Raw genomic sequence first — 121773 nt, 5'->3', positions numbered from 1 at the left:
CATGGAAAATCTGCAGGATTTTCTATGCAGTATATTTCATGTACTCATAAGGGCGTAGATTTATTTTACAAAGTTAAAAAAAACTTGAGGACTGTTAAGAATCTTTTGAGTCAATATCTCAACTGGCAGAGCTAGTTTAATTCTTTAATGAAGCCAAGCTTTTTTCTGGTCTTAATAACATAACAATGTGCTTCCTACTAAAAATAATTTGCCAGTCTGTTCTTAGGTGGTTTTTTAAGTTCCTTGTCTAATCTAAAATCCTGAGATTTCCTTGTAATCTCCTGAGTTCTAATTATGTTGTTAGATTTTTGAGAAGGAAGCCACAGCTTTATTAAGGCAGTTCAAATTTTTTCAGATACAAAACTTCAACTAACAAGCTGTTAGCATTAGAAAGGATCATGGGGAAAGGAGGAGGCAAAATGTGGCTCATGTTTGAACTACATTCCTACCAGTTTACATGTTTTGATATAGTAATTTAAAAAAAACTCATCATCCTCATTACACACCCCCTTTTCTGAATTTCCAACCATCCTGTCTGGAGAGTTTGGGTGAATTCACAAGCTTACAATTACACTAAGATTTTTTTTGCCTATTTTCTCTATACTGATTGACTTTTTTCTCCCTCTATAGTGAGTAGGTCCTTTTTTCCATCCTGAGTAATTAAATTTAAAGCACAGTCCCCCTTCATGGATTACTGCCTTGTCGTGGCGAAGGGGCTTGCATAATTCAATGAAGCTATGAGCTATGCCATGCAGACTGAACATCAACATTTTAGGTATCAGCGAACTAAAATGGACAGGAATGGGTGAATTTAATTCAGATGACCATCAGGTATACTACTGCGGGCAAGAATCCCTCAGAAGAAATGGAGTAGCCTTCATAGTCAAAAAAAGAGTAGGAAAAGCAATACTGGGATACAATCCTCAAAATGACAGAATGATCTCAGTTTGAATCCAAGGCAAACCATTCAATATGACAGTAGTCCAAGTCTATGTCCCAACCACCAGTGCTGAAGAGGATGAAATTGACCAGTTCTATGAAGCCCTACAGCACCTTGTAGAACTAACACCAAAAAATGATGTCCTTATCATCATGGGGGATTGGAATGCTAAAGTAGGAAGCCAAAAGATAAGCGGAATAACAGGCAAGTTTGGCCTTGGAGTACAAAATGAAGCAGGGCACAGGCTGATAGAATTTTGTCAAGAGAATACGATGGTCATAGCAAACACTCTTTTCCAACAACCCAAGAGACGGCGCTACACATGGACATCACCAGACGGTCAACACAGAAATCAGATTGACTATATGCTCTGCAGCCAAAGATGGAGGAGCTCTATACAGTCAGTAAAAACAAGACCAGGAGCTGACTGTGGCTCAGACCATGAGCTTCTCCTTGCAAAGTTTAGGCTTAAACTGAAGAAAGTAGGAAAAAGCACTAGGCCAGTCAGGTATGAATTAAATCATATCCCTGTTGAATATACAGTAGAGGTGACAAATAGATTTAAGGAATTAAATCTGACAGACAGAGTGCCTGAAGAACTATGGACAGAGGTTCGCAACACTGTAGAACAGGTAGCAACCAAAACCATCCCAAAGAAAAAGAAATGCAAGAAAGCAAAATGGCTGTCTGAGGAAGCTTTGCAAATAGCTGAGGAAAGAAGGGAAGTGAAAGGCAAGGGAGAAAAAGAAAGATACACCCAACTGAATGCAGAATTCCAGGGAATAGCTAGAAGAGATAAAAATGCCTTCTTAAATGAAGAGTGCAAACAAGTAGAAGAAAACAATAGAATAGGGAGGACCAGAGATCTTTTCAAGAAATTGGAGAGATGAAGGGAACGTTTAATGCAAAAATGGGCATGATAAAGGACTAAAATGGCAGGGACCTAACAGAGGCAGAAGAGGTTAAGAAAAGGTGGCAAAATTACACAGAAGAACTATACAAGAATGAGCTTAATGTCCCTGATAATCACAATGAGGTGGTCACTGAACTCGAGCCAGACATCCTAGAATGTGAAGTGAAGTGGGCCTTAGAAAAGCTGAGCAACAACAAAGCTAGTGGAGGTGACAGTATTGCAGCTGAGCTATTCAAAATCTTAAAAGACGATGCAGTAAAAGTGCTACACTCAATTTGCCAGCAAATTTGGAAAACTGAACAGTGGCCACAGGATTGGAAAAGATCAGTTTACATTCCAATTCCAAAGAAAGGCAGTGCCAAAGAATGTTCAAACTATCGCACCATTGCACTCATTTCTCATACTAGTAAAGTTATGCTTAAAATCCTACAAGCTAGACTTCAGCAGTATGTGGATCGAGAACTACCAGAAGAACAGGCAGGATTTCAAAGAGGCAGAGGAACTAGAGATCAAATTGACAACATATGCTGGATCATGGAGAAAGCTAGGGAGTTCCAGAAAAACATCTACTTCTGCTTCATTGACTATGCTAAAACCTTTGATTGTGTGGATGATAACAAACTGTGGCAAGTTCTTAAAGAGATGGGCGTACCAGACCATCTTATTTGTCTCTTGAGAAACCTATATGTGGGCCAAGAAGCAACAGTGAGAACTGGACATGAAACCACTGATTGGTTCAAAATTGGGAAAGGAGTCCAGCAAGGCTGTATACTGTCACCTTGCCTATTTAATTTATATGCAGAGCACATCATGAGAAAGGCAGGGTTAGAGGAATCAAAAGTTGGAATTAAAGATTGCCGGAAGAAATATCAACAACCTAAGATATGCAGATGATACCACTCTAATGGCAGAAAGTGAAGAAGAACTAAAGAGCCTCTTGTTGCGGGTGAAGGAGAGTGCAAAACTTGGGTTGAAACTTAATATTAAGAAAACCAAGATCATGGCATCCGGCCCTCTCAATTCCTGGCAAATAGATGGGGAAGAAATGGAGGTAGTGACAGATTTTATTTTCCTGGGCTCCAAGATCACTGCAGACGGGGACTGTAGCCAAGAAATTAAAAGACGCTTGTTCCTGGGGAAGAAAGCCATGGCAAATCTAGATAGCACACTAAAAAGCAGAGACATCACCCATCAACAAAAGTGCGTATAGTCAAGGCTATGGTCTTCCCAGTTGCAATGTATGGCAGTGAAAGTTGGACCATAAGAAAGGCTGAGCACCAAAGAATTGAGGTCTTTGAACTATGGTGCTGGAGAAGACTCCTGCGAGTCCCTTGGACTGCAAGGCGATCAAACCGGTCAGTCCTAGAGGAGATCAACCCTGACTGCTCTTTAGAAGGCCAGATCCTGAAGCTAAAACTCAAATACTTTGGCCACCTAATGAGAAGGAAGGACTCACTGGAGAAGAGCCTAATGCTGGGAAAGATTGAGGGCAAGAGAAGAAGGGGACGACAGAGAATGAGGGGCTGGATGGAGTGACTGAAGCAGTAGGCGTGAGCTTAAATGGACTCCGGAAGATAGTAGAGGACAGGAAGGCCTGGAGGAACGTTGTCCATGGGGTCACGATGGGCCAGACACGACTTCGCAGCTAACAACAACAATAGTGAGTAGGTCCTTTTTTCCATCCTAAGTAATTAATGACATTTAAAGCAGAGTCGTTGATTCAACGCCATTTCATCAATATGATCTATTCAATAATTTATTTATTTATTTAATTTTATTTATATACCACCCTTCTCCCGAAGGACTCAGGGCGGTGAACAGGGCGGATATATAAAAAATACAAAAATACAAAAGTTAAAAGAAAATTAAACATAATCTCGGCAAGCTAAGTGTCATTCTAATTTAGTCTATTTATCTCTATTAGTCCTTGCCCCTTAATTGGTTAATTTGTTCATACGCCCCGCTGCGGACGTGTATTCACTGGTTCCCCGGATGTAAAATTCAGTAGCCAATGAACACAAAGGGCTAATATAGCCCAGTAGGGAAGAAGGCAGACCAAAGAAAAACAATTCTTCTTTCCAATAGCAGTAGGGGATACTGATAGGTTCTCGCACATGAGCAAAGTCCTCCAATCGGTGTCTTCGGTGCTAGTAACGAATGCTTCCGGCCCCTGTTGGTCGGAGAGGAGCAAGAGGAAGCGATGTTCTTCCTACTGCCATGGCTCGGCGGGTTCTTGAGGCGGCAGCTACCTCCGGTGGGAAGACGAATCGGCCACAACGGCGTCACCGAAGCCTAAGAGACCCGCGCCGGCCCTCTTGAGACTCCCGTCTTAGAGGTGAACGTCGGAAACGCTGAAGCTGGCGAGCCGGAGCCCCGAGTTAGGAGCCCCTCCTGCGTTGCGGAGCTCTGCTCCCCAGAGCCTTGCCCCGGCTCAGCAGAAGAGGATGAAAAAACGCAAGGAGCTGAACGCGCTCATAGGCCTTGGCGGTGGAAACGGCGACCGGGGAAGCGGAAGCGGCGGAGGCGGCCGGCGCAAAAAGAAGCATCCCAGGAAAGGCTCCGCCTCGGGTCATCGATTGCTCCGCACTGAGTCGGCCGAGAGTAGCACCAGCAGCTCCTCTGACCCGGATTACGGGGACAGATTCGGGCTGCCGGATGCCCGCGCCCGCTTTTCTAAGTGAGATCCGGATAATCCAGGAGAAGGGAGGAAGCAGGGTTGGTTGGATGCAGGGTGTGGGAACCGAGGGTGGTCTGTGTGGTCGGGAGGTTTAGGAATAGAAAGGGAGGTGGCGCTTTATGGGGAGGGAAGAGACACCGAACGGCTTTCAGGGTATAACGGACTCGGGAATTTGGAAGAAGCCGAGTTAACACACTGTTGAGAAAGAAGGTTGGACTCGGAATGAGTGTAAGTCGGAAAATATAGTGGTTGGAATAGCGGTAGCCTTCAGTGTGCTGCTCTGATAGCTGCTTGGGATTGGTAGTATTTAATAATGGTAACACATTTGGAGAACATCAATTTGCTGAGCACAGCTGGAACTGAAAACGATTGCTGCTTTGCGGGGGTGTGACTACAGTTCCAGCAACACACTTTGTAGAATTAGCTTTCCCTGACATAGTAACTTTGGGTGTGTTACTTGTATAACTTGTCTTGGTGTTCTTGCCCTAGGCTTAATGATGCAGGTATGAGGAAGAATGATACTGTCATTCTTTCTGCTTGAGTATTATCAGTTTGCAGAGATTGTACTCTTGGCTTGATTCCTTAATATGATTTTATTGCAGTAAGACATAAACATATCGAAGCATAATCTGGTTTTATTAGCGTTCGTTGTACATTGGTTATCTATAAATGTGCCTGTGGGATAAGGTGCTTTTTTTTCTTGTACTTTTGCTTAATGTGTTTAACTTTGTAATTCTATCTTAGGCTTGATGTAGAATAACACTACTTGTTCTGCTCTGAGTTCTATGCAAATTTTATATGCTTCAGTCTTATCACCCTTTTTTTAAGCTAAAGTGACCCAAATATTGTAGCCTTTTCTTATGTAGATATTTAATCTCCTTGATTATTTTGGTTGCCCTATTATGCTTTTGCTTTTTTTTCCAGCTCTGTTACATTTTTCAAGTACAGTTACTAAGATTAGTGTTTGGAAATACTAAATATTTCAGATGCAGACGTGCCGTATATTTATACAAGGACAATACAATATTGGCAGTTTCATTTTTATTCCTAATTTTTCATAGCACAGAATTTGCCTTTTTTCATATTTGGTATTGTACAAGTATATAGAGTTAAAAAGCCCCATTGCTTGCAACATTGAATTTAGCAAGGTATCAATTTAGTGTAATATTTAGCTCTGTTAGCAAATAATGATTTGAAACATTTTTAATGTAGGGGTGACTACCTGCGATGCTGCAAACTCTGCTACCCGTTATGTGCTTTTGTCATCTTGGCTGCTTGTGTGGTGGCATGTGTTGGATTGGTATGGATGCAAGTTGCTCTTAAAGAAGATCTGGATGGATTAAAGGAAAGATTTAGAACCAGTAAGTTCGAATCTCAAATATTTCCCATTTCTATAATGTACATGGAAGAAATTAGCATATAGCTTGCCTTTGGCTAGCATGCATTATGGGGCAAAATCATATATTCCCATTTTCTTAAGAATATTTTACTAAAAGCAAAAACAAATACCCTCATATTTTTTAAAAAAATTGATGGAAGATAGTATGTTTAAACAAACTTTCCTCTTTATTGAACAGAATGTTGTATAAAGCAAATAAAGAATGAATGGATGTTTATTTCAGAGAGCAGGAATATTTTATATTTTCAAAATTGTGAACAGCTCTGTTTATTTCAGAAATAGCTGCATCTGCCATGGTTATAACCTTAGACAACCTCTGCACCAGGGAGAGCTGAATTGCTGTCCTTTCCTACATTCTAATTTTGATACGGACTGTGCAGATTTTATATTTCAGTACAGGTAGTCCTCGACTTATGATCATAATTGAGCCCAAAATTTCTGCTGTTAAGTGAGACATTTGTTAAGTGAATTTTGCCCCACTTTACGATCTTTCTTACCTCAGTTGTTAAGTGAATCACTGCAGTTGATAAGTTAATAACCCGGCTGTTAAGTAAATCTGGCTTCTCCATTGACTTTGCTTGTCAGAAGGTCGTGAAAGGTGATCATGGGACACAGCAACGGTCATAAGTATGAACCAGTTGCCATGCCTCTGAATTTTGATCACATGATCGTGGAGATGCTGGAAAGGTACTAACTGTGAAAAATGGTCATAAGTCATTTTTTCAGTGCCGTTGAAACTTTGGGCCACTAGATGAATTCTTGAAAGTTGAGGGCTACCTGCATTTTTTTCCCTTCTTCACCCTCCACCTCTTTGTTTAAGTAAGGAAATATCTTTGAAACGATGACCTAAGAGGCATGGGTTTCTTGTGGTTTACTATTTTATAAAGAATCGGTACAATAAATGCACTGGGAAGTGTACTTGAGACCTGGAAGAAAATGTATGTTGTTTATGTGAATTATACTCTGTTTTTCTACTCTAAGACAAAACAGAATCCCTCCAGAATCTTAAATCTTAAGTATCAAATTAATGTCATAATTAACTAGAAATAATTCTTTACATGTTTCTAAGTACAAGACAGTGGAGGCCAAATGCAATTCCCATAATTTGGGAGCATTGTAGGAGGACATGCTCTTCTCTTTACTATGGTAATGGTAATGGGCTTCTGGGACTGGGAATATCTCCAGAAGACCTTATGCATATTCATAATGAGAGTCATAGCCTCTTAGATATTCAGAACTAGAGCATAAAAGAAATTGCTTACATATTGTCAGATTCATTAAGTATTTAATTTTCTATTTTAGTGGAGTCTAATCAAAAAACTTCATTTCAAGAAATTCCCAGAATGACTGAAGACCTCCTTAACAAAGAAAAGGAATTGGAAAAAATTAAGAATGGAGATTTGGGGATAAACAAAATATGGATAAACATCACTGAAATAAGCAAACAGGTACAAGTGAGAAAGCATTTGTTTCAAATAAAGTTGTACCAAAAATAGGGTTAAATAGCACACTCTTAATCACTCAATTTAGTCAGTTAATGTTACATAAAGCTCCAGCTTTATGGAACCAGCTGCCGGTCGAGCTCCGGACGGCACCGGACCTTCGCTCCTTCCGACGCGGTCTGAAGACCCACTTATTCGAACAAGCTGGCCTGGCCTGATGGGGGGATTTTAGGGTTTTTAATGGGTTTTTATACTGTATTGTTTTACTGGGTGATTATTTAATTCTCTTTTTAATTTTTGTATTTGCTATTTATATGTGCCCTGTTCACCGCCCTGAGTCCCTCGGGAGAAGGGCGGTATATAAATTTAATAAATAATAATAATAATACTAATATTGAACATTTTCTATATTGCGCAATAGAATGTCCAACCTTTCCTTTGTTTACCAATAAAGAGCCTTGGTGGAGCAGTGGGCTAATGCCTCAAGTAACACCAGCTGCCTGCAATTATTGCAGGTTCGTGTCCCACCAGGCTCAAGGTTGACTCAGCCTTCCATCCTTCCGAGGTAGGTAAAATGAGGACCCAGATTGTTGGGGGCAATAAGCTGACTTTGTAATAATGCCGCTTGGGGGTGGGGGGCGAAAGCCCTAATAAGCAGGCATATACATAGAATGAAGGCTATTGCTAAGCACATTTGATTTGTGCTTAGATTGTAAGCCGCCCTGAGTCTGGGATTATATATAAAATAAAGGGGAATATTTGTAGTTCAGGTTTGTTCCTTTGAGTTAGTCTTCAGTCCTAGTAACTCAACATTAACATATTCATAACATTGTCTTAGCACGAACCTTTACAACACAAAGGAGAAAAATCCATCCTGTAAAGTTATTCTTTCATTTGTGATTACAGATATCTTTATTGATGTTGGCAGTAAATCATCTCAAAACAAATATTAAATCTGCTTCTGATTTGATTAATCTTCCTGTCACAGTCGAAGAGCTCCAGAAAGTATGTATTATATTTAATACTTTAATATTAATCAACATTTAGCATATTTGTTCTATAGATAACTTGACAAGTATAGAGCTTTTCATTATATCTTTCCTTCCTAATAGGAACTATATTTTAATTGTGTTTTTATCCCTCTTTATTTGAAAATGTATGAAGAAAATGTAAAAACACATTTGTAAAACTATTGAAATCCTGCTTTCCAGTTAATGTGACTAGACCATGAAAAATGGTATATTTCACCAATGATACAAATGACTTGTAAGAATATAGGTGGCAATTAGTAGTGGTGATTTCAGCGTCTCTGCAGTATTGAGGCCTACTAGTAAAACTGGGCATAACTAATGTATTCAGAATTGTTCTTCTTATATTCTTACAGCCAATATTATGTTGGCTTACCTGGAAGTAAGTTCCTTTTTTATATATAAGCTAAGTGCAGTACTACTGACAAGTTGTATTTCCAGCACTTTTTATATTTTTCCTATAAGCCAGAAAGTAATGTTCATCATACTTTGTGATCTTTTTATGAGTAAAATTGCTACAAAGGTTTATATCCTACAGTATGCTTTCCTGGGGAGAGTGTACTTCTAATTAGTTTTGAAGGTAATGGTACAAATTCTAAATTAATCTGCCGAGTGTTTGCATATTTTTCCAGTAGAATTGATAATACTAGAGGTTTGTGTTTCTAAATACTTTTACAAATATTTGTTTGCATGTTTTTGTCCAAATATGAAAACAGTTTATCATAGGATGTATCTTTTCTTGCATATCCAAGCCTGATGATGCAGCTGGAATCTTTGTGTGTATGTGGCAATATAAATGATGTTGTTACACTACCACATATACTTTATGTATGCTTTGATGTGGAAGTGACTTATTTTATCCACAGACCTGGTTCCATATTCTTCAAATGTGATATAAGTTACCAGTTAAATATAGCCAAGAAAATAAATTGTTATTCATACTGCAATAAATGAGATTTGTTAATGTACATTCTTTATGTTTAGTGTAACCAATTAAAATTATTCTTCATTGGAGTAAGCACATTTGAATTTCAGTTAATCGATCAATGAATATCTGTTGCCAAAAGATTTACTCTTGGTTTTTATCCTAGAGTGTTGCTACTATAGGTAGCACAGTAACTAGTGTTCATCATGATGTTGAGGCCATGCAAGCAGCAGTTGAAGAGCAAAAGAAGACTCTAGAAACTCTCCAAAAAGAAATAGTAAGGATGCATAGACATTTCACAAGAGTACATTCAGTAGCACATCCTATAAGAATTTCAGATTTGGTATGCAATTTAAAAATAAAAGTGGCTGAAGCTTTTTTTTTACTATTATTTAAACCTCCCTATGATTTTATTAATAAAATTGATATTTATAGTTTACTATTTTAAGTGGAATACATTTCATGTTCTTTTACGTTTGTTAAACTGTATCAGGTCTTAAAACCAATTAAAATTTGTAAATTCTATATAATCAGATTTGTAGACATTGATTGTTTATGCAGATGGAAACATGTTAATCTTAGCATCACATTTTAGGCAATTAGTTTAGGCAGACACTTCATTTTTCTAGCTATATCTCTTGCTTCCTATTCTTCCTGCACAAAAACATTACATACAAATTTAATGTAAAGCAAATCTCAGTATTTTATAGCTGCTCTCAAAAGGCTTACCACTGCAGAATGTAAAGAACTTGATGTGTAGAAGTGTTATGTTTGATGGGTTATGAATATTCAAATAATAACTGGTTTAAACACATATCTTAATATATTTCAGAATGAACACACAGAAGATGTTAGACAAAAGCATTTACCTTCCTTTTCCTCCTCTTCTGTCCCCCAGATAAATGAAAAGAATGTGAGGAACAGTTGTAAACAGGTGCTTCTTTTTTGCTTTTCAAAGCTTTGGAAATCACTGTTTCAAAATTGTTATGTAAAAATAAAACCAGGATAGCTTTGCATTGTTATATTCCTTAATATTGCTTTTGCGGCACAAATGCTGATATTTATAGTGCCTCTAGAGCAAAAGTAGTCAGGAAGCTATTGCTCCTGCTTCAAATGCATCTAGTATAATCGTTGAGAGTAGTTGCAATATGATAATGATTTAGTTTCCATAAAACTATTATTCAGTGTTGAAAGACTCCAAGTATCTGACAGTTACTGAATTAGTCCTCCTAACTTCCTATTAGCCACCTAGCATAAGTTGAGTTATAATTGAAATACCAAGAAAAAAAATGTACATAAAACTACAACGGCATTCTAATAGTTTCATGATTGTGCAGAATCCACAATAGCCACTGAAACTGGCCTGCGTTAGAGAAGAAGTGCATGAGGTAACCTCTAATTCTGCTTCTTTCTTTAACTTAATGATTGAGCACATTTCCATTGCTAAGTGTGACCGTCAAGTGAGTTTTGCCCCATTTTACAACTTTCCTTGCCACAGCTGTTAAGTGAATCGCTGTGGTTGTTGTGTTAGTAACACGGTTAGTAAGTGAATCTGGCTTCCCCGTTGACTTTGTTTCTCAGGTTGCAAAAGGTGGTCACATGACCCCAGGACACTGCAACTGTCATATATATATGCCAGTTGTTAAGGGGTTGCTGCAAGGTCATAAGTGTGAAGAACAGGCACAAGTCACTTTTTCCAGTGCCTTTGTAACTTTGAACCATTATTAAACAGGTGATTGTAACTCAAGGGCTAATTGTATATTGCTCTGATACACAGTTTTATTCTGTTGAACTTGAAAAGGCTACATAGAATAGTTAACAGTGTACTAGAGTCATGAAGATTATGTTCTGCTTATTTTCAATAATTTTGTGGCACTGCTTTTGTAGTCGAAGTAATAAAATTGTTTTTCTGTTAAACAGGATAACCAATATCTACATATCTCTATAGAAGAGATAAATTCTACCCTAATGTTACATCAGAAATTGAATGATTTAAAATTTTTCAATCTGGATTCAACAGTCAGCAACCTAAGTTACAAAGTTACTTCCTTAGAAAATCACATGTTCGTTGTGAATAAACTGGAAAATAGAAAGAACCTTACCTTTGGTATGGTAAGTGTCTTAACAGTTTTAAGAATTAAAACACTTGCAATATGTTACTCATACAGGATAGTAAGCCACAAGTAAACACATGCATTTTCTGTCTCTTGTAGGTGAGTAACCTAACTACCTCGGTAAATATGGAAAGTGAATCAAGAAATGAAACTACTGCTGAAAAAGTAGAAAATATAGAGGTAAGTTTTGGAGAACCATAGTGAAGGTGATTTTTTTTAAGAGCCCCCTTGAATTGTCTTCCTGACTTGGAGGGTAAAAGCAGCAAGGTAACCAACTCAAGTGAAGTGACAGAACAGTTGAGCTTCCTATCCCATATATATAATTTTTCTCCATCCACATTTTGTAAAAACAAAAATCCTGTGTGAGTTGAAATGTTGAAAAGATTATATTGATTCAGTCTCAGAAAAATAATAAAAAATATAACAAAATTAAGGATAAACTGTATTGCAATAAATTTACAGTGCTGTGTGCATACAGAATTTACACACACACTTTTTGTTTCTTTATAAATCTACCAACAGAGAAGAAATTCCATTACTGCATTAAAAATCACATTGGAAGCAACTGAAATGATATCTTAGCTTTTACAGTGGTTGATATTAAATCTGTAACTGGTCCAAAGCTGACAAAACACAGTATGTAGCTTTGTTTATTTACCCATGTTGAGTTCTGTTTAATTGAAAAGTGTAAAGGACTATTGAGAACACGTTCCTGTGTCTTCTCTGTTGGGGAAAACAAAGCATTTTTTCCAAACATTTCAAAACTTTAATTACATGGTCTGCAATTTACTGATGTGAGTTTGGCTGTTGTTATTTAATGCTGGAAGTCTATAACATACTTTTTTTTTTAAATACACTTTAAAATATAATAAAATATTAATATATGGAACATTAAAACATTTCAATTTTCATCTTAGTTCAAAACCTTAGATGTAATATCTTGATTTTTTTTTAAAAAAAACCCCATGCTTTTAAAGGACATACATTCACAAGGCAAAATATTCTCAAATTTTCCCCCTCAAAAAATCAATTTTCTGTTCCTAAGGATAATTCTCATGCTATAAAACTACTCAGGTTATTTTATGTTGCAACTAATGACTAATTAAGGTAATTAATGAAACCAAGTTTTAGTCACAATTGTTTTAAAGAATATGAGAAATTATACAGTAACATTACAGCAAAAGTTTAAACCAGAACTTTAGTTTTAAGATTTGAGGACAGAATGCTAATTTTGTCAATAAAACAGTCTTTACTGTGTATTTATGTCAACCATAGATTGATAAATTCAGTGTACTATCATGTAAGACAAGTACAATAGGGAATCATTTTAATTTAGGTCATTCAACTTCTAGATATTGTAATATTGTCATCTTACTTGATATGACAATACCTGATATTAGTTACTCTTCATAGGAATTAAGAGAAAATTCCTGCTGGGTTTTGACTGAGTTCCCTAGATAGTTCTGAAACCATCAAAATCATAGTGTTTGCAGTTACAGTATTCTCATAGGAAAAACAGTACATAAATGTACTTGTTAGAAACATATAAACTACACAGTGTATTTTGTATTAAGTGCAATCAAAGTAAAACAAACGGCTTCTTTAGTTTTTTTTTAATTGGTAATCTACAGAAAACAGAAAATGGAGAATCTCAGGTATCCAAACTAAGGGAAAAGCTGCAGTTGATTAATGCTCTGTCAAGCAAATCAGATAGTGAACAATCTGAAGCACTTAAAGGTAAACATCTCATATACATGTCATTTTGCATATTGTATTAGAATATCAAACTAATTTCATTTAATCATACTTTAATTACTAATTTACTTTAATTGTTATCTGTTTCCAAATGCATACCTGAAGGCATGGAGATCTATTTACTGGCTAGCGTTTGAATTCAAGCTTCTGAATTAAATCTTTTAGTTGTTGTATTTCATAGAATTAAAACATCATTTTCAGAATTTATATGTTAGTCAGTTTCCACTTGGACTCACCATGAAAGACCATCTGGAAACTTTAGCTGGAGTAGAATGCAACTGACCAGTGCTGCTTGGTATAATCTCATAACACAATTCCGCATGATCTGTATGGATGGCCACTTGGTTTACAGGTGTTTGTTTTCACTTTTACAATCCTACATGGTTTGGGGTTGGATTTCTTAGAGAGTATCTACTCCAGAGGGAGTCGAGGTCACCTAAGGTAGACCTGCTGAGGATCGCCATTTATCATGAGATACAATAGGATTGAACTTACAGTGGATATAGAAAGTCTACATACCCGTTAGAATGCCAGGCTTTTGAGATGTAAAAAAATCACACCAAGATTAATCACTTCAGGTTTTTTTCTACCCTTAATCTAACATTTAAACTGTGCAATTCAATTGAAAAACAAACTGAAATTGATGATCTGATTAAAAAAAATAAGTAATAGTTCTGGTCTTCAAATCTCAGGAAGGCAGTCAGTCTGTATGTTTATTATTTATTTTAGTATGAGTAGAAATAGAATATATTTGAAATCTGTTAAGATTGCTTGTGACTGCTTTATACCATCTAAAGTCCCCCTCCCCCACCTTTGTGCATAATATTTACTGTTATCAAATAAGAAAAAAAATATAACTACTGTAAAATTACTTGACAGTAGAAAATTCACAGATCATCACATCAGAGCCCACAAAACTTCCAAGAATTTCTTCAAGATCACTTGGCAATAATTTTGAGGGAAGTCGACACCCAAGAAGCTTGTCCTTACCTGGAATATCCAACATAGAAGGTAAAGTTGAGTTTTTTGACATGAAAACATCCCATGTTTTGTGTGCAAAGGATTCTGGAAATTAATAAATTTGGATCTTCATAAATTAAAGTTGGCAGTGGGGTACCACAAGGTTCCATCTTAGGCCCAGTATTCTTCAATATCTTCATAAATGTCTTAAGACGGGGAAATTCAAGGGGAACTCATCAAATTCGCAGATGACACCAAACTGTCAGGAGTAGCCAACACCCCACAGAAGACAAACTCAAGATCCAAAAAGATCTTGACAAACTTGAACAATAGGCCCTATCCAACAAAATGAGTTTCAGTGTGGAGAAAAGCAGAGTCTTACACACTTAGGCAGGAAAAACCAAAGGAACAAATATAGATTGGGCGAGACCTGACTTGGAGGCAGTAACTCTGAGAGGGACCCTGGAGTCCTGGTGGACGATCACTTAACTATGAGCCAGCAGTGTGCAGCAGCAACTAAAAAAGCTAATACAATCCTAGGTTGTATAAACAGAGGCATAGAATCAAGATCACGTGAAGTACTAGTACCACTTTATAAAGCCCTGGTAAGATCATCCCTTGAATACTGCAGCCAAGTTTGGTCACCATATCACAAAAAAGATGTTGAGAGTCTGGAAAAAATTCAGAGAAGTGCAACTAAGATGATCAAAGGTCTGGAGACCAAAACATACGAAGAACGGCTGTGGAACTTGGGTTTGGCCAGTCTAAAGGAAAGAAGAAATAGGGGAGACATGATAGCAGTATTCCAGTATCTGAGGGGCTGCCACAAAGAAGAGGGGGTCATGTTATTCACCAGAGCACTAGAGGGAAGGACAAGAAACAATGGTTGGAAACTGATCAAAGAGAGAAACAACCTGGAATTAAAGAGAAACTTCCTGACAGTGAGGACAATCAACCAGTGGAACAAATCATGGGCGCTCCATTACTGGAAGTTTTTAAAAAGAGACTGGACAGTCATCTGTCTGAAATGGTATAGGTTCTGCTTGAGCAGGGGGTTGGACTAGAAGACCTCCAAGGTCCCTTCCAGCTCTATTCCTATTCTATTCCTATTCCTATTCCTATTCTATTCTATTCTATTCTATTCTATTCTATTCTATTCTATTCTATTCTATTCTATTCTATTCTATTCTATTCTATTCTATTCTATTCTATTCTTTCAGATGGGACAAATGGCTGCTAGTTTCAGGTAGGATAAGGAGGGTTGGGATTATGGAGAAGTAATTAATCTCATCATCAGTGCAGCTCTTTGAAGTTACTGTTAGTCATAATAGATTTGAAAAATGATGTTCATTTAGATCATGTTAGCAAAAGTAAGTCTCTGCTTTTTCAGGATCCCCATGTCCTAATTATCTCTTCATTTTCTTAAATATTTTGATTTGGGTTATTGCCATAGGTTATCCAATTGAAAATATTAAAGTAACAAAAGAAATATTCTGAACATGGCTAAAGTGTATAAAAATAATATAAAATGGGTTATTATACTACAGTCTACTCTGAATACTTGAAGCAGATAATCAGCTATATTAAGTCAGTTGACATACATTAATATTTAGCAATTATCTCTTTCCAAATGTTTAGTGCTGTTCTTACTAGTTTAATGCATATGTATGGCATATCATTATTGTTTCGGGTCAGCTCAGATATAATGATTTTCCATACTTTAGTAAACTAAAAATGAGGTTACATTCTGATTTCATAGCATTTTTTTCCATAACAAAACAATGTTGACTTTTTTGTGGCTTTTAATCAACCATGATAGTTGTAGTTTTACACATATAGTGAAAGTAACCTTTGTTTACTAAGTGTACATTAAACTGCATTTTCTGAATTGCAGATGAATGAGAAACTCTAGTTAAATAATCCGTGATAGAAATATCAGTGCTGACAATAAGGAGATTTGAGTTTTAGGGATATGATGATGCTATTATTGGCATAATAAACTTATTTCTTAAGATAATCAGATTGCAACTGACTTATGAAGGTGTTTGGGGTGATTGAATTCATGAGAGAGTATGAATTATATTTTATATTTTTTTTTTGTCCTTGCAGATCTTCAAAATTTATTTAGGACTTCTAGCCAAGGCACTAATGACAAGCTAACATATGAGGACCTGGAAAATCTGGTTGGATCAACAGTGCATGACCGACAGAGTTTTCAGGAGTTTGATGAAGACGGAGATGGAAGATATTCCATATCAGAACTGAAAGTAGCATTGGGTCTATAGTATCTTTTCTTATAAACACAGTATTGAAGGACTACAGTAGCTATGTTTTTTTAAAAAACCCAACTGAATAAGCAAAAGCTGCTTCTAGCACTTTTCCCAGTGATCTGCTAGTCTTTGAAGTTAATTTAGTGTATCAATTGACACCTTTTAAATTTTCTGTTCTTTGGAAAATAGTGAAAAGCATTTATATTTTTATCTGTTGTAACATAAGATATGTTGATCCCTGAAAGCTTTTCCAACTTTTGAGGCTCTGATCTAGGGGTAAATAGCTATGCCTAAGTGTGTTTATGCAAATGGCCTATTAATAGCAAATACATCATTGCGTTGGTTTTGATTCCCACAGAACTAGGAACATTTTATTGTCCTGGATCATAGCCCCAGGATTGCATTACATTGAATTGAATGGTTGTAATGAAAATAATAATTGCACCTTATGACTACACAAAGAATTTTATCTCAGACTTTATTTCCCGTGTTAGGGAAGCTCATCTTCAAGTTAAAATGTATGTATATATTGACAAACATGATTTTATATTTCAAATTTGCCTTAAATTAGCTGCACTTTAGAATAAAATATAAAACTCTGATTTGCAGGATGGGATTCTTCCGTTTGTAAATATTTAAACTAGAATAACTTATACATATTTGGGTCTAATTTGCATTGAAAATAATCAATTTTCCAGGTTGTATTAAGTAAAAATCGGCAACAGAAAACATTTCTTCTTCCTAGGAATTATACTTGTATGACACTCCTTTCGTATATTTGTTTATGAATCACTGGAAAGTTTTGTGCTACTTAAGGACTCTAAAGAAGACTTCAGTTCTTGAAATTGAGATAAAAAGACATTCTAAGAAACAGGTTGTAATAATAATAATTTATTCTGATTTTAAATTGATCACAGATTCATTGTTATTTTCAGTTATAATAATTTTATGAAGAAGGATTCCTGATGGAAACATTGCACTATTTACTTCAGCTTTCCCTATTGTAATGGTGGTACTTTATTCAATTAATTTTCCCCAGTTTAACAGAGGATTAAAAGTGGTGTTAATAGCATAGTTAATATTATCAGTAATTCTGATGCTTTCAGAGAAGAATGAGATGATAAAGACCAAATTATATATTACATTAAGTACATTTTTACCTTTTCACTCTGTAGTTTGCTGATTTATTTTAAAATTAATTCCAACGTGAGGTTCAAATGGATTAAGATTGTGGCCATGGACCAGCTATTTTCTCCACACTATAATTAAATCCGCTTTCTTAAATTGCAGTTTGAGAGAGTTCCACTAGAGTACAGCATCTCTGGCCTATCAAGATTAGTAAGTTTTTGCCTTATTAAAAACAGATGTGTTTGTGAATGTGGTCACTTTTGGTGATGTGGCTTGAGCTATAAGCTTGGAAATTCTAAGCGTTTTAGGCTGCTTTTTTTGGTTATTAAAAACATCAGGTGTTGTCAGGCAAACATGGTAGGGTTTTATTTAGTAAATAATCTCAGATAATCATTATTCTCTGTACAAACCAAACACAGCAAGGTTTTCTAACGTGCCATTTTTATTGTAAATATTTTAAAATGATACGTTGAATAGAGTGCTGTCATAGTTGTTGGCTTTCTTTACAGCTTTTAGTTTAGCAAATTTAAGTTCTCAGGAATCTTCATTGCCCATCACAAAATTCAGGCTTCTTGGGAAAATAATGGCAGTGGTTTCGTATGGAGCACTGATATACTAGAACAGACATGTCAAACTTGCTACATCAAGTGACGTCGCGCAACGTATCAGGACAGTTTTGCCATTGCTGGCAATGGGGTGGGCGCGGCTTCCGGATGACGCGTCCGGCCCGTGGGCTGGCAGTTTTACACCCCTGTACTACAGGGAGTGCAGAATTATTAGGCAAGTTGTATTTTTGAGGATTAATTTTATTATTGAACAACAACCATGTTCTCAATGAACCCAAAAAACTCATTAATATCAAAGCTGAATATTTTTGGAAGTAGTTTTTAGTTTGTTTTTAGTTATAGCTATTTTAGGGGGATATCTGTGTGTGCAGGTGACTATTACTGTGCATAATTATTAGGCAACTTAACAAAAAACAAATATATACCCATTTCAATTATTTATTTTTACCAGTGAAACCAATATAACATCTCAACATTCACAAATATACATTTCTGACATTCAAAAACATAACAAAAACAAATCAGTGACCAATATAGCCACCTTTCTTTGCAAGGACACTCAAAAGCCTGCCATCCATGGATTCTGTCAGTGTTTTGATCTGTTCACCATCAACATTGCGTGCAGCAGCAACCACAGCCTCCCAGACACTGTTCAGAGAGGTGTACTGTTTTCCCTCCTTGTAAATCTCACATTTGATGATGGACCACAGGTCCTCAATGGGGTTCAGATCAGGTGAACAAGGAGGCCATGTCATTAGATTTCCTTCTTTTATACCCTTTCTTGCCAGCCACGCTGTGGAGTACTTGGACGCGTGTGATGGAGCATTGTCCTGCATGAAAATCATGTTTTTCTTGAAGGATGCAGACTTCTTCCTGTACCACTGCTTGAAGAAGGTGTCTTCCAGAAACTGGCAGTAGGACTGGGAGTTGAGCTTGACTCCATCCTCAACCCGAAAAGGCCCTACAAGCTCATCTTTGATGATACCAGCCCAAACCAGTACTCCACCTCCACCTTGCTGGCGTCTGAGTCGGACTGGAGCTCTCTGCCCTTTACCAATCCAGCCACGGGCCCATCCATCTGGCCCATCAAGACTCACTCTCATTTCATCAGTCCATAAAACCTTAGAAAAATCAGTCTTGAGATATTTCTTGGCCCAGTCTTGACGTTTCAGCTTGTGTGTCTTGTTCAGTGGTGGTCGTCTTTCAGCCTTTCTTACCTTGGCCATGTCTCTGAGTATTGCACACCTTGTGCTTTTGGGCACTCCAGTGATGTTGCAGCTCTGAAATATGGCCAAACTGGTGGCAAGTGGCATCTTGGCAGCTGCACGCTTGACTTTTCTCAGTTCATGGGCAGTTATTTTGCGCCTTGGTTTCTCCACACGCTTCTTGCGACCCTGTTGACTATTTTGAATGAAACGCTTGATTGTTCGATGATCACGCTTCAGAAGCTTTGCAATTTTAAGAGTGCTGCATCCCTCTGCAAGATATCTCACTATTTTTGACTTTTCTGAGCCTGTCAAGTCCTTCTTTTGACCCATTTTGCCAAAGGAAAGGAAGTTGCCTAATAATTATGCACACCTGATACAGGGTGTTGATGTCATTAGACCACACCCCTTCTCATTACAGAGATGCACATCACCTAATATGCTTAATTGGTAGTAGGCTTTCGAGCCTATACAGCTTGGAGTAAGACAACATGCATAAAGAGGATGATGTGGTCAAAATACTCATTTGCCTAATAATTCTGCACTCCCTGTAGAATATGATGTACACAGACTCCTTCCAAAAATTTAATGAACAGTTTTTGGAAAACCAGATTCCCTTATCTAGATTATCTAGAATGCAAATTGTTTCCTTAAGTTTGTGATCTATACCCATTAAAGTTCAAAGTTCATATCACAAGGTAACTAAAAACCAGTATTCTTTCGGATAAAATTAGTTTTATATGCTTTGTGTATAAAAACCATTGACCAAATAAAGCAATAACGATTAAATATAGCAGTATTTGTATGTGTGTATGTAATATGATTGTATAGCAAAATATTGAAGGTATTTTTAAAAGTGGCTTGTTATGATCCATATAAAAAGAATGACTTTTAATCTCAGTATTAAGCTAATTATGAGCACTTTTAGGGATTGTTTTCAGATACATTTTTGTTGTAACAGAAATCTCACTCCAAAATTTCTGATCTAATTTAGAAGCTAAAGTCATAGTCTTCAATATCTCAATACTGTATTGTAAGAAACATTTAGTATTTGAAAACTATCCTAAATTAAAGGAATGCTTTCATTAGACAAAAATTACCTAAGATTAATTCATACTGTGTGTTATACAGCAGGAACGAAGGTATAAGGAATGACTTGAGCTGATTGATTAGGATCCTTAGCACACCAGCATTTCCCTATTCCTCACATGTGTATGTCACCACTGAGAAAGAAGGCATTTATATTAGGCAAATTTAGGGACATGAAGTGACGAAATGTCTAAACTCTGAAGTGATATATTTTCCCCATTTGCAAGCTTTTCAGAAAGCTAACTCTTCATGTAAAGTCTTGAAGTAATTCTATCTTGTTTTTGAATATAATTAGAGCCTTCAAAATACATTGCTTGTCTTATGAAGTGTTTCTTCTAATTTGCAATATTGTGCGTTTAGAAGTAAATGTATGTATTTTATCAGGAAAGCAAAATAAATATGGCAGAGTATAATAAATTGGCTCAAATAGTGCATTCTTTGAAATTATTTCAGGGTTAATTAAGAATGTGCACAATAGCTATACAGCAGAATTGATTTGAAGTTAAATGTGAGCATTCTTCCCAGAGCTGAGCCTGCCTCTTTTGGAAGGTTATTTAAGCAAGAGTAATGGGAATTAGCTAAACCACTGGTCAAAATCCTAACATTTTCCCCATTTTAGCTTCATCCTCTTTAAGGTATAATACTCTTCTGAACTGATGCCACAAGTCATATATCATGTCTGACTATCAGCCATGCTGAGTAGGATAGATAGAAGCTGTAACATATTTTAGAAAAACACAAGATTCGAAAACGTTCATGTGGATATTAAGCGACAGGTTTTTCCCCCGTGTTCATAGGTACCCATGAAATGGACTTATCTCTTTACTATGGTAGTAACAGAAGGCTTCAAATGAATGTTGGATTTATAGCAATGCTTCCAATGGATATATTATATAAAAATAGGTTATTCAGGTATTTCACAATAATAAAATTCCCTGATAAAATTAGGGGCATTCAGAATAGATAGAATAGGGACAGGGTAACGTAATAGTGGAATGTATTGTCTCTTTTGTGATTGCACAAGAAAATATAGTGGCACTTAAAAAGTAAAAATTACTTGATTGCAGAATTCTTTGTTCAAATAATCACATGAATTAATAAAATTAAAATTTACAGAAAAGGGTAGTTTATTTGTATGGAGAAAATTCTTAAGGGTTTTGAAAGATCTAAAGCCTGTTTCCCTTGTATGGGAGCGTTGGCTGTACTTAAAAGTGGTACCGTTCTTTATGCAATTAAAAATGACTCCAAAATGAACATTTATGTCCTTTTGAATATGAATTAACTAATCAGATCTTACAAAATGTTAAAACAGTTTTCTGCTATGAATCATAGTGTTCATCTATGGAACTTGTTCTTTAGGATTTGTACTGGAATCCACTGCACTGAAGGTACACTGGTTTTACATTGTATAAAAGTACTTGATTTGCATTTTCCTACTTAAACTAAGTGAAATGTTTTATAAAATTGGGCCTCACAAATGTGCAAAAAGCTCTTATGGAGTGAATTAAAGCTGGATTTAGGTGTGGCATTTTGCACCTATTATGCATTGTGAATGTCAAATCTAAATAAAATAAGTTTGCTTTGGGTGTGATGGTTATTTTATTTCAAGATGCATTTCATCTAGAAAAATATATTACAGGAAAAACTGAAGCATTCAGCTTTTTCTTACTGTTGTTGAAAATGCAGTTCACTTGAAAAAATCCTACTGAGTCCATGGGAATAGCATAATACACGATAAAGTGATTTGCAAAAACAGTTGATGTTCCCAGATTACCTCTTAACATTAGAAAACGTAAGTTGCTCCAAAATATTCACTGAGATTGGCCATAATTTGTACTATATTTTACTTTCAGTTTTAAAACTGCACTATGAGCACTATTTGTTAGCCATAGCTAATTTCACTAATGAAACGGGACTAAATGTCTGCTGGTTTTAATTATAAAGACTTCCATACCATTTGTTTTTTTGATATATATGGATATTGCTCATATATATTAAAATGTAATCTATTACTAAGGTTAAAAATAGAAATATGGCTAATATTTAGCTCTTTGGGCAACTGGGATTTAGAAATCTTGGAAGAAACACATAGTTCGGTTTCATGATGCATGAAAGGATTGTGAACACAATGTAATTTCTAAAGTGATTTCTTTCTACACTAGTTGTCAAAGGCAGATTGTCTTCCCAGTATTAAAATAGTGCTTGAATGAAAACAAATAGTTTGAAACCGATCTTTAATTGAGTTCAAACTGAAACCAGTTAAGCATATTCCCATCCGTGACATTGGCTGCTAAGCAGAAATCCTGCTACCCATACTGTATGGATCATTTTTCAAGATGGTTGGTTTTAGAGGTGAGCTGAATGGTGAACTTTCTGTTGGAATGGTAGAGCAAGGGTAAGAAGCTGAGTGCGCAAGCAGCGGTGGCAAGTGCGAGAGTGCACAAGCACATGCAACTTCTTGAAATACCGGTTTGTATGGAACTGAATCTGGAAGTGGAGGGGTAGAACTGTCATCGGTCTCCACAATATTCTCACTGGGTAAGAAAGTGTTTTGTGGCTCTGGGATGTTATCAGGATTGCAGATGGCTGCATTTGTTCTAGGCTGGGCTTCTTCATCAGCCCTGTGAGCCAAGGCCTGTTGAAAATAAGACTCTGCTTTCAACTGTTTCATCCAGACTCTTGCACGGCGCTTCTGAAGGATTTGTTTTCGCCATTGAAGGAGCAGCATACAGGTGAACACCAAGATGTAGCAAAAAGCTAGGCTTCCAAAATACACTGGCAGCAAACCTGTAATTAGGTCATAAAGTGAACTTCAGAAGAGAATTTTGGTTATATGTCACTTGAGTGCTACTATTATTGCATGAGTAGGAAGTTGTGAAACTTTCAAACTGTCAAAAAAAATCCCCAAAACACAAATAGAATTCTGCTTCGGTTAAAGGATTCACTCACATTTTAAGTTGGAAAGTGTTAGCATGTTAAAACAAGTTCCCTCTCTGTCTCTTCTATAAACATTTTCATCAAGGGAAGAATTTGATAGGGAGGTTGGATTGCTTGGAATTAAAGGATTCAAACTTTGTGATTTGGAAGAATAGCTTAAAGCTATTCTTATACAGTACTTAAAGATTTTTTTTAAAGCAGGTAATTCTACATCCCAAATCTTCCAGTTCAGATGGTAAGAACTTTATAATATTTAATAAGCTGCCTTCTGATCTAAAGAATCTAAAAACAATTTATAATACATTATTTTAAAAATAAATTATTCTACCGATTTGAGAACTGAAGATTTAAAATAGTAGAATTCTACCAAAATAATTAAAAGTCTATAGCCAGCAAAGGTTTAATACCCCAAGAAAAAAGAAAAAAAAGAAATTTGGAGCTGGATTGTTCTATATTTCCTTTTCAAATTATCAGCAAGGCCATCTACAAAAGTATTTGTATAGATACACTGTCCCTTAAGTGTTGAGGATTTTACAAAAAAAAATCCCCTGAATGGCCCAGAAATAAAGCAAGGTCAGAGGACTCGTACAAGAAAGTGCTCACGGTGCACCCTCGGAAACAATTTGGTTGCCCTATTTTATACTAACTGTATATCCAAACAACACATCAGGGCAGCATCATGTAATGTGCATTGTGCTTATCTGAACAAAAGGTAATCATGGGTTATTGCTGTGTTGTCTTTATATTGGAAAGTGATAGGCAAAATCACTACTGCAACGCTCTCTACATGGGGCTGCCCTTGAAGACCACTCGGAGGCTCCAACTGGTACAGAATGCAGCCGTGAGAGTTGTGTTGGGAGTCTCCCGATACTCCCATGTTACACCTCTGCTCCGTGAGCTGCATTGGCTACCAGTTGTCTTCCGGGTGAGATTCAAGGTATTGGTAATGGTGTTCAAGGCCCTACATGGCATGGGTCCGGAGTACCTTAGGGAGCACCTGCTGCTGGCATCAACTTCCCTCCGCCCTGTGCGCTCCCACAGAGAGGGCCTCCTCAGGGTGCCACCAATCAGAGAATGTCGTTTGGTGGCCCCCAGGAGGAGGTCCTTCTCTGTGGGCGCCCCAGATTTATGGAATCAGTTGCCGGTTGAGCTCTAGATGGCGGCCAACCTTCGCTCCTTCCGACGCGATCTGAAGACGCATTTATTTGAACAAGCCGGCTTGGCCTGATGGGGGATGGGTTTGGGTTTTTATTGTTATTTTAATATATGTATTTAATGATTTTAGCTTGGGCATATGTTTAATTCTTTTTTAACTTTTATATTTTTGTATTTTTACATGTTTGCCCTGTTCACCGCCCTGAGTCCTTTGGGAAAGGGCGGTATACAAGTAAAATTATTAAATTAAATTATTAAAAATAGCCACCTGGTTCTCCAAAGGGAGCAGCTTCTAAAGTTATCTAAAAACTGTCCTTTCCCCACAGCCAGTCCAAAATCAACTTATCTTTTGACCAATGGCTCTGATTTCATGTATTTTTAGTAAAAATATATGTGGTTTATTTGATTTCGGCTGAGTATGTTCTGCAGACCCAATCATTGTAATTATAGTTGTAGTTTGTAAGCTGTATTTTAATCTATTTGAACTACTGAGCTTTAGTTAAGAGACCAGAGTTAAAACAAATCAGGCATAGCATTGTATGTGCACTTTGTTTCAACGGCTTGCTACTGGGGTCATTCACCTATTTTTCCAGTAATAAAAAATAAACTTGCCAATAGTTCAGAAAAGATACTGGCCTACTTACCACTAGGAATAATCATCATTTACTGTAAGTTTGGATTTTATCATGCCTTTATTCTAAAAAGATGAAGCTGCTCTCTTTTCAGGAGGAGAAAACAAATGAGTAGTTGAAATTAATTCTAATGGAAAGGAATAGAAGAAAAAGTCACATTCCAAAGCGTATGACGAGACAATGGTCACCAGGAGACCATACTGAGGGCCCAAGAACATATATTCTACTCACACCCAGTTGAAATCTCTACTCTCCTAGAACATAGGTGAAAGGACTTTTAAGTCAACAAAACAATACTATATAGGAAAGGAGAGACTTTCTAGAAACCTTTGCCTTCCTTTTCAAGATAAGGAAATGCTTGATTGCCCACACTTCTCTTATGCAATCAAAAAGGCTACAGGCTGACTTTTCTCTGTATGTGTTATTTTTTCTGTGAGAAAGAACTGTTTGTGATGCCTTTCTCCAGATTGTGGTCTATAGAAACATTAACCCCTTTAAATGGAAATTCTGGTAGTTGACTATAAGACCTCCCAAACAGGCCAGATAATTATTTTAGGTCAGGGATCCATAACCTTTTGTTGCTGAGAGCACATCTGGAATTTAGAGAACAGGTTTAAGGTACCTCTGCAAAAAAAAACCTGCTCAAGAGGATGTATCGTTCAGGAGAAGCTACCTATTGGGACATAAATGTCTATGGCAAGGGTCTTCAAACTTGGCCCTTTTATGACTTGTGGACTTCAACTCCCAGAATTGCTCAGCCAGCATGCCTGGCTGAGGAATTCTGGGAGTTGAAGTTCACAAGTCATAAAAGGGCCATGTTTGAAGACCCCTGGTCTATGGAGATTCTCAGTCATCCAGGTCATAGCTGTCTCAAAGATGCTTTTTCCCCTCAAAAGGCAACCGGACTGTTTGTTTTTTTAATGAAGAAGATGTTTGCTTCTCATCCAAGAACTTCATCAGTTGTGACTGGATAAATGTATCTATCCTTCTATCCCCCCAACCAGCCAGTCACAACTGATGAAGCTACTTGAACGAGAAGCGAAACATCATCTTCTTCCTCAAAAAACAGTCGTTGCCTTTTGAAAAAAAAAAAGTACCGTTGAGACATTGGGACATAACTATTTACAAAATGCCTGCTACCTGAATCCCCCTCATAGGATACCTATCTTTATTCTTTTTGTGAGTAAATGGGCATATTTCTGAACAAAGCACTTTTATATCTCTAAAAAATGTTATGAGAGTAAATGGGTATATTTTTGAACAAAGCATTTCATATCTATAAAAAAGGTTATGAGACCCACGTGGTCCTCGGGCACATTTTGAAAAGAAGATGCTGGAAACCAGGAGTTTATTTTGCAGCACATGAGCTTCACCTGTTAAAAGAATTGTTGAATGTATTTTTTTTCATGGAAGAGCAGAGAGTTTCTAGATGATGCGTTAAGGACCCTATATTTAGATAGTAAATTAGAAAAACAATGTGTAAGTTAATATTACAGTACAATCCTTCTCCTCTATCCGCCTGATAGAAATTCATAACCTTCTAGGAGTTCACTTCAGTTGAGAAGAAGACAGACGGGACATAAGAAATAGCAGTAGTCTGCAAAAATCAGACAATCTGTTATAATTATTTCTCCTTGATAATGTGTTATTCCCCAATAGGTGGAAGTGAAGCAATTATATGTGGCCTGAAAGATGTCCTCTGGAGGTGCTCTTACACTTCTTGCATTTGTCAAGTGCTTGTTATATGGGCAGGCATGAACATATCCACATAGGTGTACACACATATACACATAGTAACAGAATATAATTGCTGTGCTATTTATTATATTTATACAAGTACTTGAGTTAGAGCAATCAGTAGTCAAAAATCTCTGCATGTTGTCCATCAAAGCAACTGCTATGGAAGATATGCATTCAGCAACACAGCAAATATGTTGGTGAGAGCAACTCCTCAAGGAAGCCGATTAAGAAGGGTAGCAACTGATGGTACATTTATCTTGTTGTAACACAGAACTAGAGATTTCAATTAACCGACTGTTTTAATTAGATTGCTGTATGTCTACAGTACTGTGCATATAACAAAGAGAGATGCTCTTGCTACTAATGAAGTTGCAATCTTTTGTCTTGAAAGATTGGAAAAGCAACATGAATTTATATTTTTGTTCCTGTTTCCAACAGGAAAGTTGGAAGTTGACAGCTATAAACATTCCCTAGTTTAAATTCAGTGAGTGAAAGTAAAAGGCAAAACTTCAGTCATACTGTGCAGAAAAACAGGGAAGGCCCTTGACAAATACAAGAAGTGAACCTTTGTACTAAATACTGGTAAAGCAAAAACGGGATATTTTTTTCCAGATGGATAAGCAATCCCCAAAAACCTTTTAACTTGAATGAGGTGTGGCACCCACAGTGTCCAATCTGTAGTGCAACCAGTTTCTAACTGACAACTCCAGAGAACTCTTTTATTATCCAAAATTACAAATGTTTCAATATTTATGTTGTCAGTCATGTGATTTAAATAATTTTGTGTTTTTTTGTTGTTGTCAGAAATATGAGCACTTTCTCAACATAAAATTTACCACAAGGATATTCAAGGGCTTTCTCGGATTCCAGTAGCAGACAGGATGCTGAAGCTTTTTCCAGCCATCAAATTTTGCAACTCACAAGAACTGGCCCCAACAGCAATTGCATTCTTTGATGAAATCTAGCCATGTTTCTGTAGATTTCTCTCTGTATGACTACACCATAAAACTTGTAGAAAACCAAAACAGCATGAAAGGCATTTTATGAAACTGAGATGTGAAGGAAACAACCAAATCAGTTTCAGAAATATATTCACTTTTTCTATGATAATAGCATTGCTTACTAGGAAGAAGCAGCAAATTGTAAACTCAGTGAAACATAATTATTTTATGAACTGATATGTGCAATGATATATTCTGTGTAGCACAGAATAGCAGACTGCAAAAAAAGGGGGCAGGGGGAAGTCCTCAGCAGCTGAATGATGCATAGAAATTTTAAAATAGGGCTATTACTTTCAAGACATGTTTCTTCTAATACAATTTGCCAGGAGTCCACAGAGCAAATGCAGCTGTTTTTTCATGATCCCTGGACAGGTGAAAGAAAGCCATCTGGGGGACCTTGGCCAGTCACTCAGCCCTAAGAAGGAGGCAATGGCAAACCACTTCCGAAAAACCTTTCCAAGTAGAGGGACTTAGCCAGGCAGCCGCCGGGAATCAAAAAGTGACTCGAAGGCACAATAAACTTAACAGAGATCAATCATGTTCAACCCGATTTAGTCCTAAATCCCAAATATCGCCTGCACTGGCGTAGACCTACTATAGCCTCATTGGGGACGCTCTCTTTGATGAGCCCAGTCTGCGGTTCGTATTATCTAACCCAGGGATCTTCAAACTCGGCCCTTTTATGACTCCTGGACTTCAACTCCCAGAATTCCTCAGCCAGGTACACTGGCTGAGGAATTCTGGGAGTTGAAGTCCACGAGTCATAAAAGGGCCGAGTTTGAAGATCCCTGAATTCTAACCTTTCAAATCTTGTTTTCCCTCGCTCTCCCCTTTCTTTCCCTGGGCGGAACCTTTGCGCTGGGTGACGTGAACGGGCGGAGGGCCTTCCGCGTTGCTCGCGGCCACCGCAGCGGGGCAGGGGCGGCATGGCAGCGGGGCATCTGCAGCAATTCTGGGGGGCGGCGGCGGGGCTGTCCCTGTCCCGCGGCGTGCTGATGAGTCGCTTCGCCGCTCTTCGGCCTCTTGGCCTTTTGGTGCCGCCGCGGCCTCGGCCGCTAGTAATCGGGATCCGCGGGCTTGCAGACGAGAGTGGTCTGGGGGAGAACCCTTTCTTCGAGAAATACCGAACTAAGATCCAAGAGCTTCGCAGGTATAAAGCGGGTTCGCCTCCGCTTTTGCTTAACTCTTTTTTTTTGGGGGGAAAGAAGTGAGGGAAATCTGACAGTAACCTTGAAGAGGCAGCCCTAGGAACGTCCTTCGCTAGGCTTTCTCCGCCCGCCTTTCAGTACACGCCTCCAAAGGCTTTCGAGGCATTTACGCGCATTTGAGTAAACAGGCCCAGGGTCGAGCTATCCCCACGCTCGGGTTTGCCGTAGTTTACAGTAAGGGTTCAGTTCGAGCTTTACTTGTGTGCATGCAAGCTCTGCTGGTTTGGGTACTGCTATAAAATACACAGTAGATTTGCTTCCACAAGTCTTCTGTTGGAGCTGGTGGCTCACGGATATTTTTAAGAGTAAATATGTCCATATTGCTGCCATCCTGCTTGAATTAAAATGATCAAGATAAAGTATGGTGAGGAAACGATACACTTTGGGTATAAGGCGGGGCTAAAAAGTATGATGTGTGTGCCGTATGGTAGTTATAAACTGTTCTAACTTTGATTCAGATCCAATCCAGATCTTTTTGAATCTCGCCTGGAGCAAAAGAATGATTTGAAAAAGCAGCCTGTGGGATTCTCAAAACAGGCAGAGTTTGTCAGATGCATGGAGGAACAGGCAAGGCTAATATCAAATATTTAATGTTTGGTATCTAATCCGTATTTTATTAACTATCAGAAATCACGATTAGAAAACTTTTTTGCTATATGAAAAAAATCCTGACTTGTTTCCGCCCTTGTGTGTCTGGGTATTTGTGGTTATGCGTGTATTTCAACTTTACAAAGATTAATCTTTTTTCTGTTTGCACCAAATATTCCTTTATAGTCACAGCTAGATCCTTTATCCCATTTTTTTGATAATAGGCTTCAAAAAGGAGGCTTTCTTTTGCAAAGAAGACCAGTAATTAAACTGAAATTTGTTTAGACAATAAAAAATAACAAAAAATATTCAGATTTGTCTTATCCTTTAGCTACACACACACACACACACACACACACACACACACACACACGGTGTGTACATATAAACATGCATACACATAATTTATTCTGATTAGTTACTTGTTTAATTGAGTACCAGTTTATGTTAAACTTAACTCCTGCATAATCCATAAAAGTTCTGACAAAATATATACCTTTTATGTTTTCAGATTTACTGCAGTGTACAGGAATGATGCGTTGAGTTTGAGAAAATACTTTAATATCAGCATCATAACCTCTCCCATGCTTTCTGATTGATTGGAATATGTTATTTCAAGATTTGGGACAGCCTTATATTAAAGTTTAGAAGTATCTTCCAAAAATAACCAAGTCAACTAATAGGCTTCATCTCAAAATTAACTCATGTCTTCTACTGATATGAAGCTTCTATTGAAAAACAGTTGTATTTTACCCAGTCCCTTGGTTCTGCACTTTAACCAGTAATGTGTGTCTCCTTGGATTGTTCTCAGGTCTAAGACAAATTGCTTAAAACCAGGAAAATAGTAATAACTTTCATTGTGCTGATTCTAAAGTAGTCTTAATATTTAATTTTAGACTGCAAAAGCAAGAGAAACAAAACCAGGATTCAAGAAAAATAAGGTAAAATTTTCATTAAACCTATTTTCTACTCTTTATTTACAGTATCCTATGTTGCTAATGGTGTATTGGATCAGGGAGCTAGATCTGTCTGATGGATTTTTTATAAGATGTGTTATGGAAAATTATGTTATTGACATAGTTTAGCTCCTTTTGATAAGATATCGTAGATATGCTTTCTTTCATCCTGAGAACAGGCCATGGGATTTGATGGTATGTTATATAGTTATTTGCTATTGAACCAGGATAGTAAAGTGTCTTAAGGCTTTGGATTTTTCATATTGGGTAATTATAAATGTGCTAATATTCCGGATGTTACCAAAAAGGAGAATATTTGTAGTTCAGAGTTTAAATGAGGGATCTTTAGTATTCTCTGAGCTTGCTTGTTTCTTACAGATGTTTCATTTCCCAAACTACGTAGAGAACCAACACTGATGATGTTACCTAGTTTGGATAATAAAACATCTGCAAGAAAACAAGCTCAGAGAGCACCAAGGACCCCTCATTTCGGATGTTAAGAAATGATTATTGGAAGTGGATCTATCAGTTTTGCAAAAGGCAATATTTTCTACCTAATCAAAGGATGCAAGAATATATATTTTGTAATGTTTTACAATTACTTTCAGTATAGATATAGGAATATATTTATTAGTAACCTCAGAGCTATTGGTAGCTATAAGGTACAGAGATTTTTTTTCTTTTTTTAAAGTCTTTCGGAGCTGTCGTATTCCTATTTTTCTTTTTGTTTTTTTATTAATTTTTAAAGTTAAGTTTAAAGATTGTTTTACTAATTACCGTATTTTAAGAATGTAAAATTAAAAATAAGTTGGATCTAGGTTGGTATGACCTAGTGTCAGGTGCCTTCTCATCCAGTGGTTGATTTTGAGCTGGATGATTTATTTCAATCCATCTTTCCTCCAGATCAGACATGTCAAACACAAGGCCCGGGGGCCGGATCCGGCCCGCAAAGTGGTTTCATGCGGCCCGCGAAGCCATCCTGGAAACAGTGAGGGAACGGCCCCCACTGCCTTGGCCCTGGCCCAGAGACCCTCCTTCTGCCAGAGACCCTCAGATCTGTCCCACTCCTGCCCAGGCCCCCATAGGCACCCTTGATGTGAACGATGTAGAGCTGGCCACGCCCACCCAGTAGGCCATATGCACTCTAGCCACACCCACCCAGGAGGCCATGCCCACCCAGGCCACACCCACCTGGCCCCTTGAGGGCAACCGCAATGCTGATGCGGCCCTCAATGAAATTGAGTTTGACACCCCTGCTCCAGATTGTTGTTGTTGTGGAATAAATTTATGTGACACCCAAATGCATACCTCATTAAATTACCAGATGAAAGTTATCTGATGCCATTTGTCTGAAATGGTATAGGGTTTCCTGCCTATTCTATTCTGTTATTCTATTCTGTTCTGTTCTCTTCTAAAGATGGTAGGTAGGTAGGAAGGTAGGTAGGTGGGAGGGAGGGAAGGAAGGGATGGATAGGATAGGATAGGATAGGATAGGATAGGATAGGATAGGATAGGATAGGATAGGATATAAATGCTGTAACTATTAGAAGTAGATAAACTTCTTCCCAGTTACGTTGTATATGTGTTAGCTTACAAGGACTCAACATTTTGTTTAATTTCTTCTTACATTGATGACTTAGCATGCAAACTTTATTGTTTATAATTTGTTTCAGACACTTGATTCTATACTTAATGTTGACATGATGAAACAGAAAAAGCCTGAAGAAATAAAGCAGGTGACAAAAATGGGAATTCTTAAAAGTAGATTTTGTGTAACCTTTAACATTTTTAAGTTAATGGAACTTGTTGTTCTCTGTTAACTTTTGACAAAAACTTACAACATTAAAGTCCTATATTCAGGGTTGTTGCTCATAGTTACTGTTTTCTATATGGAGATACTTGCTTTGACAATTTAACAATGCTATATAATTTCTCTTGTGTGAATTATCCTTTTTTATTAGAAGTCTGTAGATTAGTCTATAGTCTTGTATAATCTTAAAATGACACACACACACACACACACACACACACACACCCCTTGTATGACATAGTGAAGTCCTTCAATTGTGACAGAATAAAAACATGAACAATAAATAAATTAAATAAATAGATATTGGTGTTTTTTAAGCCCAGAGCTTACTTCCATGCAGGATAATGGGCAGAAATCAATACCCATATACCCCCCCCAAATTCTGTTTAAAGAATGTTTGGATTCCTGTGCATGATGAAATAAGATGATAATGAACTTTTTAAAAGTGTGCCCACACTACAGAGATTTTTCTCCAAGCAAGTTCCTCAGAGTTCATACTTACGTCTTTCTAGGAATGAGTAAAACTCTTTTTGAAGAATAAAAATCCCAGTGAAATCAACTTGCAGTTATCTTACAGAGTTCTTTAGTTTGTTAGGTGTTTCATTTAGTAAGTTTTCATTATTTTTATTACTAGTTTTGACTCTCTTGAGTCTTAAATAAAAACATGGGTAAAAAAAAACTGGAAGCTTTCCAGTTTGGCTGTTAGACTGAAAAGGGCACCAGTAAAACCCAGCTTATTTCAATTGATTGAAATATTGTACTGAATTGAGATTATTTTGATTCCATTCATTGTCTTTGAAATAATTGGCACAATCTCTTTGATCTAGATATGGAAGCAATACTTTTCTGGAGAAGACACAGTTTATGCTGTTATTCCTGTAAGTACAACAGTAATTTCCCCCATCCCCCCCATCTCTCCTGTTTTAACTTAATGGGGCCTTCAGAAATTAAATATTTATTGCTGACAGTGCCAAAACAGTTTTGTAGTTAATATTCAGGAGTTTGATCACTTGCTGTTGTTAGAAACCACCTCAAATGGTGGGATGTAAGAAAATAAATCACGTTTCTTTTTCAATTGTAAGAACTACATAAGCATGTTTCCCATTTCTTTCCAAAGGGAAAAACTTTTGATGTCATGTGGAAACGAATTCAAAATTGTCCATCCGTAAGTATAATGTGTGTGTTTGAGAAGGTTCGTTGTGTGCAGAGTCTGTTCTTTCACTGTTCTCAGTATAAAATCTTGTTACTGACAGTTTGATGTTCCAATTGTGATGGAATGTAGATAAAACTGCTCTTAATAGATTATAATTCTCTAAGGCACAGGTGCCAAACTCGATTGCGTCAGGTGACTTTTTTGCCTTTGCGGAGCAGGGATAGGCGTGGCCTGCACGGGATGCATCCGGCTCGTAGGCCACCAGTTTGACAACACCCTTCTCTAATGAGAAATTTCCTGACAGTGGGACAATTAATCAGTGGAATGGGTTGCCTCCTTAAGTTGAGGATGCTCCATCACTGTTAGTTTTTAAGAGGAGATTGGAAAGCCATTTGTCTGAAATGGTATAGGACAGTGATGGCGAACCTTTTAGAGACCGAGTGCCGCCAAGCCAGCCCCGCCCCCACCTTGTGCCCCATTGCCCCCCCGCTCTGCCCTCCCGCGGGGCCACCCATCACCTCCACAGCTCGCCGATCGCCCAGGTAGCCCAGCAGCGCCATGGCAGTTACATCCTCTGCCCGCTGCCCACAGCATCAACTGCACATGAAGGGCTGTGACGGTGCAGTCTTGTCCCCGCTGCCTGGCTGCCATGTCCTTGGCTGTGCTGCTCCTTGCGGGCCGCGCTCGGGGGTGACTCCTCCGGGGGGGCTGCTGATAAAGGGGCTGCAGAGGGGAGGCGGGGCTGAGGCAATGGCGCACATGCCCATAGAGAGGGCTCTGAGTGCCGCCTCTGGCACGCGTGCCATAGGTTCGCCACCACTGGTATAGGATATCCCGCTTGAGCAGAGGGTTGTATTAGAAGGCCTCCAATGTCCTTTCCAACTGCTGTTCTGTTTATAAAAGTACTTTAGTCCAAAAAATGCAGAACATAATGAATTGTTGCAAAGAACATTCTGGGGGAGCATAGAGGCAGATAAAAGTTTCTCAGGCTGAGCAGGAAATGAGGAAATGAACATTTAAGAAGCGTCACTTTCCAGAATTAGTCTAGAATGACTGCTCATTTGTCTTCCTGAGTCTTGTGTTTTACTCAATTTGACCTGGATTTCAATAGACCAATTTTAATTCCCACTCATCTTCAATCCAGTTTCTTTATGCGCTGCCAAGAAAGGAAGGATATGAATTTTTTATTGGACAGTGGTCAGGAACAGAACTTCACTTCACTTCTCTGATAAACATTCAGGTAGGTGGTTTTTTTTTCTTTCTAAAAAATTATTTCCAGGGGTAGTTTTGGGAATTCAGAAAGCAGGTAGATTTCCCCCCCCCCCCAAAAAAAAATCTGTGTATGTCACTGCCTTTTAAAACCACTCCTTAAAACAAGAATTATCTCAGGTGGGCACTTATAAGATGTTTGGGTCTTTAAGGGAAATTGAGTTGTTTTTGAACTCTTTGCTACATATCCCTTATGCAGATCTGTTAAATTGCAGAAAATGATTTTTATTGAAGACTTGGGTCATTTATTTGGCCTTACTGTGAGATGCTTAAAACAGACAATCCTCCAGGGCTTGATTCAAAAGGGCACGGTGCTCCAAATCAATTAAGCCTTGACAGTTCTTTTTATAGTAAAATTATGCAGTGGAAGCTGGTGTGTTAATCATTCCAGATACTGTACCTATGCAAGTCAAAACTGACTGATTAGATGGTGATTATATCTGGAAAATTAAGCTGGGATATGAGCAGACTTTTTGCAGAACACATTATAGCAGCAAATAAATTAAATCTCCTGTTTTGACTACAGTACCTGGAACCTACAAACCATTAATGATTAGTTAATTAAAATGCTTGTTGAATACCTGGAATCTATGGTTTCAGGATTTTAACCTATGGTTTGAGGCTGGTTAATGGTTTTTGCTTGTTTTGAGAGGTAACATGGAAACTGCATAGCCAAAGAGCCTGATTGCTCTTGCCTCAAAGCAAAAGCAAAATGGTTCCTTGAATTGTCAGCAGTCGCTTCATAACTCAAGCTTACTAAGGTAACACATGTTTGTCCGTACTCTTCCAATATGGAGGTGGTTCAGAGTTTGAGTTGAATAATGAGTATTTTTCATAACATTCATACAGCTCTGTGATAATGTGCCCAGGTGTCAAAATGAGAAACTAAGGTTTACCAGAGCAAGTGTGTTCTCTAGATCAGTCTTTCTCAACCGTTTGCTTAGACTAGTTGATGAACATGGTAGATGGAAACTAAGAGAGTTGCAGTTGACCTTGGTGCTTGGAATGGCATCTTAATCTAGCCAAAAATCAAAATGTACATTTCTCTCTTTTTGTTGACTTCCTAGTATTAGAGTATTGGAGCCTTTTAGGTACCTAAGGTAAAGGTAAAGGTTCCCCCGCACATGCGTGCTAGTCGTTTCCGACTCTAGGGGCCGGTGCTCATCTCCGTTTCAAAGCCGAAGAGCCAGCGCTTGTCCGAGGACGTCTCCATGGTCATGTGGCCGGCATGACTAGACGCCAAAGGCGCATGGAACGCTGTTACCTTCCCACCGTAGTGGTCCCTATTTTTCTACTTGCATTTTTACATGCTTTCGAACTGCTAGGTTGGCAGAAGCTGGGACAAATAACAGGCGCTCACTCTGTTATGCGGCACTCGGGATTACTTACACAAATATTTCTGTGCATATGCCATACATGAAACACCAAAGAAGGAAAGGATCCTGAACAGAAAGAGCTCAGCATTGCAATATTTTCTTCTTACATCGCGTAGATGCCTGTGTATCTCTTTCCTGATAGCAGCCTTAAAATGATTCGGTAATTAAAAGTGTGGAATATCCCTGTCTTTATATAATAATGAACTTTGTATTTGCCGCAGTCTCAAGGGGATGCTTCTCCAAGCCAGTTGATTTTGTATCATTATCCTGAGCTTCAGAAGGAAAAAGGAATTGTACTGATGACCGCAGAAATGGATTCTAAATTCTTGGTAAGCAAAACTTAGCAATGGTCAGGTTTTTGTGACAGTAAGACAGTTCCTTGGTTTATTAAAACAAATAGCAGCACAAGAAGTAGCATAAAGAGTGGAATTGTTTTTGTATCATTTTGTTAGTCTTGCTTACTGAAAGCACAGAACGGATGAGCATTTCTAAGTATGCTAGGCAAATATTTTTATACATATTCCACCCTCATGTTGATGCCAATAGAAGAGACTTCCAGATGGCCAGCTAACAGTTTACAAAACAAATATGTAAACGTGTGAATGTTCAATAATAGCTTGCACACTTTAGTAATGTGGACTATAATAGAACTGGCCCACTTTTTTTTTGCATTCCAGTTGGCGCTCTCCCTTTATTTTTTGTCTGACTAGTATTAATGATAGTTGAAGCTGTACCAACTGTTGCTGTTAACACATTTTTGTTCCGCTTCAGAGACTTAAAGACAATTGGACAATATTCAGGACTGGCTTAGAAATACCTCAGAACTGGTGAAAGAGCCACTGACCTTATCCCCGTAATGTTCCCTTTCCTTTCATAATCAGTTCTTAGTGATTTGAAACACCTCCAAATAATAAAACACCGGGCTGCTTTTATAGCAGCTTTGTTATGTCTGTTACTATATAATTGTCCTGCCATTCGAGCACCACAGTAAAAATGAAATTGAATTTTTGATACAAGGCGTCAAGGTTAATGCTCCTTGTTTTTCCACTGATGAAGCCCCATAACTCTTCTAACAGCATATACGTTGTTTATTTTCACAGAATATACAGGAAGCCCAGTGCCTAGCCAGCGAGGTTCAGCTTTTCTATGCCACAGACCGTCAAGAGACCTATTGGTTAGTGGAATCATTTAACCATCAGCCAAGTGAATTTAAGTATATGTCTGTAATAAGTGAGCTCGAACAGAACAGAATTGGGCAAGAACTGAGGCCTCAGGAAGATGTGCCCTCACCCACCGCTTGAGAGGGGTAGCGGCTTTAACCAAAGACGCCCTTGCCGTAGCAAGGGATCGCGCCATGGGACAGAGTTGCTGTTTTTCCCCCAAAAAGTGTCATTAAAATGATGCCCATGGGAGAGAATGGGGAAAAGAATCTCTCTTATAAAGGGGACTACTTAATACTGTGACAACAATGTAGAAGCATTTGTCCATTTATATCTGAATGCTAGAAGAATGATTAAGCATTTATGAACACTATATGAAGTATTTGAAATTTCGTCTCTTCCCAGTTGCACACAGCTTGTTGGGTTTTAGCATTTATGAAGTTTCCCTATGTCTGTTGTTCAGCAAAAAAATAAAAATGAAAAAAAAAGAGCAAAGAGGGGCTTCTCTCGGTATGAAAAATTCCTAGACCTGGTAAAAGGTATTTTACGGTGAGTGACATGCTATCATTTTTAGCCTGAATGAGAACAAGTTCCCACCTTGTGAAGCAGAAAAGATAAATTCAGAACAAGACTAAAGCCTGTGCAAGAGTCACTTTGAATGTTCTTAAGCATGTCCAAAAATGTATCAATTAAAAATGTGAGGTGATTTTTCTTTAAAAAAAATGTAATGGAGTGGGATCCATTTGAAAGGAAAGACTGTTGAGTATTTACTGAAGTGTTTCTGGTAATCTCTATAATTCTAAACAGCGGGATGATACCAGGTTAATGAAGTTGTGGGAGAAAAACCAATATTGAGGCCTTTAATTGCAAAAATGGGAAGCATCCATTTTTTTTTTATCATCTTAGAAATAACCCAGCATCTGCCTAAACTGGATCCAATGTCACCTTTGCTCTTCATTCATGAAAATAGAGCATACTTTCTATTACCTTACTTTCTCTGATTGTTTCTGCTTTTGTAATGAGTCTCTTCACTGATAATGGAAGCAGGAAAAAAGTTGTACGTTGGAATAGGAGCCAGATGGACTCCTTGTCTTGGGCTTGCTTCAAAAATAAATATCGGTAAAAGAACACTGCCAAATATTTCTAGTTAAATAAGATCAGGAAAAGCATTTGGGGGTTATGAAAATATTTCCTAAACATTTCCTTCTGCGTTTTAATTATGCACTCCAACTTGTGTTCACCTGTTGAACAGTATATGCTGTCAAGAAAATCGTAAATTGATTTCTCAGGCAAATTGTTCAGAACATACGATGTGATTCTCATACTCTGAAAACCAAAGTATTGTAAACACGTAAATGAAACGGTGTGTATTGATTAATTTATGAAATCTCTCTATTTTTGCTTTGGAATTAAAACAGTCTTCTGCAGAAAAAGGCTGTATTTTCTCTTTGTGTTCAGTTGGTGAGCCTTCAAGTCATAAGAGGCAGAATATAAAGACGTCCCCTTCTAAGTGGTGAGAAGAAGATGCTTTTTCTCACCGGCAGATCAAAAGAAATATTTAGGCATTACCTTTCAATTTAAACACGGGAATCTTTCATACATTGGGGAAAAAATTAAACTAAATGAGTAAGTATAGTGCTAGAGACAAGTGTTGGATTCCAAGAGGCCTTAGATTTAATGCATGTTCCAACGAAGAAGCAAACCCACTACAATGAGAAATAAAAATACCTTTTCTTCTTGGGCCACGTTAACTACAGTAGTTATTCTAGTCATGAAATCTCTGAAAAGCAAGTAGCTAAGATTAGACTGCTTGCTCTCTATTTAATATTTAAAATTATTTCAAGCACTATACAAATAAATTGTTTAGCATGATATTTATCCCGATCAATTTCAAAATACATTCCTGAGGGACAAAATGTTAGAAAACAAGGGGCGGGACCCTCAGTTTCTGCTTGCATAATGACAGCTGCATTCACAACTTGTTTAAAGTCCAATGTCAACAGTTTTTCACAACAGGTTTCCTAATGAATTCATCTCAAGCGCTTGTTCAGCTTCTGTTAGATTGCACGAGATAGTGTATGGGCCACTGGATTCTGCAAGAATACAGTAAAGGCATTTCACAGAAACAGCCACTAGAGGGCAGTCTTGCCCACACCACTTTATTGCCGTTGGTTTTACTCTGAAAATGTACAAGTGACAACACTAATGAAAAGAGACAGATGGAATGAAGGATGCAGCATATAGGATCTTTTTTTCCAAGACCCTCAAAAGATACAGCCTCCACCCGTTGCCACAAGAAACACTTTGGAGCAATTAATGCCTTTCTTCAAACTGCTATTTTTGCTGTTTTCAGAGTGGTGTTTACTAAGCAGCCGTGTGGAAAATACACATCCCAGGGCAGGGAAATGGATTTAAAAGTGTGGGAATGATCCATTATTCAATCAGTTTATACAATATCATTATCTTTCTCCCACAGGATGAATATTTTCTCCCACTTTTTTGGGCAACGGTGCAGTTACAGCCTTTTCCATAATTCTTGCAACTGTCCCTATAAAACAGGTCTTCAGTTTGTCCAAGCTGGGAAGTAAATTAGTTTTTCACTTCTTTGGGACATGACAATTATAGGAAAGGAAGAAAGACTGAACAGAGTTTGGTCAGCCCCAGGAAGAGCATATGAGACTCCAAATGAAGGAGTCACAAGTGAGACTCCAAATAAAGACCATAAATTCAGACTTGACCATTTAACCCAGGGGTCTTCAAACTTGGCCCTTTTATGACTTGTGGGCTTCAACTCCCCAAATTCCTCAGCCAGGCACATCATAAAAGGGCCAACTCATAAAAGGGCCAAGTTTGAAGACCCCTGATTTAATCTTTTGGTGCAAGAACAACCCCCCTTGTACTTTACAAACATCACATCAATAAACACTTCTTCTACCCAGTTTAACAATGGTAATAATGTTCACTGTGATATTACACTAAATAACAGCAGTAAATTCAGCTTAAGAAATATGCCTTTTCAGAGAAAAAAACCTCAGTCTCAAAACTCTTCTCATTCATTTAACATGAGCACACTTTTGCCATTTTCTCCTAAGCCTTTAGCTTGCCTTTTCTATTGTATTTAGCAAATGGATATTCATTAAATTAGTGATTCTACAGGCTACTTGGGACAAGATATTATATGAAGTATAATTAGCTGCCCATTTCTATTATGCTTTATTATTTAACGCAGTATTAGAAGGCGCAAGGACGCCTAAATCTTGGCTAGAGGCAAACATAACCCTTATTCCGAAAGATAACACAGACCATACATTAATCCAAAATTACAGACCCATATCACTTCTTAACTCGGACTACAAGATATTTACATCAATTATAGCGGAACGATTGAAACGATTTCTGAATGATTTCATACACGCAGATCAAAATGGTTTTCTCGCTAAGAGACACACTAAGCACAACATTAGAATAATATTAGATACATTGGAGTACTATGAATTACATAGCGAACAACAGATGGCATTACTTTTCTTAGACGCCCAAAAGGCATTTGACAATGTTAAATGGTCTTTTTTGTGCCAACAGCTTAGCTTTATGAATATGGGAGAAAAATTTATAAATATAATTAGGGCAATTTATGACAATCAGGAAGCAAAAATAATTATTAATGGGGAAGCATCTAGCAAGTTTCAAATTCAAAAGGGAACACGGCAAGGCTGCCCCTTATCACCGTTGCTGTTTATATTGACTCTTGAAGTATTAACGAGAACTATAAGAAATGACCCAAAGATAAAAGGATTAACCATTAAAAAGGAAACCTTTAAATTGCAAGCTTTCGCGGACGATCTAGTTTTTATTATGGAGGATCCATGTCAGACGGGACCAAAGCTATTGGAAGAATTATCTAAATATGGTGAGGTTGCCGGACTGCGAATAAATAGAAATAAGACCAAGATGATTGTTAAAAATATGACCAATAAACAAAAAGGTAATCTGGCCGAAATCACGGATATAGAAATAGTCAAGAAAATAAAATATCTAGGGATTAACATTACGGCTAGATGCACTTCACTCAAAAAGGATAATTATGATAATGTAGTGAACCAAATAAAAGGTGACCTGGAAAGATGGGGAAACCTAAAACTCTCATTATTGGGAAGAATTGCTGTCATTAAGATGAATATTCTGCCTAAAATCCTGTTTCTGTTTCAGAATATCCCAATTCAACTCGACTCTAAATTTTTTCGAAATTTGGATAAATTATCACTAAATTTTATTTGGCAGGGGAAAAAACCAAGAATTAAATTGAAATATTTACAAGACACGAAGGAAAATGGGGGTTTTGGATTGCCAGACTGGGAATTATATTACCACGCCGCGGCCCTGAGCTGGATTAGAGAATGGGTAATCTTGAGAAATAGAAGACTATTAACTTTAGAGGGTCACGATTTGCAATATGGCTGGCATGCTTTCCTATGGACGGAGAAACAAGGTCTTTTCTCGCATTTTCAAAGACACCGGATCAGGCAAGCGCTACTCAATACTTGGAAAAAAATTAGATCTCACAATTACACCAAAATACCGGTCTGGCTATCCACCCTTGAAGCGATAGTTTACCCAAATCTGTTTGATTTGGGTAACATAATCTCATACAAGGATATTCTGAATGAGGAGGGGGAATTGAAACTTAGGAATGAACTAGAATTACAAGGTATAAAACTCGATTGGTGGGCCTACTTACAAATCCAATCGAGATTTAGGAAGGATAAAAATGAATGGGGGATATATACCTCTGAAACAGCATTGGACAAAATATTATTGGGACCGGACTCTAAACAAATAAGGAATTTTTATAAATTACTTTTGGGATATAAGCTGTTTGAAGAGCAAGTGAAAGACCCCATGTTGACCTGGGCTAACAATTTAGGACATAACATCGACCTAGATACTTGGCAAACAATTTGGGATAGGAATAAAAGGATAACACTGGCCTCATCGTATAAAGAAAATTTATTTAAAATGTTTTACCGATGGCATCTTCCCCCAGCCCGCTTAGCAAAAATGTACACAACAGCATCTCCCAAATGTTGGAAGTGTTCTGAAGAGATAGGCACATACTTCCACACGTGGTGGTCTTGCAGTAAAACACAAAAATTTTGGAGAATGATTTGGATTTGGCTGAAAGAAATTTTGAAACAAGATCTGGAGTTTAGTCCAGAACTTTTCTTGTTGGGAATCACGAAAGAGAAATATCCTAAAGATGTGCTATACTTAACGATCCATATTATCACAGCAGCTAGAATATCATTTGCGCAAAAATGGAAAAAGAATGAGATCCCAGGACAAAAAGAGGTTATTAGGAAAATTTGGGATTGCGCTGAAATGGACAAATTAACTTTGGAATTAAAGAATAAAGATCAATCAGACTATTATAGAATTTGGAACAAATTGTATCTTTGGATGGATAAAAAGAAAGGTCTCTATTAGGTTTTACAGACTAGCTCACTGTTTTAAATATTGTGGTATTTCACCGATTTGTAATCTAAGTGTATTTAAGTGTATTTTTGATGTACATATATACATGTATATATATATATTTAAACATTGTAGACAAAAAGGTTTGTCAGCTCGCTGGTACTGTGTCCAATGTTTTTAAATAATAAATTTAATAAAAAAAAATAATAAAAAAAAGAAAATCGTAAATTGATTTCTCAGGCAAATTGTTCAGAACATATGATGTGATTCTCATACTCTGAAAACCAAAGTATTGTAAACACGTAAATGAAACGGTGTGTATTGATTAATTTATGAAATCTCTCTATTTTTGCTTTGGAATTAAAACAGTCTTCTGCAGAAAAAGGCTGTATTTTCTCTTTGTGTTCAGTTGGTGAGCCTTCAAGTCATAAGAGGCAGAATATAAAGACGTCCCCTTCTAAGTGGTGAGAAGAAGATGCTTTTTCTCACCGGCAGATCAAAAGAAATATTTAGGCATTACCTTTCAATTTAAACACGGGAATCTTTCATACATTGGGGAAAAAATTAAACTAAATGAGTAAGTATAGTGCTAGAGACAAGTGTTGGATTCCAAGAGGCCTTAGATTTAATGCATGTTCCAACGAAGAAGCAAACCCACTACAATGAGAAATAAAAATACCTTTTCTTCTTGGGCCACGTTAACTACAGTAGTTATTCTAGTCATGAAATCTCTGAAAAGCAAGTAGCTAAGATTAGACTGCTTGCTCTCTATTTAATATTTAAAATTATTTCAAGCACTATACAAATAAATTGTTTAGCATGATATTTATCCCGATCAATTTCAAGATACATTCCTGAGGGACAAAATGTTAGAAAACAAGGGTCCCCCTCAGTTTCTGCTTGCATAATGACAGCTGCATTCACAACTTGTTTAAACTCCAATGTCAACAGTTTTTCACAACAGGTTTCCTAATGAATTCATCTCAAGCGCTTGTTCAGCTTCTGTTAGATTGCACGAGATAGTGTATGGGCCACTGGATTCTGCAAGAATACAGTAAAGGCATTTCACAGAAACAGCCACTAGAGGGCAGTCTTGCCCACACCACTTTATTGCCGTTGGTTTTACTCTGAAAATGTACAAGTGACAACACTAATGAAAAGAGACAGATGGAATGAAGGATGCAGCATATAGGATCTTTTTTTCCAAGACCCTCAAAAGATACAGCCTCCACCCGTTGCCACAAGAAACACTTTGGAGCAATTAATGCCTTTCTTCAAACTGCTATTTTTGCTGTTTTCAGAGTGGTGTTTACTAAGCAGCCGTGTGGAAAATACACATCCCAGGGCAGGGAAATGGATTTAAAAGTGTGGGAATGATCCATTATTCAATCAGTTTATACAATATCATTATCTTTCTCCCACAGGATGAATATTTTCTCCCACTTTTTTGGGCAATGGTGCAGTTACAGCCTTTTCCATAATTCTTGCAACTGTCCCTATAAAACAGGTCTTCAGTTTGTCCAAGCTGGGAAGTAAATTAGTTTTTCACTTCTTTGGGACATGACAATTATAGGAAAGGAAGAAAGACTGAACAGAGTTTGGTCAGCCCCAGGAAGAGCATATGAGACTCCAAATGAAGGAGTCACAAGTGAGACTCCAAATAAAGACCATAAATTCAGACTTGACCATTTAACCCAGGGGTCTTCAAACTTGGCCCTTTTATGACTTGTGGGCTTCAACTCCCCAAATTCCTCAGCCAGGCACATCATAAAAGGGCCAACTCATAAAAGGGCCAAGTTTGAAGACCCCTGATTTAATCTTTTGGTGCAAGAACAACCCCCCTTGTACTTTACAAACATCACATCAATAAACACTTATTCTACCCAGTTTAACAATGGTAATAATGTTCACTGTGATATTGCACTAAATAACAGCAGTAAATTCAGCTTAAGAAATATGCCTTTTCAGAGAAAAAAACCTCAGTCTCAAAACTCTTCTCATTCATTTAACATGAGCACACTTTTGCCATTTTCTCCTAAGCCTTTAGCTTGCCTTTTCTATTGTATTTAGCAAATGGATATTCATTAAATTAGTGATTCTACAGGCTACTTGGGACAAGATATTATATGAAGTATAATTAGCTGCCCATTTCTATTATGCTTTATTAAAACAGGCAACATCCAATAACTGGAGAAAAATCCAGTGAGGTGGTGGTGGTGGTGGGTTTTTTTCTTAATGATGAAATGTGTTTGTTCGGTGGATTTCACAACTGCCTGCTTCAACATCCTCTTGCACGGTTTCAGAGTGCTCCAGAAAACAGTGACTATCCAGAACAGGTTTAGGGAAGGGAATCGATGTGCAGAAGAAGCAACAACCTAAACCTACAGTTACAGTACACCACCAAACTTGATGTTCCATTTCATCTATGGTCTTTCATGATAAGAAACATTAGATACATATTTGCTTTTTTAAAAAAATATTTTAATAGCCGTTTGCTCCCGCTAATTTATTTGTTGGTTGGTCGTGGAGCTACTCTAGGGTGGCTTACAACAATGAAAAGGGGAAAAAATGAAAGGTGTGTAAAGAGAAGTAAAATAATAGAACAATAAAGTAAATAGTGACCCCCCAAAATGTCATTGTTTTAGTCTATTTTAGCCCTTGAAAAGCTGGAGTACTTCTCTCACTTTTTGCCAGCTTGCTATGTGCCTTGTTGATTGTGTTCATGTTACTACCTGCTCAAATGTTATGTTTTGGAGTACAGGTTTAAAGATATATATTAATGAGTACAGTTTATAATAATTTCCATGGATGCTGTTCAGCTATGGTTTAATGTTAAGCACAGACATGGTGCATATGTTATTTGATCAGGAAAGCTTATATCATCATTACACACACACACACACACACACACACACACACACACTACATATATTCTTCCATTCAATCATGACTGATTCTTGGAGACTGGATAAGTCCCTGCAGTTTTCTTGGCAAGGTTTTTCAGAAGTGGTTTGCCATTGTCTCCTTCTGAGGGCTGAGAGAGAGTGACTGGCCCAAGGTCACCTAGCTGGCTTTGTGTCTAACGTGGCACTAGGACTCACGGTCTCCTGGTTACTAGCCTGATGCCTTTAGCACTATACTAAATGGGCTCTCAATAATGTTTTTAAGGTGATTCAAAACTCTTTAGCTCAGTGGTTTGTTCATTTATATTTCCTTTGCTGGCACCAAATACAATGTGCTGCTTGAAACATACATTCTTATGTTTTTCTCTAATAGTAACTTTCATTATGGAAAGCAGCAGGTCTAGCCTATAGGACTCTTGAAAGATTTTATTGTTATATAATAATTTGTAGTGTGTAAAAGTGACTTACAAGCTTCAGGTTACTTGGAATATTGTATTTTGAAAGGTAAATTAAAAAGGGACTAGGATAGAGATGAGCTAAGTTTCCAAAGCTTTTAACAAATATTGGGAGATATGCTAACCCCACCCTTGGAACGTCGTAACATTCGGATGAAAACACTTAATGGTTTTATTTTGTAATAACAATTGCATCAGGATTAAAAAAGATTTGATGCCAATCGTGTAATAAGCCCCCAAAAGTAGCTAGAGAGAAGTTTACAGTCTTGTGGTTTTGAGGAGGGAGAAGAAGAGGAAAATGGTCCTGCAATATTTCAAGGAAATCATCCAAACATCCAAGCATTTGGTCCTCTTACTGATGTGGTGCCTGAGGTCCCAGGCCTTTTGTGACCATAGTTTTTATAAACTGACAAAGACGTCTCCGGTTATTCTTTATAATATAAGTCTTGCATCACTACCTTCTGCTTAAGATTGGATTTTTGAAGAAAATTGTAGTCTCCTTTTCTGCCTTTTGTTCCCATAATGAGATGATGGTTCTCTTCCACTTCCAAGGCTAAGCAGGCAGTAGATATTCGATAAATAATTGCTTCAATGTACTGGAGGACAATTTGCAAACAAAACCAATGCCTCTCACAACAAGGATGTGGTTATCTCCATATTTAGCAGCTACCGCAAGAGGATTCTCCTGACTTCTTGCCTTGCTCTTGACTCGATTTTATAAAATTACACTGCCTCTTGGCACTGTGCAAAATTGGGTAGGCAGGCTGTACTGTCTCTAAGAAAACCTACTTGTTCCCAAGTAAATCACATTCCTCACACAGATGGAACATTCTGTACAGCCCTGGCGCAATTCAGGGCTCTGGAATGGCACACTGGTTTGATAACTCCATTTCTTTTTCTAAGCATCCGTAGGAAGGAATAACTAGCAGTGCTGAAGTGAAAGCAGGGAAAGGAATGCATAATTCTTATTTCAATTGCTACTTTTCATTAGAAGCTTTTCATTGGTTGTGTTCCCATAACATGCCCAGGATCACTTTAGTTGGTTTCACAAGACACAGTGAACTTCAAACTAAGCACCTGGGATAAACTGGGGTTAGTTACTTTGCTAAAAGGTAAAGGTTCCCCCACACATGCGTGCTAGTTGTTTCCGACTCTAGGGGCCGGTGCTCATCTCCGTTTCAAAGCCGAAGAGCCAGCGCTTGTCCGAGGATGTCTCCGTGGTCATGTGGCCGGCATGACTGGACACCAAAGTCGCACGGAACGCTGTTACCTTCCCACCGGAGTGGTCCCTATTTTTCTACTTGCATTTTTACGTGCTTTCGAACTGCTAGGTTGGCAGAAGCTGGGACGAGTAACAGGCGCTCACTCTGTTACGCGGCACTTGGGATTCGACCCGCCAAACTGCCGACCTTCTGATTGAGAAGCTTGGCGTCCTAACCCACTGAGCCACCGCGTCGCTAATAGTTACTTTGCTACTCTCTTGTAAAATTCCACAGTGATGTGTAAGGTGCACTTGGGTTTAGAGGCTTTAGAGCTATAGAGATGGCTGTACAAGAATTATTTTAAAGGACTGCTTTAGAGGTTTGGAAGCTTGATGTATAATGAACACAAGGCAGGGAAACAGCTGTTGTAACATTACCTAAATAGCCAAATTGGAGCATTGTAACACTGAATAATTGAGTCCATTAAGAGAGATTTCCCCAAAGGTGCATTTTCAAAAGACAACTGGACTTTCTTTGTTTTTCCTTGAAGATGTTTCGCTTCTCATCCAGGAAGCTTATTCAGTTCTGACTGAATAAGGGATTAAGAAGGATGTGTTTTTCCCCTACCAGCCTGCATTAAACAGTTACTTCTGCCTCTTTTGGTACTGTCCACTGAAGCAGTAGGCGTGAGCTTAAATGGACTCCAGAAGATGGTAGAGGACAGGAAGGTCTGGAGGAACGTTGTCCATGGGGTCGCGATGGGTCAGACATGACTTCGCAGCTAACAACAACAAACTGCCTCTTACTTTTTATGTTCCTGCTTCCAAAAGAAACGATTTCTCAGACAAACAAACAGGATTTTGGCTTTTGTAAATTAAATTTTAGCTGCCTCAGAACTAACTGAACACACCCATCACTTCTTGCAAGCTGTAGAAAAACAGTAGCATTCTTCATTAGCTTGTACTTTCTAAATTCACTTACAAGAGCAGCCCTTCCCAAAATACATCATAATAACCCTAATAATTTACAAAGTTGTGGATCCCATAATTGGAAAGAAACTGTGTAATGCATTTTGTGGATTGCATAGTTTCTTTTCAATTATGGGGTCCATAATTTTGTAATTTTATGTCTGGGAATCCTAAAGAATGGAAACTGCTCAACTAGCGCTGCTTTAGAGTTTAGCATTAAATCTAGGTAAACATTTCTGGACTTTGCTGTCAGTTCTTATTTGCATTTCATCAATTCCCCTTGTGCTATGTGTTTAGAAATGCTATCTCGTTAGCAGACGTGCTTCATCCTTGTTAAATATGAGATTAACATAAATCACTAGTTTCAGCGACTCCCTAATCTTGGTCCTTGAAACTGGCAGGTAAATGCTGTGTACAGAAATCTTATGGATAAAGTTAAGACACAGTTCTGTCTCGCTGACCTTCCACCTCCGTCCAAGCTAAAGTTATGAGTCTTGTAGTGCAGGATTATTAGTGTGTGTGTGTGTGGGAAGGGAGGAGAGAAAGAAATATTGAACAATCAGAGCATGAGTCCTATGCTGAAGCTGGATACAATTCAGTTTCATTAAAGTGTTCAGTAATGTGGTGGAGGAGCACAGTAGCTAAGCCATTGCTGATTGGACCATCTTTGCTTTTAAACTGCCAGAGGCTGCTGGGAAAAGCTACAATACTGTGAGTTAAGGAGAAGGTGGGTGGAGGAGCACAGTAGCGGCCCGCGCACCTAACCGCGCGAATCATATAACAAAATCAAAAATAATGGTGGTACATTCAGGGCAAGTGCATCTGAGATTCCTTTCATGTCAGCATGTCTGGCTTAGTTCAGTGCAACACTTGGTTTGCAGCTGTCTTTTTCAGCACTTTTTTCAAACTGGGAAACTCTTATCTGTACACAAATCACTAGTCTACAAGGACAGATTATTCATCTAGGGCCTGTAATCTGTGCTCTTCAGGCAGAAATCATGTGTTCAGTTCAGCCCTCCTACTCTACTGAGCCTCCGAGCTATCAGCCCCCTATACCGCAAAGATCCTGCAGGAGAAGGGCAGTGTGGACAATTGTGGGATGTGGCAGGGTGAGAGCTGTGAACCATAAACCCAAAGCTTTAGCTGTGTCCCTGCATAACAGATACAGTGCCCTTCTTGACCTTAACAGGGACATTAAGGAAACAGGTCAAGGTAATTGTGATGATAACTCAAATAAGCAGGGGACCATGGTCCGAGATGAACTTGTTTTTGACAGGGAGAAGTGCAAATCAGGTATTACACATCAGTCATGCAAGAAAAGAAAGGTACCCAAAAAGAGAAGCCACCTTCTGGTTGTTGATTCAATTATAAGGGATGTAAATTTAGGAAAGGATACAGAGGTTTCAAAAGAGGTCAGGTGTCTTCCAGGTGCTACTGCCAGAAGTGTATTTTCAAAATAGTCAACAATGCCAGCAAAGACTGTGATGTGGATGCTATTGTACATCTTGGCACTAATGATCTGTTTCAAAAGGATGTACTCTCTGTGCAGAATGATTTCCAGAGCTTGGGGCAGGAACTCAGCAGAATAGGCTGTAGGCTTACTTTTTCAGAGGTCTTACCAGTGTATAAGGAGCAAAATGGAAAAGGCCAGTGTATAGCAGAATTTAATATGAGGCTAAAGGAGTGGTGTAAAGGAGAAGGCTTTGGTTATATTAGTCACGATGTCTGTAGCTGGTCCAATGAAAAAGATGTACAAAAGAGATGGTCTGCATCCATCCAAGAAAGGGACTGAGTTACTTGGCAATAAATTCACAGCTTTTCTGGAGGAATATTTAAACTAAACAATGGGGACAGTGAGTTAATTGATACAGAACATCCCTGTCCCCGGCAATCTAAGAAAATAGGGGAACTCAGGCACCACACAGGTTATGTAGCAAGTAAACACAGGGTCAGTCATAAAGGACTCAAATGTCTATACAGCAATGTGCAGAGTATGAACAGTAAGCAGGGTGAACTAGAAATTCAGGTAAATGAGGGCAGATATGATATTGTTGCCATTACGGAAACATGGTGGGACGAAACCCACAAATGGAACACACATCTAGAGGGATTTAAATTATTTAAAAGAAACAGACTAAACAAAAGAGGAGGTGGAGTTGCTCTATATATAAGAAATAATTTTATCTCTACAGAAATAGAGCACAACAATGATGAAAACTGTAAACTTGAATGCATTTGGGTCAATATAAAAGGGGGGGAAAATGACATTGCCATAGGTGTATACTATAGGCCGCCCAACCAAGCAGAGGAAATAGATGAACTTTTTGCTAGTCAGCTAACTAAGGTATGTAGGAAGCGCATCACAATAGTAATGGGGGACTTTAATTACCCTGATATCAACTGGGAGACAAACTCTGCACCAAGTGGAAGATCTAACAGATTCCTGACAAACCTAGCAGACAACTTTCTCTCCTGAAAAGTAGAGAAGGGAACTAGGGGATTAGCCATATTGGCTTTAATTCTCACTAACAGAGATGAAATGATAGAAAGTGTCGAAGCCACAGGAACCTTGGGGGGAAGTGATCGTGCAATATTGGAATTCAACATTCTGGAAACACAAGCAATAGAACATGGCCAAACTAGAGTCTTGGACTTTAAAAGAGCTAATTTCAATAAACTTAGAGGGACCTTGGGAATAATTCCATGGATAAGAATCCTAAAGGGGAAAACAACTCAAGAAGCTTGGGAAATTTTGAAAAGTGAGATAATAAAGGCCCAGTCTAGCACAATACCAATAAAGAAGGAAAATAACATCTCTCAAAAGAAACCAGCATGGCTGCATAAAGAACTCTCTGATATACTGAAAGATAAAAAGGACAAGTATAAGAAGTAGAAAGGGGCACATAACTAAGGCAGAATATCAGCAAACAGCCCGTGCCTGCAAAGATGAAGTGAGGGAAGCTAAGGCTCAAAAAGAACTAAGGCTTGCGACCAAAGTCAAAAATAACAAAAAAAGCTTCTTTCAACATATAAAAAACAGGAAAAAAGTTAAGGAAATGATTGGTCCCTTAGTGGGGGAAAGTGGCAAGAAGGTGACAAGCAACAGGGAGAAAGCAGAACTATTTAACTCATTTTTTGCATCTGTCTCTACACAAAGGGAAAAAACAGTTCAACCTACCAAAAACAGTGCCATAAAAAACAGAATAGAAACGCACGTTAAGATAGGCAAGAAAATGGTAAGTGAGCACCTGTCCAGCCTAGACGAGTTCAAATAACCAGGACTAGATGGATTACACCCCAAGGTTCTCAAGGAACTGGCAGACGTGATCTCAGAACCACTGAACTATATTTTTCAAAGATCCTGGAGCCCTGGGGAACTACCAGAGGACTGGAAGAGAGCTGATGTAGTTCCCATCTTCAAAAAAGGGAACAAAATAGATCCAGGAAACTACAGACCTATCAGCCTGACCTCAATACCTGGGAAGATTCTGGAAAAGATAATCAAACAACAAATCAGCGAACACCTTGATTCAAACAAAGTTATCACTAAAAGCCAACATGGGTTTGTCAAAAACAGATCATGCCAGACAAATCTTATTGCATTCTTTGACCAAGTGACAAAATTAGTGGACCAGAGGAATGCTGTAGATATAATTTAGTTGGACTTCAGTAAGGCATTTGACAAAGTAGAAAACAACCTACTACTTGATAAGATAGAAAAATGTGGGTTAGATAGCATCACCACCAGATGGATTCGTAACTGGCTGACAGGCCGTACTCAGCGTGTGGTCCTCAATGGAACTGCATCTACATGAAAGGAAGTGTGTAGTGGGGTGCCCCAGGGCCCTGTTCTGGACCCAGTGCTCTTCAACATCTTCATCAACGATTTGGATGAGGGGATAGATGGGGAACTCATCAAATTTGCAGATGACACCAAGCTGGCAGGAATAGCCAATACTCCAGAAGATAGGCTTAAGATACAGGAGGATCTGGACAGACTCGAACACTGGGCGCTATCTAACAAAATGAAATTCAATGGTGAAAAAAGTAAGGTTCTACATTTAGGCAGGAAAAATCAAATGCACAGGTATAATATAGGTGGTACCTTGCTCAATAGTAGCAACTGTGAGAGAGATCTCAGAGTCCTAGTGGACAAGCACTTAAATATGAGCCAGCAGTGTGCTGCAGCTGCCAAAAAAGCCAACACAGTGCTAGGCTACATTAACAGAGGGATAGAATCAAGATCACATGAAGTACTAATACCACTTTACAATGCTTTGGTAAGGCCACACCTGGAATACTGCATCCAGTTTTGGTCACCACGATGTAAAAAAGATGTCGAGACTCTAGAAAGAGTACATGTCGGGCCGAGCACGCCCGACATTCGGACGGGCCGCGGCCGCGGGGTGACTCACCGCGTCGCCAGACTCACGCAGAGCGCTCCATTAGGCCCCGAAGCCTCCCGCCGGCGCCCGTCATCTCCCGGAGGGCCAGGACGGCGTTCGGCCCTCCCCAGCGCTCTGGCGACCGCGGCAACCCTCCAAGCCCCGAAGCTTCCCGCCGGCGCCCGTCGACCCGCGGCAACCCACCAAGCCCCGGAGCCTCCCGCCGGCACCCGTCGACCCGCGGCAACCCACCAGGCCCCAAGACTTCCCGCCGCCGGCCGTCGACCCGCAGCAACCCACCGGGCCCCAAAGCTACCTGCCGTCGCCCGTCGTCTCCTGGAGAGCCGGGTCTGCACGCGGTCCTCCCCAGCGACCCGGTAACCGCACGGAGCGACTCACCGGGCCGCGAGGTCGTTCGCAGGCTCCCTCGCCTCTTCTCCATGCTGCCGGGTTCCAGAGACGATTGGCCACGCCCACGCCATTCCGACAGATCGGGGAATGGGCCAGCAAGAAGAACGGTGCAGCAGCGGGCCGCCTCCCAGCTGGGGAGGCCGCGGACCAGCCAGTCGGGCTACAGGGACTGCTTACGGGCCGGGAAGGGGCCGTGCGAAGGACTGGGTGGTGGCTGCCCGGCGCTTGAGCCGCGGGACAGGAATGGGTGCTTGGGCGGGTCAGGGAGTGACAGAGACAACCGGCGGGTCGGGAGGGGGTTTAGCGAGCAGCTCACGGCGGTCTGGGGTGGTGAGGGGAATGAAGAGTCATGGCAGGAACCTGGGGGAAAAGAGGGAGGCTTAGGCTGGGGGGTAACTTACCGACTGCGTTGGTGGTGGGACGGGAGCCAAAAGGAGGGGACCATGGGAGGCGGGGTTTAAGTAGGGTGGGGGCGTGGTGGTGCAAAGTAGGGTGTGGTGGTGGGAGTCGGCCTTGCCGGCTATTTAACCAGCGTTGACTGTGCTGTAAAGTCAACGCTGACTTCATTTGTCTTTGAGCGAACGTTTATGTGGATAATAAACACGGCTTAGAAGAACCAGCTCCCGTTCCGGTTTCACTCCTTGGGTGCTTCGTCGGACGGGGTCTGAAAGTAAGTCAGCGTTCCTTTTTCTTTCTTTGCGGGGAGTTTTTTCCTCGGAAGTTTGCTATGGCAGAAGGCACGGAGGATGCTGCACCACTGGCCGAGGAGCAGCAGGAGGAGGCTGGAGCAGCGGCTGGGCTCTTGGAGTCGGTGGAGGTGGGGGAGGAGGCATTGCCCTCGGTGCGGCGGAAGGAAAAACCCCCTCCACTCGAAGGCCCTGGTCCGAGGCCTCAGGAGGCTGCAGTGCGGGGTCGCAGCAGCGATCGGTGGACCTATTCCGAGGGGGATCAGCGAGGACCCGACCAAGGCTTGATGAACCGGCCTAAAGGTGCGTCTACTGAGTGGAGGGAGCGGTGTTTCATGGAGGACAGCGGTGAAGAATGGAGTTACTCCACCGTTCCGGGCAACCGTACTATGGAGGTTCTCAGAGAGCGGTTCGGGGAAGTGAGGGGTCGGGAGCCTGGGCTTTGGTCTGTGCCAGATGAGGCTGACCAGGGGCAGTGGTCCCTCCCAGGTGGCCTTGCTCGGCGGCCTAGCCCACCCCGCTTCCGTATGGACAGCCCAAGGTACCAGGGGTCAGCTCGCCAGCCTGAGGTTCCCAGAGGTCCCGGGGTTTCGGCTCCCACTACGGCGGTACCAAGCGGCACGACTCCCTGGGACAGCGTAACCGGAAGACCAAGACAGCGGCCGTTACGACCAGATGGGGGGGTTCCGGCCCTGGGGATGCCGCTGGGTCCTTGGGGCCAAGGGCTGGCGTGGGGTCCTCCGCCCCTGGCCGTGGTCTATGATGGTCATCCAGACCGCCTGGCAATGTTTCTGGGGCAGGTGATCAATCACATGGACCAATACGGCCCGGCCTATACGTCCCAGTGGGCGATGGTAGTGGCTGTCACAGCGTGTCTACAAGGAGAGGCTGCGGCCTGGGCGGCTGATCTATACGGCGACCATGCCCGTGAGCTCGGGGACCTTGGTCTTTTCCTGGACGCTTTACGGGCCCGTTTTGAGGATATCTCTCGGGTGCTTCGTGCCGAGGCCGAAGTGCTGGATCTGCGCCAACAAGGAAGACCGGCAGTACGCTACGTTGGGGAGTTCCGGAAGGTGGCCGGGAGGCTGCGGTCATGGCCTGAACGCCTTCTTGTGCACCACTTTAAGGCCGGACTGGATAGTGCTTTACGACGAGCTTGTGTGGTAAGAGGGGTTCCGGCCCGACTGCAGGACTGGTTCCGGGTGGCCATTGAGCTGGACATCGGTTTGCAGGACAATCGAGGAAGGTCAGAGGGGGTGACCGGGGCCCGGCGGCTGGCTGAAAGGGTGAGAGTGGAGGAGCGGCCCGGCTTGCCGGTGACCAAGGCCAACCCTGTACCACCACCACGTCCTGGTATTAGGTGTTTCCGATGTGACCAGCCGGGTCACCGGGCGGCTGAATGCCCGCTCCCGCCAGCCCGGATGGTTCCTCCAGCAACTTCGACACGGGCTTTGCCTGCTAGGAAGACCTCGGAGCGGTCCCGAACTGCATACCAAGCCGCAGACGACAGCCGTCGGGACACGACACCTCCTTTGGCAACCGGGCCCGTAACTACCCAGACCGTGCCAACGGAAGACCTTGAGGATTTGGAGCGGGAGGATGATCCGATGGTAAGCGCTCCGGTGTGCCCTTTTGTGTTTCCCGTGGTGTTGGTGAGCCCCGTGTCCGGGCAAAGGCGGGCGGTTAAGGCTTTGGTTGATTCGGGGAGCACTCGGTGTCTTATCAACCGAAAAACAGTGGCTGAGGTGGGTATCCGGTTGCAACGACTGGTAACCCCTCTGCGTTTCCAACAAGTGGATGGGTCGCTCCTTGGGGGGGCTCCTATCACCCACGTCACCGAACCTGTCCGGCTGGAATTGGGGGCCCACTGGGAAGTTTTGCGGTTTGTTGTGGTGCCCTCTATGACTGAAGCTCTCATTCTGGGCCTTACGTGGCTTGATAAATGGGGCCCCACGATTTGGTGGGAGGGGGGTAGTCGCCATCTTCGGGTGGGTCTGGGCCCCGAGCCCCCTCTCCACCATTCCTTTCTGGGGCCGGAGGACACAGGGACGCGGGAGAAGGCTTGTGGGGTCACGGGTGATTCAAAGGTGCATGTACCCCGGGACTACGCGGATTTAATGGACGTCTTCGATGAGCGGGAGTGCGATTCGTTACCACCCCATTGGCCGACAGATTGTGCTATTGAGTTCGAACCTGGGGCCAGACTACCTAAGCCCCGTATGTACGCCATGTCTCCAAAAGAGATGCAGGAGTTAAGGCGGTACATAGATAAGAACTTGGAAAGAGGATTTATTCAACCAGCACGGTCCCGGGTGGCGGCGCCAGTTCTTTTTCGTGAAAAGAAGGATGGGGGCTTGCGCTTATGTGTGGACTACCGGGGGGTTAATGCGGTGTGCGTGGAGCACCTCTATCCCCTTCCTTTGATGAAGGACATGCTGGCCCAGTTGGCGACAGGCCGGGTATTCACTAAGTTGGATCTCAGGGAAGCCTATTACCGGGTGAGGATCAAAGCTGGGGATGAATGGAAGACCGCGTTTAATTGTCCTCTTGGCAGTTTCCAGTTCCGAGTGATGCCGTTTGGCCTACAGGGGGCTCCCGCTGTGTTCATGCAATTGATCAATCAGGTCCTGCATGAGTTCCTGTATCAGGGTGTTTTGGTATACTTGGACGACATCCTGATTTACTCGGACACGTTGGAGGAGCACGTGCTTCTTGTGCGGCAGGTGTTGTCAAGACTGCTGGAAGCGCAGCTCTATGTTAAATTGTCCAAGTGCGAGTTCCATAAGGCCCAGCTGGACTACCTTGGGTATCGTATATCGGCAGCGGGGGTGGAGATGGACCCCAAAAAAGTACAAGCCATTCAACAGTGGCAGGCTCCGCAGACCCGGCGACAGTTGCAGAGTTTCCTTGGCTTTGCCAACTTTTATAGACAATTCATCCCACGTTTCGCAGCTATCGCCCTGCCGTTAACAGATCTACTGCGCACACGACAGTTGAAGACACGCCCGCGTCCGGGGTTGAAATTGGAGTGGTCCACCGCGTGTCAGCGGGCGTTCGAGGAATTGAAGTCCCTCTTTGCTAAAGAGCCCGTTTTGAGACATCCCGACCCCAAGCTGGCTTATGTCGTACAGGCGGATGCGAGCGATGTTGCTCTTGGGGCCGTCCTCCTACAGCGGAACAGTGCCGGGGTCCTGCAGCCGTGTGCTTATGCCTCTAAGAAACTGACTCCCACCGAGCGGGCCTGGGCGGTGTGGGAGAAGGAGGCTTATGCGGTCCGTTGGGCTTTGGAAACCTGGCGACATCTTCTGGAGGGGGCCTCCCGTCCGTTCGAACTGTGGACGGACCATAAAAACCTGGAAGCCCTACAAACCCCTCGTCGCTTGTCGCCTAAACATGTCCGATGGGCCTTATACTTCCGTCGTTTCCGTTTTGTGCTGAAGTATGTGCCGGGGGGTCGGAACTTTCTGGCAGATGCCTTGTCACGCATGCCTCAGTATGACAGCAAGAGGGAGGAGGTGGTGCAGGCACTCATCCCGACACTGGCAACCGAGGGGGTTGGATCGGAGAGTGCTGGACAGGTATCGGAGGAGAATTTGAACCAGGCCATCCAAAGGACCTTGCAGGAGGACGCCTGGTTGCGGGCTAATCCGGGACTATTGACTATGCGGGACGGATTAGCGTGGCATGGAACACGACTGTACGTGCCCGAAACCGTGCGGCCACGCGTTCTGCATGGGTGTCACGACGCCAAACAGGCGGGACATTTCGGGTTTGTGAAAACCTTACACCTGGCACGTCGTCAATTCTGGTGGCCTCGCATGAAGAGCGACATCGAGCAGTACGTACGGCGTTGCCATGTTTGTGCCACCACAAAGCCCCAAGTTGGGAAGCCCTTGGGGTTGTTGCAACAGGTAGCTGACCCAACCCGGCCTTGGCAGGACATCGCCATGGATTTCGTAGTGGACCTCCCAGAGAGTAAGGGTCACACCGTTATCTGGACAGTAGTTGACCTGTTCTCGAAACAGGCACACTTTGTCCCGTGTAGGGGGTTACCATCAGCCCGTCGTCTAGCTTGGATGTTCCTCACGCACGTATATCGACTGCATGGAGTGCCGCGGCGTGTGATTTCGGATAGAGGGGTGCAATTCACAGCCCGGTTTTGGAGAGAGTTCCTGCGTCGTATCGGCTCGTCCCAGGGATTGAGTACCGCCTATCATCCCAGTACCAACGGGGCTGCAGAACGAGCCAACGCTGCTGTAGAACGCTATTTGCGGAGCTATGTTTCTTTCCGGCAGACGGACTGGGTAGACCTGATAGCGCTTGCTGAAGTCGCATACAATAACGCAGTGCACAGCAGTACTGGCTTCTCTCCATATCGAGTGGTCACTGGTCACGAGTTCGTTCCTTTCAGTGAATGCCCTCAGGAGGAGGCGACTCCGTGCTCCCCGCTTGACTGGATGCATCAAATCACGGCTGCCTGGGGGGCGGCGAAGGAAGAGTTGGAGCGGTCCGCCATGGCGACTAAAGCACAGGCGGACAAGAAACGGAAACCCTTCGCTACACCGCGGGTGGGGGACCTGGTGTACTTGTCCACCAAGTATATACGGTTACAGGTCCCGTGCCGTAAGCTAGGACCCAAATACCTCGGGCCGTTCCGGGTGGTGCAGGTGGTAAACCCGGTGACGGTGCGGCTACAGTTGCCTAAGTTTTTGGGTAAGATCCACCCGGTGTTCCATAGTAGCCTGCTGAAACCTGCTCCAGCGGCTACCGCGGCAACAGGGGAGGGGGGTCCCGGGCCAGTCCACGCCGACCAATATGAGGTGCAAGAGGTCTTGGACTCCAGAGTACGGAGGGGCGCCCTACAATACCTCCTTCGGTGGAAGGGGTACCCGGTGGAGGAGGCAACGTGGGTGTCGCGGGAGGACGTCCATGCTCCCCGTTTGATCCGGGCGTTCCACCGAGCCCACCCTGGCAGGCCGGGGGGTGGGGGTTCTGGGGGTGTGTGCACAGTGAATGATGCTATAACCCTGTTTTCTACATCTGCAGGAGGACCCTTGGTAGGGGGGGCGGCATGTCGGGCCGAGCACGCCCGACATTCGGACGGGCCGCGGCCGCGGGGTGACTCACCGCGTCGCCAGACTCACGCAGAGCGCTCCATTAGGCCCCGAAGCCTCCCGCCGGCGCCCGTCATCTCCCGGAGGGCCAGGACGGCGTTCGGCCCTCCCCAGCGCTCTGGCGACCGCGGCAACCCTCCAAGCCCCGAAGCTTCCCGCCGGCGCCCGTCGACCCGCGGCAACCCACCAAGCCCCGGAGCCTCCCGCCGGCGCCCGTCGACCCGCGGCAACCCACCAGGCCCCAAGACTTCCCGCCGCCGGCCGTCGACCCGCAGCAACCCACCGGGCCCCAAAGCTACCTGCCGTCGCCCGTCGTCTCCTGGAGAGCCGGGTCTGCACGCGGTCCTCCCCAGCGACCCGGTAACCGCACGGAGCGACTCACCGGGCCGCGAGGTCGTTCGCAGGCTCCCTCGCCTCTTCTCCATGCTGCCGGGTTCCAGAGACGATTGGCCACGCCCACGCCATTCCGACAGATCGGGGAATGGGCCAGCAAGAAGAACGGTGCAGCAGCAGGCCGCCTCCCAGCTGGGGAGGCCGCGGACCAGCCAGTCGGGCTACAGGGACTGCTTACGGGCCGGGAAGGGGCCGTGCGAAGGACTGGGTGGTGGCTGCCCGGCGCTTGAGCCGCGGGACAGGAATGGGTGCTTGGGCGGGTCAGGGAGTGACAGAGACAACCGGCGGGTCGGGAGGGGGTTTAGCGAGCAGCTCACGGCGGTCTGGGGTGGTGAGGGGAATGAAGAGTCATGGCAGGAACCTGGGGGAAAAGAGGGAGGCTTAGGCTGGGGGGTAACTTACCGACTGCGTTGGTGGTGGGACGGGAGCCAAAAGGAGGGGACCATGGGAGGCGGGGTTTAAGTAGGGTGGGGGCGTGGTGGTGCAAAGTAGGGTGTGGTGGTGGGAGTCGGCCTTGCCGGCTATTTAACCAGCGTTGACTGTGCTGTAAAGTCAACGCTGACTTCATTTGTCTTTGAGCGAACGTTTATGTGGATAATAAACACGGCTTAGAAGAACCAGCTCCCGTTCCGGTTTCACTCCTTGGGTGCTTCGTCGGACGGGGTCTGAAAGTACAGAGAAGAGCAACAAAGATGATTGGGGGACTGGAGGCTAAAACTTATAGGGAACGGTTGCTGGAATTGGGTATGTGTAGTTTAACGAAGAGAAGGGTGAGGGGTGACATGATAGCAGTGTTCCAATATCTCAGGGGCTGCCACAAAGAAGAGGGAGTCAAGCTATTCTCCAAAGCACCTGAAAGCAGGACAAGAAGCAACGGATGGAAACTAGTCAAGGAGAGAAGCAACCTAGAACTAAGGAGAAACTTCCTGACAGTTAGAACAATTAGCCAGTGGAACAACCTGCCTCCAGAAGTGGTGAATGCTCAAACCCTGGAAGTTTTTAAGAAGAGACTGGCCAGCCATTTGCCTGAAATGGTATAGGGTTTCCTGCCTGAGCAGGGGGTTGGACTAGATGACCTCCAAGGTCCCTTCCAACTTATTATTATTGTTATTATTATTAATGCTCTCCGCTGATAATTACAGATGATCTCTCATAGTGACAGAGGAAGCTGGGTGGACCTCTTCAGATCTTTGATGACACAATAACCTCTAAAGCAGGGCTTTTCAACCTTTTCACAGATTGCACCACTTTTAGGATACGGCAATATTCGAGTACCACCAGACCCCACCCCTCAAAAAGGAAAAAAGCGATAAAGTACAGGTAGCCCTCAACTTACAACAGTTCGCTTAGTGACTGTTACAACGGCACTGAAAAAAAGGGACTTATGACCATTTTCCACACTTATGACTGTTGCAGCCTCCCCAGGATCATGTCATTAAAATTCAGACAACTGCTTGGCAACTGACTCGAATTTATGATGGCCGCAGGGCTTCAGGGTCACAGGATCCACTTTTGCAAACTTCTGACAAGCAAAGTCAATGGGGAAGCCAGATTCGCTTAACAACCGTGTTACTAACTGAACAACTGCAGTGATTCGCTTAACAAAGGTGTCAAGAAAAGTTGTAAAATGGGACAAAACTCATTTAGCAAAGTTTTCACTTAGCAAGATAAATTTTGGTCTCAATTGTAGTTGTAGGACGGTTGATGACTATTTGTGCACCCACTTACCACACTTTTAATGGGAAACTTTTGCCTGTTTCTCCGACATTAATCTTTGCCCTGTTCTATTGCTTTCTCTCCCTCTGCTTGTCTCAAAAAAGCCTCTTTTCCCCTCTGTTTCTCTTTCTCCATCCCCTTCTCTTTCCCCGTCAGGTTTTTTTTTCTCTCCCTCTCCCGCCAAAACCTCCTCCTTTTATATCACCTCTTCTCTCCCCCCCACTCCTCCTTTTCTCCTCAGTGCAATGCCAGCTGATTCCTCTTCCCCAGGCTGCACACTGGTCTCAGAAGCACCAATCAGCTGGTGCCGCACTCCAATCAGCCGGAGGCTTGTGGCGATCCTGGGCGCTCAGCAGAGCCCTGGCAACACCACAGCTCCAACTGACTCACCTCTAGGCCTCTGCAGCACTGCCGCTGCTTGAGCTCAACCCCCCCACTACACTTTTACACTTTTTCTTACACTTTTTTAAAACAGTGCTTTTCAACCTGTCGTACACCTACCACCTGCCAGATGCTGTAGTATCACCAGTGGTACACGTACCTGGTGCTTTTTTTGTAAAAGAAAAAGGTGCCGGAACTCACACATGTCATACAACCCGCCTTGCCTATCCTACAAGGTTCCATCCAAAAAAGGTGCCGGAACGCCGTTCTGAGCGTTCTATGACAAAAAAAAGCCCTGCACGTACCATGGGTTGAAAAGCCCTGCCCTAAAGTCTTTCTGATATTGGCCAATAGTCTCTCTTGAATTTGTTCGACTGGTGCTCATATCAAAGTCTTTTGAAACTTTCCTTTTGCTTATAAACAACCAGCCATTCTTCAGGAAGTCACTGTGTTCTCCTTATCACTGTCCTAACATCTCTCAGCCTTCCTAGCAATTTCCAGCTGACCTCATTAGTGCCTCCCTTTACAACATTATAATGACTTTTGCTGATTCCCACACATTTTCCATTCATACTATGAAATGTATTCTTTGCACTGAAGTTGTTCTAGAAACAATGTACTGTATAATTCAGTAATATAGAAGTTATGTTAGTAAGAAGCAGTGCACATCTGCATTTACAGGAATTAGCCATACCATATGGTTGATTCTCAACATATGCATAAAAGGCCTCAAGACACTTTTGACACAGGTTGTTGCTAATCCAACAACTATATTGAAGATTGAGTGACTGGAGCGTTAGAGTTGAGGTTTTAGCATCTGATAGAAGCAGACTGTTTTGATTTCAAAGAAGAAGCAGCTCAGTCCCAAGAAACAGAAATCTATGTATCAATTCTGCCTTTGACAAATATGCCTCACCGCTCACATTCCAAGTTCCTACACTGCAGGAAATATGCGATTGCTGGATGATAACTCATGATAGCTTAAGTGGGGCAGAAATCAAGTTTTGGAGAGCTGCTGGATAATATTTTTTTTTATTGAAAAGTTTTAACATACAATTTTTCTTTAAGAATCCCCCCTCCCCCTCCCTCCTCCCTCCCCCCCTCCCTCTCCCCCCTCCCCCCCCACTTCCCAGAGCTAAATACAAGGTATATATATAAAAAAACAATCATAAACAACCATATACTAACAACCATAAACTCTAAAATCCATCACTCTCTAGCTTATATAAGATAAGACAAACCTTAGTAATATTAAATATATATAAAAAAACTAAAGTAGAAAAAGAAAAAAAGAAAGAAGACTTATTCAAATGCTACATGAAACTTCTTAACCCTATACTTGTTCTGGATAAACTCAATCCATTTTCTCCATTCCATAATATAACGTTCTTGCGAGTGATCTTTCAAATAGGCCGAAATCTTCGCCATCTCTGCCAGGTCGGAGACCTTTAAAGTCCACTCTTCTATGGTCTGCAGTTCCTCTTTCTTCCAATACTGACCTATCAAAAGTCTTGCTGCCGTAATTAAATTTAAAATCAACTTAGTGTCCAGAACCGTAGCATCCGTAATTATTCCCAACAAAAAGAGTTGCGGACAAAACTTTATCCTTTGCTTAAAAATCTTCTGCATATTCCACCAAATTTTTATCCAAAAAACCTTGATCTTTTTACAAGTCCACCATACATGAAAATATGTTGCATCTTCATCTCCACATCTCCAGCATTTTGGCTGATAATTCGGATACATACTTGCAAGCTTTTTAGGATCTAAATGCCATCTATAAAACATTTTATAAAAGTTCTCTCTTAAGTTTTGAGCTTGTGTAAATTTTACATTCCTCACCCAAATCTTTTCCCACGTGTCCATTGTGATAACTTCCTGGATGTTTTGGGCCCATTTTATCATACAATCCTTAACGAGTTCTGTTTCTGAATCAATCTCTATCAATGCAAGATATATCCGTTTAATATGTGCTGGTCCCTGATTTCTAATTTGCTTCATCAGATTTTCATCAGTCATTGTAAAACCATTTTTCTGATCTTCTTTCCACCTGGCCCGTAGCTGAGTATATTGAAACCAATTTTGAACAATCTTCTCGTCTCGCAAGAGACTATATGGCTTCAAACACCAAACATTTCTTTCCAAGCTTAAAATCTCCTTGTACGTAGTCACATCATGTTTGAAACCAGCATGTATATTTTCTATTGCGTGTTTTGGAATTGCCCACAATGGTATCTTACAATCTAACTTATGTCTGTACTTCTTCCAAACTCTCAGCAAAGCCTGTCTTAAAATATGCACTCTAAACACATTATCTACCTTCTTATCATACAACAAATATGCATGCCAGCCAAACAGCAAGTCGTGGCCCTCAAGATTTAATAATCTCTCTTGTGTCAAATTAATCCAATCACTTATACCTGCTAACCCAGCAGCTTCATAATATAATTTAAAGTTAGGCATTTTAAGACCACCCCTTTCACGAGTATCCTGCATAATCTTAAGTTTAACTCGTGGCCTTTTCCCTGCCCAAACAAATTTATTGATACCTCTCTGCCATTCCTCCAAATTGGAATCTTTCTTAAGAACCGGTATCATTTGAAATAAAAATAAAAATTTAGGCAGGACATTCATTTTTACTGCTGCTATTCGCCCCAACAAAGACAATTGCAGTTTTTCCCAACTCTCCATTTCTTTTTGGATTTTTCCCCATAATTTTTCATAGTTATTTTTATATAATTTTGTATTAGAGGGTGACAAAAACACCCCGAAATATTTAACCCTTTTGACAATCTCAAATCCAGTTAACCCTTCTAAAAGGGCCTTTTGCGATGCTGTCATGTTTTTAGCCAAAAATTTTAGTTTTCTGTACATTAACTTTAAATCCAGAAACCTTCCCATATTGCATTATTATCTCCATCAGGTCCACAACAGAGTTCTCCGGCTGGGTCACTGTAACAACCAGATCGTCTGCGAACGCTCTCAATCTATAATCCTGATCTCTAATCTGTATACCCTTAATTCTTTCCGAATTACGTATTTTTACCAATAATATCTCCAATGTTAACACAAATAACAAGGGCGATAACGGACACCCTTGCCTTGTGCCCTTCTCAATATTACATACTTCTGTCAGACTATTGTTAACTATTATTCGGGCTGTTTGTTTTTGATATAATGCCCTGATTGGTTGCAAAAATTTATCCCCAAAATTTATTTTGTCTAAAACTTTCATCAAAAATTGCCAATTCAATTGATCAAAAGCTTTTTCAGCGTCTAAAAAAATTAGCGCCGCAGGGATCTGGTTGTTCCTTTCCAAAAATTCCAACACATCTACTATATGCCTCACATTATTTTTCATTTGCCTACCACTAATAAACCCAGTTTGATCCCCATGAATCACCCGTTGCAGAACCCTCATCAATCTATTAGCCAACACCTTAGCAAATATCTTATAGTCTGTATTTAATAGTGATATCGGTCTATAGTTTTTTACTTGAGTAGCATCTTGGTCTTCCTTCGGAATCAAAGAGATAAAAGCAGTTCTCCAAGATGGAGGCACCTTTCCCCCTCGCTGGATTGTCTGGAACAGTTCCTTTAACGGTTTAACCATCTCTAATTGTAAATTTTTATAGTAGGCCGCCGTCAAACCATCTGTACCTGGCGCTTTATCTACCTTCAGTTCCTTAATTACTGTAAGTATTTCTTCTTCTGTAATCAGTTGATTAATCTCCTCTTTTTGTACTTGTGTAAGCACCGGGATGCTAGCATTCTCCAAATATTCATCAATGTCTTTTTCATTAATCTTCTCCTTAGCATATAATTTAGAATAAAAATCCACAAAGGCTTTCTTAATAAAAACCTGTTGAAACACCATTTTTCCCTTGTGTTCAATTTTGTCTATATTAGAAGCCCTCTGCTTTTTCCTTAGTCTATAAGCTAGCCATCTACCTGGCTTATTAGCATTGCAAAAAGTATTATGCCTGGCAGCTGCTGGAGAATATTAATTGGCGAATTCTAACGGGATTCAGAATTAATGCTTGGTAGTGTAAGTACTCTTTGTGAACTGCACTAACTTATATCAATTAAGGAAGTCTTGCTCAAAAAGAGACCTTTTGGACTGAAGCAACAAGTCAACCGAGAAACAATAAATTAGCAAAAGCAAGAAGCCAATCATTTCCTAAAGAGCCTAAAATGAGATGTTAACTCTTCTTGCTCCTAAATTGCTTGGCTTGCTGATCAGCAGTTGGAGGTCATCAGCTTTTACCTTTTGCAACAGAAGGGGAATTTTTATCTCAAAAGAGTTCTGTGGAAACAGCCTCTTCTGTTTTGGTGATTTTGTTTTTAATGGTGTGCTTGTTTTCGTTTTATCTTGTTTTGCCTTGTGTAGATAAGAGAAATGTACAGTTGGTGGATTGCCTTCTTTCTGAAAAAGAGGAAGGGGACCACCACCCAGCTGAAGGCCTGCCTAACAGCCAAGATGGGAAAGAAAAAGAACTAAAACACATCAAGGAAGCCCTCAGAACTTGTGGCTATCACAAGTGGGCCAATCCCAAGAAAGACCCAGCAGAAGCTCCTCCATAACAGACAAAGAAGAAACAATAAACAAAGCAATGTTGCCATTCCATACATTGCAGGAATATCAGAAAAGCTCAGGACGATCTTCAGCCAACACAACATACATGCACACTTCAAGCCCAAGAATACATTAAGGCAAAAGCTTGTCCATCCCAAGGATAAAACACCCAGACACAAACTGAGCAATGTGGTATATGCAGTACAATGCAGGGAGCCATGTGCAGATCTGTACATTGAGGTAACAAAACAATCACTTCATAAACATATGGCGTCACATAGGAGAAGAAACCCATCAGGACAAGATTCAGCAGTCCATCTTCATTTAACCACTCTTTCGAAGACAGCAAATCCACATTTTGGGCAGAGAGGACCACTGGTTTGAAAGAGGGGTCAAGGAGGCCATCTATGTCAAAACTGAACAGCCCTCTCTCAAGACAGGGGAAGGGATACGACATCATCTATCTTCAGTCTACAACACAATCCTTTCAACGGTTCCAAGAAGATTCCACATCCATTTGCACTACTCAGGTGACCCTGACAACACAGATAAACCTCCAGGTGGCATCAACGACTCTCTAAAAGAATGCAAATGACCAGCCATCTGCAAGAAATATAAATCCTTCCATTCCCCACCATCCAGTCAGCACTGAAAAAGCTTCCCGGATGAGAAGCAAAATGTCTTCAAAGAAAAACAAGGCAATCCAGTTGCCTCATGAAAAAGCATCTTTGAGATAAGAAGAAGGGAGGCTTGTTTCACTCCAGGGAAGTCAATCACAGGGAGAGAAAAAGGACCACATCTTCTCTTTTAGGTTGCCTCCACGATCCCTTGGCCAAAATCGACAAGTGCTTTTATGAATAACAGTGAAGCAAATTCTTCTTTCCAGTTGCTGAAATGTTTATCTTCCTGCAGAAAAGGCAGTAGCTTCATCCTCAGGATGCTTTGACATTTCTGTGGGTGGGGTTAGTTTGCTGGCAAAGGCTGCTGATGGGTTGTTTTTTTTGTTTTTGTTTTTTTGCCATTGTGAACTTCTGAATGCTGCTCTTCTCTGTATTAAGTTTTTCTCCATCATTCTGCTACCTCCCATGTCATCCTTCTTCCTGATCTGCTTTCCCTTGAAATTTATTTGAAGCAGAGGAAACCAGTGCTACAAAGCATTGAAGAAACTGTTTTATAATGAGAGACTACGCCCTTACTTCCTTCAACTTTACAACTCAGGAAAGTAATGTCAGCATGGGAAAAAAAAGTTTAACCTGTTTTTTCTCTCTCTTCTCCCCCACTGCCCTCCCAAAATGTATTAGAATGCCAGGAACTTGTGATGTATTAGGATATGAAATAGACAATGTGTATTAGGTAGAGTTTAGCCACTTAACTTTTCTGTGTATGTTAGACGTTACAATCTTTGGTGTAATAAAATAAGAGAAATTTGGGTTGTGAATACCATTTGGGATGTTAAAGGTTAAATACTATAATTAATATCAAAATTAGATAAAATTTAATAACAGGACATGGATATATTTCATTGAAACTGGACTGATAAATTTTTTCTTTAACTGACCATGCTATTCTTAGAAATTCGTTAGTTTAAACACGTTGCATTGAATGTTAAGAAAAATAGAGAAGGATGTTATGACAATGTAACCCAAACTATGTATTGAAAACTGTTATTCAATTGATGATTACCCAGGTACCATGATGCTTTCTAAACATATAGTCTTTAAATTGGAAAACCAATAAAACTTGTTTTTTTTAAAAAAAAAGAATGCCAGGAAGATGTTCCTAAATATCGCAATATTCAACACCCCTAAATAATAAATATTTTGTCTGATTACACCTGGAACAAGTCTATGTTATTGGGGCTATCAATGGGCAAGAAATAAATATACCATTTCCTTTTGATAGCTAAAGTTTAAGCTCTGTGTTATAGAGTTATCAAACCTTATAGAACTGCAACTTTCTATTGGGCCTTGCAACAGGAAAAGTGAGGAGCAGATCCAGGATAATGGTTGACAGTGTTCTCATTCTCCCTGTGCAAGGCTGATCAAGCTTTCCCCACAACCCCCCAAAAACCTGACTTTATTGATGGTCTTTCCAGTTACAATGTATGGCTATGAAAGTTGGACCATAAGAAAGGCCTTTGAACTATGGTGCTGGAGAAGACTCCTGCAAGTCCCTTGGACTGCAAGGCAATCAAACCGGTCAGTCCTAGAGGAGATCAACCCTGACTGCTCTTTAGAAGGCCAGATCCTGAAGTTGAAACTCAAATACTTTGGCCACCTAATGATAAGGAAGGACTCACTGGAGAAGAGCCTAATGCTGGGAATTGAGGGCAAGAGAAGAAGGGGACGACAGAGAATGAGGTGGCTGGATGGAGTCACTGAAGCAGTAGGTGTGAGCCTAAATGTACTCCAGAAGATGGTAGAAGACAGGAAGGCCTGGAGGAACATTGTCCATGGGGTCATGATGGGTTGAACACAACTTCGCAGCTAACAACAACAATAACAATTGATGCTCTTAGCCCATAGTTTGAGAACTCTTGTTTAATGTGATGTAGCAGGTAGGAGCATGGTGGCTCTCATGGTTAGGATGCTGGGTAGGATGTTAGCAAGCCTGCATGCAAGATCTGAGTGTAGGTGTGGGGAGGGGTGGAGCTCCCGTCCTTTGCTCTAGCTCCTGGCAGGGACATGAAAGGAGAGGAAGTAAAGGCAATATGGCCCTAAGGAAAAGATAAAATATAAAATCTTTTTATATTTTAGAATAAAATGTTAAATGCTATTTACTCTATACAGGTCTCCATTGGTGCTCCCCTTCAGCATTTTGCCAGGTGAAGAGCAAAATAGTCACTGCATGTCCACACCCCATCATGTAACACATATTAAGAAGATACAAAGGGCCAATTCCATCTTCCTTCACAGATGCAAATCTTTATACTGTATAATGTTGTAGTAATCACACGTTGAACCTTTTTGAGCCAGGATATGATTTTTAGAGTAACATTTTTTTGTTTCCCACAGTGGGAAGGCTGCAGCTTAATGACCAGAACAGGTTTTACATGAATGTTCAATATATATATGATCTCCTTGTCAGTATTCTATCTTAGGATCTGAATAAATGGCTACTAAATTATTCAGATTCCAGACCCATTCTGGTATCCTTCAGATTTAGTAGACAACTTACATCATCCAGAGGCAGCATGGCCTGCTACTTAGAGATGAGAGGAATTGCCCAATTTATCTGATAAGGACCAGGTTGGGGAACTCTGATGTACACAATACTGACACATGCCCCAAATCTGACTTCTCTTTGGGAGAATTTCTTAGTAACATAGGCATGTATGTAGAACCAGAAAAAAAAACCCTATATAATTTTAGGAGGCAGACCTAGCAACGATTTCCATAGAATCCATATTAAATTCATTGATACTTATTCTTGAGAAGATAGGTCTACAACCACAGTGTGAATTAAAATAGCTTAAATTACCCAGAACCTCCCATTTTTAAAAGAACTCAGGAAAGGTGTCAAGGCTGGCATCAGTGGATACTTTCCAAAGCTATTATTCCAGCAGAGGAGAACCTGCTATTTAACAACCATGATCCACTGGTGTCTTTTACCAGCTGATCTGCCCCGCCCTGCCCATGTGTACGTAGTCTGGGTGTTTGAAATCAGCCAACTGAGCAAGGAGTGCACAAAGATCTTTAGCCTGCAAAATAAAGATTTGACAATGAGTGGTCAGTCATTGTATTTTCTCCTATTCTCCTACATTCGTTTCCCACCTGTTCTTGTGCTCTTTAGCCAAACTTCTTCTCTCCCAACATTGCAGGGGCGGAAAGGGGGGGTTGTTTGTTTAATAGAGAAAACCTCCTCCTGGCACTTTTCCGCTGAAAAGCTATCTCTTTATCTGTAACTTATGAAGAGTGGTAAGTGATGTGGTGCAGTAGAATTTCAGTTTCCTTGCTGATCTTCACAATAATGTGGCCTTTAAACTTCCTTTTAATCTGGAGCCAAGAAATACAAAATGAAACAAAAGCTGAGACTGGGTGTTGTGTGTGTGTGTGTGTGTGTGTAAGGCAGAGAGAGGGAGAGGGAGAGAACACTTCCCAGGGATCTTCCCAAGCGCTGGGGGTTTTGCACAAGAGTGTAAGAGGCGTAGCTGGGGGAGGGTGAAAGAACTGATGTGTTGCAGCAAGGACAGCTGTAGCCCTCTAGACACAATCAGGATATGACATCACCTAGGGGGAGGCCAAAAAAAGAAAGCAGAGTGTATTTAATGAAAAGCTCAGCAAGGATTTTGTAAATGAAAATACTAAATGTCCGAGCTCTGAACACATCTGTAGTTTTAAAGAATTTCAGGAATTTCTTTTGGACATTTCTGGCATAACATACAGAAGGAGGACATTTATCTTTGGATCGTCTGTGGAGTTTTGGGTAAGTGTTTTCTGTAAAGAGTTGCTTTTACAAAGAACTTTTTATCAAAGGAGGACAAGTTAACTCCTACTGTGGATCTTTCTTTTGAATTGATGTTGTTTGCAGCATAGCTGTGGCACACTTGCAGTTTTGAAGTCCACCTTAAAATATACACCAGGCTAAATTTCTGATCTTTTCCACTCTTAGTACTCTATAAGCTAACTGCTATGGATCTGGACAAGTTCTACCTTGGGTTAGAAGAAAACTCTAGAGGAGTGACTGGATTGTACTAAAACCTTTCCAAATCTTTGGGATGCCCAAGTCCTAATAGTCTCCTATGGTCAGATTAGCAATTTTGAGTAGAGCACAAAATATTGGCTGTTTTTCAGATCTGTTAGGTGCTTCTTGGATGCCCCTTGGCAAAAGAGCTACAAGCTTCCAAACAGACTGAATCATTATAGAACTGAGCAAGCTGAAAATGAGCATCTGTGTGTTTGATACAGAGAATAGCTTAATTAGAATAATGCCCTGTCTGTTTCTAGGTGTGTAAAGGAACCGTTTACAGTTCCCTGGGAAAGCACTTGGGCACATTGTTATACTGTAGAATCTGCCAGCTAAAGCTTTAGAGTGTTTCCAATAAACAATTATCTTTAACAGTGGTCCAAGACAGTCAGTGCATTCTTTCATTTTGATCATCTCGTCTTTCTCCTCCCCTTCTTTCAATATTTCCCTTTCTGGAGAAATTCCGTGAAGGAAGAAAAGTTGGAATAGAAGTAGAATCTCTTGTCCGCTACCAGTTTTTAGTACCACACTGGAAACTCTGCTTATTTGGAAGTAAACTCTACTGCTATAAGGGGATTTTCTTCTGAACATGTATGCAGAGACTATATTGCAAAAGAATTTGTATTCCCTACAGAGGGGAGGGCATTCTATGCCTCTGCTCCCCCCCCCAACATTTTCCACCATAACTGGGTAATCATTACAGCTGGCGAAATCAGTCCAATTAAGTGGAATGTGTCTATGGATACCATTAGTTGTCATTTGGATGCTTCAGGAGAAGCCATCATTCCTCCCCGTCCAAAGCTCACCCATTTCCAAAGACATACAACATAGAATATGATCCACAAATATGTCAGTCATCATTGGCAGAGTGAGATGTTCATGGTAGCTCAACCACAATTACATACATACCACGTTTCCCCGAAAATAAGACCGGGTCTTATATATTTTTTTGGACCAAAAGACCCATTAGGGCTTATTTGGGGGGGATGTCTGACTTTGCGTTTGCCAGCCTTCCCACCGTCTGCTTGCCGGCAGCCGCAACAGCTTACAGGGCTTCCCAGGGCAGATGCTCCAGCAGATGCTCAGTTTGTACTTGGACTGGAAGAAGTGCAGTCATCTGCACAAGAGTTGTGGTGGCACAGTGGTTAGTATTGCAGGCTAATTCACTGCTCACTCCAGGAGTTCGATTCCGAGTGGCTCAAGGATGACTCAGCCTTCCATCCTTCCAAGTTCGATAAAATGAGGACCCAGATCGTTAGGGGCAATATGCTAACTCTGTAAACTGCTTAGACAGTGCTGTAAAGCACTATGAAGCGGTATATGTCTAAGTGCTATTGCTATTACTAATAACTACAAGATAAGTGTAAACTGGCACAGGATTTTGAAGAGAAAATTGATTTGGGGTAATAGGGTTACTGAATAACAGTTCCTTCATTCAGAAGGCTATTAGAATTAAGATTGAGTATATTTAAGCTGACAGTGATTTCATGCCATAATTTTCTAAAGGGCAGACTCTTTAATATGTAATAATGGGGATGCTTAGCTGAAGGAGGGTGATTGAGAAAATTATGTGAGCTCCAAAGTTATAGGTGCTTAAAGTTCAACTGATTTCCAAATCAGTGTACACTTGATTATGTTTAATCTAACTGTTCATCTAAAACAGACTGCATAGTCTGACTTTCTGAAACAACTTGCTTTGGAGTTATATCACATGAACAATGGATTAATAGACATTAATCAATAGACAAATATGGCTCTTTTTCTCCTAGAGCAGGGGTAGGCAACCTTGGTCTTTTATGACTCGTGGACTTCAACTCCCAGAATTCCTGAGCCAGCCAAGCTGAGGGGAAAGAGAGAGGTTTCCATGCTGAGCCATGCTGGCTCAGGAATTCTGGGAGTTGAAGTCCATGAGTCATAAAAAAGCCAAGGCTGCCTACCCCTGTCCTAGACCTAGAGATCATTTTCCCCCCTCTATGTCTGCTTTTGTGCTACCTTGTTTAAAATTAAGTCCTACCCAAGTCCTATAAAATGAATATGTATTTATTTAACACCAGCTTTGGACTAAGAAATTTATGCTTCTGAATCATGGGATCATAACTGTGGGAAGGAGCAGTATGTCCAAAGAACTGCTCCTTCAGGGTCATTTCACATCACATGGGAACATCTATGATGAACATATTAGATACTGTTAGTCATTTCCACAGTACTTGTTCAGCACAGAAAGTTTGTTACTACTCGATTCCTTCTTCTCTGCAAACATCCTAATGTGGTACAGCATGTCAGACTACATCTTTTATTATCTATGAAAGGCGTCCACAAACTTGTTACACATTGTTATGAAATATGTAGCACAATCTTCTTCATGCCTTTTATACATTTAATAAAAAAATTAAACTAATTAGATTATATCATTTTTACTCCTAATAAGAATTTGGTCTGAAACGTTCCTCTCCAGGTACATCTGGATAATATCTGTTCCAGAGAATGATTAGTTCAAATCTACGGTAGCACCTTCATACATTTTCCACATGAAAAGATCTCCCGGGTAGAAGCACGAGGGCTATGCTGTTTAAGTATGCAAGATTTCTGACTCAAATGACTGATCAGAGACTTCTAAACAGTTATATTCATTCTGACTGCGAAGATCTTGAGGGACAGTGAGTTAATGCCACAACCGTCCTAATTTTTTCACTTTCAAAAAGCATAACAGAACCACACTGTCTTTTGTCACATTTAAAAGCAGTCTGTTCAGTCTGCTAAGGTCACAAATGCTTGGGTCAGGCATTACAGAACTAAAGTAGGTGTAAAGTGGAACACATTCATCCAGTACATAAGTTGTAGGGCCTTATCAGCTGGTCTCATTGTGCAATGTTGATAGGCTAACTGAACAAGCCCTCCTTGATTGTTTGTGCAACAAGACTGTCTGTGTGCTGACATAACTGCAAATAATGTCTCTACCACCAGAGATATCCAGGGACATATTACTACACATCAACTTTAATCATTGCTTTGGTATTGTTAGATTATATAACTTGTCCTCTACCCAGTAACAAAAGCTGTAGTCCAATCATTTCGAGATGATTAGATTACGTACTCTCAATCTTCTGTACCAAGCATTTCAACAATAAATAAGCACAGAATGCAATGATAATAGTTACAAATGTAAGATTTTTTTAAAAAAATATACAGAGCTATTAACTCAGTTTAAAATATGTGTCAAACTTCTTTACCATAAATCTTATTTTGTGAAAAACAAAAACAAAAGGCAAACAAAATTATCAGTCAATACTACTCATCTTTTTTAAGGTAAACTTTATATATATATATATATATATATATATATATATATATATATATATATATATATATATATATATATATATATATATATAGTGTTAAGTATTTGTCAAGTCTTTTGAATACCTTGCTAGTTAAATCTTCTTTCCTGTTTCAGTCTAGACCAAGGCTATCCGTAGGCTATAGTCACAACTTACGACAGTTCATTACTTGTGTAAATTATTCAAATTGCTAATAAAGAATTATGGAGGCTGACATGGCCATTTCGAACTTACTTTGTTCTCATCAGTTAGTCATACCCTTTATCTGAGATTCGAACCTGCCCAGGTTATATATATAATTTTATATATAATTATATATATAATTTTGCAGCCTGGAATCAATAGGGTAGAGATTCTATTCCATCAATGGCAATACGCTTATTCCAGCAATGGTCCAGTGAGAAGAGTTAGGAAAAACCTTCAAAAAAGATGTAGATTTAGATGCCAAATGTATTTAAAATTAAGCTATTGAAATCATGAGTTGTTCTCCAAGTATGACTAAGTTTGGAGAGTCAGACAGTACAGAATTAAACTTGTATTTCAATATTGCTTTAGGCTTGTGTTGGCTTGTGCAATACAGAAGGACTCCTTAGGTTCCTGATTGGCTAGGCTTTCAAAGTGGTTTGTACTAGCAAAAACAACTGGATTTTTTTTGCCTTTAGTGTTTAATTCTCTTTTGGCTTATATTTATCAGAATTCATTTCCTGCCAGACAAATTTAATTGTCTTTCTTTCTTCTCCAACTTTTTTCTCTTTCTCTCTCTTTCCCTCTCTACTTTTCCCTCATATACAGAGAAGCTAATGACCTCTTCTCTGAAGCCATTTTCTTAGAACAAGCTGTGGAATTTTCCAGTGTGTTTAGAGCTGAATAAGTGATCTCTGGAAAGCAAATGCACGAAAGCAAATTCTGTATTCAAACTGCAGCATGTTCAAAAGGGTAACAGCTTAGCAAGCACTTTCAGAAAAAAGATCTGTACATGGATACAATCAACAGACAAAAGATTTGTTTCAGCATTATGACAGGTTTCCAGGTGTGGGCTGCAAAACTTCAGATTGCAACCAGTTGGCAGCAAAAAGTTAAAGGTTGGCAGGATTTTTGTAGCCCGTATCTAATAAACCTATGCTTTTTTTTGAGTCTGTGTTTACTTCTGGTGACTGCCTAGCCCTAGACTAGTCCCTACAGTTTTCTTCACAAGTTTTTTGGAAGTAGTTTGCCAATGCCTCCTTCTTAGGAATGAGAAACAGTGACTGGCCCAAAGTCACCTGACTTTGTGCTTAAGGCAGGATTAGAAATCATGGCCTCCTAGTGACCTGATGCTTTGACCGCTACACCAAACTGGCTCTATGGCAAACATTGTTGTACCTAAACCAAATTCTATCCCAGCTCTGCTGCTCCTCTCAATCTTCAGGATAGCTGGCTATATATTTAGCAAAATGGTAAGTTTCAATATTTAGCATATTTAATAGTAGAATAATAATCGACAGCCTTTATATCTCCCTGGAGGGTTTAATTATTGATCTGAAATTATTAAGTATTGGAAGCTGGGGAATTATTTGAGATTAATCTTTTGAGTATTATCTTCTACTTCAGTGATCTCCAACCTTTCTGGCTTGGTGGCCCAGCGGGACGGGGAGGGGAAGGAGATAGTTCTTGTGAGTGGTAGGCAGATACATGTGAGCATGCGCAGCTCCCCTCATGTTCAAGACAGCCACCGCTCACACGAGATTCATGCATGAGGGCAAGGGCCACCACTTGCATGAGGGAACCTTGTTGTCTTGTCCAATGATTTCAGAGCTGAAATGAGGAAGAGACTTTCAATTGGCCCTCATATACTGGATGGATCACTTCAGTCCTGATTAATCATGGTACTATGTTATATAAGTGAGAAACACTCAGTGAACAGAGATTCACAAATGAAGTACAGATAGTCCTTGTCTCATGACCACAATTAAGTCCAGAAGCCATGGTTGTTAAGCAGGTTACTATGTGACCTGACTGAATTTTGATTGTTTTTACGTAAGCAAATTATGTGGTCCTTAAGCAAATGTCGTGGTCATTAAGTGAATCCAGCATATCCAATGGGTGTTTTTTGCCATTTTCTGCTGGAAAACAGCAAAAACCATTGCAAATTGCATTTACATGGCTATGGAATGCTGCAACCAGTCATAAATACAAGCTGGTGGCCAAACACCCTAAATGCAATAACGTGACCATGGGGTTGTGGTGTGGCAGTCGTAATTGTGAGGATGGGTCATAAGTAGCTTTTTTGAAGTCTGTTGTAACTTTGAACAGTTGTTAAGTGGCTGGTCATTAAGTGAGGACAACTTGTAATAATATGATACCTCTAGCCATGAGATTCTTGTTTTATTGGCTTCAGAGCAGGAACATATCTTATGAGGTCTTCAAGTGTTAAGCAGTCAAGTGATACAGTTAACATTTGATATGCCCTTACTGGTAGTCCTCAACATATGGCTACATTGAGCCCAAAATTTTTGTTGCTGAGTGAGAAATTAGTTAAGTGAGTTCTGCCCCTTTTCATGACCTTTCTTGCCACAGTTGTTAAGTGAATCATTACAATTGTTAAGTTAGTATCACAGTTAAGTGAATCCCTGTTGACTTTGTTGGTCAGAAGGTTGCAAAAGATGATCACATAACTTCAGGACACTACAACTGTCATAGGTATGAGTCACATATGAACATTATATTCATTAAGGAGGGATTATTAGTGGCAATTGAGCTCTGATCCTTTGGCATATATAAAGTAGAAGATATAGTTGCTGAACTCCCCCCCCAAGTTTTAAAAAGGAAGATGTGAATATAAGCAAAACTCCCCCCCCCCATTTGTTTGAATCTTTTTCTCTGGGTGGGTCACTCTACTCTAATTTATAAAGAATTTGGATTTTGCCAAATTCTATGAATTTATAGAGATGTATAATTATATCTTGCACAGCCTATCTTGGTCCATGGATGTCCATAGCTTTTGAGCATTTATGAAATTAGATAGGTCCAGAACAATAGCACAGGTGGGGCTGAAACAACCTAACAATTCCACAACCTAAATAAATGAAATATCTATTAATACATTAGCTTCACATCTGCCACATTCAAATTACATTTCAATGGCAAATTGTGAATGGTGTCTGACTTTGGCTTCTGGGGGAGGTTTGGGGTGAGTGGATGAGATGCATTTGTTTAATGTTTATAACTAAGGCTATGTAGGCTTCAGGGTAACTTCGGTATCTCCACCAATAACCTAAACCGGGACCACAACAGGAAGGGTCATTCATATTGCACAACAAAAAACACAATTAAGCTACACAAAAGTCCAGCTGCTACTTCCTGCCTTACACCGATTGCCATTAGGCTGTTGTCAGGTTGGCCATCATGGTCTGGAGTATAGAAATGCTGAGTGAAAATAAAGAGAGGTTTTGTGAAACTGGCAACTTTCATTTTCCTCACAGATTCCATTCCACAGTATACAAACGCTTCCTTAAGATACATTTTGTGTCTGACTATAAATTCAGTTGAGGAGGAAAATCTACAGAGTGCTGAGGTCTACTCCTAAGTCTTCAATGTGTGTCTAATGCTTATACATACAGCTGTAAAATTTTGCTAGAAAAAAGAGAACAGCTATAAGATGTTTTTGATTAGTAACGCTAGAAGCTTTCTCCAGCAGATCCCCCAAAGTGACTTTCTCATGGCCTTTAGAAGGCAGGGGAAAATTTCTAGCCAAAAAGCAGCTAAGATGTCTCCATAGGCCTTCAAATATCCAGGCCACACAATCAAGGAAATCATTCTGAATTTGGACCTTGAGAGTTGCCTTGTATGCATCTAGAGTAATGCCAGATTTGTTGTATATGAAGTATATATCTGTTAGTGCAAAACCAGCCAGAGGAAGGAGAAAAGCAGGTGGTTTCCAGAGACTCTTATCTTTTTTTTTAAGAAAGACAATTATCTACAAGGTGGCTGTTAGAAGAGGGAAATTGCCATTGTAAGGATAGACATTTGCCATTTCTGAGTTGAACTGTTTTTTACCCATCTGGAACTGAGAATAGCAGCACAATGGCAGCACATGAAATTTATTACCCATCCCAGGCCTGCTCTTTTGTTTGTTTTCAAGTTATTGTAGTCACCTGACTGCCTTCCAAGAAATAAATGAGAAAGCTTAACAAATTTTACACGTTTTGAAGCTATAGAGAAGGGGTGTCAAACTGGCGGCCCGTGGACCGGATGCATCACACGCAGGCCACGCCCACCCCAGCTACTCAAAGCAAAAAAATGTCACGATACACCACGAGACGCAATTGAGTTTGACACCTATGCTATAGAGGGAAAGGGATAGAATAAAATACTACTAATTTCCTTACTGGCAACATCCAGCATCCCCTAGAGCAGGGGTAGGCAACCTTGGCTCTTTTATGACTCATGGACTTCAACTCCCAGAATTCCTGAGCCAGCCATGCTGGTTGCCTACCCCTGGCCTAGAGTCATCCAAACATGTTATCATGCCAAAATAACATGGATGAGGAGATGATTTCTATTACTTCAGTGATGGATGGTGGGGCCATCCATATAAATCAACAGTAAAAAAATGGTCTAACATGCTTATGCTTATTAGCTGAGGCAATAGCGTAAGCTAATGACTTAAGCCTCTATCACTTTTAGGATGGCAGTGAGATGAAGGTAACACAATGGAAACATAGCAGAAAAAAGAGATATTGCCAAAGCATGTTTACACAATGGTTAGGTGCAAACAAGGAAAGACCCTATAGTCGTAACTGTACTTATAAACGTAATCTTGAAAATCATCAGTATTACCGTATTTGTCAGTAATTACTCCCAAATTACAAATTTGGGGGATTTTGTATCACTCAGAATCAGATGATTGCAGCAGCTGAAATAAAATATGTAAACACCACACTTTTTACTTCTTATAAATTCTGGAATTGAATTTATGTAATCAGTTGAAAATATGAATTAATAGCACAGTCAAGGAAGCAGATATTTTTCATACCAAGAAACTACCATAGGGATAAATAGTATGGAAAGGAAATGAATCAGAGCCTTTGTGTTCTCAATCTATTGTGGAGTCAGGGAGATGGCTCCTATTTTAGCTAGGGGGTTTGAGCACAAACAACATTTATTTTATTTTTTATTTTTTTATTTTTATTACATTTATATCCCGCCCTTCTCCGAAGACTCAGGGCGGCTTACAAGCTTAGCAGTAGCCTTCATTCTATGTATATGCCTGCTTGTTAGGGCTTTCACACACACACACCCCAAGCGGCATTATTACAAAGTCAGCTTATTGCCCCCAACAATCTGGGTCCTCATTTTACCTACCTCGGAAGGATGGAAGGCTGAGTCAACCTTGAGCCTGGTGGGATGCGAACCTGCACTAATTGCAGGCAGCTGGTGTTACTTAAGGAGGCATCAGCCCACTGCTCCACCAAGGCCATCTAGGTCACTGCTGCACTACAAGCCTGGGTAATGCAAATCCATGCTGATCCCACTTACATATGCACATTCCAGGGAAGGAACAGCCTCCTTCATTCTTCTCACAGCTCTGCAGAATTTTGCATGTCTTCAAGTGTGTAGCTTGCAGCTGCTCTGTGCTCCTCAAAAATCAGAAAGAAAAGAACAGTGAATATGGATCACTCACCTTCACTCACATCGAAATGGGTGGCAACTTTTGGAGGGCTACAGAGGGTTTTTTTTAAAGGACACAATTAAAACCATATTGTTTTTTTAAAAAAAAAATTCAAGAACCTGAGTCTCAGTCCACAAGGATCCAGACTCCAGAGTAATGATTTGACAACCCCTCCCCGCCTTCTAGAATTTTCAGAATTATATTAACGTATACAGGTGGTCTTTCACCTACAACTTTTCATTTAGCAACCACTGAAAGTTACCATGGCACCGGAAAGACTGACCTAGGGCACTTGTCATAGCATCCCCATGGCCACATGCTCAGAATTTGGGCACTTGGCAATTGGCATGTATTTAGGATGGTAAATGTCATGTCGGTTGGGCTGCTTGCTTGTGAATAGTTATTTTTAAAATAAATAAACAGCTGACACCATTGCAGAAAGTGGAGGAGACCCCAATTTGAACTATGGCTTTGACAGTAGCCCAGACTCCAGGTCTCCAGTGCTGTTATTGGCTGTCCCTAGGCGGCAATGGTTGCTTTAAACCAGGGGTGTCAAACTCAATTTAACTGAGGGCCACATCAGCATTGCGGTTGCCCTCAGGGGGCCGGGTGGGTATGGCCAGGGTGGGCGTGGCCCACTGGGTGGGCGTGGCTAGAGTGCGTATGGCCTACTGGGTGGGCGTGGCCAGCTCTACATCGTTCGCATCAAGGGTGCCTATGGGGGCCTGGGCAGGAGTGGGACAGATCTGAGGGTCTCTGGCAGAAGGAGGGTCTCTGGGCCAGGGCCAAGGCAGTGGGGGCCGTTCCCTCACTGTTTCCAGGATGGCTTCACGGGCCGCATGAAACCACTTTGCGGGCTGGATCTGGCCCCCGGCCTTGTGTTTGACATATCTGCTTTAAATCTATTGGCTGCCACCTAGGGGCTAGGCTATAAATTGCTGCTAGTTGCAGCCCAATTCTCAGTTCAGATTCTGCAAGCAATAAACCGTGAGTTTTCCTGCACTCACTTGCCTCGTCTTCTTTCCTGCGCGAAGAACCTGTGATATAACATAAAGCAACTTGCCACCAGCAGAATTGCCAATGGTGATGTTTCCATGGACACCACTGAGTGTGCCCATGATTTTGATATTCTGATAATTTCTGTCAGTAGGTGTTTTCCTCTTTATCTCTGATTCATTTTAATTATTTCATTACAGTGTTTTCATTGAAATGCTTATTTATTGGGTGCTTATAAAACTTACATTATTTGCATCTGCGTTGAAGATCCTTTCAGGGATTAATTGTTGAGATGTTCTAAAAATAAGCTGCTTGATATAGTCCTAAGTGGAAGTGTTTCCTACTAGCTTTACAGTATACACAGCTTATAGCCTACATGTTCAGAAACATCATCGCCCCGAAAGTTATTTAAATAAAGAGCATAATAATACACAGGAAATAACCAAATAATAAAACTTTGCTCTAACAGGAAGAAATGTCAGATTCAGCAATGTCTGAAAACTACCACTTCCTCGCGCTTGCTTCCTCTTCTTGGTAACCAAATCTAGTGAGAAGCAGCAATGTAATATAAATGCTGTATGATGTGGTAAACTGAATTGCAATATGCATTCAGGAGTTGGATAATTTCTCTGTCTGTCTAATTTGCCAACTCCTGAAGCTACACATAGTCCTCAATTTATGACTATTTGTTTAGTGACGTTCAAAGTTATAACATCACTGAAAAAAGGAACTTATGAGCTTTTCCACTTATGATTGTTGCAGCATCCCCAAAGTACGTGATCAAAATTCAGACTCCTGGCAACTGACTCATATTTATGACAGTTGCAGTGTCCCAGGATCACGTGATCACCTTTTGTGACTTTCTGACAAGCAAAGTCAATGAGGGAAGCCAGATTCACTTAACAACTGGGTTACTAACGTATCAACTGCAGTGATTCACTTAGCAACTGAGGCAAGAAAGGACATAAAATGGTCACCAACTGTCTTGCTTAGCAACAGAAATTTGGGGGTCACTTGTGGTCGTAAGTCAAGGTTGTAAGTTGTATGCCATCTGACACTCAGTAACTCTGGGCAACTTACAGCAATCAGAAAAATTACAGTAATATTAATAAACACACACACACACACACACACACACACACACACACACACACACATATATATATATATATATATATATATATATATATATATATATATATATATATATATATATATATATATATATATATATATATGCGGGACACGGTGGCTCAGTGGGTTAGGATGCCGAGCTTGTCGATCAGAAGATTGGCAGTTTGGCAGGTCAAATCCCGAATCCGTTTAACAGAGTGAGCGCCTGTTACTCGTCCCAGCCTCTGCCAGCCTAGCAGTTCGAAAGCACGTAAAAATGCAAGTAGAAAAATAGGGACCACTACAGTGGGAAGATAACAGCGTTCCGTGCGCCTTTGGCGTCTAGTCATGCCGGCCACATGACCACGGAGAGACATCCTTGGACAAGCGCTGGCTCTTCGGCTTTGAAATGGAGATGAGCACCGGCCCCTAGAGTTGGAAACAACTAGCACACATGTGCGGGGGAACCTTTACCTTTAATATATATATATATATATATGTATATATATGTATATATATGTATATATATGTATATATATGTATATATATGTATATGTATATATGTATATGTATATATATGTATATATATATATGTATATATATATGTATATATATATATATATATACATACACACACACACATACATATACATATACATATATATTAAATGTTTGTTAAGCATTTAAAACATATATATATGTATAATTTTTATACATTTATTATATAGCAAATTTTTAATTTTACTATGATAAAATGGTATAATTGTTCTCAGCCTTAATTCTCAATTTTGTCAAATGCTAATGCTAGTATTATCTGCCCTTTGACCGGTTAGAGAAGATTGCTTTCTATTTCAGCGATTCATTTCACTTTGTCTCAGCAACTTGTGTTAGCAGCAGTTCTTGCTAATCACTCAGGGCCAGATCTTTCCTAGTGTGATTTCAAAGGATATAACACTTTCAAGACTTCAACCCAAATAAATATATGTAGGAGAAAAGAATCCCATTGTAGCTACCAGGCTTCCTGGGAGGAAGAATGGCATAACAATAACTAACAACTGGGAGGCAAATTGGTTTTATCTATAAAAAGGGAAGTCTCTTTCAAGCTGAATGTGACTCCTAGTGATTTTCATGGATACACCCATGGATAATTTCCAGTTAGGTTTGCCCCACCACCATCCCCCACAATTCCTGTATCCTTTCCAGTTCAGAGCAAGCACACACGCCTCTAAGTAAATCTATCAAAAATGTAGCTTGATGTTTATTTATCAGAAGTCAGCAAAATTCAAAGACAGTTAATGGGACAAAAGACAGGCAAAATCAGAGAGAGAGACTGATGGAGAGGGAGAGAGATTAATAAAAGGGCAACAGGTAAAAAACCAGGGAACTTAATAACAACAATCCACAGTGTCAATATCTATATATCTAGAGGGCCATAATTTTCCAGTGCAACTGAAAACAATATTATACCGTATTTTCCGGCGTATAAGACAACTTTTTAACCCATGAAAATCATCTCAAAAGTTGGGGGGGTCGTCTTATACGCCCAGTCATCTTATATGCCGGAAAATATGGTAGATAATTAGCATGGATAATAGACTTTGGTTATTTATTTTTTAACCTTTTATGTATATAACAGCTGCAGTATAAAGAAGGAAAGCATGAGACCAGCTGACCCATCTTCTAATCTATATAACGAAGGAAGCAATTTGGTGGACACTCATGAGCTACCCAACACGGAAGTGGTTGGTCATTATCGTCTTCTCATATGGACTAACCAGAGCCAACCTTGCTTAGCTTTCTGGATTAGCCAAGATTGTACAGTATAGAAACTGAGACTAGAAGGTTCATTTTGTAAAGGGGAAAAGCATCAATGTACTAGTGAGATGGCATCTTCTGTAGACTGATATGTAGTAGTGATTGAAGTAAATGCCGCACTTGATCTTAACCAAAAAGCTGAAAAGTGAAGTTCATAGATGTTATGCAGTGCTCTCACGATTTGGACGTAGCTTTCCTGTTCTAAATGTATCGCATCTTCCTCTTTCAAGTCCCTGTTCCTTCAAAAAATGGAATTTGGGAAAGAGCAGTATTTGGCACTTCGGCCTCAAGACAGTTCAAAACATACTGTTCTTCTCCATAGGGACATTGTTGAATTACATCTAGAAGCCCAAGGGGCTTATAAATGTGAATTGAGTCTCAAAAGTACGTGAACTGCCAAACATCTGCATTCCCAGGAGACATCACGGGAATGGCGAAACCAGTGACAAAGCAACAAAAATGTTTTCTTCTTGGGTTAAAGGCACTACAGCTGTTGAGGAAACCTCTCTATTTCCCACCAGAAATGTAGACTTATTTTTAGAAATGCCTTGAGTACCACTTTGATCTGACCTTCTGTTTTGAAACAGCTTCTGTGCAATGCTAAACAGAGACAAGACGTTTCTGTTTTCATTTTGTCCTCATCTTTAGAGTACTGATGAGGTGCAGTGAACAAATTGCTTTGCTATTGTGGGTGGGGAGGCGGGGAAGGGCTCTTTGGTTTCCATGAGCAATTCTGGGGACTCTTGAAAAATAGCTAAAAGGAGCCAGGAGAAGTGCTTTCTTTTTAAACTGGGGCTTTATCAAAGTGCTTCTTGGTGCCATGCTTGCAGAGCTCACATTTCCACAGAAATAAAGCAATGGGAACCAGCCAGATGTTCCATGGGAGCACTTTGCTCTTTATCTTCATCAGCCTCAGTCTGGCAAATTACCTTGCCAGAAGTGGTTTTGTAGAGGTGTTTGAAAAAGTGGGTTTCACTGAAACAAAGCAACCCTGCAAAACCACATTCTTCACACAACACATTTTACCTATGAAGTTCCAGTCACAGAAGCTGTAGGCTTCTTACGTTTCTGGGAAATACGAACAGAAGAATAAGGTCAGTCTCCTCACTAAGCTTGGCTCCTGGTGAGTCAAATACATCCAGGTTGTTTTCCAGGGAACAACATGGACTTGTTTTGCCACTGCTTTTGTTATGCTAAGCTTGTAAGCCGCCCTGAGTCTTTGGAGAAGGGCGGGATATAAATGAAATTAAAATAAATAAATAAATGTACGGGGATGAATGAAACACAAGCAACGGCTCACTGACACCATCAGGTGGCTCTGTACTGTGATTGGATTGGCTGACTAGCACTCGGGATAAAGGGATTGGCCACGAGCGTACCTGGCCAGGCATATAAGGGGTACAGGTAACCCCTATTGTTCAGTTCAGTACTTCCACCAATAAAGAGCTGCCATGCTGAACCCTTTGTCTGTCGTCTGGCCATGCGGTCGAGAACCCACTACACCAGGGGTGTCAAACTCAATTTCACTGAAGGCCGCATCAGCATTGCAGTTGCCCTCAGGGGGGCGGGTGGGTGTGGCCAGGGTAGGCGTGGCCTACTGGGTGGGCGTGGCTAGAGTGCATATGGCCTACTGGGTGACCATGGCCAGCTCTACATCGTTCGCATCAAGGGTGCCTATGGGGGCCTGGGCAGAAGTGCGAGAGATCTGAGGGTCTCTGGCAGAAGGAGGGTCTCTGGGCCAGGGCCAAGGCAGTGGGGGCCGTTCCCTCACTGTTTCCAGGATGGCTTCGCGGGCCACATGAAACCACTTTGCGGGCCAGATCCGGCCCCCGGGCCTTGTGTTTGACATGTCTGCACTACACAACAGCTTTCTTCTGTGATATTTTTTTTCTTGCATCTCAATCAGGGGTTTTCTGGTGGCTATTCCTACAGATGTACTTCTCCAGGCATTTTCTTGGCCACCCTGGCAACAAAGTGCCTGATAAGACGGCCTTGTAGTCTAATACAGTGGGGTTCTTTTACTTTCTTACATGTCCATTGCTTGTTAGTATACTGAATCCTTCTTTCTTAGTTATTTTTGGGGGGTTTCATTTCAGGTTAGACCAGTGCTGCCTACCATTTTCTCCAGATTGATGAGAACCAGGAGAGATGTAAGAAAAAAGTTCAGCTTCCAGTTAAATATATGCATGGATACTACACTTCACTTTAAATGCTGCTGATGTTAAGCTCTGCTGGACAGTTAAGCAAATAAGGAGGACTTTGAAAAAAAGATTGGGGGAAAAACTGCCTATTATTTATTTTTCAGAAAATATTTTTATGCTTTTCTACTTGAAAATTTTCCTTTGAAAAAGATAATTGCCACCCTGGCTAATCCTAAATCAGAATGGCTCTATGCCTTAAGCAAGTTTTTAACAAAGACAAAACATTTCGTCCCCGTAAAAAATTTGAACCAGGCACCCAGCGGTTTGAGTTGTACAAAAAAGCCCAGGCTTCTCTCAAATCAGGACTAGACTTAAAGACTGTGGTCCAGTTGCCCCCAGGGGAGAACATCAATGACTGGATTGCAGTGCATCTCGTGGACTTCTTCAACAGGATAAACCTCATTTATGGGACCATATCTGAATTCTGCACCGAGAAGAGCTGCCCCATTATGTCTGGTGGTCTGAAGTATGAATACCGATGGCAGGATGATTATCGATTCAAGAGACCTACCAAGCTTTCAGCACCTCATTACATGTGCATGCTGATGGACTGGATTGAGACACTAATTAATAATGAAGACATCTTTCCTACTAGAATAGGTAAGTAAGTTTTGATTGCTCCCTGGAAAGTTGAATGAATGAATGAACCTTTATTGTCAAAGTACAACCATGTATACATTGAGATTGGCTGAGCCTCCCTTCATGCCCCCCCCACCAACTCACAGTGACAACAAACCCACCATCTTGTTACACCCTGTGAGCTAATTGCACATCACACCGGACTCGCAAGTCAAAGTTCATTCTTTCAAACTCTTTCTCCTTGTAACATAGAGCATTGTTTATTTTGGCTTCAATGGTTCTCCAAGTTCTTTTATCAGTATTCTAAAGTGAGTATCCCTTCTACTCACTTCAGAAGCAAAACTGGAAAAGAACCTGGGATCAGTTCCTGGGAGTGGGGGCAATTCCTTTCCCCATGCTGGTCCTTCCATAAAGCATGTCCATTCATCAACAATGCCAAAACTGACTAACTCAGTCACAGATCTTCACCTTTTAGTATTTCGTTTTCTTCCTATTTAGCTTCCTTGTTAAAATGGCCAGCAACTCTCTGTCAGGGGATACCTTGGAGGATCTTTAGAACAGATTTTGATTTCCAGAAATGTGCACTGTCCCCCCTCCCAACAGGAGGACACAATAACACAAGCCTCATGCTTCTCATAACTGTCAGAAGATTCGCTACTCTTCCTTGAGGGAGCTGGATGGCCTAAGTACCACAGAATTTGGATGTTGGTAATGCTGCCAGGTGCCTTAATCTACTATCCTTCACTAAAAAAATGAAGGTATTTGAAACACTAAACTAACTGACAAGTAATATCTTCTCCCAAAGGCCTAGTAACCGATCAGTCCCTCAGAGAAAGCCATGAGTTTTCAGCTGCCTTTACTCCACCATCATCCCAGGAGAAACAGGAAGAGACAGAAATCTCTTTTTTGTTGCCCCTGACTAGAAAAAACTTTATAGGACGAGACATTATAGCAGACATGTCAAACACAAGGCCCAGGGGCTGGATGCGGCCCGCAAAGTGGTTTCATGTGGCCCGCGAAGCCATCCTGGAAACAGTGAGGGAACGGCCCCCACTGCCTTGGCCCTGGCCCAGAGACCCTCCTCCTGCCAGAGACCCTCAGATATGTCCCACTCCTGCCCAGGCCTCCATAGGCACCCTTGATGCGAACGATGTAGAGCTGGCCATGCCCACCCAGTAGGCCATACGCACTCTAGCCACGCCCACCCAGTAGGCCACACCCACTCTGGCCATACCCACCTGGCCCCCTGAGGGCAACCGCAATGCTGATGCGGCCCTCAATGAAATTGAGCTTGACACCCCTGCATTATAGGAAGGGAGAGAAGCAGGTTCAGTCTCTATCCTTTTCCTCCTCAGAGAAGGATCCCTCTCCTAACCCCCTTGAAGGCAGCGACAATGACCACCTTTGAAGATAAGAGGCAACTGACCAAACAGGAGAGAGACATGCAATTCCCCCCTTATACCATGTCAGTTTTTAAATCCAGTCAGAAAAAGGGGAAGATTGCCATGCTGACTCAGGAATTCTTGGAGTTGAAGTCCACGAGTCATAAAAGAGCCAAAGTTGCCTACCCCTGCACTAGATGGAGAAGACTGTAGCCAGTCTCTGTGTCCACTGGATTGCTTCACTGCTACTCAGAAAAAAGGCAAGATTCATTTTTTAAAAATACAGATAATTAGCCACTCCTCTCCCAGGAATTATTCTGTGAAATTATTGGCTTAACCCAGGGTCTTCAAACTTGGCCCTTTTATGTCTTGTGGACTTCAACTCCCAGAATTCCTCAGCCAGACTTCAATTCTGGGAGTTGAAGTTCACAAGTCATAAAAGGGCCAAGTTTGAAGACCCCGGCTTAACCTCTAATGAACCACTTCAATGCATTGAAGACCTTAGGACTTATTTTAATGAGATGACTCACACAAGGGCAGCAGCTCTCTGATGATTATTAAGGCAGCTGCATCTTTTTTTCTAGGCTTCCAGTCAAGCTTGGGGGAAAAAATCTCTCCTTTAATGAGCTGAATCATTGCTACAGTGCATCTTTAATATTACTGTTAATGTAGCAGGTTGGCACTAACTGCAGACAGCCAGTTCTGCTTTTTTTTAAAAAAAAATGCAAACAATACTTTCACAAATACAAAAGGAGAGTGTTAAAGATGAGTATTGAATTTTTCTTCTATTGTGAAAGATTGCCATTTTGACACAGCATGTTTCTTCTCATTTTCACAGCTGGTCAGCTCCATAAATGCTTACTTGTGTCATTTCTATCTTTCCCCTTCCCATCTCCTTTCAAAAATTAATACTTTGCAACTTTGCAGCTGTTTTTGTGCCTTTCTCATCATACTTTGGTTTAAAGCGCAGATTGAGGCTGATTTATGGGAAAAGGCAAATAATAATAATAATACTTTAAAAATCCATGACAAAATACAATTGTTCCAAATGAATTTTTCTTCCCAGATTTAACAATAAAATAGCTGAAACAACAAAAAAAAATCTAACAGGTTTTACTTGACTGCATCAGAGAAATGTTAACTTGGAAAGATGAATTGTCTAAGATTCTCTTATGTAATATACCTGTGCTTATTGTTTCTCATTTATAATGCATTAATATATCAATCAATACCATACTAGAATAAGCAGCACTTTGAACTTACCCATTCCTTACTATGATAGCATCAAAATGACAAAATGTGCATTGTGATTCCTAATGCAAACTTGCCCGTTTCCTAATTGTGACACACAGTGTTGTATATAAATATGTAAGGCGCAGAGTTTGCATTATGATGTCCTAACAGGCATTTAGTTCCTTCTTCCATTCCTCCATCAATACTCTTGGATACTGGGCAAGGTGGTGATCAGGATTTAGACCAGGGGTATCAAACTCAATTTCATTGAGGGCCGCATCAGCATTGCAGTTGCCCTCAAGGGGCCAGGTGGGTATGGCCAGGGTGGGTGTGGCCTACTGGGTGGGTGTGGCTAGAGTGCGTATGGCCTACTGGGTGGGCATGGCCAGCTCTACATCATTCGCATCAAGGGTGCCTATGGGGGCCTGGGCAGGAGTGGGAAAGATCTGAGGGTCTCTGGCGGAAGGAGGGTCTCTGGGCCAGGGCCAAGGCAGTGGGGGCCGTTCCCTCACTGTTTCCAGGATGGCTTCACGGGCCACATGAAACCACTTCGCGGGCCGGATCCGGTCCCCGGGCCTTGTGTTTGACATGTCTGATTTAGACATTCTACAGTTCTGCCCTCTATACTCATAGGATTGTAGTCAGACAACATTTTCTCTTTCAGGATAACATTGAGTACCATTTATATGTCTCTACTCATCCAATTATAATATTTGTTCACAGATAATCTTTGCAGATATTCTTAGGCTTTAAATTAAAAACAAACTATTTGTAAATGAACCAAAAATGTTATATGACATTCAACTCACTTCAAAATGGTTGACCCAGGCTCCCGATAGCAAGAATTGAATGTTGATGCATTTGTATTCCTTGGTCATAAAAGTAGACTCACAAATTACCTTTTTTAGTATTGTTTCAGGAAGTACTGAATACAATAATGTAGCTTGCCTTTTTCTGATATGCATTATTCTCTATGAACATTCTGCCACTTTGCGAAGCTGGAGAGAAATTGTGGCAATCCATTTCCACATTCCAAAGATGATTGTAAGAACCAAAAGCTCATGACTCTTACTGAAGAACAAAACAAAACAAAATCTTAATAAAAATATCCTGCTTGTAGTCTCAGAGGTCAAGAATACTATATGTGAACTGCAATTCACTTTTAATATTGCAAGTGAAATTAGCTGTGGAAAAAGAGCCTCAGGAGAAAAAAGAGCCTCAGGGAGGATTTGGCATACGTTCCCTCATTATACATTTATTCTTCAGATCAAATTGCCAATCTTGGTTTTTAAAGATGAAGAAACACATTAAAAACAAGCACTGGGAGGGGAGAGAATTGCCATTATTAGGCTTAGTCTGTCATCCAAGAAATTCACAGCTAGAAACTGGGAAATAATGACCATTTTTACATCGATGACAAAAGTGTCTTCATAGTATCATCCAGTCATTCTTGAAGTAATATAAGCATTCCTCATTACTGTTATTTTGAAACAGCAATGGCAGGATGACTCTAAAGTCACTAGTAGGGAAATGACTAATGTCAGCAATATGGTATTGAACTTCAGTAAAACTTTAATTGGATGCCAGTGAATTGACATTGCAATTTCCTAGGATCCAGAGATAACACCATCAATTATGTTTTGTTTGCCATTGCCTTCGCAGCAGTGTGTGCTTGGTTAAATTGCTACACACTTGAGCAACTGCTAGCTAGTTAGCTAGAAACACTTCTGTTTAGAATGCATTGCAAACTCTGTAACATTGGAGAATTACTGGACTGGGATTATGGCTAGGCCATAGCTTTTAAACTTTTCCAGTTTTTCACTTTTTCAGTCAACATGGTACCATACAAAGCTTGGAGGAAAATAGAATAAAATTTTTCTTTATATTTTTTCTCAGTGAAAGCTGCTCAGAAAAGCACCTTAACAAACACATGAAAATAGATGGTATCCAAATTGAGACTGGATACTACTACTATGCAATGTTTGTTCAGTAATCTTTCCTGGGCAAATAGCCTGAGACAGTTCAAAAGTTTAATATGCTTTTCCTAGTTTCAATTGCAATATATTAGATTTGTGTTTGTCTAAGCCAGAGGTGTCAAACTGCCAGCCGGCTTGCATCATACAGAGACAGCGCCCACCCAGCTCCAGCAATGCAAAAAAAAGTTGTGATATGTCACAACATGTCATGTGTCACAGTGAGTTTGACACCCATGGTCTAAGCCAGACATGTCAAACACAAGGCCCGGGGGCCAGATCCGGCCCGCGAAATGGTTTCATGCGGCCCGCGAAGCCATCCTGGAAACAGTGAGGGAACGGCCCCCACTGCCTTGGCCCTGGCCCAGAGACCCTCCTTCTGCCAAAGACCCCCAGATCTGTCCCACTCCTGCCCAGGCCCCCATAGGCACCCTTGATGCGAACGATGTAGAGCTGCCATGCCCACCCAGTAGGCCATACGTACTCTAGCCACACCCACCCAGTAGGCCACGCCCACCCTGGCCATACCCACCCGGCCCCCTGAGGGCAACTGCAATGCTGATGCGGCCCTCAATGAAATTGAGTTTGACACCCCTGGTCTAAGCTGACCTTAGATATTATAGTGTTACATGAAACAAACATATTTTATCAGATTTCTACCATGCTTCCTGATTGGGAGAAGGTTGTGATCTCTCTTCGGGCAATCAGAGAATACTATTCTTGCTTGTGAATGTCCTAATGAAAGCTTAGTTTTTTGCTTTTACTGCTTAGAGCAAAATTGCTTTTCATATTTCCATGTATAAAGCAGTAGGAAAAATAATAGATAAAAATAATTTTTCCTTTAATACACTTGACTAGCCATGCATGGTTATTCAGTTGCAATTGGGGGAAAAATCAGAACTCAGCAGGATATTATTATTAACTTAATATTTTTCAGCAAGTGTTGCTCTATGTTTTTTTAGTATTCTAACTTCAATAAATTATGTAAAGGAGCTTAGAACTCTATTCATCCATCAGGATAATTTTCCAAAACTGAATTGAATAAAGTATTCATTTGGCCAAGTGTGATTAGATACACAAGGAATTTGTCTCTGGTGCAGAAGCTCTCAGTGTACATGCAGCAACACAATAATCATAATCATCATAATAATACCAATAAGAGGGGTGAGTAAAGAAGATAATAAGGATAAATAATACTACAGCCTTACTACATGGGTAAATACACTGTTGAGAATTAGGTGTTCAGCAGAGTGATGGCCTGAGAGGAAAAAACTATTCCTGTGTCTGGTTGTTTTGGCATGCAGTGCCCTACAATGCCATCTTGAAGGGCAGGAATTAAAAGAGTTTATAACCAGGTTGTGAGGGATCTGCAAATATCTTCTCAGCTTACACAGGTGTTCTGTGGAAGACAGGCTGGTTGAACAACATGAGGTGAGTTTGGTATGGCAGGATAAGCCAGCAAGTGAAAGACTGTGTCTGAAAATAGTCCACATCTGCCTTGGGGCTATAGAGAAAAAAATCCCCAATACATCCCTCTTAGGAGAGGCAGTTCAGCAGTGTTTGTGACTGTTCGACTCTACTCTCCATTCCTCTTAGTCACATGACCTAGAGTCAAGCAGAGCATGTGCAGCCACACTCTCACACACACAACCTTTTCCCAGTGTGTGCATCTAATACAAAGACATTACTGTACTTCTTTGTTCAGAATGCAGATGCATTTTATGATCAGTGGCTGGTAAACAGGTGGGGAAAAATTTCAGAAGCTGCATGCTTTCCCCACTTTGCTTCATATTTTAGTTGTGAGAGTAGTTAGGGAGAAAGCTGTACTAGAAATATCTTTAATCACCACATTAGGGTTTTAAAAAGAGGAGCAGAAGGTTTTCATTAAAGAGTGTTGAAGGAAAAGTCTTCATCAGGGTTCAGTCCAAGCTGGGAATAAACAACACGATGACTGCTTTAGAAAGAAGGTTGTAGTTTATTGAAGAGGAGAGCCAGACAGAAAGATGGCTCTGGAAAAAGAGAGAGAGAGCACATGTAGGGAGTAGGTTTTTATACCCTCTAGGGCTCTTGAGGTGGTTTCCTGTTTCTGTTTGAGGCTTTGCATTTCTTGTGTCATGTACTTTGAACTGAGTCTGAGTGTGCCCCTCTGGCATCTGTGGGTTAATCCTGTTATGTCCTGTCTTAGAGTTTGGATGGGGTATGTAGATTTTAGGTCTCTTTGTCTTCCTAAGCTTCTAGCTGGAGGCCTCCAACCTTCCTGAATGGATTACCACATCTGCATTTCTACAGAGCTGTTTTCTGTTTGGGGGAGGGAGACTTGGGGCTATTAAGAAAAACTGGGCATGCTTTCTGCCTCTTTAAGATCCTTTGAGGAAATATAATATTCTGCTCTTTTAATATTTTCTTCTCGGTGTGTGTGTGTGTGTGTGTGAGAGAGAGAGAGAGAGAGAGAGAGAGAGACTTTCCACAAGAGTAACGTGTAAGAGGCAATGATTTTCACTGATCTTTTTTCTTCAGTTGCCTTGACACCAAAAAGCCAAGCCTCAATTAGCTATACAGCAAAAATAATGGGAGTTTTCCTTTTAAGGTTCTGGCAGCTGTTATGAAAGGGCAGAGGAGAAAAAATTGTTTCTCCTATATTGTTATCCTAAAGAATCCATCCCCATGCTTGCTTTTAATTAAAACTCTGAACACTCATTCTGAATTATGCTGCCAAAATCTTAAAGAACTCTCTCCAAAACACAGCATGTCAATTTGACACTGCATACAGTTAACTTCTGAATTGGGCATCGTATAGATGCCATGGCCACTTTGGCTCTGCTTCATTGGTTACTTTACAATCTGACATCCTGTCAATACAAGCAGATAGCATAAATTATTGTAAATGTAAATTAGGGATACTAAAAGCTAAGTAGAACTTATAAGCAATGGTTTATGTAGCTAGTTTGCATTTGTGCTTAAAAAAAGGATATTTCTCAATTACAAACTAAGGAGTGGAGATAAGATGAAAAAAAGTCTTCAGAAATATGTAATAGCTGCACAGACGACAATTTTATAACAAGACAGTACAGAGCAGCATCTATATAGGCTTTTTATGTGTGCTAAAATTTGCTGGAAGGCTACATAGTTTTGACTTTTTCCTAGATTACACATGGCTGAAACTTGTTTCTGCAAACAATGTTTCAAAACAAGTGCTTTACAACTCTCCCATGCCATTTTAGTACTTTAACTTTCTAGCTATGCTACATTTCATTTTTACAAAACAGTGTTTTAAAACTTGTATTCTCAAGGGAAAAAGCTATTTTTGACACTATTCTCCTAAACCAGAAAAATCTAGAATTTGCCTTTCCAAGCTTTTTGTAGTCTTAAAATCCTTCTTGATCGGATTCACTGGACATACTGAGTCCCAAACTAGCCAACATATTTTTGCTTAAGTTGTGGTGCAAACAAAATTGGTATATAGTTAACTTACAGCTGCATGTCATGAAAACTAGAAAATTGGGTTAGTAGCACTTGAGAATTTCTTATATGTTACACAACTGAGTCTCATGAGTTCTGTTGTACAGCTGGCTGCCAGGAAGCAAGTTAGCAAGCTTTAAATTTACCACAGGCCAGAGATAAGGAAGCCTGGGCTTTACCACAGTTGGCTGGATAAAACAGCTCTTGTAAAGTGTTTTTGCAGGACCTTTGTGGATAGATTGTACTTATGATCACACAGACGTTGAGACCAGTAAGCTATCAATTAGATAACCAATCCATTGGAGAAGCAATAAATGAGGTCAAAATAAATCTAAGAACAAAAACACTGTAGGATATTCACAGGGAAGAGCTGAATTCCTGATAAGTTGTTTTCAACAGTCTCTGGAGGGACAATATGGTAAGTAAGCTGAACCTCCCCCTCCTCAAATAGTAGCTGCAGAGTCTGTTGTTCTGTTAGCACTCGTCTAGCTTCCCACATCTGCTAAGTTAAGCCTTCTGGTCCTAGATCTTCATTAAATGCCTCTGCCAGGACTAAGTGACTGGGCTTCTGAATCTAAGAGATTGTCAGTGATACGGGTGACGGGTTCTACGGACTTGCTGGTTCTGTTAAAGTCAATAAGATCATTGGCTCTGTATTGCTGGAATCTCCAGTGACAGGATTGCTACCACTTGTAGCACTTCTGACTCCACTTTCTTCCTAAATTAGATGTATTCTGATAATACAAAGAGGCAGGACTAGAACTCATGGTCTTCCAATTTCTAGCCTAACGCCTTCACTACTATACCAAACCGGCTCTCGACTGTATTTATAGTCTTCATTTAAGAGGGCATGTCAACTGACAGGGCAGTTGACATGTTGCGTGTTGATGTATTCAGAAACAGAATTATCAGATTAAAATTGTATAAACAGTCCTCAACTTACAACTACAATTGAGCCCAATATTTCTGTTGCTAAGCAAGACTTTGTTAAGTGAATTTTGCCCTATTTTATGACCTTTCTTGCCACAGTTATTAAGTGAATTGTTAGAATTGTTAAATTAGTAACACAGTTGTTAAAATGAATCTGGCTTCCCCATTGACTTTGCTTGTCAGAAGATTGCAAAAGGTGATCACATGATCCCTGGGACACGGTAACCGTGATAAATATGAGTCAATTGGCAGATGCTGCAACAGTCGTACGTGTGAAAAATGGTCATAAATCACTTTTTCAGTGCTGTCGTATCTTTGAACGGTCACTAAATGAACTGCTGTAAGTCAAAAACTACCAGTAAACATTCAGAATGGCACTAGATGTCAATAAAGAGACAGAGAAAGTTCTAACTGTACTGTCATCCGGTGGGCAACTTTATGCTTCATTGCTCTATTTTGAAAGAATGTGTTTAACTATTTCACTGATTAATTGTATCATCAAATCCCATAAAATGCTAATGATATATTCTAACTTACTCTGCAGGTATAAAAATTTACTCTGTGCTGTGAAAACATCCACCCACACACACTATCTTCAAAATAGTTCTCTAGTGCTCGATGAATCACTCTAATGATTTTTAACGCCTATCATTCATAAACTTTAAAATCACAGTGAAAGACATAGACAAGATGATACTTGAAGTATAAGCTCCAACCCCTGCGATCTCCAGGTAACACTAAGTGTAGGTGGGCCAAATCCTTCCGCATGAGACCATAACCACTATTGATCCTCATGAGGCTGCAGTGTGACCATAGTAAGGTTTATGATGTCAAAGTGCATGTGGAACAGATTGATTCTGATAATGCAAACAATTGCTACAATAGAAGCAGACTTTTCTCAAGGCATTCACTTTGTCACTGATGATAAACTTTAGCACTTGGACTGCGTGAAGGAGGTGCAAATAGAATGAGACAACTAGTCATTCACCAAAGCTTTCTCCTTGGCCACATTTTTTTGATTTTGAGGTGCTAGGAGACTGGTTTTTTTTTCCTGTTTTGCAGGTGTACCTTTCCCCAAGAATTTTCAGCAGGTCTGCACAAAGATCCTCACACGCCTCTTCAGGGTTTTCGTCCATGTTTATATCCATCACTTTGACAGCATCATCAGTATCGGTGCTGAAGCTCATGTCAACACTTGCTACAAACACTTTTACTACTTCATCAATGAATTCAGTTTGGTTGATCAAAGGGAATTAGAACCACTGGTAAGAAACATCCTATCATCCTTCTTACTTCTAAACAGGGTTTCCTTTGGACAGTGCTTTTTTTGTAAAAGAAAAAGGTGCCGGAACACACACATGTCATACAACCCGCCTTGCCTACCCTACAAGGTTCCATCCAAAAAAGGTGCCGGAACTCCGTTCTGAGCGTTCTATGAGAAAAAAAGCCCTGCCTTTGGATGAAAGAATGCTGGAAAGAGCAGTTGTGCAGAAATAACACGGGGATCCTTTAGCTTATTGTTTTCCAGGTTCCTAGTGATTAAGCCATCCATAATTAATCTGCATAGGCAGATTATTTTTTATGTTGCACAGACAGGAAAGTAAATTAGGGAGACATTTGGGATGGTGGTGGATAAGAATATACTTTTGGAACAAGACAAATTGATCCAGAATAGAACAAAGAAACCACCAAAGCAGAAATCTCATCTACACAACAATGACCTGCAACTCTATTTGAATACCCCCAAGGCATCTGTATTCCTACATTTTTTGGAGAACAGGGACTTAATACATTTTGGGGGGGCTTTAAAATTACATATAGGTAATTCAAGAGCTGCACTAAAACTTCCAGTTGTGTACTTCCTAGGTGTCTTAAGGAATGCATGCATGATAAGTCACAGGAGTAAAAAAAAAAATCCCCATCAAGGTTCCAGTGAAGCATAAATTCACTTATTGTTTATTATTAGATTTATATGGTATCTTTCATCTAAAAGCTCAAGATAGCTTACAAAAGAACCTTTTATTTTATCCCCACAAAAGCAACCCTGTGAAACAGATTTAGAGGGGAGTGACATCCCTCTATTTAAAGGTAACACAGCAACTTCCCATGCCATGCTTAGCCATGCGTTTTAAAACATAGTTTGTTGACTAAACCAAATTTGGTTGGCTTTACCCATTGCATAAGCCAAAAGCCATATCTTATGAACCATAGTAGCTGGGTTCATTTATTGCACTAAATTAAAGGTAAAGGTAAAGGTTCCCCCGCACATGCGTGCTAGTCGTTTCCAACTCTAGGGGCCGGTGCTCATCTCCGTTTCATAGCCGAAGAGCCAGCGCTCATCCGAGGACGTCTCCGTGGTCATGTGGCCGGCATGACTAGACGCCAAAGGCGCACGGAACGCTGTTACCTTCCCACCGTAGTGGTCCCTATTTTTCTACTTGCATTTTTACGTGCTTTCGAACTGCTAGGTTGGCAGAAGCTGGGACAAGTAACAGGCGCTCACTCTGTTACGCGGCACTCGGGATTCGACCCGCCAAACTGCCGACCTTCTGATCGACAAGCTCAGCGTCCTAACCCACTGAGCCACCGCGTCCCTTCTGCACTAAATTATAATATGTTTTTTTTAGGTTTTCAATTTAGCAAGATACGTGAGCCCAGCTGCATCAAAAGGAATTGCTCCACCTGAAATCTATTTTTTTCTGAATAAGGCATTTGCTGTTTGGGAGCAGTTTTGTAGATGAGAATATATATGCAGGGTTTCACATACATCAGAATAACTGCTGATCCTAAAAGGCATTTAAAACACAGGAAATCAATGAAGGTGGGAAGGAGGAAAAAAAATGTACAATAACTTCCCTCCTTCCTGCTGTTACCCTTAAGGCATAATAAGAGGAAGTCTCTCCACAAATATCCTTGTAAAGTGGCAGTAACGTACGCTCAGTATTGTTGGCTAGCCAAATGGGAATTGTTCTTTGTACCGTATTGTTCAATCAATTGATTTTTAACTATTCTTTAAAGATATGAATTTGTCCTTTTGGTGCTAAGATATGCACAGCTGCATGGCTTTTATTCCTCCTCCTGTTCCCAGATTCAAGGTGAAATGTGATTAACAACATACCTATCAGCATCCATTCCTAAGCCCAGGAATGCCGACATGATGAAATGTGTGTCATGACATCATTGTGCAAGCTCAGCCCTTTTGCAGTTGCAACATGATCACATATAAGAATGCAAGGAACACAGTTTGCCTCATGACATTGTGAAGCGCATTGTATTGCTGGTTGTAGAGGAATGCTTAAATAACCTTGGAATAGAAAAGAGGAAATAAAAGATAACTCAGTCCTGGGGAAGGGACAGTGTGAGAAAGAAACTCAAAATAATTCTGCCTTAAATTCGATTGGTGTTAAGAGTAGGCACAGAGAAAGTCTGGTGGGCTTTCAGTTAGTATAAAGGTAGAAGTAAAGGTTTTCCCTGCCCAGTCGTTTCTGACTCAAGGGGGCGGTGTTCATCTCCATTTCTTAGCCAAGGGTACCAGTGTTGTTTGAAGACATTTTCACGTGGTCACACGGCCAAGGCACACAGAATGTTGTTATCTTCCCACTGAAGTGGTACCTATTTATCTACTTGCAGTTGCATGCTTTCAAGCTGCTAGGTGGGTAGGAACTGGGGCAAGTAATGGGAGCTGACTCCATCACAAGTCATTCAGGTATTGAACTTGGACTGTCACCTCCAGCTGACAAACTCAGCATCTTTAACCACTGAACCATCATGCCCCCTTCAGTTAGTGTACCCTACTTGAATTAAGTAGCGTTTATGTAATCTGTCTGAACTGTCTGCTTCTACCCTGGTTTATCTCAATGGGAGATATTTGCCCCACACTGAAGACCTTATGAGCATATCTGTTATTACACTGACAATTGCACAACTTTCGTATTGCAGTTGCAAACTTCATTCCTTCTCTAAGGTTATGGGGTGCAAGATTACTGAAATACCTATAACTATTGTTAGCTTAAATGCTTTGACAAGAATCCTTCTACAAAGATAAGCAAAAAACATAGCAAATTCATAGCAAATTGCCACCAAATTAATTCTGTTCCTGACAGAAATCTCTAATATTGGGAAGAGTCTATGTTCTCCACTCTGTACGAGTTCTTACTTTGTTATGAGAGAGAAAATAGGGGAAAAATATGGAATGGAATGCAATTGGGGAAAAAAAATCACAGAAGTTCCCTGTGGATGGGCTCTAGCAGGAGTCCTGAAAACTTGGAAGACTAAACCTCTGGTCTTGGTGACAGGCCCAGATTGGATCCTGGGTTGGGGAAAGTTCCTAAATAACATTCCTGCTTTACATGTTTGAAAGTCACCTTGTGGTGAGATGGGTGGCAAACAAATTTTAAAAATAAATAAATAAAAATAAACAGCAGGGAAAGACATCCATTCTGCTTACGGTAAGTAGATGAGGAGGCGAGGAATAAGATTCAATTTTTGTATAATGGGTACAGCTTAGGTATAGTTATTCTATTACACAGGCATTAAGGCTATTTGCATCTGCCCATTCTCTCTCTAACCGTCCCTTCTTCCATCTCTGTTCTTGCACTAGTAATTGGAAGAATTAGGGGGGGCAGTCCTAATTTTGTATAAATCGGTAGGAAACATGTTGGACACACTGAACTTCCTTCCATGTAAATGCAGAATTGTGCTGTAAATGTTTCCTTTGGGAACTTCATTTCAGGTTTGAATAGTAATTTAGAAACAAGAGTAGTTCCTTCTTTTCTGATTATTTTACATAGGCTTATATAGTATAAAGAGCATCACTACTTGTGGCCAGTGTTTTAGCACTTCCAGGAAGGTGTGCAGATCCAAGGATGACCTCTCTTTTCACGTCAGATGATGCTGTAGCCGGAGGCTTGTGAAAGTGAGGAATGCTAATTTTCTCCTCTATTTTCTATTGACTGGGGAACAGAGGTTCATTGCAGTGAAAACAATTTCTGAAATAGCTTGGTTTCATTTTCTTGTGCTTGACAGGAAAAAAAATTCCGAATGTCTTACCTCTCTTCTAGTCACTCTCTCAAGCTCATGGGACTACACTGGATGATGGAACCAACATAATAGTCATTCTGGGATATTATCAGTAGTCTTCCAGAGAATGGAAACACTGAGAGTTGAAACAAAAATAAACAGAGTGAATGTATATATATATATTACTTCTTTAAAAGTGGGGTTTGATGCAAAGCTTTGCAGGGTAGGGGTGGGGAACAATCGGTTATTGGTTGGAAATAGAATGTGGGTTAGGACGCTGAGCTTGTCGATCAGAAGGTCGGCAGTTTGGCAGGTCGAATCCCGAGTGCCATGTAACAGAGTGAGCGCCTGTTACTCGTCCCAGCTTCTGCCAACCTAGCAGTTCGAAAGCACGTAAAAATGCAAGTAGAAAAATAGGGACCACTACGGTGGGAAGGTAACAGCGTTCCGTGCGCCTTTGGCGTCTAGTCATGCCAGCCACATGACCACGGAGATGTCCTCGGACAAGTGCTGGCTCTTCGGCTTTGAAACGGAGATGAGCACCGGCCCCTAGAGTTGGAAACGACTAGCACGCATGTGTGGGGGAACCTTTACCTTTACCTTTAACCAAATCAAAGTAACACATGTGGAAGTATGGCTGGGATTCTAAATGTCTCGAGGTTTTGAACCTCTGGATCTATATATGCTGGCCTCACCTCCTACCTTGGTAGGAGATCATTAATGCTGCCACAGGACATCTCAACTACTGTCCTTCATCTATTCAATCTGTGAAAAATAAGGCTCCCAGAACCTTCTATTTATTAAGAGGTAAAATCAGAAAAAACAAAGACATTTTATAATACAGCCTCCTGGGTTTATAACATAAAGGTGTACAGCTAAAGATTTCAGTGCTTCCTTCCTTAATTTGAGTTCCATCTCATAGGGGATAAATGAAATCAAATATATATATTTGATATATATATATATATATATATATATATATATATATATATATATATATATATATATATATATATATATATATAAATGAACTCAAAATATAGTACCTGGGCCCTGATTTATACAGAATATATGCAATGGTCTAAACCAGGGGTGTCAAACTGCTGGCCCATGTGCTGGTTGCATCATGTGGAGGCTACGCCCACCCCATCTCCTGCAATGGAAAACAAACAAACAAACAAAAAACACGTCACGTGACGCAGTGAGTTTGACACCCGTGGCCTAAACAGAACATATGACAGTGATCGTCTGCTGTAATTAAGGATGCAGATTTTAAGCTCATAAAAGAAGAGAAATCGTCTGGAAAACAGTCTTACAATGATACTGAATGTCCTACTTGCTCAGAAAAGAAGGTATAAGAGAAAAGAAAGCTTAATGCAAAGCCTAATTTTTCTGAAGTTTTCAACTATTAGAGACCATTTAATCCCAAAGCAAAGTCTTTCTTTTTTTCTGGATCTCTCCTGACTTATTTAATGTAATGCCAGACATTTATCAGAGGGGCTTAGGGTAGCAGGCATAGCAACTTCCTTTTTCCCTGGAGATTTCCATCTCTTTAAAAGATTGAAATCTTAAAATAGCAAATATGCAAATGAAGACCAGTCTTTAGATTGACAGATAAGTTACAGTATTGTGAATGCAGATTGGCTATTGTAACAACACACATACTTTCCCTCCCTCCCTCCCTCTCTTTGCAAATCAAGAAGATGGAACTCAGTAACTTAACGAAGTAGGCAACCACTCTATTTTTTATAAATGGGAAAAGGGCTGAGACACAGAAACCTCCTCAAATATCTGTAGATGTTCTCAAAGTGTTTATTTCATACTTAAAAACAAGTTATGGCACTTTATCCAATTTATCCAATATGCCACCAAAAGTTCATATGTTTGCAGAAATGCTTCTTTTTCCTTGATCTTTGCATGTGCAGCTTTTGGATATTTTACTGAATCCTTCCAGAAATGTCTTTCTTTTCACTCGGTACTACAAAATGAATTGCTTAATTCTCTCCATCTAGGACTAATTTTAGAGATGCATCTCCTAATAAAGCAATAAAACAGCTTTTAGTTACAATAATAATGCCAAAACATATAGCAATCCAGGAAATACACAGGTTGCTATAGGGATTTCCTCCCCGCCCCCCAATCAAAGCTGTCTGACACAGAGATGCTTGTGTCAAGAAGCAACATTGAAGAAAATAACCCAGTGTGATATAAATGGGATATGCAGAGGAGAGAGAGAAAGAAAAGAAATTGGAATTCTATTTATGGCAATAAATAAAATTTTGACATGAGCACAACATTTTTCTCAGAAATAGCTGAATTCCCAGGCTCTTCTTTAGTTAAATTTATATATCTACTCTTTAGTTAAACTTATATATCTACTCATTTCCCCAATTTAATCAATCAAATCGAAGGTTCAATTGCATAGTTGGATCACTTTAGAACTGTTAACGGGGATGAGTACTGTAACTAGCTTTCTATATTTCCTTATTACTAAACATCAAATCAGATGACCCTCTCTCCTTTACTGGCAAGCTCCTCTTGTTGCTATTATTGTACAATGTATGATACAGAAGTCAGGACTGACCTTTATTTAGATAGATATAATAAGCTGCTTAAACATAGGCAACTGTAATTGCAACCATAATGGCAATTCCAAAACTTTTTACTTATTTGAAATAATTTCCCATGAATTATTGCATGTCAGTTATTTGATCAGGGCTATACAACTTTGGCAACTTTAGGACTTGTGGACTTCAACTCCCAGAATTCCCTAGCCAGAAGTCTTAAGGTTGTCGAGGTTGGACAAAGGTTGTTAAGGTTAGAAATACAGTTCATTATATGAGCTTCCCTCTTCAAATTGTAAATTCTTTATGCTATTTGAACGACATGGAAGGGCTTTTGTCATCCTTGTTCATCTGTGATAAAAAGTTTACTTGCTATTTCCCACAGCGATGTCCTTTCTTATTGTCACAATGAAGCTAGATAGAATATTGATTTTATCCTCCTTTTCCTTACCTATATTTTTCTCTTATATCTCTGTTTCTTTGTGATAGCAAAAGAAAAATAGTAAAAAAAAAGTGGAAATTGAATTTGTAAACACAACACAGGTTTTTGCAAATATCAGTATTGTCTTTGAGCCTTTTGTTTATCATCATGGCAACTCAAAGAGTCATTGCCACCCACCCCATTGCCAGCAATGGCAAAAAAGTTGTGATACGTCGCGACACATCACGTGACAATGCGAGTTTGACACCCCTGCTCTAGAGTACCTCTTATTTGGTAAAAAAAAGAAAGAAAAAAAATCATAATACATGTGAATGTTGAACAATTATAAATTTGTAGATGTTAATGACATAACAGATGTTAAAATTTGGATGTATTTTGTTTAAGGAATACTGTGCAACTATTTTGACATAATTGACAACTGAAAACTTGCAATATTGTTCCTTTATATTATCTAACCATCATGTAGTATTTGCATACATGAGGCTATTTTTCTAAAAGTTGACTCAGGTTTCTTTCAAATAAATAGAATGTATTCGTTCGTTCATTCATTCATTCATTCATTCATTCATTCATTCTTCATTTTCTTGCAGAAGGAAATGACCCAAAGGATTTGCCATTAAAGATATTTTAGACAATGTTACAATATCAACATTTATATGTACAAAGTGTTCTGATGATGCTCCAATGGACAACTGCTAAGAATCTGAGGAACTTTCAGTCTTGGAGTAAGCTTCCAATACAATTTAAATTAATTGCTGTGGACTTCAGTAATTTTATTTTTATTTCTCTTGCTCTGTGACCTTGTGATTCTTGCTACCTATATTGTTCTATTTTGCTTTCATCCTCTGGAAGCTGCAGATAATCCATCTACAGTGGCTGAAAGTTGAGGAAAATATTCCAAGTGGAAGAATGACATCATCCTACATTGCCTGTCAAAGAAGAAATATTTTTCTGTAATTCTATCTTGTACTTCAAGGAAGCATGGATGATCCTTGTCACTTCAAAAATGTGAATACTTTTTTCTAAGAAATAAGTAAAAACAGTTTAATTTACAAAGGCAGAGATACTGCCCAGAGGGATGCAAGGGTGATGGGTGGTAGAGAAATGTGATAGCTAAATAAATAAATAAAATGTTTTGAAAAATATAATACCACTGAGATTATTTGATTGGAAAAATATTTTCTGTAAGACACAAGTGAATAGGAAATAAGAGAAAAGAACAAAGAAGCATTAAGCCTTTTGGTGCAGATTTCTCCTAATTTCAATTGCCTTGCATATACAGTATTGACATCTAGTATATACTGAAAAAAGCACAGTTGCATTCCACTAAAATAACTAGCACAGCATTTGATTTTAGATTTACTTGCATCAGTGAGTCAAACAGTGAGTCAAATCAGTGAGTCAAACAACACTTGAGGCCCTTGAGGACCACTCGGAGGCTTCAACTGGTGCAGAATGCGGCTGCGCGAGTTGTGATGGGGGTTTCCTGATACTCCCATGTAACACCTCTACTCCGCGAGCTGCATTGGCTCCCGGTTGCCCTCCGGTGAGATTCAAGGTGCTGGTGATGACCTATAAAGCCCTGAATGGCTTGGGTCCGGGTTATTTGAGGCAACACCTGCTGCCAGCATCAAGTTCCCTTCGTCCAGTGAGCTCACACAGGGAGGGTCTTCTCAGGGTGCCGCCGGTAAAAGATTGTCGGCGGATAACACCCAGGGGGAGGGCCTTCTCTGCGGGTGCGCCTGCCCTCTGGAACCAGCTGCCCGTGGAGCTCAGGACCGCCCCTGAACTTCGTTCATTCCGCCGGGACCTGAAGACCTGGCTCTTTGAGCTCTCCGGCCCAGGCTGAGAATTTTTAACTGGGGTTTTTATTTTTTAGGGATAATTTAATCTTTTTAAATTGTTTTTTAACTTTTGTATTTTGTATTGGTTTGATTTTAAAATACCCTGTAAACCGCCCTGAGTCCTTCGGGAAAGGGCGGTATATAAATCTTAAAAAAAAAACACTGGGGAAATACAACTATCACCACGTTGATACCAAGCTCAGCAACATCATCAGTGCCAGAAAACTATTAAGTAGTTTCTTAAAAGAATATAGCTATAGGCCATGAAAGATACACACTTTGCTTAACAAATTCTAGTGTATTTATTTTGTATAAGTCATTAAGATTCTATTGCAAACTGAGCTGGGAAGTCAAGTATTTCAAGTGTTGAAATACCCGAGACTGAATCTGAGCCAGGATCTTTCTATAGTTTTAAACTCCTGGGTTAGTTTTTGTAGGGGAGGGGCTCTTTTTGGTTTCTATTCTCTTCTTTTACTTTTCTTCTTTTGCTCTCTTTCCCTTTCTGCATCCGTATTTATCATTTGTGTTGCCTTCTCGTTTTTTCCTTATGAAAGTTTAAATTAAAATTTCAAGAGTTGTGGGTTGATGGCACTTCTCTGCGGCTTGAGAAAGATACAGATTCATATTGTCTTCAAGCCAAGAAATTACAAGATCACAGAGAAAATAACTTCTGCAAATAAATAATATACTAAGGTGTTTGTTATTTTCGTTCCCTTTTTCTGGTTTACATAATATGTTCTATATTCTTTCCTCCAGTCTTTTTGTCGGCTGAATATATTCAAGCGTAACTTTAATTTCTATTCCTCAGTGCCAGTTTTATGGTGTTTTAAAATGCTTGGAAGAGCCAGTTTAGTGGTAGTGGTTAAGGCATTAGGCTAGGAACCAGGAGAATATGGGTGAGCTTGAGCCAGTCACTCTCTCAAATCCTACAAAGCAGGCAATGGCAAACCGCTACTAAAAAATCTTATTTTATTTATTTTTATTTTAATTCCATTTATATCCTGCCCTTCTCCGAAGACTCAGGGCGGCTTACAAGCTTAGCAGTAGCCTTCATTCTATGTATATGCCTGCTTATTAGGGCTTTCACACACACACACCCAAGCGGCATTATTACAAAGTCAGCTTAATTGCCCCCAACAATCTGGGTCCTCATTTTACCTACCTCGGAAGGATGGAAGGCTGAGTCAACCTTGAGCCTGGTGGGATGCGAACCTGCACTAATTGCAGGCAGCTGGTGTTACTTAAGGAGGCATTAGCCCACTGCTCCACCAAGGCTCAGAATACTAAATACTAAAAAATCTTGCCAAGAAACCTACAGGGACTAGTCCAGGCAGTCCACAGGAGTCAACCCATGAGCCGTGGTGGTGCAATGGTTACAATGCAGTATTGCAGGCTAATTCTGCTGATTGCCAGCAGTTCGATTCTGACTGGCTCAAAATTGACTCAGCCTTTCATCCTTCCGAGGTTGGTAAAATGAGGGCCCAGATTGTTGAGGGCTATATTCTGACTCTGTAAACCACTTAGGGCTGTAAAGGACTATGAAGCAGTTAAAGTAGCTATTGCTATTTGAAAACATGAGCATGCACACACACACAAACAAACACACACACATACCACACAAACAAAACCACACACAAATAGAAGTTCACTTTATCAGACAGAATTATTAAAAATATGGTTTGAGTCTCAGTCAATCCATTTTAGTTATTAGACCTTCTGGTGGCAAACAAAATAAAAAGGGGAAATGGTAAAAATGGATAAACTTGAATAAGGATATACACCAATCTTATCTTAAAGCTTATCATGGATCCCCTGCCAAAGCCTTAATACTTAGGTAACAAAAGTTCTAACATTCTGAGTTGTGCAACTCTCAGCTGTTTATCTAACATGCAATTATTTTACCATCTTCTAACCCAGGGTTTTTCAAATTGTGTTTTGCAAGGACCCTGGGGTTCCATGAAAAATTGATGAGGTCCATAAGAGACTGAGGTTCACTTGAATGCAGCTTAATTTCAGTCCCGGGAACTTTGCCTTTTGATGAAGGATTTTGGCAATTTTATTTTATTTTTATAACCAGCAGGTTCCACAGCCTGAAAATAAATCCGAAACTCCCTGCTCTGACATATTTGTTTGTACACTGATCTGTGACATTCTGTCTCTAGTGAAATACATTTGAAACTATTGTTGAACTAAAATTTCTTTGAAATGCAGGAATTTCCAGGAATTCTAGCCTCACCATGCCTTCTGCTATTTGGTCTTCATATGACTTGGAAACAGAGAGTTTGTTGGCTTTTCTGTTCTTCTAGTAGGAACTGTCGGACAAAAGCAAGTAGTCCTCAATTTGCAACAGTTCAATTAGCGACCATTCAAAGTTACAATGGAACTGAAAAATGTGACTTACGACTGTTTTTCACAGTTACGACCTTTGCAGCATTCCCATAGTCACATGATCAAAATTCAGATGCTTGGCAACTGGCTCATGTTTATGATAGTTGCAGTGTCCCGGGGTCATGTAATCACCTTTTGCAACCTTCTGACAAGCAAAGTCAAAGGGGAAGCCAGATTCACTTAACATCCTTATTACTAACTTATCAACTGCAATGATTCACTTAACAGTTGTGGCAAGAAAGATTGTAAAATGGGACAAAACTCATTTAACAAATGTCTTGCTCAACAACAGAAACTTTGGGTTCAATTGTGGTCATCATTTGAGAACTACTTGTAAAAAAAAGTAAAGATCTGGACTGTATGAACATCTTAACTACTGCATCGTACTGGCTCTTTAAGGTACGTATCTCCCCCCCCACTTTTTTTACAGGAAGAAAAGCTATATAATATCTTGTTAGTAACCAACAACAAAATATACTCTGAACCTAATGAAAATGGAAAGAATAGAGCTTCCATGTTGCCTACAGGCCTTATTTTAGAGCTGTTCTTTTTTTTTAACCGTAAATGGATTTAGCAGCACATTATTTCTGTTCCTGGTAGTTAGTGAGCTCAGTAAATATGTAGACAAAAGACTTCAGGGATATGAGGTCTAATTAGATCAGTATTTAGAAAGCACAGAAATCTTCCCATAATAACTAGGACATTGTATCGTACTATGGTGTAAATGCCAAATTATAGTTATTAATCTTTCATACTGCAGCATAGTTCTTCCTATAAAATCATTTTCTTTTCTATGCCAATTAGATTGTTTATTGGATTAAAAGCTTTGGGCTTGGATTTTTTTCCCCTCTTAAAATGACATGATAGTTGTTCATATTTAGGTGGACTTGAAGAATTAAACAATAAGCAGAATGTTTGAACCGAAGGAAGTATTATGTCTAGTTCTTCATCCAAGATATTCCAGGACTTTGGAAAAAGAAACCAAAACTAATTCCAACAGTAATAGGTCCTTTGGGTGCAATCCCAAAACATCTAGAGCACCACTTGAACACCATCGGTACCGACAAAATTACCAATTGCGAAAGGCAGCTTTACTTGGAACAGCTTTCATCCTGTGATGATATTTTTAACACCATAAGACAACATTTCTCTAGCCAAAGTTCTTGGGAATGAGTCAATAGGTGGATAAAAATGCCGAATCTAGTCTAAACATCTGACTGACTGTGCAACTAACATTCATAATAATCCTGCCCATGGTTATCCCTTGTGATATTTTGATGAGATTGAGAGCTATGCTAGCAGTGGTATATTCTAATAGGAGGGTAACCCAGGTTAGGCAAATCTCAGAAGAACCAGACTAAGCTTATCCATTAATCCATTAAAATTTATTTATTATACAATGGCGAGAAAACAACAAAGAATCATATATTGGATCAGTCATCTGTCAATAAGGATGGCATCAGATGTTAGAGTTCATGAGCATCTAGTCAAGTGGGCAACAGAACACAGAAGCTACAGTATGACTGGGCAATCAACGCTCAATCCTGTATGATTATGGAGAGCAGTGCTTTTTTTGTAAAAGAAAAAGGTGCCGGAACTCACACATGTCATACAACCCGCCTTGCCTACCCTACAAGGTTCCATCCAAAAAAGGTGCCGGAACTCCGTTCTGAGCGTTCTATGACAAAAAAAGCCCTGATGGAGAGAACAATCACAACTATAACCAAGATAAAAATATATTGTATTTGAAAATTGTGCCATTATGGCCTGCTATTATAAATAGGAACTAACAAAGTGGGGCTATTTAAAACAAATGTTTGAACTGTGGGAAAGAACTTATCCAGACTCAAATATCACTGAACATCAATTACCAGATCAAAGGAAATACATTATAAGAAATAAAATATTCAGGAATATAGAGATTCAAAAAAACTGTGAAAATGGAAGACACGGAAACAATAGCAGAATATAGAATAAACTCAGATAACAACTGGAAATATAAAGAAAATATAAAGAAAATAGCTGATATGAACTACAGAAATGATAACTTAGAAAAAATAATATTGGAGGCCAGGATTGCAACAAGATATGAATTTACCCTATGACATGAAGAATTAAAATGAAAAATTATGGCAAGTGCAGAATTACCAATAGAAAGGCAAAGATTCAGCATTGAAAGTAGTGCCTGAAAAAGGCCTGTCATCTATTAAGAAGGATGTGAATAAGGAACTTGCAAGGATTAAAATGCCAAATCCAGTCTAAACATCTGGTGACTATATGGCCAACCACAATAAGCCACACAAATCAATTTTCTCCATGACAATCTGTTCCCAACATGGTTTTCAAGTCTTCCAACAGTATGCTTTAATTGAGTCCAATGTTGCTGGTTATCATTTTCTCTTTCCTTCTACCATTCTCAGCATCATAGACTTCTCCAGAGAACTAGATTTGCATCTAATACATCCAAAGTATAACTATAGAAATTAAATTAAATCAATTCAATGACATTAAGTTACAAGCATCTTCATAGGCACCAATAGATAGTATTATACTATACAACTGAAGGCTGTGTTTACCATGTGTTTACTTCATCTAGTTAATACATTTCTGAGATTTCCCCCCCCCCCCCAATAATTTTAATTATAGGACTTCACTCAACCTGTAGTGTGCAACGTAGAAGAGGCTTCTGCATGCTCAAATTTCAACCCCTCTTCTGGGTTTTTCTGGCAGGCAAGAGTTGGAACACAGAGCTTTCCGTACATTGCAACAGTTTTCAAGCATCTCAGTATGAGGCAGAATTGATCCACACAGAGAGGGATTGCACACACTGTTTCAGAAATAGTTCCTTTTTGAGCATATTTTCATTGATCTTGAGTCCAATTGTGCTTTTAACACATTTTATTTATTGTTTCCAAGTCACATTTGGGACTTTGTCCTCAAATGGTACTTTATGTTTTCAACCTATTCAGGATCACTCTGTTTTTGTTTCAAGGAATAACAGAGTGGGAAGGTACCTTGAGACTTTCTAGTCGAACCCTCTGCTCAAGCAGGAAACCCTATACCATTCCATACAAATGGCTCTCCAGTCTCTTATTAAAAACTTCCAGTGATGAAGCACCCAATAACTTCTGGAGGCAAGTCATTCCAATGATTAATTGTTCTCACTGTTAAGAAATCTCTCCTTAATTCTAGGCTACATGTCTCTTTGATAAGTTTCCATCTGATACTACTTGTCCTGCCCTCAGGTGCTTTGGAGAATTAGGTTGACCCCGTCTTCTGTGTGACAATCCCTCAAATATTGGAAGACTTTATCATGTCACCACTAGTCCTTCTCCTCATTAGTCTAGACATACACAGTTCCTGCAACCATTCATCATATGTTTTAGCCTTCAGCCCCCTAATAATCTGTATTGCTTTTCTCTGCACTCTTTCTAGAATCTTAACATCTTTTTGTACTGTGACCAAAACTGGATGCAGTATGCCAAGTCTGGCCTTATCAGTTCAGTATAAAGCAGTACTAACACTTCCCTTGATCTTAATGCTAACCCTCTATTGATGCAGCTTAGGACTGCATTGGTGTTTTCGGCAGCTGTAGCACACTGCTGGCTCAAATTTAAGTGAATGTCCACTAAGACTCCAGCATCCTCTTCACAGTTATTATTATTGAACAAGGTACCACCTATTCTGTACCTGTTTTATAACTATATTCTATACCTGTTCATGTATTTTATACCTATTCTATACCTGAGGGTGGTAGGAAAATATTAGGAAAAGAATATCTAAAGAGTACTAACCCGGATTGGGCTAATAATAGCAAAAGCATTTTTGGTTTCCTGGAAATTTGCACATTTCTTGCTGGTGAAAGTTTAGCAAGCGTTTGAATTGCCCCTAACAGAATGAATTTGGATTTTATTTCTTATAATTTGCTTTGTGTTCATAAAGAACAGTTTTCATTTCTGAAACAGAAGGTAAAATATCTTGCTACTAGTCATACGTGAAATGTTGCTTAAATGTTTTCTCTGTGGCCAGAGTCTTTGGAAAGTATGGGAATTAGCAGATAATGTTCAGTCATCTAACTTTAGCTAGTTTTCAAAATTGTAACTTTTTAAAAAAAGAATAAGAAGTTAATTCTTTAAAAAATGAAATCCAATTCAGCCTACATTCTAAAAGTTGGGAGGGGCACCAAAAAGTACAGGAGGAAATCTTGCCTTTTTAACTGCACTCTTATTATATTACAAAATTAGAACATTAGAATTACAACATTAGCAAATCAATTACAGTGGTGATGAGTGCACTGTGGGAAGACTTAAAAGAACAGGTTAGACACAGTTTGTCACGGAGAAAAATTTATTTACGTGGTCACTAAGAGTCTGAAAACAACATAACAGCTTTAATATTATTTCTTTATAAAAAATGGTTGGGATGAGATTTAGGGAAGAGAGATGGATAGTCTCTGAGAACTACACATCTCAAAGATCTTTAGTGTATGCTGGCTTTTTCTGTGCAGCTAAGAAATTCAGTAAGGTGGCTGGCAATTTGCAGGAAAGGAACATACTAGTACAGTAACCTGCTAGACTTTAGAAAGTAAGAAAGATAGCTTTATTATACTGTAAATTAAGGCTTCCGGAGATTTTTGCCCAATGGATGTTTTTGTTTAAACAGGATAATGAACACTCCTAGATGAAGGCTTAGTGCTCGTAAAAAGAAAGGAAGTACTGCTCTGCTGAATCATGCCTAAAGACAATCTAGCCTAAAACCCTTTAGATGCCTCTCTGTTGGAATATGGTGATAGCCACCAAATTAGATGGCTTTAAATTTGTGCTATTGCTTGGCAGTAGACTCAAAGGTGGGATCCTTCTCATCAATAGATGGTGGGGGGAAACAGCAGAAAAGGGAATGTGCCTTTGCGGTGTCTCAGTGGGTTAGGACGCTGAGCTTGTCGATCAGAAGGTCGGCAGTTTGGCAGGTTGAATCCTGAGTGCCGTGTAACAGAGTGAGCGCCTATTACTCGTCCCAGCTTCTGCCAACCTAGCAGTTTGAAAGCACGTAAAAATGCAAGTAGAAAAATAGGGACCACTACGGTGAGAAGGTAACAGCGTTCTGTGCGCCTTTGGCGTCTAGTCATGCCGGCCACATGACCATAGAGACGTCCTCGGACAAGTGCTGGCTCTTCGGCTTTGAAACGGAGATGAGCACCAGCCCCTAGAGTGGGAAACGACTAGCATGCATGTGTGGGGGAACCTTTACCTTTGTTTATGGGTTTTCCAGAAAGCATTTTACGAGCTACTGTGTTTTTGTGTAATACAAAATGCTGCACTGCACAGGCCAGGTAGTTTATGTTCTTAGATCTCCATATGACAGTTTGAGTTCAATTGCAGACATGCAGAATTACACTGTTTTTTTCTTTTGCTTCCTCTTTGCTCTTATTTTTTTGTACAAAAGGGATAAAGGTGATTTGGCATATTAAACACCAGAAGTGCATAACATGGCATTCTGGAAACAGGAAGGTCAAGAAGAAACTCCTTCCTCTTGAGAGCAGGTAATACATGGCTGTTTCCTGTATCAATCACATTGCTAATTGCTGAAAAATGGTAAATCTGTCAATATGAGGTGTTTCATATGCACTGCACCCTGAACAATGAATCAATCCAACAGAATATGACAAACCAAGTCAAGTCCTAGAAAAACACATTTCATTGAGAAAATTGGTGTTTTGCAAGTCAGCTAAAGGAGGTGGTTTAAAAGTACTGAATACCATTAATCAAATACATTTGAACCCAACAATATTTTTAACCACAGAAGCCAAACCATTTTTTCTAGTGGACTGCTACTTTCAGGATTTAATGCTTAATGTGAGATTAATGATAATGTGCCAAATGGACAACATATTACAATTAAGAAGCAACAATTAACGTTTTTTTTCAAGTTCCTAAGATACAAAAATAATTCCTGAGTGCCCGTGAAATATGAGCACTTTGCATAGAATAAAAGACACTGCAATGTCAGTGTTGAGTTGTGTTAATGGATTAATAGTGCTAAAAATGTTACATGAGATTTATCAGCCATCCCAATGGATTCACATGCTTAATGTTTATTAGTGAACTGGTTATCAACAATTTAGCATTGCTGTATTTGCTAGCATCACTGCCTCAGCTCTACCTCAGATCATCAGACATTAGATTCTCAAAGAAGCACAAACCTATTGTAAACTGCACATGCAAGGGATCTAGGTTGTGTTAACACCCCCCCCCCGTTTATGAAAAGATTGTCTTCTATGAAATTGATCCCTGGTGCCAAAAAGGTTGGGGATCCCTGCTTTAATATCTTTAGATTCAAAGCCCTCCTAATCCTGGGTGATCCTGGGTTTTGCTTTTATTGTAAATGGAGTTTTCTGATTAGCTTTACAATATCTGTTTTGTAAAGAGGCAAAACCTTAATGCCATCATTTTGAGAGAATGCCTTCAAATTATGTTCTCCAAAATGTAAATAGCTCATCCATTTACTTACTCCAGTGCTAGGTCAATGGACTTTGGTAAAAAGATCTTAGAAATAAATGCTGTGTACTTATACTCTCTTTGTACCAACTTCAACTAAACAATCTCCCTCTCTCTCTCTCTCTCTCTCTCTCTCTCTCTCTCTCTCTCTCTCTCTCTCTCTCTCTCTCTCTCTCTCTCTCTTTTCTCTCTCTGTATAAATTGGGGCTTTATTGTTCTACATAGCCCTAAGGCAGGGGTCAGCAACCTGAAACAGTGAAAGAGCCACTCGGAACTGGTTCCCTCACAAAAGGAAAAACTGGGAGCCGCAAAAAATGTGTGCACATGTGCATACATACACACATGTGCAGAACAGGGTTTGACTGAAGAGTGGAGCCAAGGCGAGATATGCACCTACCCTGCATATTTGAATTGATTGGTTGAACGTTTTTAGTCCCACCTTTTTTTTTTGGACTGCACATGGCAGAGGACTGGGAGCCGCAGGAGACGGCTGAAAGAGCCGCATGCGGCTCCAGAGCCGCGGGTTGCAGACCTGTGCCCTAAGGCTATAAACACAGAACAGTTTCTCAGCCAAGATGTTTCATTTTTACACGGATGAAGTGCCTAAATGGTGGCCTTCAGTTTTCAGATATTGTTTTAGAAAGTTAGTTGAATTTCTATGGAGATTTTCAGTCATCCAGGTCATGGATGATATAGCTGAAGAAGCTTCTTTGATGAGAAACGTCTTCAAAGAAAAAGAAGAAAGTCCAGTTGCCTCTTGGAAAAGCACCTTTGGGATAGAAAGTTAGTTGTTTCCTGAAGTTCAGTTGGTTGTGAATAGCCCTAAAACACTGGTCCCCAACCATTTGGCACCAGGGACCAGTTTCATGGAAGACAATTTTTGCATTGGGGGTGGGGGTGGTTTTGGTTTTGCTCACTTGCCAGCTTCTCACCTCCAGGTATGAGGCCCGAATCCTAATAGTCCCATGGCCCAGGGGTTGGGACCCCTGCCCTATTGCCTTGCTTTTAGCATTTTCTAAGCTAAAACAACAAGTCATACCCAGGATATGAACAAGCAGGGACATTTTATTTTATGCCCATAAAATAAAATTGCAAAATAATTTTCTCCCACTGATACTTAGAAGGAAAAAAAAATCAGACAAAGTAATAGTAACAGATTCCACAGATTATCACTGGCTGAACATAGAGAGGGATGAAGTATCAAATCAGTTTAGCTACTTCTACTTAGCTTATTTTGTTCCAAATTTCAGTAATTTTAAAATTAGATATATTACAAGAACGTTAAAAGTAGAAGTTTGCAGGATTTCATTACAGATACTGCCATTTCCTGTTTTCCGCTTATGCGAAGAAGAAAAGCAGCAGCTTTTACTGAGGTAGATTGTTAGCCAGTCTATTTCTGTGACACATCTTCTTTGATACCTATGTTAGTGAAGATATTCTTTTCAAAGCTGTTAATTAGAAAAAATATATTAGCCAAACCATGTAGAAATTTTTTTTATGACGTGAGTAGGTAATACAGTGCTAGCACATTGAAATTTTGGGTGAGTTGCTCTTTTGCTTAGTATATAATTGGTATAATTATTTCCTAAAAGCACTGTTCCCACTGTACAAATTATTGTGTGCTTGGAAGGAGATGTGAAATGAAGTACAAAGAAGATTCTGATTTTCTTTTTAGTAAAAAGTACTTGGCAATTATTTTTGTGAAAATGGTAGTAGGTTAGCACCATTTAAAAAATCTATAATTCAAAAATTCAGGTTAATGTTTCTGAGTGGCTGCTTATAAAGTTGCCAGCATGGAAGGCTGAGTCACTTGTTTTTTAACAGGAGTGAGCAGTGAGGTATCCAAGTTTGCAAATGGGAGTAAGTTCAAAAGCAAGAGCAATGTTATAGCATGGACTGTTTTGTCTTAATGTTCTAGCTAGGCAGCCATCCCTTTTTTAAGTTAATTTTTCTTCCTTTGCCTGTCACCTTTGTATTTGTGGCTACTAAATATGTTGAGTCCTTATTGGGCAATTTTGGACTTTGTATATCCCATGCATATTCTCTGTTTGATACAGGAAGATTACCTTTCTTGGAGCATCTACAAATGTGCTTTGCTATAATAAGCTTTGGTTGAAAGTTTCAGATGATTGCTGTTAGGGTTTCCTATCTTTTTTTCTCTTTCCACTAGCTAGCTTTCCATGACTACTGAATATGTCAGTCTATGCTCCCACGGAGTTATATTCATAATTAACCATCCTTAATCCTCCTAATGTTGGAGCAATGATACTGGGTTTTCAGCAACTCATGATATACTGATCTCATTGCTTGAGATAATCTATCTGGTTAATATCTTTTAAATTCTGAGAGCCATCTTTTCTGTGGCTTTCTACTTAGTATTGATCATAACTCTAAATCTGTAGCGGTCAATCTATGGATCTTAGATCGCTGATGGTGCATGAGGATACAAAAAAAAAATCCCTTCAGTCAGGTTTCCATGAAACTTTCTTCCTTAGTTCCTGAAAACTAGACTGAATGGATATTTTTCCTTTTGTAGCCTCATGCACCATCAGAAATCTAAGATCCATAGGTTGACCACTATAGATTTAGAATTAAGATCAACACCAAGTAGATAACTTGCAGAGGAGTTAATCTCTTATAATAATAAATCTATCAAACCCCAAATAGAGTCCTAATTTATTTGAGTTCTTTAACTGATCGCGTGGGGGGAGAGCGGGGTGCGGTTGCCTCCGGGGCTCGGGAGCTGGTCGTGGGACTACCGATTCCCACGACGTTGGGGAATGGCAGCAGGTGTATGAACAGAGGGCCGCATCGATACCGGGAGGGTTATCTCCACTACTTACAAGCGGTGAGGCGCTCCGACCCTCTGTCTCTTCCCCGAGGTCCCGGGAGCGAGGATGTGCAGCCTCCTGAGCTCCGGCTGGTGTACCTGAATGCCAGGTCCGTTGCTAATAAGGCTCCCCTTGTCCGGGATCTAGTTGAGGGTGAGCATGCGGACCTGGCTTGCATCACGGAGACTTGGTTGGGCCCAGAGGGTGGTGTTCCTTTGGTTGATCTTTGCCCACCAGGTTTCCGGGTGCTACACCAGCCTCGGGCTCATGGTAGGGGCGGGGGAGTGGTGGTAGTTATCAGGGAGACCCTATGTCCGCGGGAGACCACCGTTCCCCAGATAGTCGGGTGTGAGTCTCTCTTTTTGAGATGTGGTCCTGGGGCGCAGTTGGGCTTGCTGCTGGTGTGCCTTTCACCTAGTTGCGCAGCGGCAGCCCTGCCTGAGCTACTCGATGTCCTGTCGGGGTTGGTGATTGAGTTCCCCAAACTTATAGTTTTGGGTGACTTCAATCTACCATCCCTAGGAGGATCATCTGAGTTAGCTCGGGAGTTCATGGCTTCCATGATGGCTATGGACCTGATGCAAGTAATTCTTGGACCGACTCATGAGGGAGGCCACACCCTTGACTTGGTTTTCTTATCTGGACGGTGGTTTGATGATCTTGGTGGGGGCTCTCCAAATATTATGCCCCTGTTATGGACCGATCATCACCTCCTACGGCTGGCCTTCCGTTTTGCCACCCCCCGCCGTGGGTGTACAGAGCCAACTAGATGGTACCGCCCCAGGCGCTTAATGGATCCTGATAGGTTCCAGGCAGCGCTGGGGTCCCCACCTGCCTCCGCTGCTCACAACTCGATGGATGCCTTAGTGGAAGCCTGGGAAAGGGCGGCCACGGAGGCACTTGACCGAGTTGTACCCTTGCGGCCCCTGACCCGGCGCAGATCCCAGCGAGCTCCATGGTTCTCCGCGGAGCTCCAGGAGATGAAGCGTCAGAGACGGGGCCTAAAGAGCCGTTGGAGGTCCAGCCGATCTGAATCCGACCGGTTGCGACTAAGAACCCACATTAGGTCTTATCTCGCAGTGATGAGAGCGGCGAGGTCTAATTACTTCTCCGCCCTCATCGCGTCCGCAGATAATCGCCTGGCCACCCTGTTTAGGGTGACCCGCTCCCTCCTCAATCAGGAGGTGAGGGAGGAACCCTTGCAGGGTCGTGCTGAGGAATTTGGTCAATATCTGTTGGATAAAATCGCTCGTATTCGGACCGGTCTGGACTCCAACTGGGCAGAGTCTGACGCTCAGGACACGGGTGGTCTTGTCGATGTTATCTGGGAGGAGTTTGATTCTGTGACCCCTGAGGAAGTGGACAGGATTATGGGGAGGTTGAGCTCCACCACATGTTTATTGGACCCGTGCCCTTCCTGGCTGGTTTATGCAGCTAGGGAGGGGACACGAGGCTGGTTCCAGGTGGTTATATCTGCTTCTTTGAGTGAGGGTAATTTCCCCGCCGCCTTGAAGGAGGCGGTGGTGAGACCTCTCCTCAAGAAGCCCGCCTTGGACCCAGCTGTGTTAAATAACTTTCATCCGGTCTCCAACCTTCGCTTTCTTGCGAAGGTTGTTGAGAGTGTGGTGGCACATCAGATCCCTCTGGTCCTGGATGAAGCAGATTATCTAGATCCGTGCCAATCGGGTTTCAGGCCCGGGTACAGCACAGAGACGGCATTGGTCGCTCTGGTGAATGATCTCTGGAGGGCCCGGGACAGGGATATTCCTCTGTCCTAGTCCTATTAGACCTCTCGGCGGCTTTCGATACCATCGACCATGGTATCCTATCTCAGGGGATTGGGAGTGGGAGGCACAGTTCTTCGGTGGTTCTCCTCCTATCTCCTGGGACGTTCGCAGTCGGTGTTGGCAGGAGGGCAGAGGTCGACCCCAAGGTCTCTCGTTTGTGGAGTTCCTCAGGGGTCGGTCCTCTCGCCTCTCCTGTTCAACATCTACATGAAACCGCTGGGTGAGATCATTCTTGGTTTTGGAGTTGGGTATCATCAGTACGCTGATGATACCCAGCTTTTCATTTCGACCCCAAACCACCCCAGTGATGCCCTCGACGTGATGTCCCATTGCCTGGAGGCGGTTCGGGTCTGGATGGGGAGGAACAGACTTCAGCTCAACCCTGACAAGACTGAGTGGCTGTGCATTCCGGCATCCCGGGATATTCAGAATATTCCACCTCTCTCTATGGGGGGTGAGCTTTTACCCCCCGTAGATAGGGCTCGCAACTTGGGAGTCCTCCTAGATTCGCGGCTCACTCTGGAAGATTATATAGTAGCTGTGACTAGGGGGGCTTTCGCCCAGGTTCGCCTGGTGCACCAGTTGCGGCCCTATCTAAACCAGGATGCCCTGTGTACGGTCACTCATGCACTCGTGACCTCTCGTCTGGACTACTGCAATGCTCTCTACATGGGGCTTCCCTTGAAGACCACTCGGAGGCTTCAGCTGGTAGAGAATGCAGCCGCAAGAGTTGTCTTGGGAGTTTCCCGATAGTCCCATGTTACACCTTTGCTCCGCGAGCTGCATTGGTTGCTGGTTGTCTTCCGGGTGAGATTCAAGGTTCTGGTAATGGTTTTTAAGGCCCTACATGGCATGGGTCCGGAGTACCTCGGGGACCACCTGCTGCCGGCGTCAACTTCCCTCCGCCCTGTGCATTCCCACAGAGAGGGCCTCCTCAGGGTGCCTCAGGTCAGAGAATGTCGGCTGGTGGCCCCCAGGGGGAGGGCCTTCTCTGTGGGCGCTCCGGCTTTATGGAATCAGCTGCCGGTCGAGCTCCGGATGGCACCTGACCTCCGCTCCTTCCGACGTGGTCTGAAGACCCATCTATTTGAACAAGCCGGCCTGGCCTGATGGAGATATGTTGGGGTTTTAATGGGGATTTTTATATTGTATATTGTATTTTTATATTGTATATTTTTTATATTTTATATTTTATATTTTATATTTTATATTGTATATTGTATATTGTATATTGTTATCGATTGTTTTAGCTGGGCTACTATTTAATTCTTTTTTAATTTTTGTATCTTGTATTTTTTATGAGTCCTTCGGGAGAAGGGCGGTATACAAATACAATAAAACTGAAACTGAAACTCCTCCCTAGGCAAAGCATTTTTTTTAAAAAATGAAACAAGCTTCCCCTGAAAAATGAGGGATGGGGGACTAACTTTAAAAAACTTCCTTTTATCAATCCTGAATTTCTCTTACCCTTAGTTTTAATATATAATCCTGAGATGGACTGAACTATACATGTATTTCAAACATTATTTGAAACACTAGAATTGTAAAGGAAACACTCTATTTTCCCATCAATTTTAACTGCCTTTTGTTCTTTGCAACTTTTCTAACACTGCAGCCTAAGAAAACGTAAGATTTTAAGCAATATTCTAATTTTCTAAAAGGATATTTTTATCTAAGAAAAAAAGCATTTCAAGTCAATATAATTAAGACTACATTGAAATGGAAGACTCAGTTGAAAGGATGCAACTTCAATATACATTCATGTCTTATTTTAATTTTTTTATCATACTATTTATAGTTTTCACTTGAATATTTCTGAAATAATTTTATATAATTGTGCGTTGATTGCTGTATGGTACATACACATGCTGTAAATAAATAAATAATTCAAGAAGCTGGTGAATCAACAGATTGGTAAAGTAAGGATCACTTCAGTTCAGAGTGTTATTACACATAAACTTCAGTCAAAGTTAGACACCTTTATGGACAAAGAACAAGGAGATAATCCATTTCTACAATATTGAAACAAAAGGAAGCCTAGGAAGGATTTTATGTTAGAATGAGAATGAATACAAAATATACACAGTGATTATGTATTATTCTTTTTCAGTTGATATTTCCTGATTCTATGGTATAGTTCATGTATTTGAAAAAAAATCTGTCTTGATGGTGAAAGAGGTAATGCATGATTTGTTGAAGGGAAAAAAAATAACCCAATACTTGTAGTATTTTATAGCAGTTTCTCAACCTTATCAACTTTAAGATGTGTGGACTTCAAGTCCCAGAATTCTGAAAGTTAAAGTCTACATATCTTTTTCAAATTCAGCATCTTTAAGATGCTGGAGATTGAAGTCCATATATCTTAAAAGGAGAATTTGGGGAAACCCCCCAAAGGAGATCTGTAACACAACACATCTCCAAGACTCACCACCAAAGGAGAAAACAGCTTTAAAGACCAGCAAATACATTTCTACATATTATGTATTTCTATGCATGGAATCTGTTATCATGCAATAAAAACTATGGGGGAAAAATTCCTGCTTTAGCACATGGACTGTGTGACTTTTTGTGTACTCTTGACTCCTGGAATCTACACAGCTAAATCCACGCACGTATCCCTGGCATTTTCGGGAGTGGCTTGCCATTGCCTTCTTGCGAAGGTCGAGAAAGTATGACGAATGTGATGTGCATGACTAGGTAGTTAAAAAAAGGAGACCCCCCTAATACTAATTTGATCACTACACTCATCCTTTCACTCCTCCCGCTACACGATCCTTTTTAACACTCTAAAATTGGAGAAGATCGTCAGCGTGTGAGTGTCCCGTGCCATTTCCCATTCTTAAAGCATTGACTCCTCTCCTATCCGCAGACGTTTTGCAGCATCCGGTTTCCCCACACCTCTAAAAAAACCACCCAAGTTCGTTAGAAAACCGAGAGCAAGGAACATATTTCTCCGTACATTCGTGCGCTCTGCGCATGAGCACTCTCAGC

At 40.5% G+C, this 121773-nt stretch overlaps 4 protein-coding genes across 7 annotated transcripts; 3 read left to right on the top strand and 1 right to left on the bottom strand.

Moving 5' to 3' along the window:
- Positions 1-4030: 4030 nt before the first annotated feature.
- Positions 4031-17025, top strand: EFCAB14 (EF-hand calcium binding domain 14). 3 transcript variants are annotated; one of them, XM_083359589.1, is made up of 11 exons: positions 4031-4530; positions 5743-5891; positions 7232-7377; positions 8278-8376; positions 9491-9601; positions 10223-10258; positions 11245-11436; positions 11538-11618; positions 13070-13175; positions 14073-14204; positions 16263-17025. In XM_083359589.1, the coding sequence occupies exons 1-11, from the start codon at positions 4298-4300 to the stop codon at positions 16436-16438; spliced, it is 1461 nt and encodes a 486-aa protein (XP_083215715.1). In that variant the 5' UTR covers positions 4031-4297; the 3' UTR covers positions 16439-17025. The 3 variants fall into 3 exon arrangements, with proteins under 3 accessions (XP_083215715.1, XP_083215714.1, XP_083215713.1); XM_083359588.1 differs by having other exon boundaries at positions 10157-10258; positions 14076-14204; XM_083359587.1 differs by having other exon boundaries at positions 10157-10258.
- Positions 17026-22638: 5613 nt separating this feature from the next.
- TEX38 (testis expressed 38) lies at positions 22639-25163 on the bottom strand (the record flags this gene model as incomplete). The annotated part of the gene is made up of 2 exons (XM_083360226.1): positions 22639-23198; positions 25148-25163. 2 exons carry the CDS (start codon positions 25161-25163, stop codon positions 22702-22704), a joined length of 513 nt encoding a protein of 170 aa, XP_083216352.1. The 3' UTR covers positions 22639-22701.
- A 3572-nt stretch (positions 25164-28735) lies between these two features.
- ATPAF1 (ATP synthase mitochondrial F1 complex assembly factor 1) lies at positions 28736-67879 on the top strand. Of its 2 annotated transcripts, XM_083357827.1 has the most exons (10): positions 28736-29026; positions 29543-29651; positions 30569-30613; positions 32302-32364; positions 33266-33316; positions 33556-33603; positions 34736-34831; positions 36458-36565; positions 37337-37410; positions 65873-67879. In XM_083357827.1, coding segments are annotated over exons 1-10 (819 nt in total). In that variant the 5' UTR covers positions 28736-28802; the 3' UTR covers positions 65874-67879. The 2 variants fall into 2 exon arrangements, with proteins under 2 accessions (XP_083213953.1, XP_083213952.1); XM_083357826.1 differs by lacking the exon at positions 65873-67879 and having other exon boundaries at positions 37337-38829.
- A 2481-nt stretch (positions 67880-70360) lies between these two features.
- Positions 70361-104058, top strand: MOB3C (MOB kinase activator 3C; the record flags this gene model as incomplete). Its single annotated transcript, XM_083359629.1, has 4 exons — positions 70361-70483; positions 85753-86457; positions 96476-96678; positions 104029-104058. The coding sequence occupies exons 2-4, from the start codon at positions 86040-86042 to the stop codon at positions 104056-104058; spliced, it is 651 nt and encodes a 216-aa protein (XP_083215755.1). The 5' UTR covers positions 70361-70483; positions 85753-86039.
- Between the last annotated feature and the right edge of the window lie 17715 nt (positions 104059-121773).

Source organism: Vipera ursinii (assembly GCF_947247035.1).
Source record: "Vipera ursinii genome assembly, chromosome: 3".
In the NCBI taxonomy this organism is placed as follows: domain Eukaryota; kingdom Metazoa; phylum Chordata; class Lepidosauria; order Squamata; family Viperidae; genus Vipera; species Vipera ursinii.
Note: the sequence above shows the minus strand (reverse complement) of the source record. Positions and strands in the feature narration are given on the sequence as shown.

Excerpts from the sequence above, each read along its gene's own strand:
- EFCAB14 (XM_083359587.1), top strand. The coding sequence starts at position 4,298 with ATGAAAAAACGCAAGGAGCTGAACGCGCTCATAGGCCTTGGCGGTGGA. Across the intron at positions 5,892-7,231 it reads AAAGGAAAGATTTAGAACCA|TGGAGTCTAATCAAAAAACT; the intron begins GTAAGTTCGAAT and ends TTTCTATTTTAG. Across the intron at positions 9,602-10,156 it reads AAACTCTCCAAAAAGAAATA|AATGAACACACAGAAGATGT; the intron begins GTAAGGATGCAT and ends AATATATTTCAG.
- ATPAF1 (XM_083357826.1), top strand. The coding sequence starts at position 28,803 with ATGGCAGCGGGGCATCTGCAGCAATTCTGGGGGGCGGCGGCGGGGCTG. Across the intron at positions 33,604-34,735 it reads GAATTCAAAATTGTCCATCC|TTTCTTTATGCGCTGCCAAG; the intron begins GTAAGTATAATG and ends TCTTCAATCCAG. Across the intron at positions 36,566-37,336 it reads AAATGGATTCTAAATTCTTG|AATATACAGGAAGCCCAGTG; the intron begins GTAAGCAAAACT and ends TTATTTTCACAG.